Raw genomic sequence first — 144,179 nt, forward strand, 5'->3', positions numbered from 1 at the left:
ATTTGCACCAGGGCACATCAAGCTCCATCTGTGGCGAACATTGAGAGCATAGGGACATTGTCCAAAAAGTATGTGGGACTCTTGTTATGTAACAGTTATGTAACAGCTAATTTTTTTAGGGATTCTTGCCATAGAGCTCCTGTCTAGAAAGTCATACAATGGTGTTCAAATTTGTTTTTTCGGGGAGACAGCCACCTAGCATCAGCTAATGGGTGCAGGCGGCAGCCTCTCTGAGCCATCTTAGATGCGATCGCAGCAGCCAATAGCAGCCTCGTGATCCCGGGGGAATTCTGAATTCTATAGCAGCCTCCTTATCTGTGGAGTTGTCTCCACAGAAAAGCAACGAGGGTTCCAAACACCCTCTATCCTCCCCATCTTTCAATTCATCTTCTGAGGATGAACCAATAATAAAGAAAAAGTCTAGGGTGGTTGTGGTTGTGGAATGCAGCACCCAAGCGTTGCCACAGTCACTTAGTGATACTAAGGCTCCTATACATAGCACTAGCTGGCAGGACACCTCCTTCCAAATTATTCACTCAGAGGTGGTACCAGACACCTAAGAGGTGAAAGAATTTGCTCAACTCGCCTTCCGTTCATCTCTAGTGAAGGAAGACGACCTAGTCCTTAGAACTTTTGTGGGAATTCCTGATATTCAGGCATTAATAGCACCTGAAATAGACCCCGCTTTGCATCTTTTACTGGGTCAGCATTCCCTTCTGATAATATTGATAATTGTGACCAGACCCTTAGATATATCCAATTTAAAATATCAGATGCGGTGGGTCCTTTGCTCCTTATGTTATCAAAAGCGAAGCAAGAAGTGTAATTCTCCACAACTCTAAACGCTAAGGCTTTATTATCCTCCAAAATGGCTTTACTAAAAGCGATCTATAGTCTCTCAAAAGCCCTTTCGTGCAGAGAAAGAGATAATCCGGGACAGTCAAAGAGATCCTTTATCAGACCATTCTCCCAGGCAAAAGCAAATCCTTCTAGACCTGGTCCCTCCAAGAAATCCCTGTCAGGTAAGAACACAAACAATCTCTTTGCCTTCAGTTCATACCAATATATGGGAAGAAATCTCCATGGACTGTTGGGTCACAAATATAATGAAGCATGGCCTTACGTTGCCACTTTGTTCTTATCCCTTCCAAGTTCTCCACTAAGAGTTTCTTGGATATGGTGTTGGAACTAGCCCTTTCTCAGGGAAAGATATCTCTAGCCGCACCAGGTGAAAAGAGCTGGATAAGCCACATCTGTTACACCCACAGCTCTATTAAGCACCTTAGCTCAAACACTGTGCAGGTCAGTAAGAAATTCAATTAATGAACAAATTTCAAGTTTGTGGCAAAAATGTTCACTACAGTATTCTCAAGATTTTCCTTCCAGGTATTAAAGAAACCTGACACAAGTTTTTAGACTCCTAAACTGCCACCATGCTATTATACTAGATGGTCATAGTATTATAAAAATGCCTCTCGTTCTCCCTCCCTAACAAGGTTGACTTTCCTAGACTGAAGTTTACTTCATACTCTCAGGATCCTTACCTGTGTACTACTGGCTTCAACTCCACGTTCAGTTCTCAACCATTCCAGATGGGGCAGACATCTGTTAGACCTTATCTTAACTGCTGTATAACCTTCCTTTGTAGCATCAAATAATGTTACCTATCATGTTTCCATGCTTCATTTATCTCCCGCTTGGTTATCGGGGATTTGGACTAGCCATCTTGCCTCATTGGAAAAATTCTGAGGAGAGTTCCCACTCTCTCGCGAGAACTCCTCCGGGATGACTGCGGCTGCTATGGCTGCCGCGATCGCATCTAAGACGGCCCGGGGAGGCTGCCGCCTGCACCCGTTAGCTGTTGCTAGGTGGCTCTCCTTTCCCCTAGAACAAATACAGTTTGAAGGTCATAGATTCCTTCAAACTCTTCTTTCTCATTTCATTACACAGTCCTTTACATCCTTTACATAGTAGAAAGCACCATTACTTTCATCCCTGGACTCTACAAAATAGGTATATGGCAATATTTATTACACAGTTATCACTTTCATTCAAAACAACAGATAATTTTCAACATTTTGACAAAGTTAATATCTTTTTCCCAGCTTTCTTAGTCAGATCATAGCAAAATACATAGCAAATTAATATAGCCTTAGTAAAAGAAATGTTACAAACAGCACTTGTACCAGTAATCAGAACTTTAAGTCTCTTGGTATATCCCTTAACTTGTACAGGGAGCCATAGATAGATCATCTGACCTCTTATGATATGCTGTAGGTTGCTAAACTTGCCTCATATGGGGGTGGCTGTGATAATAAACCTCTACTTATCAATATTTTAGCATCTGAAGGTGTAGGGATGAGGGTTTGTCTAATTTGGAGATTTCCTAGAACTTAGAATGTTTTAGGGTTGGTGTAATCATTTATTTCCCCAATTGTAAAGTCAGCGATCAAGGCAAAAATTATTATGGCCTTGATGGATAACCATCTACAGTACAATGCTTAAAGGCAAATGGGGTACTGTATTCAGCATAAAGATTAGAAATGCATAGGCATGGAACGGAGCAGAAACCTGCGAGGACTGATCTGACTAAGACACCTATTCATCTTTGCAGCAAAACCCTTATTTTGTTGCAATAATTCCTGGTGAAGACTCATTAGACTTCTCCCTTCAGTTCAGCCAGTGTCAATCCTTAATGATACAGGTCATCCACCCTCTGACTATCTCTTACAGTAGGCAGTTCTTAGCATTTAACACCTAAGACTACTTAGAGGCAGCAGCAGAGAGAAGACATCTTACCATTATTGATTGTTCTGTTCAAGCAGCTTTATGTCTAATAAATGCCTAAGCCATTATCCAAATGTCACTGCAGCAGGTCCTTCTAAGTGAGTCATTTGAGTAAAGTCAGTATTCTGTAATAAAGCATAATCCAATGTATTGAAATTAAATAGACAGCACATATCAAGTGACCTTCTCTGTGAGACAGCAGTCATTTGCCGTGGGAAGGCATAGTAGTGTTCACAGTGAATCACAGCAAATGTTAAATGGCATCTCAAAGCCTTTGACATCCCAAAGCTAAGTTATTTTCAGATAATCTGAGTTTCTTTTGACTATAGTATTGGCGGTATTTCCTTACCTTTTGGTGCAGTCTATTCTTGGGTGAGAAAGAATGGTGTTTTCCTTTAGAAGATTAAGTTCTTATTAAAACAAACTACTTAAGAAGTGATTGTCTTTTATAAATGAATAAAGTTGTTATCCTGTTATACTCACGGCTCTATTAAGCACCTTAGCTCAAGCACTGTGCAGGTCATTAAGACATTCAGTTAATGAACAAATTTCAAGTTTGTGGCCAAAATGTTCACTACAGTTTCTCTAGCCCCTAGTTTTGGCCTTAAAGGGAACCTGTCACCAGCATTTCACCTATTGAACTTTACTTATCCCTCACTGGCCGCTGCTGTCAAAAGTTCATTTCTATTATCCCCTTTCCTAAACTTCTCCAGCTGTAAATAACGGTCTTGCCCAAATTCTTCAGTTCTGAGAAATATCCCACATGTGGCCCTAGTGTGCTTATGGACTGAAACACAGGCCTCCGAAGCAAAGGAGAACCTAGTAGATTTTGAGGCCTCCTTTTTATTAGGCACCATGCCCGGTTTGAAGAGGTCCTGTGGTGCCAAAACAGTGGAAACCCCCCAAAAGTGACCCTATTTGGCAAACTACACCCCTCAATGAACTTAGGGGTATAGTGGGCATTTAGATCCCACAGGTTTTTTGCTGCATTTTGTGGAATTAGCCTGTGCAATTGAAAATCACATTTTTCCGATAAAAGGTACGAATTTTTAATTTTGACAAGGAATAAAGGAGAAAAAGCACCTCCAACATTTGTAAAGCAATTTCTCCCGATTACGGCAATACCCCATATGTGGTCATAAACTGCTGGTTGGACAAACGGCAGGGCTCAGAAAGGTAGGAGCGCTATTTGGCATGTAGATTTTGCTGGATTGGTTTCTGGGCGCCATGTCGCATTTGCAGAGCTTCTGAGGTACCAGTACAGGGGAAACCCCTTAAAAAGGCGATACCATATGTTTATAGTTTTTTTTATGTCTTATGGCGTTTGCAAAATAAAATACTTTTTATAAAAAATAATTTACTTATTGTGTTGCCATATTCTAAGAGCCATAACTTTTTTATTTTTCCATCAATAAAGCGGTGTGAGGACTTGTTTTTTGCATAACGAACTGTAGTTTCGATCAGTACTATTTTTAGGTACATGCGAATTTTTTATCTATTTTTATTCCATTTTTTAGGAGGTGAAGTGACCCAAAAATTGTGATTCTGGAAAGGTTTATTATGATTTTTTTTATGGCGTTCACCGCACGAGATAGATAACTAAATAACTAAATACTTTTGTAGTTCATGCCGTTACGGACGCGGCGATACCAACTATGTATAGTTTATTTGTTTTTATTAATAATAAAGGACTGATAAGGGAAAAAGGGGGATTTTTACTTTTTATTACTTTTTATTACTTTTAAAACTTTATTTTTACACAACTTTTGTTTACTTTTTTACTTTGTCCCACTAGGGGACTTGAGGGCAGGAGGCCATGCGTAGTGCAGTGTATTAGAGCTGTCAGCTACTCATCTGGACCCACTAGGCTTCCGTAGATGGCATAGCCGGACACCATTATTAGGCCTTCCGTTGCCATAGCCACCATCGCCGCCATGTAGTGGCTTCTAAGGGGTTAATCAGCGGGGACACCATGATCGGTCCCCGCTGAAGGAGCTGCGGTAACTGCTGTACGAGACAGCAGTTGTCACAACTCTTGTATGTGCCGGGAGGACGGCCGAATTGCAGGATCCTCTCGTGACGTACTATTAGGTCATGGAGCGCGAACGATGCAGTTACCATGACCTAATGGTACGTCCAGGAGCGGGAAGGGGTTAAGATTTTCCTTCCAAATATTGAAAGAAACATGTCACAAGTTTTTAGACTCCTAAACTGAATGTTACAGTGGACGGTGATAGTATTATAAAAATGCCCCCGTATAATTTCCCCCGATGCTGCATAATGTATAAAATGAACTTATTACATATGTTCAAGAGTCATCTGGGAGGTGCCACTGTCCTGAATCATGCCACTATCCTGAAGAGTCATGCTGTCCCGCCCCTAAACATGCCCTTCCTTATTTGACTGACGTTCCACAGGCTGTGATATGTCATTACAAACCAGCTCCTGACTCTTGGCATTGCAGAAAGTGATCTTAGGCTATACTTATGTCACTTACAGAGGCAGTTTTGAACAGAAGATAGGCGATTTTTATGTGCCACGCCCTTCAGCACTCGGTGGCCCCGCTTTGTGAGTTTGTGTGTTCTACTGCTTTGTGGCTGAGCTGTTGTCACTCCTAGATGTTTCCATGTCACAATAATAGCTCTTACAGTTAATTGGGGCAAATCTAACAGATCAGAAATCTCACAAACTGGCTTGTGGCATCCTATGTTGCTGGTGCCAGTACTGTTAATATATCAGTTGATATACTGAATTGGATGAATGTAGATATGGTCCAAGCTAAATTAAATAAAATAAATGTGCACAAGGCCCCGGGACCAGATGGGTTACACCCTAGAGTTCTTAAAGAGCTTAGTTCCCCCTTTTCATAATATTCAGAGATTCTCTAGTGACTGCTATAGTGCCAAGGGATTGGCGCAGGGCAAATGTGGTGCCTATTTTCCAAAAGGGCTCTAGGTCTTCCCCGGGTAATTATAGACCAGTAAGCTTAACATCCATCGTGGGGAAAATGTTTGAGGGGCTATTGAGGGACTATATACAGGATTATGTGACAAAAAAAATAGTATTATAAGTGACAGCCAGCACGGTTTTACTAAGGACAGAAGTTTTCAAAGTAACCTGATATGTTTTTATGAAGAGGTGAGCAGAAGCCTAGACAGAGGGGCCGCTGTGGATATAGTGTTTTTGGACTTTGCAAAGGCATTTGACACTGTCCCTCATAGACGTCTAATGGGTAAATTAAGGACTATAGGTTTAGAAAATATAGTTTGTAATTGGATTGAGAATTGACTCAAGGACCGTATCCAGAGAGTTGTGGTCAATGATTCCTACTCTGAATGGTTCCCGGTTATAAGTGGTGTACCCCAGGGTTTAGTGCTGGGACCACTATTATTCAACTTATTTATTAATGATATAGAGGATGGGATTAATAGCACTATTTCTATTTTTGCAGATGACACCAAGCTATTTAATATAGTTCAGTCTATGGAAGATGTTCGTGAATTGCAAGCGGATTTAAACAAACTAAGTGTTTGGGCGTCCAGTTGGCAAATTAAGTTTAATGTAGATAAATGTAAAGTTATGCATCTCGGTACCAACAACCTGCATGCATCATATGTCCTAGGGGGAGCTACACTAGGGGAGTCACTTGTTGAGAAGGATCTGGGTGTATTTGTAAATGACAAGAAGAACCAGTCAGAGTTTGACAGAAAGCCATGACTAAGGACGCAGATCGCATCTGAAACGCGTAGGCACCCGCCTATCCCCTTCAACTAGCCATTTGACTCGGAACAAACACAGATCTATTTTTAATACCCCTTGTTGCTAAATAAAACTTGGAAGAAGTTTTCAATTTTAACAGATATTCCTGGTGTCAGCGCTGGATCCTTTCCTATTTTCTTCTGGTCTTATCCACTACGTGTGCCGACACGAGGACCCGAGCGCTACAGACAGTGTGACTACTATACTTAGGTGAGCTGGAGGATCCCTCCTTTTTTCTATTCTGTGTTTGTAAATCATAAACTAAATAACAGCATGCAGTGTCAATCAGCTGCTTCAAAGGCCAGCAGGATATTGTCGTGTATTAAAAGAGGCATGGACTCGCGGGACAGGGATGTAATATTGCCACTTTACAAAGCATTAGTGAGGCCTCATCTAGAATATGCAGTTCAGTTCTGGGCTCCAGTTCATAGAAAGGATGCCCTGGAGTTGGAAGAAATACAAAGAAGAGCAACGAAGCTAATAAGGGGCATGGAGAATCTAAGTTATGAGGAAAGATTAAAATAATTAAACCTATTTAGCCTTGAAAAAAGACGACTAAGGGGGGACATGATTAATTTATATAAATATATTAATGGCACATACAAAAAATCTGGTGAAATCCTGTTCCATGTAAAACCCCCTCAAAAAACAAGGGGGCACTCCCTCCGTCTGGAGAAAAAAAGTTTCAAACTGCAGAGGCGACAAGCCTTCTTTAGGGCGGATTCACATGAACGTGAATTGCGTCCGTGCAGGCCGCTTGTTTTTCACGCGGCACGCATGGACCAATAGAAGTCTATGGGGCAGTACAGACAGTCCGTGCTTTTTGCGCGACACGTTCAATATCTAGGCGAATTTCGCGCATCACGCTCCCATTGAAGTCAATTGTTGCGTGAAAACCAGGCAGGTCGCACGGAAGCACTTCCGTGCGAACTGCCTGTTTCGCGCAACAGCTGTCAAAAGGATGAATGTAAACAGAAAAGCACGCGTGTCATAATGATGGCGGCTGCGCGAAAAGCACGCAGCCGCGCATCATATGATGCTGTCTAGAACTGTGAATCTATGGAATAGTCTACCGCAGGAGATGGTCACAGCAGGGACAGTGGATGGCTTTAAAAAAGGGTTAGATAATTTTCTAGAACAAAAAAGTATTAGCTCGTATGTGTAGAAAATTTTCCCTTCCCTTTTCCCGTCCCCTGGTTGAACTTAATGGACATGTGTCTTTTTTCAGCCGTACTAACTATGTAACTATTACAGTGCCACCGTTAAAATCACTGAGCTGTTCAGTACAACCCATTCTACTAGCAATGTTTGTCTATGGAGATTGCATGGCTGTGTGCTTGATTTTATGTATCTGTTTGCAATGGTTGTAGCTTAAGCGCCTGAACTAAATAAATAGGAGGGGTGTCTATATAGTGTTTGCTAAAAAGTCTATATTCATTACAATTGTTACACACAAAATAATTGAACGCATGACTATTCTACTTTTGTTACTATGACACACCTAGATCATGACTCAAATAGCCACTTTGTGTTAGAAGTCACATCATTTGTGAAAAGGAGATCAGTTATGGGCGGCCCATCCTAAAGATCCAACTATTTATTACTGAGTTTACCTTGAACATTGTGGGAGCCAGGCGCAGTTGAGAATACTGTGTCATGGCTTTTATGCAGTCACAGTGGCTAGTACTCTTAAAGGGGCATTGTAGTTAGTACTGCTGGGGCATTATAGCTGGCCCTAATGGGGCACTGGGACTGCTATACATGGGGTTCATTGTGTCCAATATTTGTCTGAGGCAATATGGTTGGCATTCAAGGTGGCTATTGTGGCAAGTACTCATAGGGGGCATTATGGCTGACACTTATTGGTGCATTGTGGCTGAAACTCATGGGATGTATTGTGGCTGGTATTCAAGGTGGTGCTGTGGACGTAACTGTAAAGAGGCACTATGGCTGACAGAATAAAGGTACTGCTATGAAGGAGTGGGGGCACAGTTTGCCTTAGGCCCCAAAAGAGTTTGTCCTGCCCATTTCTCCAAACATAAAACTAAAGCTGCACAACATAACAATGTTAAAAATCTGGAGTGGCCAAAAAGAGTCCAAAAGCCAAAGAGTGCCCCAAAACAGATGAGGGCACAAAGTATAGTCAAAACATGCCTTACGGCAATCACTTTAGTATTAATGACATTCTCAAGTCAATTAATTGTCTCCTTCTTTATATACTTGGATGGCTTCAGACCATTGCCTTCAAAAATGCAGACAGAGATAACAGTTGTGTCACTTCATAAGAGGACTATCTATAGTTGTGAAGGATCAGTAGCAGAGGGGTATAGTGTAATGAAAGAATATATACAGTAATTTATATGGCAGCTGTGCTCCACCTTTGCCTTTGTGAATCATGCCGCTCCAGAAATACTTGTAAACGATGGATGTAGAGCACTTTAGTCTTCATTGACCCTAACAATGAGGAGATTAAGATTGATAGTAAATGGATGTAAGAGGAAGATAACCTCTCTGCCACTCAGATAACAATGTTTGAAGTCAGGTAATGTTGCATCAGAACTTGGATTACCTTCTGCATTATTTTTAGATTTACCCTAATGTTGCTTAGAAATAATTTGTTATGCGCTTCAATGAATTTGACCTATGGCTTGTAGCTTTGGTACAGCTGCATAGAGATCATTCAGGAATTATTTTGTGTCTTTTGTGTTTTCTTTGTTATTCTTGGGATTTGCTGTCATTCGTTCACTCCGCCTAAAGAATTTATATTGCTTTAACCCAATGGACATATCACCGTCATTACACTTTTTGTTGTACCTGTTAGTGACCCTTGATGGTATGGTGAATTACCATTCAGGGAAAAGATAACAGGTCATGCTACTCAGTGCTAAAGGGAATTAACCTTTACATTGCTAATAACAATGTATACATATCTATTTCATGTAACTGTTAAATACATTATTCTTGGTGAGTAGACACACATGCATGTATGATATTTTCTAATGTATCCCTTAATCACATTATATAGGATCATATCCAGATCACATTAACATTTACTAAATATCAGTAAGGCCTTATTCAGACGAACGTGGGGAAACTCTGAAGTGAAAAACTGACGTTTTTCACGTCCGCCTGGTCCCCGTGCAGGTCCCGTTTTCACAGATCCCCATACAGTTAAGTCTGTAAAGAAAATAGGACATGTTCTATTTTTCAACGGACCCTTCACACGGTCCGTTGAAACAATGGCCGTGTGAACAGCCCCATTGAAATACATGCATCCGTGTGGCGGCTGTTGTTTTAACGGCCATCACTTTTTTGGGCGTTTTCACAATGTTTTTATAGGTAAAAAACCCTGCTGTGAAATGTTACTTAAAAGTCTATAGTGAATTATTGAATAGGCTACATAAAAAGCGTTTTGGTTTGTGGCTTTTTTGTGGTTTTTGGTGTCAGTGTGTTTTTTCAAAATGTGCATGCGCTTAGTATGGAGTTTTTTTTAGAAATAGCAGAAAAAAACGCATGTTCAAAAGGTTACAAAGTAAAAAAACGCATATAAAAATGCCAGAAATAAACACGTTACATTAAAAAAAAATGCTACCTTTTTCATGTGTGCGTTTTTCATGCAGTATAAAATGCCAGATGCTAACATACAATGAGGGATATTTATAAAAACTAGTACAAGGGTAAGGCCCCATTCACACGTTCCAGTTTTCATACGGATTCCGTGATGAAATCTGCATGAAATCAGCCTCCCTTTGGCTTCAATGGGAAATTCATGTCTCTGTGTGATAATTTTCCACTGAAAAGTCTTGGTGGTCTAAATTGTTTGTGTTGGAATACACGGCCCGGCCGCCATCTTTATTAATGGTTTGCTGCGCCAGGACAACAGAGCCAGGACAAAACAGTGTGGCTATACCATGTCTTAATGCTGAGGGCCTCTTGTATAAAACATGAAAAAACAAAATGAAGGACCCAGGTAGCTGGTGGGCTGCAATACAAACAAGACACATCAATATTGCCAAAGGCAAAAAGATTAGCCCTTGTTTCCCAGGTACCTATTAAATGCTTACTAGTATTAAACGTATAACTTTATTTAGAAATAACTAATCAGCAAACAAGTAAAGATTAAAAGCGCAATGTGAGCTGAAAGTCCCAATATAGCAATATGACGTTAGTGTAGTAATATACCACACTGCCTGTTTGCGATAGCTGAAATAGCGACTGCAGGCTGCTTAGCAAAGGACTTAAGTTTAACAGAACACATTATATTTTAAAATAAGAAAAGCCCTCCGGGGGCTTCAGCTCACATTGCGCTTTTAATCTTTACTTCTTGTATAAAACGGCTGCTGTTCCCACCAATAGTGTTCAGTGTTTGTGTAGAATAAGAGGAACCTAGCTAGAGAGAGAGCTGTTGGGACAAGTGATAGGGAGCAAACTGAAAATGCTGCTGAATCTGCTTGTGTGCGACAACACAAGCTGGTAGACCGTAGTCTGTGGGTACTGGAGTTTATTTCGGTAGACGGGCAGGAGCATCCCTGTGTGTGAGGTGTTGTGTCAGCTGTGTCAGCTGTGGTCGGTGGGTGACGGGAAGTATCCTCCCCAGTGGAGAAGTGCAGTCAGTTGGGGCCTTGTGGGCCTGAATTTACCGAACATCCCTTGCATAAGAGAGGACCGCCAGCCCGAACCGCCATTTCTAGGATTCTGTGCATCAGATATATTTGCCTGCTACGACCAGGGGTGTTTACTCCAGCTTAGTAAAGTTTTTGTTGCCACGAGCTCCTGGTCTCCATTCTATCTCTTCCGCAACAAAGCTGCAAGACCCGTAGACCATCACGGGCGCTCACCCTTTTACGCAATCTCCCCCACTCCCATGAGGCACACCTTAACCAAATGGCCTGTCAATGCCTATTTAGGTACCATGTTTGGGCCCTTTTTGTTTTTGCAACACCACAGTGAGATTCCTGCCCATAAATACAAGGATATGATGCATGCCGTTGCATTGGATTGTACACCCAACTCCTGTCAGAAACCTCTTTTGATTGGCCTCTGATTTTTTGGCGAAATTGAAAGAGATTATGAGGATGGAGTACCTCACGTCTTGTTCTCAGAGGGGCTCACCTTCAACTTGCTAAAACTGGTTGGCTTTCCAGGATACAACTAATTGCACTGCCCTGACTTCCTTTTCTCCTTCCCTGACTCTACACCTTTTTTTCCTTTTCTTCCTTTTTGCCTTTTTTTTTAATCCGTCTTATTCTCTATTTCATCGGGGGTGATTATACTTTTTACACTTGATTAAACTTTTTTTGGCCATTTTCTTTGTGATTTTCAGAAAACTTCTCTCTGGCAATTGGAGGCAGGCATTCCATCTGCATATACATGTCGTACTTTGATGCTTACGATTTATTATTGTCTTAACTCCTTAATGACCAGGCCTGTTTGGGCCTTAATGACTAAACCATTTTTTTCATCCTCACATTCCAAGAGCTATAACTTTCTTTTTCTTTCTGTTAATGTAGCTGTATAAGGAATTTTTTTTTCACGGAACGAGTTGTGTTTTCCAATGGCACTAGTTTGGAGTACATATATTTTATTGTCTAGCTTTTATTCGTTTTTGTTTTGGAAGGGAGTATAAAAAAAACAGCAATTCTGCTACATTGCCTGTTTTTTTGCTGTTTACCATGTGATAAAAATAACATGATAACTTTTTCTACAGATTGTTACGAATGCAGTGATACCAAACGTGTATAGTTATTTTTACCTTCTAGCACTTTTGCACAATAAAAAACTTTTTCTTTCGTTCTAGTAGTATGATGGTTTCTTTTTTGCGGGATGAGTTGTAGCTTTAATAATTACCATTTTGAGGTACATATCATTTTTTTTGTATAAACTCTTTTTATGAATTCAAATAGGTAAGCAGTTGTATAGAGAGAGAAAACAAGCTTTACATTATTAAGACAGCAGTTAAGGACAACTATCAAATAATACATGACAAGCAGTAGTAACCATCTAGAGAGCATTAACTTCTATTCTCAATAAAGCATAAAGACAAATCATGTATACACACAGGAGCATAAAATGAAGAATACATTGTCAAACAACTGCTGAACATCTGAGTGGGTATGCATCTTCTGTACATCAATGCGAGAATGTTTGTCGTAAACAAAGTTAGAACAAAAACCAAGTAACCGTATTCAACTGCCGTGTTCATAATATGGGTGATGAGGAAGAAGCAAAAAAGGAAACTATCTGCGATGACTCTAATGTAATGTACCCACAAATATGCTTTAATGAAACTGAAATATTAACAAGAGTAAGACAAGGATAAAGCACATTATTAATGTTTTCAGGTAGTAGACAATGGAATTGTATCCCTACAATCTATCCAGGGTTGCCAGACCTGTAGGAAAGAACTCCAATTTTTGTTTTCCCAACACACCAATTCTTCTAACCTGCATAGTTGATGAAATTTGGAGACAAGTTGATCAATGAAGGATGCGGATTAATCTCTCTATTTAGATGGTATCAACAATTTCGCCGCTGTTATTATGTGGGTAGGGAGATTCTTAGAAGAGGGTGTTAGATCTTTTTGTGGCAACCAGAATAGTATAAGATCTTGAGATAAAGTGATGAAAGTAGAACATACCTCAGAAATCAAGGATTCTACCTGCTTCCGAAACAATTGTATTCGAGAGCAGGACCACCATACATGGGAAATGCTACCGGTCTCCCCATTGCGTCTCCAGCAGAGATTCGTGGGTGAAAGATGAATTTTATATAAAAATTCTGTCGTTTTGTACCAGCGCGAAAGTATTTCATACAAATTCTCCTGCATTCTCACGCACCTGGAAAAGCCATGCAAGTGCTTAAGAATATGGGAGGCATCCTTAAGCAAGAAAACTTGGTGCAACTCTATCTCCCGAGGTACATATAATTTTTTGACTAATTTTTATAACCTTTTGTGGGAGGGATGCAAGAAAGACAGCAAATTCGCCAGAATTTTTTTTTTTTAGCTATGTGCTGTATGGTATAAATATGCTTTAACCTACAGATCATTACGATTACCTAGATACCAAATATCTATTTCTTCTTAATAATTTTTTTTTCTGGGGGGTGGTGCTTTTTAGTTTTATTAAATTTTATGAAACTTAGTTTTTGATCTGTTCTTTGATTTCCCACTAAGGGACTTGAAGCAGCAATTCTTTGATCTCTTGTATAATACTTTGGAATGCTTAGTATTCCAAGGCATTATTGCACACTGACAGGCAACCTATTGGGCCATGCCTCTGGCATGTTAATTCATGGGCGACCCACAATTGCGTTGCGGTCACTATTGATCGTGGAATCTAAGAGTTTAAACTGCTAGGATTGGAATTATCTCCGATCCTGGCAGTTGATCTCATGGTTACAGTGGCACCCGCTCGTGACAGATATATTCATCGCTTATCGTTAAGGGGTTGATTGTACTCCTGTACACTGTTTATACAAGTCTGCCCTGTGTGGGGTCGCTTGATGTTACCTCTCTACAGAGTTTATATAATTAAATAATTTATTATATTGCAGGCTGGTATAGAGATATACTACGGTTTTAATAAATGTGTACATTTGTATAAAAACATTGCAGATTACAGGTATAAAAGTTTCCACAATTGAACTGGATTATAATCTACAAAAACAGCTGTCATTGAGGTTAGAGGTGCAGCCCTGATGAAAAAGCTATGCCTGATCCCACCAACTAACTTTGACTTTACATTGTTGGGACTGCAATATCTGCACTCCCTACAGATATATGACTGATTCTGGTCAAATAAACTTTTGTAACGTTGAAAAGCAAAATTCATCTTCTGCTGTTCTAATTATGATTGCGTTTAATTAGATCCAATATTGTATTTATACTACATTGACATTTTATAATTTTGTGTTACCTTTGTGGCAAACTTTTGTTCATTGAGTCATGCCTAGTAAATGTAACTCTAGAGAGATATTACTTCATATTTAGAACATCAGTGCTGTGCTGGATATTGCACATAAAACTTTTTGGTTAATATTAAAAAAACTGCTGATATCTGCTCTGGCACTCTAACGCCATCACCAGTTTGATATTTTAATGACGACACAAATTAAACCTTGGCAGTTAAAGTGATGTTGTAAGTGACCTCATTTAACGACTCAGACAATTCCTGGTCGTGACTCACATCTGAAGGTTTTTTACGAAGCTAGAGTGAAAAAAAAAATCAGGAAATGTCAGCAGACGAAAAGAGTAAAAAGAGGGGGGAATGACAAAAAGGGGGCAGCGGAGGAATAGCAAAGAATGTCTTCTCCAGCTCTGTAGGGCTTGGTAATTTTGGCAACCCATGTGGGCGGGGAAATGAATGGGGCTACAGGCATATTTAGCTTGTCAGTTCTCAGTTGCTCAGACTTGCAAAAGGGTTTTCCTTAACCTGCAAGCTGTCTGTTTCCTTTATACATGCTTCACTTATTTCTCTAGCTCATATAGAAAACCTATATTATAATAAAAGCACATAGACAAGCAACTTCCTTACAGCAGTACATACCAGCGGGGAAAAAAAATTCTTCTGGAATTTACAAGATTCAAGGTGGAATTTATTTTAAGTGCTCAAGTGGATTTAAAAAGCCTTGAAATATGATCACTTTAGTATTCCTATGGATATGCATGTTAATTGTGAACTCCTTGACTCGTAAGTAATATTCTTTGTATTTTTTGTTGGTAATGCATGCACAGGTTTAGGGACAATTTGAAAGCAGTGGTTCTATAAGAGAGCTGTATGTAGCTCTACTATATAATAACATCATTAATACTTGTAGTGATATAATCAAATATGTATAATTCATTTGTGAATTAAAATTTTTGTAGATCTATGTGATAAATTATAAAATATGTGCCATAGATGAATTCAATGTTTTATTTTAATTGCTTGATAAATAGATACCCTGTATAACAAGATATACATATATAGATTTATCTCTAATATATGTATTTATATAAATAATCTGTCTAATATATACAATATATTATATTTTATGATGTATATATACACATATTTATATGTGTATATGTATATATATATATATATATATATGTATATATATATATATATATATATATATATATATATATATATATATATATATATATATATAGAGATAGATATCAATATATCTATATATATATTGAGATATATATATATATATATATATATATATATATATTTATGACAGGGTTTTATATTTTTGAAAGATAGCTGTTTTGTCCAGTATTAATGCTGTAGAAATAAATAAGGTAAAGCACCTGGCATTCTCCTATCATAAAAAAAGATAGAGATGAAAGCACCGGATACAAGAATGTAAATTTAAACAGTAGTGGTACAGCTTTCAGCTGCAACGTAAAGCCTAGAACATATGAAGAGACTACAGTTGTGGAACAGACCTTGTTAAATTGAAAAGGTACGTTCACATAAATCGTTCTGCCTGAGGATTGGCAGTGTTTCCGCTGTGCCTTTAAGACGCTCGCTGGAATTATTGTTTTAAAGGATAGCTAAAATATACAAAGCTAAGAAACACAAGATCACGTGCGTAAACTCACCCTAGTGCAATGATGTGTGTACAAAAATGTTTCTCCAAATGACATCTATATGCACTGAGGATGCAATAGCTGAAGTACAGGCAGAAAGGCTAAAGTGCTATTCTGAGAATTCCTGATTTGACTTGCTTGAAGAAAAGCAGAAAATGTAATCTTTCTAGAGGGTCTCAAGTGGTCAAGCTTTGTATGTGTTACTTGCAGGACTATATTAATTGAGAATCATTGAGCAATGGTATTAGGTAGGAGCTGGACACAGATGATGGGATGCTAGCTGAGCTGCTCAGGAATCTGGTACCTATCTACTGCAATGCTAAATACCCCTAAAAGTGTATTAGTTTCTCAGGCCTCTAGGAAACGATTGACATCTATGTGTTTTCTAAAATCTTGTCTGTGGGGCTGAATTTAATATGGCACGGTCAATATTAAACATCTACATCTAGGTGTTATATTATAGGGGTAGGAGAAAACAATGCACCTTTGCTTTAATAGACATAGGTGCTTATATGTAGGAGTGAAGATTGTGCGGCACACGGGTTACATTATTGTTTTCTAGCCTGGTAATGTGATATGGTATTTAGAAGACGGTGCTACTTATTTGAATAAAACTCAAATCGAAATTCCTTCAGCCACCTTTACCAGCTAAAATATCTTATTGTACTTTGTGCCGGTAAAATAAACTGAATACGTATGTTATTATGTTCATGTGCGGCGAATTCTAATACTGGACTTTATTTTCCAGTCCACTCTGCAAACAGTCAGAGATAGTCAGAGTGGTCATAGGTGAGCATCCCGCAGCAGTTTGCCTTTAAGAAATGATAATGCCTGGTAGAGTTATCATATTGTTACCATTAACACGTCAGACCTAGAGGGTCTGGTTCTGTGCGGAAATATGTAAGATATTTACAAGAAAAGGCGATGCAGTAGGTTTTTAGCATTATGCCACAAATAGCATGGTCAGATTAATGCACTTTACATTACCTGTGAGCTTATTCCTAACTACAGATTAATTCCTAGCATGATTATTCTAAATGTTGTGTGTTGTCATGTGCTTTATTAAAATGTAGCTCAGTTATAATTGTTAACTGGTATGGATGTATTATATACGTGTATAAAATTTACTGGATGAGTGTTTACATACCTTTATATCTATTTTATATACAGTATCTATCTATCTATATATATATATATATATATATATATATATATATATATATATATAGTAAACATATACTATATTAGTCTTAGGCTTATTCCACAGAACATGCACTAAATATACTGCCCATTTTTTACTTGATAATCCGTCTTTTATTGTATGTGAAAGCATGTCAGCAATATAAGAAGTGCATTGCTTAATGAAAACCAACCCATAGATGTTGCTCAGTTCGCTATTTTATACTGGTGGCATTGTATATGCGTTGCAATTTACAAAGCCACATTCCGTGTCACGCTTGTAAAGAGACACAGCCATTACTATTCAGCCTCAAAATGGTGCTGGCCATTCCTTCATACCTGGGAAGCAGTACGGAAATGTGTATTGCTATTGACTTCATTAACTGGTAATGTAACAGCGACACACGGATTATTTTTTCCTATTTTTCTCCCTTGGCCGTGTAAATGAGTGAGGAAATCTAAATATGTTCTTAGCAACTGGAAAAGGGGTGTGAGGTAAAGATTACCAATCTACTATTCATTTGTATTAAGACGCAATAACCTGCTCCCTAGCTGTTAAGTTCACGGTCATATGTTCCTGCCGACCTGCAGGTCTATTTGTCCTGTCAGTTTTTTCTTTCTTTTTTTTCCTTCTCAAGTATAGGGGAAACAGCGAAGGGTGAAATGGGAATTTCTCAAGTTAACCCTAATTAAGTTATTTCCATCTTCATAAGCAATATGTTTACACGTTATTGGCCTGGAGAAAAGGCCGCCAGTGAGTCAGGAAGTCCTGAGTGCATTAACATGATAGAATAAAGGAAATGTAATAATGCAGGCACTACCCTTACGTTTTACATTTCAGTCACTGATTTTACCCGATCATGTACAGTTTCTTGGCCGACATCGCCGTGTTAACGAATGCTGAGTAAAGCTTTAATTTCATTTTCAGCTCAAGTTCTCTATTGTCTGTGAGGACTAACTGCTGGAACAAGGCTCTTTTCTGCTTTAACAAGTGGTCTGCTCCTTGCTATTCAGTGACCAAATTGTAAAAAAAAGAAAAAAAAACAGTTCAACAAAGCAGACCTGGGGTCACATGGAATTGTACGTGTTAAAAACATCTTGTGCTTGTTAAAACCATCGACTTGTTTCTAAATTACCCCGTTTCATCATTAGGAAACCAGCACCGGGGCTCTCAGTATCAAAAATCCTAAACAGAAGTAGAATGCTTTTTCCAAATTAAAGATATTTTTTTTTTTCTTGTGGTCCAAAGTGGCACCAGATGTGATTTGGAATCGTATGTTATTTATTATAGTCTATTGGCTGCTAGATGAGGCAAATACAAAAAACCTGCAGATATATGGTTTCCAATGATTACAGGTAAAATTGGGATCTACAGACCAGGGAGTTTTCGAAATGAATTCCCATGTAAACATTCCAAGATATCAAACTCTGAGCAAATTATGTAAATGTTTGGGACTACAAACTATATACAATTTACTATCACTTTAAGTCTTAAGTGTAACTATTTTGTGACTTTTTTGCAATTTGTTTTCCGAAACTTATAGTTTAACTGAACCTAAACGTCTGTGGAAAAAAATAAAATAATCCAGATTGATATACTTTTACCTATTATGTTAAATTTATCAGTCAAAGGACATTGGGTGGATGATTATTAACTCATTTATAAGACATCTGGGTGTATATTAATTAGTGGTTCTTCTTATTGTAGTCTTTTATGTATGTTTATGTGAAATTACACTAATCTAGATAGTGGGAAGCAGATCAAATTCCATGACAGACCCCGTTTTCATACTCTGGGTTTCTTTTCCTGTAGTGTTCTTTATTCTTTACAACTTGGAGAAAAAAAAACTTCAATGTATACTGTTTATACATATATGACATAATTTTATATAGATTAACAGAAATATAACTGTACTATTGTAATTTTTTGTGTGCTACAGTGTTATTTATCTATGAAAAATACGACATGTATCTTAGAAAACTTGTTGGTAAATCGTACCACAATGCTCACCTTGAAGCCTACCTGAAGATATAATCTATAGCATTGGTCTCCAACCTGTTGCTTTCCAGCTGTTGCAAAATTGCAACTACCTGCATGGGGCTGTCAGGGCATGCGGGGGAGCTACATGTCGGGGGCCACTGCCCTATGGTATACTGAACATTACTGGAACAGACATGCTGGCCAGTAAAATACACATTTCTGGTGATTTATCTACTATCCAGACCTATTGTTATAGAGTCCCACATTAAATGCCAGGCAGATGTCATAACTAGGTTAATTTAATACTTTAACTTTAATAATATATTTTAATTATACCGGTCATTAAAAATAATGCCTTATGTGGTAAATGCTTTTAAGACCATCAATGTAATAATAACGAGTTCCTATATTAATTGAAGGTAACTATAAACATTACTTATTGATATCTTGGAAAACTTTCTAAAATTATCCCAAACTCGATACACTTATGCAGTTTGTGGACATGCTTCCTTCTTACTTTTTTTTATGTAAAGCTTTATTGCAATATTACCGAAAAAAATCAGACATTTTTTCAAGAAAGACATCAGGATGGTGTATGCTAAACAGAATAATGGAATACTATATTAAATTTCAGGCATTGATGTGTGAATTGACCCATGTACTTGTAAAGTCTCAAAGTAGCTGGAGAAACTATGATGGGCACTGTGATATTAATGCTCCTACCAATATAGAGACCCTATTAGGGGTAGCAATGATACATGAGCATGTACTTTATCACCGGAAGCTCCAGACAGTGACACGTGACACGATTACTATGAACACATCTATATCCCACTAATAGCAACATGTCATAGAAAACAGTGACTTACTCTACAACTTACATTTCAACGTCTTGTTAATAGCAGGTGAAAAAAGTCTTTCTATTTCGATCAGCTGGATAAAATATGTTGCCATATTTGTCGAAAGTGTTAGAATCACTGCAAATACCATGGGTATTAACAAGGTGCCCACTAAGCATTTAGCTGTGGTAAAGTTTCTTTAGCAATAAGATCAACAAAATGAAATTTCATGGCGCTTTATAAATGTATGTTCATCTGGTATGTTTTACAGGTAATGCTGGCTTCTCACGGCTTCAATACGGCTGCATTTTAACATCTGTATTATGGCCGTAGGACCTGGTTCCCCCTGCGTGGTTCTATTGATTTGACTTTTATTCACTATAGAATCCAATGATGAGCTAAGTTCGGTTTAGTAGAACCTTGGTGTTGTGGTTATACTACAGATGTTAAAATGCAGCCATATTATAGCTAGCTATACTAACTAGTCATTGATATGAAAACTTTTTTCTGAATAATCCGTTCAAAAAGACTTGACTTTGATTGGGTTGCACTACAAAACCTGGATACTTTTGGGTTTTACGGTTAATAGATAAATGGCCTTTATTATACTTCGATCCTGTTTAGGTGCGAATATTTTAGAAAATTTAGAACTGTCATCAACACAGTGGTTCTTTGACCCCTAGAGGAGTTAAATGGGGATTAGGTTCTTCTAAGAGGCCTCATGACATTTAACTAGTAATCAGAAAGCCAAAATTCTAGAAAACATTAACGTTATTCTCAGAAATAACTCTGAAACTAATGAGAAAGTCAGAAGTTAAATAGTCGCCTGGGAGAGGGAATTTTAATTTTATATTTTACATAGGAATTTCTTTCATTTTTAAATGTCTTTCTTTACAAAATGATCTATCTATCTATCTATCTATCTCATATCTATCTATCTCATATCTATTTCATATCTATCTATCTATCTCATATCTATCTATCTATCTATCTATCTCATATATCTATCTATCTATCCATATATCTATCTATCTATCTATCTCATATCTATCTCATATCTATCTATCTCATATCTATCTCATATCTATCTATCTCATATCTATCTCATATCTATCTATCTATCTCATATCTATCTATCTCATATCTATCTATCTATCTCATATCTATCTATCTATCTATCTATCTATCTATCTATCTATCTATCATCTATCTATATCATATTCCTCTCTCTCTCTTTATCTATTTACACACAGACATATCATATAATCAATTTGTTTCTGCCACTGGCTCTGTGGTCTTTACAGTCCGACGGCCTAAGCATACATACATAGGCTGTAAAAATTAAGATGTGCAAATTTTATTTTAATATGTCTCAAATTTGTGCATGTTTGGCTATTAGTCTTTAACCCTTTGTTTCAAAGGGTTAAAGACTAATAGCCAAACATGCACAAATTTTACTGGACCCCAGGACATGAAAACATCATGACTTGTCTTCACAGTTAGACCTCATGAACATTGCCGTATTAAGGCTCAGTACAACCTCCAGAATGTACAGAGCCATAATATGGAGCCCATACTAGTTTATGGGCCCTTACTGTACCTCTGTATGCCTCCAGCTTCATTTAATGTGACCGGAAAGAATGGTTACTAAAACAATAGTTTCTAACACATGGAAATTTGTCCCATCACTCTTGGTAAATTGCTTTATATTTCTGTATGCATTACTGATTAAATATAATACTACTAAATTGTTATTATTGTTACTATTAGTAATAACGATAATAATCATAAATGGCGCTTTAGAAGCAGTTTATTTCCTTTTGGGACAGAGATATTTGCATTGATAGAGAGAAAAATACTATAAACTTATATTCATAACAAAATTAATGTTCATGGGTACGGCAGCATGAGTAATACTATACTGTTTGTAAGGGAAACCTTTGTGATATCTATCAAAATTGGTGAATTTAATATATAGGTAGATTTATTGTATCTGTAGATTACTATGATGAAATAAAGCTGTACCTGTCCCATAGTAATTCTGAAGGCTTTACTTTAGCTGGAGAGGGTCCACACCTGACCAAGTGATCCTTCACAATTTGGCTGTTTACATACTAGTTACACATCTAAAGTTAGTTTCACACAGCTGTAATATGACCGCATTTCAGTGTCCATGTCACAACATCTCCACTGTATTTCTACTGACCTTAACGTAGATTACCATAAAATACCAAATATATATTAAAGGGGTATTTTGGATACAACAAGTTACCCCCTACCCGGTGATTGGTGGGTGTCTGACAGCTAGGACCCCCACCGTTTATGATAACGGGGGTTCGGTACCCCCCGTTTCAACAGAGTTCCATTCATTCTCTATGGCAACGCCGGAAATAGCCGAACACTATATTTGGCTATCTCCTGCGCTACCAAACGGTGGGTGTCCCAGGCTGTCGGACACCGACCGATGAGCAAGTTACACCCTATCCTATGGATAGGGGGTAACTTGACGTAACTGGAATACCCCTTTAAGTTATAAACCACATTAGATACCATAATAAACAACTTTTTATGGAACATAATTCTCTATTTCTATTCTTTTTATGTATTTTTAACCAAATCAAACACAGTTCAATATTACCTGATTCAGTAAATGGTTTATAAAATTATAAAACTGCCATAGTCAAGTGTTTATCTGATTCAGAACAATACTTATTTATTTGGATATAAATCAGGACCAGCTATAGACACAATAGGGCAAGTCCTGAACTGTACATGTGAAAATGCAAGGAGGTTTATAATAGTAATTCAAATAGAGGATACAATAACTAATAACATAAGGTTAGATAAGCATAAGGAGCCTTAAATCCAAACTAAAATCTAAGACGCTATGCAACCGGTTTGAAATATCTAGAAAGTCCTAGTGGACATGATAGATTCAAGAAGCTCAATAATGATGTAGGCAGAACGATAACAGAACACTGCGAGCTGTGCCTATCTATCCAATGATTATAAGATAATTCGGTCATCTGTGAGTATCCAGGAACATTTTATGGGCCATGGAAATGCAGAAGTAAAGAATGCTCTGGTGAGTTGCCATCTTGGCAGATTTTTCATGCCAGTGTATAATATTTCACTGCCATTAGCAATGGTTCTACTATAAAAGCAGTGCTGAAAACAGCTCCCTCCACCAGTTATTTGTCTAGTGAAACTTTAGGGAATGTGCACTTTTTTGTTCCTCATTTCTCGTTTTGCACTTCGCACAAGAAAATACTGCACTGATTTAATCCAGTTCCATATTACTATTTCATAGAAGATTTACCCACTTCAGTTAAAAAAAATACCACCTATGCATAAAAAAAAACCTGATTAATTGGGTTACGTCTTGATAGGAGCTTGTGTAGGCAGACTCTGTATAAGGAATCAGACATTGAATACATTAGCTCATCAGAAACAACGTGCCGTATGCTTAAGTCTATAGGCAACCAATCAGATCACTGTATATATTTTCTAACCTCTTGTGGAAACACGAAATCTTGAATGGTCGTCACTGAAGCTATGCATGAGGCTCTGACTTTTAATGCTAGAAATGTAGTAGGGTTAAGAGAAGCAGAAATGTCTATAGCCAACAAACAAAAAGACAAGCAAGCTCACCGATAGGGACCACCAAGTGGAGAAACATGTAGCATATTAAGAGCTTCATGGATTGGATTGGGTTATAATCACTAAGAATTTATATACAAGCCTCAGATCACCATGCCAAATATCAGCTGGAGGGGTGTAAAGCACACTGACATTCGACTTAGCAGGGGTAGCATGGTTTCTGAAGATATAAATCACTCTTAACCATCTGATGGATGAATAAGGGTATTTGTGGATGCCAGTAGAACTTTGCTAGCTTAAATACTTAATGCCAACTATATTTGGTAATAAAATTACCATGGATTTGGCTTGGCCCCTTAGTTCCAGTCAAGGGAAATGATTCCCTAAAATATTGTATGCATCCAAATTTTTTGCAGTAGCTTGGGAAAGTGCCTTTCCCATTTCAGCATTGCTCTCATGCACAAAAAGTGTTGTTAAAAAAGGTTTGGTGTATAGAACTTGACTGGCCTGCACAGAGCCCTGACCTATCAAACACCTATGGGATACACTGGAATTCTAACTACATATATCACTTCACGGATATTTTTGGGGTTTAATGTGATTGAAGCTGCTGTCATAGCAGATAAGAAGGGTGGAAGGGCAACTTGATATTGATGTCAATTTAGAGCGAGATGCTCAACAAGTACATATGTATGTTATGTATGGGTGTCACTGTACTTTTGCTCATGTACTGTAGGTATGCATACATGCGTATGATCTTGTGGCAATGCTGAGGCGGGATTAAAAAAGTATTTCAGTCGATTTGTAAACACCCATCATGAGCTCTAAAGATGTTCTCATTGTAACTACGGAGAATAGTATAAATCCATGATTTTCTATGTTCCACGATACAATGTCATGAGAATAAGGAAATAGAATACTTTTTTTCAATTCACCTAATTTATTTATTTTTTAAAGATTTTTGTATTATACAACAAACAATCAAATCTCCCCCTACCTCCCCACACACAAGGAACCACAGATCTGCATTGGAGTAACATATACACCAGCAAAATAAGTATATTATCACATATGACAAGAACATTGATATGGGTAGATAAAGCAGAGATGCATACAACATAGGTCTCACAGAATTTGTTAAGAGAAGTACATTAAAAAAAAGTAGATTTATCAAGAACCGATATAGTCCGCCTATAAGTAATCTAGTATAGAGCAATATATAGTTAAAACGACATCCATAACAATTCACACCGATCAATATATTACATCATCTTACATTATGAGCTAAGTCCACTAAAAATCCCATCCCTGACCACGTTAGGGGAGCATGTCCTGATTTGTCCAGCCAACTGGCGCACATGGCTTCAAACCTCTTAAGGGTACGCTTTCTCATCTGGATTGTAAATTAAATACTTTAACCTATTATGCTACAATTTAATCCTTGATATCTTCTGACATTGCATGAAGTTAGAATGGGGGGTCTATTGAACACACGGATGTCCTGGGTCTAACAGAAGGAGAGCTGCTCTGTCTAGCTACGCTCTACTCCAGCTAATTGAGAGGGGATCCCCATTCATTTCTTCTACATTTCCCAATCCATCTTAAATCGGAGTGAGATAGGTGAGATGATGTAATTGAATCTAGCTGCATGCAAATAGTCCTGTGATTGAGCACTAAACGATATGTAAATATTTATGGTTGTCTTTCCAGGAAATTAAGACCGTCCTAGTGATTCTCTAATGTGATTCTCAGTGGAAATGTCCTTTTGACAAATTCTATTCAAATCTTGATCACCCACAGACTAGTCTCGGGCCATAAGTCTCAGCAGGGTTGCTTACTGTATTGACTAATTCCATAAACTATGCTTGAATAACTTGCACCCCTTCTGATATTCTTATATATAAATATGTATCTAGTATAAATTGAAAAACCTATCATATGAGCATTGAGAATATATAGTAAGGTTATGTGTGGTCATTTTAAGAACAGAAGGGAGGAAGAATAAAGCAAGATGTTAATAAAATATTAGTCCGATCCAATTCGAATGAATATTAAGGCTCAAAATCGGAGCCGGTAAATTTAATGTTTATCTAGTCTTGGACCCCAATTAATCCTAATCTTAAAACTCATGTGTTATACTGTAATATTACTGCTGTACTATTACTGTACTTTTATATTTGTTTGCCACAAAGAGTTTCACATACCACTTGCCAGTACTAATTTAGTAGTTGAGTAAAAAATGGGCACAATAATGTTATATCAATTAATATGTTGGTTAATTTGTACAAAATGCTTACTCGTATGCCTATTCATCCTCATTGATACTGGTCCATCCAGACTAGTGTGAGTCCAGAAGGAAATTATTCTCCAAGATGAGGAAAATTGGGTTCTGCCACATGGGGGTTTTGTTTTCCTCTGGATCAACATTGCAGGAAAATAGGTTGAACTAGATGGACGTATGTAATTTTTCAACCTTTTAAACGATGTAATTGTTACTAGTGTGGCTTACTTTCAGATTTGTTGTACTGCAGATTGCAATTCATATTATTTCAACCTCTTAAAAGGCTATTTTGAAAGGATTTTTTGTTTTAGGTGTTTTTAACCACTTTTCGAAATTGACTTTGATTACATTTTTTTAAATAATTTTTTACGATACAACTTCTATATATACGTAGAAGATGTATCGTTCTCTCTCAGCTGATTCTGTCAGTTCAACTGAACTGACGGCTCGGCTGAGAACGGGTCCTGTGTGTCTCTGACAAACAGCATCCACATAAATTAGATGTGATCGATATTAGGTGGCTCCTGTCTGTCAGAGACACACAGGATTCACTCTCAGCCAAGCCAACAGTTCAGCTGAAGTGAAGGAATCACCTAAGAGAGAACAATACAGCTTCTATGTAAACCGGATATATAGAAGCTGTATCGTAAGAAGACCTTTTTTTAAAAAAATCAAAGTCAATTAGAAAAGTGGTTAAAAACACAAAACATATTGATTTTAATGGGAAAAAAAATCCATTCAAAAAGTGTATATAGCCTTTAAACATACAGCACTTGTCAGGTGGCAGATTATTACTGGGGAAAACTGTCTGGTAGTTGTATGCCCTATTTGTCCCCGTACCATAGAACTTCTGACTGTGTACCCCGTGGTTTCACAGAATCTAAACAGAACAGGCATTTTTAGTTCACTCAGTGGTTCTAAGATCAGGTGATGATGATTATAGATAACCCGAAAAAGGTGGTTGGTCAACTTTGAACTTTAATTTTCCAATCCATACAAAAAAAAAAAATCTGTTTTATGCTCTATAAGAGTATTATATAAAACCTTTTTTTTTCTATAGTTCTGTTTCCGATAAACACATGTATAAAGTCCATCTGAGAAGCTTGTAAATGCATATCTCTGAATATCAATGTGTGCTAAATATGTTCTTTACATGTTCTGCGGCATCTGCCAGTATAAGATTATTCCAATGATCCTTCTGCCCTCTGAAATGCTTCCTTCCAGCTCCTTCTTTTCTCCTTGTAGGTGTGATGGCTATAATATATCATATTAATGACAGATGTGTAGGCTAGGAGATCCTGCCCCACTATAAAGTACAGAAGTCATTGCACCATCATACTTGAAACCCGTGTTTCCTTATTTCCTGGCACTTAAGAATAAATTAGTTGATCATTAGCTTTTCCATTCTATATACTGTAATCTCATAAACAGATCCACATGGTGAAGCAATCTGTTCTTGCTCATTAAATAAAATAACATTACTTTATCCTTCTGTCTTATTAGGAAATATGTTTGTTTTGCTTTAGCAATGTCCCATTCAAAGTAGTCTTGTTTAACACGTCCATGGCATTTAGACATGTGGCTGTTATTAACTCCGTCAATGCTGTCAGGAAGGGAGAAGAGAAGTGATATTTAATGGTGGGGCACATTAGTACAATTTGAATCTACATTACAATGACCCGTTATGTATTGCGTCAAATTTTCACTTGGGGAATGCTTTAGCTCTTCTATGTATAAATTTAGTATTTGAAGGTTTGAAGGCCCAGTCAAGGCGACATATAAAGGGAAGGAGCTGTGAATGCGTTCTTGCAACCTTACTATTTGTATCTTATTTTTGAAAGTACAAAGAAATCAACTAATGTAAGTGTCCCATTTGGCTAATCCAGTATTATGATCTATAAATCTGCAATACAGAATCACAGAGTTTTTGCATTTGATTTTGTAAGTTTCAATGCAAACAATACTAAAACATACATCTAAATGTTGGCACAAGCCATACGTATATATATTTATTTTATTGTAAATGATACAATGTTCTCCAATAAATCACTAATAATTCTGGAAATTAAGAAAAAATATTTATGGGAAAATTTTAAACTATTTGAACAAGCTTTTACCATAAACTCATATATTGATCGCCATTAATAAAAATTATACATGAATAGATATGATAATGGTTGTGAAAAACTAGACTGGTTTAATATATGGTGCAATACACTTTTTCTCTGTGTTTGCCAAACTATCTTCTACTCGCTTCTTAGAAACAAGACACAGTATATAATTAATCTACTGTACTCATGTGGCTTCATATAAATTAGTTTATGGTCAGGAACAAAAGTCTTGGTGTATTTCTTTTTATCTCGGATAAACATTCTATGGATGGGCCTCATAACCACTCATGGGTCACCCAATTTTTCTCAAGGCTGTAGTATAAATAAAAAATCTGTCCCTACAAGTGTGTCACCTTAGAGGACGTGAAAGAGGTCTGTAACAAAAAGTCCAGTACCCACATATGGTTATGTATATATTCACATCGTATGTAGCACATATGTGTTTGTCTTATTACCTTCTAAAAATATCATTAAACTTCTAACATATATAACTGAATTTAAATATTTAATAGTTTCCATTAGATTGCTAAAATTGTTAGAGAAAAAGTCTACTTTAATAAATGAAGGCCCATAGTACTGGGCTCTTAAAGTTAGTTTTTAATAATATAACTTATTCCTTTAGTAAGTCTTGCTATTTGGTAGAGATCAATTCATGCAGCTCATCACCAGAGCCACATTTATGTACATGGCAATATAAACTAACACTTCCACCTCCTCAGCCACTGTTACACTAAAACAAATGACTATTTCTGTTAAAAAAAAAGTTAAACTTTATGTTCTTGGTCTAATGGGCCCGAATATTTAAAACTGAAATTTGTCTTCAAGTGTGAAACTCAAAATGATGCACTTAATTTGGATCACCGAATGACTTTAAGCTCAAGGTCATTAACTTTCTACTTAATTTCCTAATTATCTGTAAATGTCCTCACACTAATTTAATTCCCAGTATATTGAAATGGGAGATATCCAAGTTGTTATAATAATTGTTAGAACGAGAGATGCTGGTAGAATACATTTTACAAATGTAAACTATTAATGTCAGCACATGCAGTAATATTTGCACACAAATATTGTATGCATGGAAATAATTGTCACGTATGTTATTAAGAATGCTGTGTTTCCAAAAACATTGAAAATTCATTTTTTTAATCTAATATATTATTTTTCGTTTTATAGTTATATTGTATTGCAAATTGAGTACACTGATATTTAACCTAAATATGTGGTGAGTAAAGTTCTTGTATGAATACAGTAAATATATATTAAAAGGGAGAGATGATTTAGTTAAATGAATCTAGGTAATGCATGACGCAAAAATAGAATGTATTTTAAATTCAAACTAAAATGACAGATTTTAAAGAAATATAACAAGAAAAATAGAAATTTTGATTTGAATAAATGGCATTTAATGAACTGGAATAAAACATGGTATTTTAGAATAATGCTAGTTTAAAATATATTTTAGACGTAAAAGTATAGTTTTGCACCAAAAAAAAACCCCAAATCGTAATCTGGCAGATTATTGAATTCTTTTACATTTTCATGTTATTATTACTGTTGATATATATATATATATATATATCTCAATATATTAATAACGCAATTTTGTTAACAGTATCTTTTTTACCTATAAAGATAGACTAAAGAGAAAAAAACAAGACATATAAGAAATGACAAACATTCCTTTAATTTAAATATATATATAACATTTCCAACATTTCCAATCCGTAAAAAAAATTTTTTTTTTATATTTAATTACTATTACATTTTTTTATGGCGGACAGTAAAATGTACTATGTGTGCACACTCTACCCTTTTGATGTTATATAAACAAATGTCCAAGGTGTTACCTCGACTCTAGTGTGATCCAGTATGTAATTTTAAGTGAAAAGTCAAAAATGATTAAAAGCTGCAAGCAGCATGTTAATAAAAAGAAAGAAACATATAAAAAATGTCAGCCCAAAAGCTACAGGAAAATAATAGGTAAATAAGAAGCTTGCCTGGGATCCAGTCTTTTATCTATGCTGAGCAATATTTTAGAATGTCGCAACATAATTCATGTAGTAAAAAAAAACAACAAGTAGATCTTGTGTTGATTTGTGACTATTTGTATCACTTACAGGCAGATTTCAACAGGGTTCCAGATGCACAACATACATTTGATCCTTTTAAAAGAGTGCTACCCTGCTCATGTTTGTTTTGTAATGATTTCACCCCATGCTGTAAAATATGGGCCTGGTGTGGTTCTAGAAATATTATTGTCCTTTTTAAGAGAAATTTAAAAAATAAAATAAAATAAAAAAAGTGCAGTCTTTTATTATAATGGAATAACTGTTCCGTAGAGAATAGGAACACATTCATACTTTGCTGTTCCCATGAATGCAGGTCTATTTTAATATAAATATATTTTTTTCCTAAATAGTATCAGCTACTACCCCTGTTGTTTTTTTTGCCACAGACAAAAGAGAGCGAGAGAGAGAAACTCTCTATAAGGGCATGACCACACGTGGCGGATTTCCTCCGCAACTGTCCGCATCAATGCCGCACCTAATCCGGGTTGCGGATTACGGCTGTGGATCTGCACAAAATGTGCAGAAAATTGATGCGGACTAGCTGCTGCGGACTGCGGGAAAAGTGCTTCCCTTCTCCCTATTCAGTGCAGGATAGAGAGAAGGGACAGCACTTTCCCTAGTGAAAGTAAACGAATTTCATACTTACCGGCCGTTGTCTTGGTGACGCGTCCCTCTTTCGGCATCCAGCCCGACCTCCCTGGATGACGCGCCAGTCCATGTGACCGCTGCAGCCTGTGCTTGGCCTGTGATTGGCTGCAGCCGTCACTTAGACTGAAACGTCATCCTGGGATGCCGGACTGGAGACAGAAGCAGGGAGTTCTCGGTAAGTATGAACTTATATATTTTTACAGGTTGCTGTATATTGGGATCGGTAGTCACTGTCCCGGGTGCAGAAACAGTTACTGCCGATCGCTTAACTCTTTCAGCACCCTGGACAGTGACTATTTACAGACGTCTCCTAGCAACGCTCCCGTCATTACGGGAGCCCCATTGACTTCCTCAGTCTGGCTGTAGACCTAGAAATACATAGGTCCAGCCAGAATTAAGAAATGTCATGGCAAAAAAGCAAGACGCATCCGCAGCACACATAACATGTGCATGACAGCTGCGGACTTCATTGCGGAACTTAGAATCTCCATTGAAGTCAATGGAGAAATTCCGCCATGAGTCCGCCACTGCTCCGCAACAGACAGAGCATGCTGCGGACACCAAATTCCGCTCCGCAGCCTATGCTCCGCAGCGGAATGTTACGCATCGTCTAAATGAACACTTCTAAATAGAAGTGGAAGTCAATGCAGAAACGGCTCCGCTGCGGATTAACGCTGCGGAGTGTCCGCAGCGGAATTTAAGTGAAATTCCGCCACGTGTGAACCCAGCCTTAGGGCACATTCAGACGTGGCGGAATTGCTGTTGAATTACGCTGCGGACAGTCCGAAGTGGAATTCTGCAGCAGCCGGTTTTCACATTTCTTTCTATACATTTTTAGGAAACTTTGTTCAGACGTTGTGGAAAATAACTGTGCGGAATTTAGTCTGCAGTGCAGAATTTCCCCTCCACAGCATGCTCATTATGTTGCGGAGAAGCAGCGGAATTTCACTGCAGATTTCAGCTTTTGCATTGCAAAGGCTGAAATCTGTGGCAAGTCCGCTGTGATATCTGCAACGTCTGAATTACCTGACAAAAATATGAAAATGTTGCTGCAAATTCACAAAGAATCTGCAGCAACATTTTCAGCAGAAAAATTCTGCCACGTCTGAACATGGCCTAAGGGCATATTCAGACGTGGTGGAATTGCAGCAGCCGTTTTTTTACATTTCTTTCTATACATTTTTAGGAAACTTAGTTCAGACGTTGCAGAAAATAAGGCTGGGTTCACACAAGCACATTAACGTCCGTAATGGACGGACGTATTTCGGCCGGAAGTCCCGGACCGAACTCAGTGCAGGGAGCCGGGCTCCTAGCATCATACTTATGTACGATGCTAGGAGTCCCTGCCTCTCTGCAGGACAACTGTCCCGTACTGTAATCATGTTTTCAGTACGGGACAGTAGTTCCACGGAGAGGCAGGGACTCCTAGCGTCGTACATAACTATGATGCTAGGAGCCCGGCTCCCTGCACTGAGTTCAGTCCGGGACTTCCGGCCGAAATACGTCCGTCCATTACGGACGTTAATGTGCTCGTGTGAACCAAGCCTAACTGTGCAGAAATTGGGCTGCAGTGCGGAATTTTCCCTCCGCAGCATGCTCATTACATTGCGGAGAAGAAGCGGAATTTCACTGCGGATTTCAGCCTTTGCAATGCAAAATCTGAAATCTGTGGCAAGTCCGCTGTGATATCCGTAACGTCTGAATTACCTGTCAAATATGCAAATGTTGGTGCAGATTCTTGCGTAATTCCGCCGAATCTGCACCAACATTTGCAGCTGACAAATTCCACCACGTCTGAACAAATAAATCCAACTCTATCAGACTCAAGCTGTCCTTGTACTACATGGATGGCCATTCATCTTAGTGGCTGCTATTCGTTACAACATTTCCCCATCAGTTCCTGGGGGAAACTTGAGCCGGACCCACGGCCTTTGAGACAACCCCTTTTATACAGCAACAGCCACATAATTTATATTTGTTTGTCATGTATATTAATCAGTTAAAAGTGAAGCTCAACCTGTAAAGCCACTTTAGGGAGCAAAGAAAAAAAAGGGAAAACAAAATAGAAAAAACATTTAATGGGCTGTCTGGTTTAGAAAACCCACGCTCAAGTGCACTCTAGGGGCACATTCAGACATGGCGGAATTGCTGTTGAATTCCGCTGCGGACAGTCCGCAGTGGAATTCTGCAGCAGACGTTTTCTAGGGCATGGCCACACGTAGCGGATTTCTTCCGCAATTGTCCGCATCAATGCCGCACAGAATCTGCGTTGCAGATTCTGTTGCGGATCTGCCCAAAATGGGAATTAAATTGATGCGGACTAGCCGCTGCGTATTGAGGTGAAAGTACTTCCCTAGTGAAAGTAAAAGAATTTCATACTTACCGGCTGTTGTCTTGGTGACGCGTCCCTCTTTCGGCATCCAGCCCGACCTCCCTGGATGACACAGCAGTCCATGTGACCGCTGCAGCCTGTGATTGGCTGCAGCCGTCACTTAGACTGAAACGTCATCCTGGGAAACCGGACTGGAGGAAAAAGCAGGGAGTTCTCGATAAGTATGAACTTCTATTTTTTTTACAGGTTGATGTATATTGTGATCGGTAGTCACTGTCCAGGGTGCAGAAACAGTTACTGCCGATCGCTTAACTCTTTCAGCACCCTGGACAGTGACTATTTACTCACGTCGCCTAGCAACGCTCCCGTAATTACGGATGCACACACATAGTCACCCGTAATTATGGGTGCACACACGTAGTCACCCGTAAATATGGGTGCACACACGTAGTCACCCGTAATAACGGGAGCCCCATTGACTTCCTCAGTCTGGCTGTAGACCTAAAAATACACATAGGTCTAGTCAGAATGAAGAAATGTCATGTTAAAAAACCAATACACTCCGCAGCACACATAACATCTACATTACATCTGCGGACTTCATTGCGGAATTTTGAATCTTCATTGAAGTCAATGGAGAAATTCCGCAATGAGTCCGCAACCAGAACGCCACACGTCCGCAACAACCATTGTATGCTGCAGACACCAAATTCCGCACCGCAGCCTATGCTCCGCAGCGGAATTGTCCGCAACGTGCAAACGAACCCAACCACAAAGCTGTGGAAGGCAATGGAGAAACGGGTCCGCTGCGGATTTCCGCTGCGGAGTGTCCGCAGCGGAATTCCAGAGCAAATCCGCTACGTGTGGCCATGCCCTTACATTGGCTTCTATACATTTTTAGGAAACTTAGTTAAGACGTCGCAGAAAATAACTGTGCGGAATTTAGGCTGCGGTGCAGAATTTTCCCTCCGCAGCATGCTCATTACATTGCCGAGAAGAAGCGGAATTTCACTGCGGATTTCAGCCTTTGCAATGCATAAACTGAAATCTGTGGCAAGTCCGCTGTGATATCTGCAACGTCTGAATTACCTGTCAAATATGCAAATGTTGGTGCAGATTCGTTGCGTAATTGCCCCAAATCTGCACCAACATTTGCAGCGGAAATATTTCGCCACGTCTGAACATGGCCTAATGTCACGGACATGCCACAGTGGAAATCCACAGCAGACATTTTTTCCTTTGGTTTCTACAGCTTTTTAGGTCAGTTAGTGCAGACGTTGCGGAAAACAACTGTGCAGAAAATAGCTTACGGTGCAGAATTTCCGCGCAGCATGCTCAGTCTGTTGAGGAGAAGCAACGGATTATCACTGCGGCTTTCAGCCTTTGCAATACAAAGTCTGAAATCTACAGCAAGTCTGCTGCAAAATCTGCCACCTCTGGATGAACCCTCAAATATAAAAGATCCGTTGCGTATTCTCTGTGAATTTGCGGCAAAACCTGCTGTGGAAAATTTCTACCACGTTTGAACGTCCCCTATGGGTGCAGTCACATGTGGCCTACTTGCTCTGTATTTCTGCACCATTAATAACTACAATGTATATCTATGTTTAGAAAATGTTCTGCAACTCTAGTTTTTGCATTGCAGAATATTTTTTCCTATAGCCATACATTGTAAAGTTTACGTTGTGGAAATACAAAGCATGTAAGCCACGTGTAACTGTACCCTTAGTGAATTCAGTCCTCTTTAGGACTGGAGTGGAGAATGGCTACGAATGTCTACAAAAGGCATCTCTTGCTCTGGAGGACACGGTATGTCATAGACCACTCATTGATTTCAATAAAATATGATTAATGCTTCACTTTTCCAGTGTTTGCGGTGCTGGGGAATAAAACACTTGCTGCCAGATGAGGACATCTGCTGATCAGTTTATTGTTAGGCAAACTTTGCAACAAAAAGCGATTGTAAGCAGAGAACCCCTTTAAAGAAAAATTCACAGAATTGTTTTCTACTAAAAATCAAATATAAAAACCTACAATTCACTAGTTACTGCAGTGTTAACTCAAGATCTGTGAAAATTCATACTTTCCGTCCCATGTGGCTACTGTAGTAATTAACAACAACAACCTCAAAAAGCAATAAAATAAAATGGCGCTGCAGAGGACATGAACACCCACTGAGTTTCTCCCTAGAGTACAGCTGGGGATCCCAGGAGCGGGACTCCATGTAATTATCTTATCGTTGGCGTACACTTGGAGAACCCCTTTAAATCTTTAACTGTTTGACACGTTCACACGTTTAACTGTTCACACACTGTGGATTTGTCGCGGATATTGTTGTGGATATGACACAGATCTCAGACATTGCATCGCACAAGGTAAAAATCTGCATTAAAAATATACAACAAATCAGCGGCGTGCCTTAGACTATGTTCATACATCGCAATTTGTTGCAGATTTTTGAGGCAAAGCCAGAAGTGGTTTCTAATGAAATGGGAAATATAAAGGAAGAACCTAAGGGCATGCCCACGCGTGGCGGATTTCCTCCGCAACTGTCCGCATCAATGCCGCACAGAATCTGCGTTGCAGATTCTGCGGCGGATCTGCCCAAAATGTGCAGTAAATTGATGCGGACTAGCTGCTGCGGACTGCGGTAAAAGAGCTTCCCTTCTCTCTATCAGTGCAGGTTAGAGAGAAGGGCCAGCACTTTCCCTAGTGAAAGTAAACGAATTTCATACTTACCGGCCGTTGTCTTGGTGACGCGTCCCTCTTTCGGCATCCAGCCCGACCTCCCTGGATGACGCGGCAGTCCATGTGACCGCTGCAGCCTGTGATTGGCTGCAGCCGTCACTTAGACTGAAACGTCATCCTGGGAAGCCGGACTGGAGACAGAAGCAGGGAGTTCTCGGTAAGTATGAACTCCTATTTTTTTACAGGTTGCTGTATATTGTGATCGGTAGTCACTGTCCAGGGTGCTGAAAGAGTTACTGCCGATCGCTTAACTCTTTCAGCACCCTGGACAGTGACTATTTACTGACGTCTCCTAGCAACGCTCCCGTAATTACGGGAGCCCCATTGACTTCCTCAGTCTGGCTGTAGACCTAGAAATACATAGGTCCAGCCAGAATGAAGAAATGTCATGTCAAAAAAGCAAGACGCATCCGCAGCACACATAACATGTGCATGACAGCTGCGGACTTCATTGCGGAAATTAGAATCTCCATTGAAGTCAATGGAGAAATTCCGCCATGAGTCCGCAACCAGTCCGCCACAACTCCGCAACATCCATTGCATGCTGCAGACACCAAATTCCGCACCGCAGCCTATGCTCCGCCGCGGAATTTTCAGCCTCGTCTAAATGAACCCTACTAAATAGAAGTGGAAGTCAATGGAGAAACGGCTCCGCTGCGGATTAACGCTGCGGAGTGTCCGCAGCGGAATTCAAGAGCAATTCCGCCACGTGTGGCTTTGCCCTAAACGTCTCTCTCCTCCTGGATCCAATTCTGGCATTGGCTTATAAGGGCACGTTCACACGTGGCAGAATTTTTCCGCTGCAAATGTTGATGCAGATTTGGGGCAATTACGCAACGAATCTGCACCAACATTTGCATATTTGACAGGTAATTCAGACGTTGCAGAAAACACAGCGGACTTGCCACAGATTTCAGTTTTAGCATTGCAAAGGCTGAAATCTGCAGTGAAATTCTGCTTCTTCTCCGCAATGGAAAGTGCATGCTGCGGAGGGAAAATTCTGCACTGCAGCCTAAATTCTGCACAGTTATTTTCCGCAACGTCTGAACTAAGTTTCCTAAAAATGTAAAGAACGGCTGCTGCAGAATTCTACTGCGGACTGACAGCAGCGGAATTCAACAGCAATTCCGCCACGTCTGAATGTGCCCTTTCAGTGCTACTTCCAGGCATGGGACAATTTGTCCCCGAACTGAATGTTAAAGAACTGAAAATAATTTTTCATGTAAAAATGAATTCCCATTTTAGCAAGATAGCTGCACCCAGAATGATAATAATTAACTATTGCCTTTTCGGATGGTATTGTTAACAGTTATTATGTATGAACACCTTATCTCTATTCTAATACATTTATAAAACCAAGTCCCTTTACCTGTGGGCTTCATCTGCATCACAAAGAACTACTGCTTGTGAATAGTGAGACTGTTTGAAGTATGCTGAAGGCTGCATGTAAATCAGAAATGGGAAATATCTGAGATTTAATCCTTTGAAGCTTGATGTCTCTATTATACTTCCACTCTTACATTGAACTTGTTCACATTTTACACTACCACAGAGAAGCAGAACTGTGCTGTACACATGGAAGTCTGTCTAGTGTTTATATTGCTCAAATCAACCTTGGAGTCCTTTGTACACAGAAGTTCTTGGTTAGTATCTGGCTTAAATTTGTTCCACTCTACTTGGTACAAATGTAACCCCTTCCCTGCTAAAGCAGTTCATGACGTGGCTCTTGTGTGCCAGAGTGAAGGGTGAACATAAATTCACACATCTGACCCCCTCATCTCTCCGACTGTTAGCAATATATTCCATGCAATTAAGTTGATAACTAGTCATATGTATAAATTTTTCATGTACCATGGGTGAATAAAAGCCCACACTATTTTTTGGCATTTTCTAGTGCCGCATCGTCCTTTGTTCTGCATATATATATATATATGGCTTTTTATACTTTCTATGATTGTCCTTTGGTATATCAGTGTGATAAGAAAACACAACATTGTTTCTTAATAATATTATTTTTTTTTGCAGAGAATGATTCTGATTATTGATAATTTTGAGAGTAGGGAACCTTTGCCCATAGAAACCAATTAGGTTACTGCTATCATACTCCAAGGGGCCACTGAAAAAATGAGAACTTGAATCTTGTTGTGGGCAACTGCTCCACTTTTCCCTTGCACTAGTTTTGGTACGTAAATCTCTCCCATTGTAAAATAGGGATAAGTCCCTATTAAAAAAAGACATGGTGAAACTGATACATGTGACTTCTGTATGTAGCTGTGGACATTCAATATTGATCATATGGAATCCACATAAAAGAAATCTCCTACTTGATTCCGAAGCATTTTTTTTTCAATGCTCACATCGATTGTTTAATATGAGATTTTACTTTATTTATGCATTTGTGAAACAACTAAAACAGTCAAAAAACTAGTCATACAATAATTGCTGTTAGAAATAAGCATAGATTTTAGTATACCACTCACCCAATTACAGTGAACAGAGAAATACCTAAATGTATGCTTTACCTAAATGGCTTTAACTGGCTGCCAAAGATATTGAGTAATTCAAATGGGTTATCTGGGACTTTTTAAAATGTTTCCTAGGGCAGGTAATGGTATAAAATAATAAACTATCCGACACTCACCCTTGAAATGTCCCCTGATCCAGCACAGCAGCTCTGGTCCCCGTTGCTCCAGTAGCGGGCACGTACCGTTCATCTATCATGTGCTGTTGCAGCCAATCACTTGCCTCAGAGGTAATTCTGGTGCTACATGGGTGACATAAAAGTATAGTAAAATTGTATTTGCGATACAACATCAAAAATTCCCTATAGAGACAATAGTTGCAAGTGACCTAGTGACTATTGCAAAAATTCCTGCAAGATTTCCCCACAATTTATCACCGATGTTGAAAATGTTTTATTTTTCTTTGTGCAGTGGTTCAGATGGTTGTACTCATTTCAGTCTCTGGGTGCCCTGTTTAATTATACTTAGCATGAGCACATTCAAGCCACTCTAATCAACTTCAAATTACTACAGTATGTTAGGCAAAAAGAAAAGAAAAGACATCCATACAGCGCTTTCATGTCAGAAAAACGAGATCGATTCAACCATTACAAAGATTCACTATGACGTAAAATGTGCTACATGAAATCTGTTTACAGTTAGCCCATACTATGTGTATATATATATATATATATATATATAGGAATGAATTACATTTTTTTTTTAGGATTTCACAATAATTCTAACGTCATGTACCATCTTTTTGACATTATTGACCGAATGACTATTATCCTACTTTGAAAATGTATGAACATATCTCAAGAAGTTCACATGTAAAATATATATATATATATACATACATAAAAAATAAACCTTTACTAACTTTACAGAAAAAATTTGGTGAGTGTTTATTAACTTGGTTCAGAAGTTTGGTTTGACTTTTTTCATTAGTACGTGTTTTAATGAAAGTCAAATAATTTACAAAATAACATGTGAACCTTAACCACAAGTGTCATAATCATAGTATCAAAAGTTTTAGTATCTAAAGTTTTTTTTATACTGCTGCAAAGACAGAATTTCCTGCAATGATGGTTGCATTTTCATACGTGTGCAGTTTTTCTGGACCATTGCAATGTAGTCACCAGTCGAATAATTTGCCGTGTAGCACTGTTGCTATGTAGCACTAATATACGTCTGTATTTCAGATCTGCGTTGTACAGATCTCTGATACTGCACCCAGATCCTGTGATGCGCCCAAACTATACCTCCATGTGCCTCCGATTTTATACAGAGGTATACAGATTTATGGGACAAAATAGAGTCTTGCCTCAATGTATGCTATATTACTGAGGTTTTATAGTCCCTCACGGATGTGCCATTTGTTGGCATAGGGAGTGCCTACTGGTCTGCTCTTGAGACCAGTAGGGTTTCTGTGTGTCGATGTACTGGTACTATCAATTCAAGCCTTTAATCATCTTATAGACATTACAATTTGAATTGAGGTCCTCTTCATATGGCATTATTCTAATTTGTATGGGCAGTTTCCACTCATGTATCATTTAGTCAAGAGGAAAACTAGTGGATCAGAACTTGTATCTGTGCCTTTCTTATTCCTATTGTGATAGTCAATTTTCACTAAAGTCAGTGGGGGATCTTAATAATATAATGGTCAATGTTAAGAATAGTCAACCTACAAGTGAATTTCATGAGCATTAGAACTAAAATGATGCTCTAACAACTCCAATAGACCAAGATAAGATAAGGATGGCATCCGGCAGCGAATCTATGCTTCTGTCGGGTATACTATCTATACCATATGTCATTCTTTACATTGTGTCATAACAGAAGCGATGCTGATGACTGCAGAATGAGTTTTCTGTGTCCTGCATTCTCTCTTCATATTTATATGCCGATGACTTTCTACCCCCACCTCTCCCTGTCAGCAGTAGTATATAAACTCGCTATCCTTTGTCATCACTCTTACACTTAGTCAGAAATTAGTAGATGGAAATGTTTAACACATGAAAACACACGTGAAACACATCAGTTCAAAAGCCACAATAAGTGCAGTTACAGCACGCGGAAATGCGAAAGCGTCTTTATGTAGGAGCAAAACGGAAATGACGCCACTGCAAACAATAAAATACATGTCAGAATTGAATTTTCATTTATTCTGCGGAGTGTTTGATTCCGGATAGACCATAAAATAACCGTAAAACCCTGACGCCTTCGACTATCTATGTAAAATAAAGGCAGATCTCTAAGTGATTTATGGCGGTTGTTCTTACAGCGGCCGAGCATGTTTGAGAATTCTGTGTTGTCTTATGAAACTCATATAAAATCATGTTGATTCAATGTATATAGTATGTAATAAAAATAAATTATTGATCAACTGTTGCATATACTAGTTACGCAAGTGGATATAATGCTTAAATAGTGGATATAATGCTTAAACAGTGCAAATGAATGTATGCATGGAAAATGTATTTTTATCTATCTATCTATCTATCTATCTATCTATCTATCTATCGGTCTATCTAGACCTATCCTACTGACTTAACATAGTAAAACAATGCCCATCACTTTTTTTTATTTCAACACGTTTGTATTGAATTTTGTTTTTAACGTATAAAAACATGTAAGTGAACAACAAGTTTTAATATTATATTATATAGAGAAACAGAGAGCCTGCAGATGCCTACGGTGGTCACAAATAAGTAAAAGCCAATCAAAACGTGGGTAGTAGCATATACATTGCAATACTGTTAATAGACATGAAGTTTGCTCTGGCATAAAAGGTATTCGTGCACAAAAACTGTATCTCTTCAGCTTTATATTCAAAGAGATGTGAGGAAAAAAACAAATGAAACCGAATTGTAAACATCACTTTTATTTCATCTTTGTTTGTTTTAGGCCTCATTCACACGACAGGGTTTCCCGGCCGGGTGCCGGCCGTTCATAAATTGGCCGGCACTCGGCTGCATTAGGAATAATAGACCCCTAATGGGGCTATTCACACGACCGATTTTTTGACGGCCGGGAAAACCGGCCGTCAAAAAATAGGACATGCTCTATTTTCAGCCGGGTACCCGGCCGCCCGGCTCCCATAGAAGTCTATGGGGCCGGGTAATACACGGCCATCACCGGAATGTGTCCCGAGTGATGGCCGGGTTTTCCGTCGCTTGCGCTCTATCTTCTCCTCCTCACAGCGCAGAGTGCATGTGAGGAGGAGTTGCTGCCATTCGGACGAATGGCTGGACGCTGCACACTGTGTGGCAGGGCCGGGGTGTACAGCAGGTGGAGGGAGCGCTGCGCTGGCTCCCTTCCCCTGCTTGTTTTAAAAGCGCCCTGGCCCGGCGACACCTTCCATGGCACCGCTAGCAGCTGCTGCGGCTGCTACTACTGTAGCGACGCCACTATAGCAGAGCAGGGAGGTATCTCCCCGATCTGCTATGTGCTAGCCCCACTTTAGCTCCTTGAAGGAGCGGAATCCCCGTGTTTTCGGGGATTCCGCTCCTGGACAGAGCACTTGATGTCTCTGTCCATATCTGGGCAGTGACATCAGGGGAAACTCCTGAAGCGGAATCCCCGAACACATGGGGATTTCCCTTCAGGAGTTGCCGCTGATGTCACTGTCCAGATCTGATCGGGCGGGACCCTGTCGTGTGAATCCCGCCTTAATCTAAATTTACAGGTTTCGTCATTACTTGGTGATAACAAATCCAAAATAGCCATACCATGTGAACACCCAAATCTCACATTCATGTGTATCTGTTTTACATTTCATTTAAAATATCCATAGACATTATTATGGCGTACCATAACTCCTCTACACCTCTGGGAAAGCCTTCAGATAGAGTATAGGCTGGATTTACACATCACATATTTGTTGCAGATTTTATTTCACATTTTGATGCAGATTTGTGAGCCAAAGCCAAAAGTGGTTTCAAAATGAATTGGAAATATAAGGGAAAAACTTAAAGGAAACCTAAAAGAAATACTTCTCTTTCCTCCTGGATCCACTTCTGGCTTTGGTTAAAAAAAATAGCATTAAAAACTGCACTAAAATCTGCAACAAATATCCGATGTGTGAAATCAGCGTGAGTGAGGTTGCCACTTATTCTGGGATGATAAGACCTGGCTCGTATTTGGCTTTTAAATTAATCCGGAAGGTGCTCTGTGTACTTTAGGTCAAGGCTCAGTGCAGGCCATCCAAATTCTTCACCAGACTCGGCAAAACATTTTTATGAACAAGGGCATTGTAAGGGCACATTCAGATGTGGCGGAATTGCTGTTGAATTCCGCTGTGGGCAGTCTGCAGTGGAAAGCTGCAGCAGCCGTTTTTTACATTGGTTTCTTTACATTGTTATGTAACTTAGTTCAGACGTTGCGGAAAATAACAGTGCGTGACTTAGTCTGCGGTGCAGAATTTTCACTCCGCAGCATGCACATTTTGTTGCGGAGAAGCAGCGGAATTTCACTGCGGATTTCAGCCTTTGCAATGCTAAAACTGAAATCTGTGGCAAGTCCGCTGTGATATCCGCAACGTCTGAATTACCTGTCAAATATGAAAATGTTTCTGCAAATTTGCAATGAATCTTCAGCAATATTTTCAGCGGAAAAATTCCACCACGTCTGAACATGCCCTAATTCTGAAACCGGTAAACACTTCTCAAACATTTGAAATCTCTTCACTAAAAAAAAAGGGTCCAAACCAAACCATGATAAACAACTTAAGGCCATGTTCAGACGTGGCAGAATTTTTCAGCTGCAAATGTTGGTGCAGTTTCGGGGCAATTACGCAATGAATCTGCACCAACATTTGCATATTAGACAGGTAATTCAGACGTTGCAGAAAACACAGTGGACTTGCCACAGTTTTCAGTTTTTGCATTACAAAGGCTGAAATCCGCAGTGACATTCCGCTTCTTCTCTGCAATGTAATGAGCATGCTGCGGACAGAAAATTCTGCACTGCAGCCTAATTTTCACACAGTTATTTTCTGCAACGTCTGAACTAAGTTTCCTAAAAATGTATAGAAACAAATGTAAGAAACGGCTGCTGCAGAATTCCACTGCGGACTGTCCGCAGCGGAATTCAACAGCAATTCCGCCACGTCTGAGCGTGCCCTAAGAACATTATTTCTCATCCATTAAACATTACAGTTTAGTCCTATGCTTTCAGACAGGACACGTTCTTCTGGCATCCACCAAATCTAGATGCAGAAAAAAGTTCTAATTTTATGCTTTAAATGCTTTAAATTGTAGTTAAAGATACAAGAAGAGTAACAAATATTGTCCCCCGGAGAAAATAAGAGTGTAAATGTCATTACAGTTAACAAATGACTTTTAAATGAGAGTTAGCATTTTGTACCATTAGTATGTACGTTTATTGTTTACTTTACATGAAAGAGTTAATGTAAATTTATACATGTAGGTTCCCAAGCAGAAATAAATCAGATTTCAAGATTAAATAAGGGCATATGTATAAAAACAGGGCCAAAAGTTGTTACTTTTCAGACAGTTTTATGTGTACACTGCATGGTATGTTTCTATTTAATTCTGAAAATGTGCTATTTATTACCGTTGAAGTATAATTCATTCTATCATTCTGCTTTGTGTAGCATGTATTAAATTAAATGGAAGTAAATGGTAATGTGATCAGTTCAATTATAAAAGTGACAGTCATTGGCTAAACTTTGACTGCCTTGCATTCATTAAATAGAAACACACAGACACGTGTAGATCATTGATCTCAATCTGGTCAAACTTGTCCATGGACGTTTAGGAAGATAAAAAACCTTTGCTCTATTATGATAAATATAGTCTTGTAGGGGCTGCTTCACCTTGAGAGTTCAGGAATACGTCATGTCGATAGAAAATTCTGCGAAAATCTGAACTGTAGCCAAGAAAATAAAAAAATATATAAAGCTTCATCAAAATATATATCAGGTTAAAGTGTCATTTTAACAGTAAATTAATTATAAGAGAGATTAAACTATGAAAAAAAATATTGCCATGAACGTGAATGGTTAGTAAAGAATGAATTCTTAGGCCTTATTCACACGAGCGTATTTCACGTCCGTGATACGCGCGTTAAAACAACGGACGTCACACGGACCTATGCAATTCAATGGGGCCATTCAGACATTCAGTGTTTATCACGCATACGGACGACATACGCGTGTAAAAAACGCAGACGTACACGGATGCCACACGGAACTGCAACGCAGTAAAAATGCTGCATTTTTTACACACGCAAAACGGACATGTTCGTGTGAATAAGGCCTTAGGTCTCCTTTGCACACACATTTCTTGCAATTTAAACGCCATCAAAAATCAAACGCTTCTAAAAACGATAACAGTTTTCAAATGTGTTTTTGTAAGGTGTTTTTAGTGGTATTTTCTGAGGCGTTTTTAGTGGCTATTTTTATGTGGTGTAATTTTGTACATGCCTTTTTTTCTGGCGTTTTTGGAGTCTTATGGAGAAGCCTATGGGAAAAATCCAATGCCCAGGGCATGCTGCTTTTATAAAAAAACGCTACTGCCCACAAAATTGCCTTAAAAATTCCACAAATCAAAACGCATATGATATTTTACTATAGACTTTAAAGGGGTTGTTCGGTTTCAGCATATGTATGTTTTTTATAATAATAAGTTATGCAATTTTGCAATATACTTTCTGTATTAAACCCTTTACGATAAAGGATGGATATATCCGTCCTATGCAGGTGCTAGTTCCCGCATAAGGACGGATATATCCGTCCTCTGATCGCATGGGACCTGCCAGTGTACCCACACGATCAGCGGCAGGAGCACGGCTGTTATAAACAGCCTGGCTCCTGCCCTAACTGCCGGAATCGAAGCGCGCTCCGATTCCGGCAGTTTAATCCATTAGATGCCGCTGTCAATAGCGACAGCGGCATCTAATGTGTTTGACAGAGGGAGGGAGCTCCCTCTGTCATCCCATCGGCAAAGAAATCCCGGGGCGCCGTCGGGTTTCCATGGCAGCGGGGGGCCTAACAGAGGCATGGCCTAATAGATTACCTTAAAATTTTACACCTACAGGCAATAATACTTTGATATACTAAGTATACCAAAGTAGTATATAAGCGATCAGCAGATCGCATGATGAAGTCCCCTAGTGGGCCAAAAAAAAAAAAATTTAAAGCAGTTAAATAAAGTTTCTGAAAAGAAAAAAATAAATAAAAAAAGATTACAGTCAAAATGAGATAAAACCACTTTTTTGACCAAAAAGTGGTTTTATTTAGTGTCAAAACAAATCACACATACACATATATGGTATCCCCGCAATCGTAACAACTCGAACAATAAAATTAACACATTAATTAAACCGCCGGATAAAAAAACCTTGCAAAAACAACGGTAAAATTCTTTTTCTCCCATTCCCCTCATAAAAAATAAAATAAAAGTTAATAAATAAGTCCCATGTACCCCAAAATAGTACTAATGAACTACACCTTGGCCCGCAAAAATCAAGCCCACATACGGCCACATTGAGGGAAAAGTAAAAAAGTTACGCCTCTTGGAATGCGGCGATGCAAAAACAAGTAATTTTTTTCTAAAAGGGTTTTTATTGTGCAAACGTAGGAAAACATATAAAACCTTTACATATTTGGTATCCCCGTAATCATGTCGACACATAGAATAAAGTTAACATGTTATTTACGCTGCATAGTAAACGGCGTAAATTTATAACATGAAAATCACTGCTGGAATAGCTGCTTATTTTCAATACTCTCCTAAAATAAAGTTAATAAAAGTTAATCAATATATTATAAGCATCTAAAAATGGTACAATTACAAAATACAACTCGTCCCGCAAAAAACAAGCCCTAATACAGCTATGTCGACAGAATAAAAAAAAAATTACGACTCTTGGAATGCGACCATTAGAAAACAAAAAATAATCCTTGGTCATTAACGCGCAAAATGGCCTGGTCATTAAGGGGTTAATTGCTCACCGTTTTCAAGATCTTTGCATGCTGTCATTCAGTAAGAACATTCATTGTTTGTTTCTAGTGGATAAAATTCTGTCCTTGGTCATGTGATGGACACACAGGTGCAGGACTCATTACAGTATGTGTATCAGAGGTGTGTCTTGTAACGATCCCAGCACCTGTGTGTCCATCACATGACCATGGACATAATTTTATTCACTGGAAGTTAACAATGAATGATCCCACTGAATAACAACAAGCAGTGAAAACCGTAAGGAAATAATACAGAAAGTATGTATTGTATAAATTGTCTAACTTTTAATTATGCAAAAAAAAACAAAACATTTTTGCTGAAACCCGACAACCCCTTTAATTTAACATCTGGGCACAATTAAATTTGCATAGAAAAACACGTTAAAAAAATGCCATTAAAAAACGCCACAAAAAAGAAGCAAAATGCAGCAAAACACTTTATGTGAGTCCAGGCTAAATGTTCAGTTCATGATCCATAACCATTTGTGGTGGTCAAAGTCTAACAACAGCAAAGCGCTGCAAAATCTGTAACAAGGCACCTTACCTACCACATGCCATCCTGGTGTCTTTTTATGTGGCATTGAGCCCTTAGGCACCAGGGCCCAGCAGTGACTGCAACCTCTGCATGCCATATAGCTACGCTGCTCTATCTGATGCCGCCTTTGCCACAATTCCGTTAGTGACATTTCTGATATGCCCTGGTCAACTGTAAGTGCTATAAGGGTATGTCCACACGTTGCATAAACACTGCGGATTTTCTGCAACGGATTTAATTGCGGAGAATCCGCAGCGTAATACAGTAGCAGCAGAGTGGATGAGATTACAATAATTCTTATCTACACGCTGCGTAAAAAGTATGCTGAAAAACTGTTCATGAATTGACCTGCAGTGCAGTTTTTTAATCCACAGAATGTCAATTTATGCCTCGACATCACTGCATTTCTGTTGCGGGTTTTCCCCATTGTATTCAATGGGGAGGTAAAGCCCACAACAAATAGCAGGATTTGCGATTTTTGCAGCGGACAAGCTGCGATTCCGCTGCAAAAATCTCAACAAAAAAAAAAGCCTATACTTACCTAGACTTCTATGCTTCTCTGCCCAGGCCAGCCTCCTGGAATGCCATTTCATCCCTTGTGACTGCTGCAGCCAATCACAGGCTGCAACGGTCACATGGGATGAAATGTAATTCCATGAGGCCAGGCTGCAGGACATAAGAGGAACATGTCGCCCTGAGGCATCATTTACACGAGCGTGCGACGTACACCTATATTAGTCTATGGGGCAGTGCAGACAGTGCGTGAATTTTGTGCAGCGCACGTGCGTTGCGTAAAACTCACGACATGTCCTTTCTTTGTGCGCTGTTCGCGCATCACGCACCCATTGAAGTCAATGGGTGCGTGAAAACCACTCATGCCGCACGGAAGCACTTCCGTGCGAACTGCGTGATTCGCGCAACAGCTATCAAACTCTGAATGTAAACAGAAAAGCACCACGTGCTTTTCTGTTTACAAACATCCAAACGGAGTGTCATAATGATGGTGGCTGCGCGAAAATCACGCAGCCGCGCATCATACACTGATGACACACGCAGCTGTTAAGTGCCTTTTCCGCACGCAAAACGCCGGGTTTTTTTGCGTGCGCAAAACGCACACGCTCGTGTAGATCAGGCCTAACTACGTGTAAGTATAGACTTTTTATTTTATTATTAGCACCATTTCAGATCTCACATAAGAGCCTTTCTGAGAACTGAAATGTTGCTGTTTATACATGGGAAAATAAAAACGTCAATATTCATTATTTCACCTTACCTGGAGGGCTGTGATTTTCTATCTATTTACTGTTTCTTTTGTGCATACATTATAAAAAATAATGTATGAATGAATGTAACTGGTAATTTGTGAATTGAAGATAGTAAAGGCGTGTGACACAAATATCGCTTCAGTAACAGCGACTTACGTTGTTCATCTAAGCAAGCGTTGCAGGAAGTAACGGTGTGAAGGAAGGCAATGAGCGTGCTTACATCTGATGGTGCGCAATTAACTTCTTGGCCTCATGCCCACTTCAGTTTTTTTCTTCAGGGTGCTATCCATTATTTTAACTGATAGCACCCTGACACATTCATTTCAATTGGGTCATGCACACTTCCGTTGTTTTAACGGAACCGTGCGGCCGTTCCGTTAAAAATAGGACAGGTCCTACTCCTGTCCGTTATTGACGGAACAGTCGCGGCCTTTTCATTGATTTGGTCAGTGAAACAACAGACTGCACGCGGAAGCCATCCGTGTGTGGTCCGTGTTTCACGGATCCGTCATTAGCGGCCGTACAACGGGCTACGGATGTGCAGCCTAAGGCCTCATTTACACGAACGTGATATACGTCCGTGCGACTCGCGTGCTTTTCACGCGGTTCGCACGGACCTATACAAGTCTATGGGGGCATGCAGAAAGTCCGTGAGTTTTGCTCAGCGTGAGTGCGCTGAAAAAAACTCACGACGTGTTCTAAAATTCTGCGTTTTTCGCGCATCACGCACCCATTGAAGTCAATGGGTGCGTGAAAACCATGAAGGTCGCACAGAAGCACTTCCGTGCGAACTGCATGATTCGCGCAAGAGCTGTCAAACTGAATGTAAACAGAAAAGCACCACGTGCTTTTCTGTTTACAAACATCCGAACGGAGTGTCTTAGAGATGAGCGAACCGAACTTCACCGGGTTTGGCCGAACTCGTTTTGACCGAACCCGGCAGGAGACAGTCACTGTCCAGGGTGCTGAAAGAGTTAAACTGGTTCAGCACCCTGGACATTGACTTCCGATCCCAATATACGTGAACGTGTAAAAAAAAAAAAAGTTCTGACTTACCGATAACTCCCGGCTTCTTCCTCCAGTCTGACCTCCCGGGATGACAATTCAGTCCAAGTGACCGCTGCAGCCAATCACAAGCCAAGCACAGGCTGCAGCGGTTACATGGACTGCCGCGTCATCCAGGGAGGTGGGGCCAGATGTCAAGAGAGGCGCGTCACCAAGGACTCGTCACCAAGGACGCGTCACCAAGGCAACGGCCGGGAAGTTCTCTGTAAGTACGAACCTCTTTTTTTTTAAACAGGTTACTCGATATGGTGATCGGAATTCACTGTCGAGGGTGCTGAAAGAGTTACTGCCGATCAGTTAACTCTTTCAGCACCCTGGACAGTGACTGACGTCGACTAGCCTCATCTCTATGATGGCGGCTGCGCGAAAATCACGCAGCCGCGCATCATACACTGATGACACACGGAGCTGTCAAGTGCCTTTTGCGCACGCAAAACGCTGCGTTTTTTTGCGTGCGCAAAACGCACACGCTCGTGTAAATCAGGCCTAACACTGTAGGGCAGGAATTTTTTTTTAATGTATTTCCTTCCATCTAAACTTGTGTGTCTGATCATCCCATGCATCTTATAGTCTGAAATACACAGAACATACACCTCCAGGTGAAGTACTACTGTTGGATAATTGTTAGCACTTAGTTCAATATCTGAAAAATATTTATTAGGTCCAAAATGATGCACTGGATATTTACAAAATGTTTTCTATATAAGTGCACAGTTTTTTTGATAAGGAGCTTACAATTCCCTACTTCTCTTCTACAAGCCATCGATGACAAAATCCGGTCTGCCTACAGCCACCACTAGGGGGAGCTTGCTACATACAGATTTGTTATTGATTTTAATGGGAGCTGTATAAATCTGCATGCATTAATCTCCCTCTACTGGTGGCTGCAGACAGCCAAAATTTGCTCATTTAACTGTATGGAGCTCTGTAAAAGAAAAAACAAAACAAATGGTATTCAAATGTGGATATGCACTTCAAGTCCATGCATTTAGGTGATGATTAAATATAATAAATTAGACTTGGATAATCATGAATTTATATTACTGTATACTCTGTACTGTCCTAAAAAAATATCTCAGCACCATAGTAAAAGCAAATTATACTAAGATACTAAGTTGGTCATTCTTTACCACATAAACTAGATATGTATGAATGTTACATGACTTTCGACAAATGTCCAGGCACCTGGGGATCACAATAAATAACTTTCACACAGTATAGCAAAGAAAAGAAGTAAGAGAGTTTTTTGCCTGAATTATGTTTCGCCATTTTGTCTGATTCGCTGACCATTGCAATGCTCACCTCTTGCTAAAAACATTTGATCTGAAAATTTTAAGGGTAACCAAAATTCTAAAGAAAAAAACTGACAGGTATAAGTAGAGTTTAGAACAGGAAAAAGGTAACTGACATAATTTCTGTATTTGAGGTAGAGTTTCTGAAAATGGTAAAATAAAAATATAATGCGAACATTTAACAATATTAACTCATGAGAGAATTGACAGATAAGATCTGTCACTTTCAGAGACTAAGGTCCCTTTTACAAAGCTCAATTATTGGCCAAACGAGCGTTCACAGAACGCTCATTCCCGATAATTACCCTATGTAAACAGGGCAACCATCAGCCGATGAACGAGCAAACGCTGCTTAATCGGCTGATTGTATCATTTTAAATGCCGAAAATATTATCATTTTCGGCAGCACATCTCCCTGTGTAAAGAGGGAGATGTGTAGCCGACATGATAGAAATGTATGGCGACAAGCGATCATAGTAACGAACGCTCGTCCCTATACTAGTTCCTTGTGAAAGAAGCAAACGAGCGCCGATCTGTCTCGTTGATCGGGGCTCATGTACACGGCCCACGTCGGGCCATGTAAAGCCACCTTAAAGTGTAGACGGTAGAACAGATTATGAGAGGAAACATTGGAATAATGTACTAGAGATGTTCAAGGGATGACTTGTGACAACCCAGGTTTTAGATGCTAAAATACCAAATAATTCCAATAATCAGGAACCTTGGTGGTCCCAGGCATGCTGGAGTATCAGACTTTTACTGTGTATTGGCCAGATAGGCAATACTGGAATCCTTTCACCCAATGCTATTGATGTACAACAGATGCTAAGAATTTATATTAATGCAAGTTAAACTCTTTCATTGTACTGCTAAGAACATGAAAAGACAAAAAATGAAGCTCAACACTGTCGACTAGCTCAGTTACAGACTTTGATGCATCGGTCGATACGGAATGCTTGGTTTTCTCAGCTGCCCATCTGACATACTGTCAGGGTTAATAATACATTGGTAACAAAACTAATTGCAGGCAAATTGAGACAATTATCCCGCAGGCAGGGTAGTTGAAAATGTCTTACTGTTCAAGTGGACTGTCTGTGTGATATGCTAAAAGGTAACAGAAGCAGACGGGCTAGAGGGAATGTTGTCTAGCCTTGGCTGAAATCCTTAATACTGGAGGATCCTGCCCCTAATGCTGGTATTAGGATTCTAATGATAAACCCTTATAACCCTTTATAACTACCAGTAAAAATTCTAACTAATCCCTTCACTGACCATATCTTATGTTTACGCTACGCTTGGTGTGGATGTATCCTGGCGCATATGCAGAACTGGGATATAGACCCTATGTGCATTAAAGATGCCAAAATATGTCCCTTTTTGCCTCTGCTGGGCTGGTATACGTGGGTATAAATTTTTCTCACTTTATAGAATAGTGCAACCTGCTGTTCTTTCCTATATAGACGGCCACCGCACTGTATATGTTTTTTATAGTTGTATATGTTGGGGCTTTACCTTCGCCACATATGTCAGGGGATGTCAGCTTAAGTTGCTTAAGTTACTGCACTTTTTGTAAAAGCAAACTTCTTTTTTGGTAGGCACATTCAATGAACTGTAACAATTTTATCTGCCACATGAAAGGTGCGTCTCACATGACTTTGAATTTTTCGCTTTGGTGATATCCAAAATCCACTTTATATACCATGATATTACTGTATGTGTCAAGTCTACTACAGGAGCCCACTTAGGCTTGGAGTCCCGAAGTGACCCAGCCATGCCTGCTGGTAGATGTTAGAAATTATGAAGGTGCCCATTGCAATTGGTAACAAATGGATATTCTAGACTTTGCTTCTAAAAGTTTAGGTTTTTAAGGAGAATTCAGGATCTTGTCCTCACATGGATATGCAACACACACGAGGACACACAAATCCATACTTATTTTTACCAGTTTTTTCTTAATTAGCCTTTTTCTACACCTTCGGGTATTAAATGTTTGTTCTTGCTAAAGCAGAACGCTAGTTATGGTATCTACACACGTAGCAGATTTGTTGCAGATTCTTTCGCAGCAAATCTGCAGCAAAATCTTCACGTCTTAGGGCACACATTGTAGATTTTGCATGTATTTTTTAAAGACAAAACCAGGAAGAAATATATAAAGGATGGCCTTTGGGCTCGTTCACACGTTGCGGAATTAATGCATTTTTTCCGACTGGAATTGCGGACGGAAATACAGTAGCAGCAAAGTGGATGAGATTTAACAAGTCTCATCCACACGCTGCGTAAAAATTCCGACCAGAAATTCACCTGCGGTGCTTAGGTTTCGTATCGAAGCATGTCAATTCCTGCTGCGGAAAGAGTACTGAATTGCTGCGTTTTTCAGAGGACATGTCACAATTTTGACGATAGATTCTCTTTAAATCCATGATAAGACAGGCCTGAGTTATGCCACCTAGTGGCGGTAAATAGCCTTAAAGATATGCACATAATCTTTGGTTGTTGCCTAGACTGCGACCATGAAATTTTAAGACAAGGTTTTGACAAGAGTTCTGACATATTGTTTACCTATAACTCATGGGGTAAATGCATAGTGTCAAATGTATGAATATAGCTGAAGGTTTTCAAAAACTGCCGTGCCTCTATGAAATGTGTACTTTAGATGTATCCACTTTTATGTAGCTGATCTGGCAGTCTTACTTTCTTATAAAAAGCTAGATTCTCCAGATTCTTCATCTCTTTTATTATGTTATAGTGTATTGAGCTGTAACACCATTTAATAGTAACACAAAATAGATGTGATTATTGTGTTTTCCATCCCTCCTATAAAATCACTGTGCTTTTAAACTTCACACAGTAATTTTGAACTTTCTGGCAGAGAAGGGGTATTTTAAAATCAGCAGAAGAAAATAAACATGCAGAAGGAGGAATATACAGATACCTTATTTTGAAGGACACTTCTTTCCAAATGAAATTACACGCCATATAGGGCAATTTCTTGACATGACTATTTTATTCCTAACTGTGACCTTGTCTTGTAAAATGAAGCTGTCTGAAGCTTTTAACTGCTTTTGACTTTACAAATCGAGAGGAAAGATTCCTATCTGGCGTCTTCTTGTATGGCATCTGGAATAAAGTGACCTATTGATATAAGTGTTCATTAGCTGCTCAGTATACTGCCATGTAAGGCTACTTTCACAAGTGATTTCTACTAGAATGTAGAGAAAATACAAAACGTAATTGATTTTATTGCAGTCCCACAGCTTCATAAAATATTACTACAGTGATCTATGCAGAGAAAAGGATGCCTTCATACCAAAAAATAAAATGGGTCCACTTACTGTTGATGGTTCATGGGATCAAACACTACTAGGACTGGAGGGCCTTGCACTTGTTGCCCTCACCCAACCATATTCCACTTCTTTAATGAGGGAAGGGCAGTATAATCCTTTAGCCCCCCCCCCCTCACTTCTTTGCATGTTGCTGTGTGCAAGTTCACAAAAGGAAAATGGGCAAGCTTAAGATGCCCCTCATATTATGAGCCATAATAATTGCATTTAAAGTGAGGAATGGTGACATCAAGTTGTCAATTTATACTTATATTCCCAGGAGGAATATCAGAGGGATTGCCCAATGCAGGTGCTCTAGGATTATTATTTTATGGGTACTGCAAGTATTTTCTAAAACAGCCATGTCAGGAGAATAATCCACTGCTAATCCACTGTTGTAGTCTACAGTGGAGATCCTTTTTGCCATTTATTTCTATATCTTGGAAGTGGAGATATAAAACCTGTTAGGCACCATAAAGGCCTGACTATATTCATACTAACATATAAAAAGCTAATAGGTGACAAAAAGCAGTCTTTACTATGGAAATCCAGTATTGATCGCCCGTAAATGTGTTTTGTATAGTAAAAGAAGTGTGCATCACTTTTAACCTTTCTAAGATCAAGGTAATTGATTCAGAAGAAGGTTGACTGCTGGTTATGGGAAGGGCAAATCTTTTCTGGCCCTACATGTGCAGTAGAATAAATTCTCTGGATCAGAATAACTCGATACAAATAGACATAAGTGTCTAAAATAGTTTTGGTTGTTTTTTAATTTGTTGTAGGACATTCAACCATTTTTACTGGAATAAACCCTTTCTTTCTTCATAATTCCCTAACAAATTTCCCGCACACAACTGATGTCTCCTGGATCTTTGTAAAGTTTTTGAAACTATGTAATATATAATATATCATATATATATATATATATATATATATATATATATATATATATATATATATATAAAGAAGATTTGCAGCACTCCAATGTGAAAAAAGTGGTGGTTTATTCAATCCAAGAACAACAGCAACGTTTCAATCCTACAATAGGATCTTTATTATTATGAGGCTTGATAAAGATCCTATTGTAGGATTGAAACGTTGCTGTTGTTCTTGGATTGAATAAACCACCACTTTTTTCACATTGGAGTGCTGCAAATCTTCTTTCTTTATATACCAATACACGTCCGAGGATCGGGACGTTTTGCTGGGCACCTGATCGATCGTTTCTGTGTGAGTGCTGCTGCTTTCTTGTTTGCTATATATCTATATATATATATATATATAAAATATTATATATATATTACTATGTATTATTTACACAATAATAAGGTCATCTTTAAAACTTCCAGACTGAATAAACCTAATTTTTTTTTCTGCAGTTCGGTGTGAACACCTTTTAACCCCCTTCAGGTCTTATAGATCCTTCCTGCAGTATATTGCCCAAAACAAATGATTTATATGGAGGAAATAATATACTCAAATCATGAGTTTTATCTAACAGTTGTTTGAGAAAATTCCCTACATGTCTCAGTGTTGGGGCTGGTCCACAGATTTATGTGATACTCTTCTGAATAGCAAATATATTGAGATACTTGGCTGAAGTATCTTACTGTGTGGCCGAAGTCTAAATTTTCATTTGCATTAAATAACGAGTAGAGCCAACCAATATGCCAGTCTAAAGATCGCGTTGTCACATGGTATTTCTTTTTGAAAAATACTAAATTACATACAAATGTATGAAAGGAGTGGGAGTTCATTGTTTTCACTGCACAGGAGCTATTACTCTCTGAATACATTGCCTACTGTAACAATATAATGAAAGCAGCCAGTGATAGGAAGAGGATAGACCTCCCTACTTGTTACAGAAAAGAGATTGACAGGTTATCAGTAAATCGGCACTGGGACGAGAGATACCCGAGTGCCACCAGTTTTACACATACTTTTCATTAGGTTGCCGGCTCCTCGCTTTATACGTTTAAAATTGATATTCACAGTAGAGCTCTGTGTAAATATAGCGAAATATTTTCTTATAAATTACATTCTAGAACATGCAAATATATCCTAACACCAACAGGTGGCAGGCTAAACTGCAAAATAATATGGAATATTTAATCAAATATGGAGTTTTAATAGAAGAAAATAGATGCAAGGTAAAGAGCTTGGATTCTGAAAGCCCGTCTTGTGAGGTAAACAGTATAAAAACAGCTACGGGAAAGAAAAACTGTTTATAATTAATGCCATATTTGTATAAGTAGAACTAAAACGTAAGACTTTGAGAAAATAAATATGTAGGCTATCCATACATTTATTCTATGAGCCACATGCAGTGAATGTACTCGGAGGTTTGCAGACCAGCCTACGGCATCAACTGTCCCTCTATAGACACGGCCTTATTACACTGTTTATAGATATGTCACTTGATTATATGGAAATATCTTCTGGAAGACCTGTGTTTATGGGCTACAGTATGTACTTGTAATGTCTGTTTTGTATATCTTCCTGCATTTTCTATGTTCTCATTACCTTAGAAAAGTTATTTAAAAGAAAACTCTACTTTTGAAAAACTTTTTGAAACATTTCCAAGATTAAATCTATATTATTGTTCTGATTTTGAGTTAGGTCACGTGTCTGTCTACAGAGTGTAGGTAAACACTAGTCTGTTTCCAAGGGTAACCTGCAAAAATCTGAAAGCAACTATGTATATGGCTGGAGAAACAGACATTGGGTTATGTCAGTGTTGCCCATAGTAATCGATTAACAATTGATTTAAGGACAGTTTGAAAGTGAAATTATTGGTTGCTGACAGTTGTATGCATGAGGCCCAGTGTGGTGCTAAAAGTGAAATTACAAGTGAGTTTTTTTATACTACCATGCCCCAGATTTATAGTCTCTCGTATACTGACTTAGTAAGGTTTTGATGTCTTTATATAATACAGAATTTTTATATACATATACGGTATATGCCATTGAGCCTTCAACTAGAAAAAGGGGGTAACAGTGACACTAAATACGAAACCAATGAGGATTCAGTGTACCCACTACTGTATTGAAACCAGTATGTGAACAGCCTGGTTACATAACATCAAGATCTACTGGTCCCTGTCCGCCATAGCTCAGGACTATGTGTGGAAGAAGGTATAGTGTTACATTAATCTCCCATTCTGTAAGACAAGAGTGTCCGGGCAATGCTCTATAGGTGACAATTGTTTCCAACTGCCATAATTATTTATATTTACAATAATATAGGGTAGGACTGAGGACATTTTCAACATTTTGTTGGCCACATGAAAGAAATTAACCCTACAGTACATTTGTAACAGTTGCTCTTAAATAAATTCTATCTAAATTTACTGCAAACATTACCTGACACTGATTTTTATAAAGCGATGTATCTAGACTCATCTATGTTCATTTTATCTAGATGTTTTGTGTTGACACAGATGGTATGGGGTCACTGAGCCCAAAAATGCCCCAAAAATGTTTTCTATATTTCACTATAGGTTTTAAAGTTACATCTGGCCGCAGCGTTTTTTGACCTGAAAAAAATCCAGGGAAAACTACCACAGAAAATGCCATATTTATATAATTAATCAAATAAACAAAGAAAAACAACAAAATCAAATAGGAGAGATAGTTATTTCCAGTCATAATGGAACAGGATCCAGGTTTATCATCAGTCAGTTTTAATATATAATGTAATAAAATAAGTTTATTGGGAGTTCAAGATGAGGCACATTTATGATACTGCTGCTATTCAATGGTCATGCTGCTCTTAAAGAGGCTCTGTCACCACATTATAAGTGCCCTATCTCCTACATAAGGAGATCGGCGCTGTAATGTAGGTGACAGTAATGCTTTTTATTTAATAAAATGATCTATTTTTACCACTTTATTTTATTTTAGATTTATGCTAATGAGTTTTCTTAATGCCCAAGTGGGCGTATTTTTACTTTAGACCAAGTGGGCGTTGTACAGAGGAGTGTATGACGCTGACCAATCAGTGTCATGCACTCCTCTCCATTCAATTAGTCAGCGCATAGGGATCCTGCTAGATCCTTATGTGCTGTCTTATACTAACATATTAACAATACTGAAGTGTTTAGACAGTGAATAGACATTCCACGGGATGTCTATTCACAATCTCTGCACTTCGTTACACTGTCTGTGGTAGTTACAGCAGAGGAAGCGTGATCTCGCTGTAAATGACAGGTTACAACGAGATTACGCTTCCTCTGCTGCAACTACCACAGAAACAGTAACGAAGTGCAGAGATTGTGAATAGACTTCCCGTGGAATGTCTATTCACTGTCTAAACACTTCAGTATTGTTAATGTGTTAGTATAAGATAGCACATAGCGATCTAAAAGGATCCCTATGCGCTGCCTAAATGAATGGAGAGGAGTGCATGATGCTGATTGGTCAGTGTCATACACTCCTCTGTACAACGCCCACTTGGTCTAAAGTAAAAATACGCCCATTTGGGCATTAATAAACTAATTAGCATAAATCTAAAAACGCTAATAAAGTGGTGAAAACAGATCGTTTTATTAGATAAAAAGCATTACTGTCACCTACATTATAGCGCCAATCTCCTTATGTAGGAGATACGGCACTTATAATGTGGTGACAGAGCCTCTTTAAGGATCGTAAATACAGTAGATTCCACTGTTGGAATACAGTACAATGTATGGCTAAAAAAATGGGCAGGATCGCAGGAGTTGTAGTACATCTGCATACTGGGACATATCTAGGCAGTCTGTAGAATACTTTTTTTTTATTTATTGTACATGTCTTCCATAAATGATCCCTCCTAACCTATAAAATTGTTTTCAAAGTTCATATCGTGCAAGGTTTGCATAAGCTTTAAGACCACCATGCACTTCTGCTCTAAGTGTACAATGAATTGATAATAGTGAGGTAGAAACGTAAGTTCATGATGTAAATCAATGACTTGCTATGCTTTTACAATTTTGGCCAGTATATTATGTTCAATTTCCATGAGAAACCACAATATGACCACATTGGAACCACATCCCCACATTCCTTTGCTCAGAACTGTGTTTCTTTTGTGAAACACTGAATTATTCTTGTAAGAATCTGGATACAGTTTATGAACGTTTCATTTTCAATAAGATATGGCTATACAATGTGGCTTACATCTCTCATATAATGGAGATGTTGTCATAACTATGTGCTCGATTACTGCCATTGCTGGAAGACAGTACGTATTATGTATTATATTATTATTATAATAATTATTATTATTATTTTCTGAAGCATCTGCAGTATACTAAACAAAATAAATCAATATTTCTTATAGTAACTCTCAACACTGGGGTACTACACAATAAAAAAATGAACACAATATAGAGTGTTTAATTTCGAATTGGCTGCAATGCTTAGTTCTCTCTCTCTCTCTCTCTCTCTCTCTATATATATAGATGTGTGTATATATATATATATATATATATATATATATATATGACAGGGGTAGGAAAACAAGTTTGGAAGGATTCCTATGTATATAGCCGTTAGGCCAGGATCACCAAGTTTTGATGCATTTTTTTAGGAAGCTTATGGCTCACTCCTTAGAACCAGAGCCAGAAGTGGAACCAAAAGGAAGAATAGGGTGTAAGGAAAAGACTTATGAATCTCTTTTCTTTTGTCCACTCCCTTGTTTGGCTAAAAAAAACCTGAGAGAAAAACAACATAAAAAAATGTGTGTGTGATCCTGGCCTAAGAGATTCCTTTTAGCTATATCCTCTTTTAGGTGCCATATGTGGCTCCCCAAAGTGTCAGTTTGAAAAATAGCATAACATGGCTTATTTGAAGTTTGCTAATGGTAGGCAGCTATTTAGGAAGAAGTGCATTCTCCAAAGGTAGACAACCCCTTTAGGTAGCGTCGGACTGGGGTTCCTTGGGCCCACCCGAGGAGATAATTCTGGGAGCCCACCCTCCATCTATATAGAACATTATATTTTCACTTTTAATTTGATTGTAGACCTTGTTGTTATCATTGTACACACAGGATATATCACCAATAAGATCTAATAGGTTATTTGTGAATCACCCCAATAGCAATAGGCCCTAGCGGCAAGTGATTGGCTCCAAAGTCACCTCCAAATGGGGCTGTCTTCTGCTGGACCTTTGGGGCCCATTATTGTGTCAGAGCCTGTGCCCACCGGAGCATCCTCTGGTTCTCTGGTGGGCCAGTCCTACCCTGCCATTAGGCCAGGGTCACACACACACACACACACACACACACACACACACCACACACACTTTTGAAGCCATTATTATGGCAGTTTTTGGCTCAGGTTCTTTTTTTAAGCCAAAGCCAGAAGTGGATCCAAACGGAAAGAAAGGTAAAAAAGAAAAGACTGGTAAATCTGCTGTCTATTGTTTTCACTTCTGTGTTTGGCTCAAAAGAGCTGAGCCAAAAACTGCATCAAAACTGTGTGTGTAATCCTGGCCTTGAGGACAACTTTCAATAATTTTAATGCTTATCTATTTGTGTGGAATGATATCAATAGGTGGAAAAATCCCAAATGCCTCAATTCCTCCTTCTTTGTAATAACTTTTCTGGAAAATTCCAAGGGTGTCACCATTGAGGCACTAGAGCTGTTATGAGGCCTCTAAAGCGAGAGGGTCAATTCCAGAATGTACCATTGTTGCTGGTGGTTAGGAGTAGAGATGAGCGAACCGGGACAACCGAACCCAGTTTCGGTCCGAACATCGTGAAAAGTTCGGTTCGCAGCGAATCCGAACTTCACCGGTTTCGGCCGAACACGTTTTGACCGAACCTGGCTTATGAGTCACTGATTTTCCGGTACACGACATCAGGAGATAGTTACTGTCCACGGTGCTGAAAGAGTTAAGCGATCGGCAGTAACTGTTTCAGCACCCTGGACAGTGACTTCCGATCACAAGATACATCAACGTGTAAAAAAAAATAGAAGCTACTACTTACCAATAACTCCGTGCTTCTTCCTCCAGTACGACCTCCCGGGATGACGATTCAGTCCAAGTGACCGCTGCAGCTAATGACAGGCCGATAACAGGCTGCAGCCAATCACAGGCCAATCCCAGGCTGCAGCGGTCACATGGACTGCCGCGTCATCCAGGGAGGTTGGGCTGGATGCCGAAAGAGGGACGCGTCACCAAGGCAATGGTGACGCGTCCCTCTCTTGACATCCAGCCCGACATCCTTGGATGACGCGACAGTCCATGTGACCGCTGCAGCATGTGATTGGCCTGTGATTGGCTGCAGCGGTCACATTGGCTGAAACGTCATCCAGGGATGTCGAGAGGGACGCGTCACCAAGGCAACGGCCGGGAGACAGTACTGGAGGAAGAAGCAGGAAGTTCTCGGTAAGTACGAACGTCTTTTTTTTTTTTTTTTTTTTTTACAGTTTGCTCTATATTGTGATTGGAATTCACTGTCCAGGGTGCTGAAAGAGTTACTGCAGATCAGTTAACTCTTTCAGCACCCTGGACAGTGACTATTTACTGACGTCGCCTAGCAATGCTGCTGTAATGCCGGGTGCACACATGTAGCCACCCGTCATTACGAGAGCTCCATACATGATTTTTATGGGCTTTCTTGAATTACAGGTTCGGTCCGAACTAGTTCGGTCCGAATCGAACTTTTTCAAGAAATTCGGCGAACCAGCCGAACCGAACTTATTAGGGCATGACCACACATGGCGGAATTCCTCCGCAACTGTCCGCATCAATGCCGCACCTAATCCGGGTTGCGGATTACGGCTGCGGATCTGCACAAAATGTGCAGTAAATTGATGCGGACTAGCTGCTGCGGACTGCGGGAAAAGTGCTTCCCTTCTCTGTATCAGTGCAGGATAGAGAGAAGGGACAGCACTTTCCCTAGTGAAAGTAAAAGAAATTCATACTTACCGCCCGTTGTCTTTATGACGCGTCCCTCCTTCGGCATCCAGCCCGACCTCCCTGGATGACGCGCCAGTCCATGTGACCGCTGCAGCCTGTGCTTGGCCTGTGATTGGCTGCAGCCGTCACTTACACTGAAACGTCATCCTGGGAGGCCGGACTGGAGACAGAAACAGGGAGTTCTCGGTAAGTACGAACTTCATTTTTTTTTACAGATACATGTATATTGGGATCGGTAGTCACTGTCCCGGGTGCAGAAACAGTTACTGCCGATCGCTTAACTCTTTCAGCACCCTGGACAGTGACTATTTACTGACGTCTCCTAGCAACGCTCCCGTCATTACGGGAGCCCCATTGACTTCCTCAGTCTGGCTGTAGACCTAGAAATACATAGGTCCAGCCAGAATGAAGAAATGTCAAGTAAAAAAAGCAAGACGCATCCGCAGCACACATGACATGTGCATGACAGCTGCGGACTTCATTGCGGAACTTTGAATCTCCATTGAAGTCAATGGAGAAATTCCGCCATGAGTCCGCCACTGCTCCGCAACAGACAGAGCATGCTGCGGACACCAAATTCCGCTCCGCAGCCTATGCTCCGCAGCGGAATTGTACGCATCGTGTAAACGAACACTGCTAAATTAAAGTGAAAGTCAATGTAGAAACGGCTCCGCTGCGGATTAACGCTGCGGAGTGTCCGCAGCGGAATTTAAGTGCAATTCCGCCATGTGTGAACCCGCCCTTATAAGTTCGCTCATCTCTAGTTAAGAGTGTTGTAGTAACACTGTTGGCGCTGAGAAGCCCCTGAAAGCAAAATAATAGTTCATCTTTGCTATGGAGTCCTCCCATACTTTGTATGCCCCTAGTGAATAAAATATTTATATTGACAAACGCCAATATGTTGACATACAAGAACTTCTTACTTTTGAACATATAATTGTAGTTACTATATTTTACATTTCAATATCTGTATCTTTATAGCTAACATGTATAAAATCCACCGACCTGGGTGTTCTAATAACTGCTAGTAAAACAGAACTGATAACAACAAATAATTAAGTACATGATTCTTTTCCTGTCTCAATTGTCATGGGTGTCATTTAAAAGCTGCAGAACAGATGGTTGCACAGTGCATTTTAATACCATTTTCCGTGTTTTCCTAATGAAGGGTACTTTCTTTACTCCTGAATTATAATTGTGAGTGGACACTTTGCTTAAAAGTTTATAATTTTTTTATTTATGTCTGAAAAGGTTTACGTAGAGTGCATTGCTCAATGTAAATTTTAGGTGACACACACAGACATATATATCTATATATATATATATATATATATATATATATATATATATATATATATGAACTCAGCTACCAGTTCCCCCCAGTGATAGCAGCTTATTAGAGGGGGTCCCACTAATTTTTATTTACTGGTCAGTATTATCTTAGAGAGATAACTGTTTCTTTATCTGTAAACCGTAGCATAAATGCCACAATCTGAGATATAGTCTTAATAGATATATCAAAGAAAACGGTTGTCTTATCCTTTATAAAGACATTCAGCAAATCAGCTTCCCATGCATGCTGTTCCTAGTCCTCTAAAATTCCCCTAACATCCATTCCTAATCCTGTTTTGTAACATGTTTATTCACCTTTTTTCTACAGATCCTGCTGTAATAACCCCACAAGACCCAACCTTAATAATAGGATCATCACTAACCGCATCTTGCTTAGTGGACTCTGACTTAAACCTGAAGGCAGAGGACCTGTTCTGGACCCTTAATGGGAGAAGGCTCCCACTAGAGCTGTATAAAATGCTGAACAGCACAGCCTTGAGCGTGGCCTTGAATAATCTGAATGGATCCAAGCAGCAGTCAGGAGATAACCTGGTGTGTCACAGCAAAGACGGGAGAATCCTGGCGGGCTCATGTCTATATGTTGGATGTATGTCTTTGATTCTCAGGCATAGATAATTTAGGAATGCTAAACTAGATGAATGGCCATGTTAAGCCTTGATGTACAGGTCCCAGAAGAGTCATATAGCCCTATATTGAAAAAAAAACCACCAAAAAAACAATGTTTATAATAGTTATTATCTGTGCCTTAAGTTAAAGTAACATAACCTGCAACAGATCTGCTCCTGTGTCCCTATGACTATATTTCATGTTTTGTGCTCTGGTGGCTCATATTACCATCCAGATCATTATTCACACATACATACACATATCTGCAGCTATTCAAACCATCTAGGATGTGTACACTGATGTGTATGGGGATTTGGATCCACAAATTGTCCCTATAGCAATACTAAATCAAGAGAACGCAGAACATGAAGCACTGATATAGAGTTATAAAATAAGAGGAGCTGCATGGGGCTCGTAAATTCAAGTAATAAGTTAAAATGTAGCAGTGAGAGTGAAACATTTTTGAAATTGTAGAATGTTAAAAAGAAAAAAGTAGATATATATTGCAGTTTGGCTCTGTAGGCTTCCCTGCACCTCAGCAGACAATTGAATAGATGTCATTGTTGATCTATTTTCAAAGGACGTATATCCATTAAGCCCAATTACTTCAGCCGCTCATTTCATTTATTTATTTGCTGTAGTAGAAAGTTCTCTATAATCTTATCCATTAGCAGCCGTATGTAAAATAAACAAATTGATACAGGGAAGAAAATATTGATATAATTTATCAAATAAATAAAAAAACACATAAAAACCAAATGCGAGAGAGAGTTTTTTACAGCGACATTGGAACAGCCATAATTTTCATATATAATCTAATAAAACAAGGTTATTGTGAGTTTAGGATGATGCACATTCATGATACTGCTGATCAGTAATAAATTGAAGGGGTATTCCGCATCTATCAGACATTTATGGCATATCCTGCGAATATGCCATAAATGTCTGATACATGCGGGTACCAGCTCTGGGACCCGCACCTATATCCCGTACGGGGATCCCCGACCCCAACCCGCCTGGTGAGGTGCTCACTGGCTGCCGCATCCAGACAGAGAATCAGTGCTGGGGAGTAGTAGAATTCTGGAAAAAGCCAAGCCTGCTGAGGTACGCTTTTACCATAACTCTTATAGAATTGAATAGGAGTTATGGAAACAGTGTAGCACAGCGAGCTACGGTGTTTCTGTAACTTAGGAGTGATTATTATTGTAATCCCTATGGCTATCGTTCCATAGATCAGGGCCTTTGAAAACTCCTTCTTGCACACGAGTGTTGCATATGCTAAATCATTACCTGCTTTAATTCTTCTCAACCTTTCGCTGAACTGAAGACTCCCCACTAATGACATACTTTACTCCAAGGATGTCACATATATCCAGTGTGACTATCTAATTCTGCGCATAGATACCTGCTCCCTCCCACTCCTAATATATAAGTACCAGGGGCGTAACTAGGAAAGACTGGGCCCCATAGCAAACTTTTGACTGGGGCCGGCCCCCCCTCCCCTGGGTGTCACACAACCCCCCCCTTGTAGATAGTGCCTTTTTTACAAACCCCCCCTTTTGATAACGCCACACAGACCCCCTGTAGATAACGCCATACAGCCCCCTTTGTAGATATCTACAGAGGGGGCTGTATGGCGTTATCTACAGGGGGGACTTTATGGCGCTATCTACAGGGGGCTGTATGGCGCTATCTACAGGGGAGACTGTATGGCGCTATCTACAGGGGGGACTGTATGGTGCTATCTACAGAGGGGGCTGTATGGCGTTATCTAGAGGGGGGACTGTATGGCGCTATCTACAGGGGGGACGCTGTATGGCGTTATCTAGAGGGCGGACGCTGTATGGCGTTGTCTACGGGGGGGGGCGCTGTATGGCCCCCCCCTGTAGGGAACGCCATACAGCGTCCCCCCCTGTAGGGAATGCCAAACAGCGTCGTCCCCCCTGTAGGGAACGCCATACAGCGTCGTCCCCCCTGTAGGGAACGCCATACAGCGTCGTCGTCCCTATAGGGAACGCCATACAGCGTCCCCCCGTAGGGAACGCCATACAACCCCCCCTGTAGGGAACGCCATACAGAGTCGTCCCCCTGTAGGGAACGCCATACAGCGTCGTCCCCCTGTAGGGAACGCCATACAGCGTCCCCCCCTGTAGGGAACGCCATACAGCGTCGTCCCCCTGTAGGGAACGCCATACAGCGTCGTCGTCCCCCTGTAGGGAACGCCATACAGCGTCCCCCCTCCCAAAAAAATGCGAACTACAGTGTGATCCAAAAAAAGACATGTATCCCCTCTCCTCAGGATAGGGGATACATGTGTGATCGCTGGCAGCGATAGGGAGAACAGGGGACTGAAAGTCCCCCTGAAGTTCTCCATGACTAACCTCTGACTTCCGGCATCTGCGCAGCTCACTAAAAATGAAAGGAGGGCTGGTCACGCATGCGCACAAGCGGGACCGGCGCTCCATTCATTTCTCCGGAGCTGCCGACACAGACCCCGGAAGTCCGAGGTTTGTGATGGAGAACTTCAGGGGACTTTCAGTCCCCCGTTCTCCCTATCGCTGCCGGCGATCACACATGTATCCCCTATCCTGTGGATAGGGGATACATGTCTTTTGTATAATGGCAGAGCGGGGAGATACCTCCCTGCTCTGCCGAAGTGTTCAGTGGCGTCCCGCTGTAGTAACCATAGCGGCTGCTAGCGGAGCCTCCGGCCATGGTGGGGGCCCGTGCCGGCGGGCGACACGGGCCCCCTCATGCCGCGGGCCCCGTAGCAGCCGCTACTGCTTCTACGGTGGTAGTTACGCCACTGATAAGTACTCCAGTATGACCTTATAATGTAATAATTTGCCTGGCACCTCAGCTAGAATCCAGAACTTGGACACCTAGTATTAGTATTGCCACCTGTGCCAGCTCTACAGTAACACAGCGTATACATTTATGCGCTGGTATATGTATTATTAGATCCCTTCAGGCCTCATGCCAATGTGCAGGAGACTGTGCAGTGGCACATGGTTTCACTGTGATCACTGATCAAGTGGGCACAACAGCTGTGGCTGTGCGATCAGGAACTGGAGTGTGGCTGTGATTGACAGCTATACTGCTGCAATAACTGCCGGGATTTTCTTGTTTAAATGGTCACTAACATTTTAACAAACTTTGCATAAGTCAATAGTACAAGCAAATATAAGAAACTCTGTAATATATCTTATTAGTGAAAATTCCTCTTTCTCTAGTTGTCAGCCCCCCCCCCCCTTCTAACTGTTCACTCACTCAGAATTTACTGCTGAATTTGTCTTCTAAAGACAAGGTGGACTCTCAGCTTACTGAGGGATCAGGTTACAGCTGCCCATAGAAGACTATGGAGAGTGGAGGGGGAGAGCAGGAGCAGAGTGAGAGAGAGGCAGAGAGAGACACATGTGCTGCTGCAGCTTCCTAGTATGTGATCTATCTCAGTGCTGGATTCACAGCTACACAGCTCATTATTGCTGTATGATGTCCTCCATGCTGCTGCTGTTTCTATATATGCGATAGATAGAGATAGGAGAGTAGGATTAATGCATGTTTGCTTTGTATGGCAGACATGATAGCAGTTAGGCTCCACCCACTAGCTCATAAAAAAATTGAGAATTATTGCTAGAGCCTGCAGAGGGAAAAGCTTCTAAAAATTGCATGATACAAGTAATATAATAGCCAGAAATAGTGTTATTACTCATCTACACACACCATGATGCATGACCACTTATTTTGTAGGTTTTCATGTTTAGCCACCTGAAAAATTAGGCATGCTAATCCCTAAAGCACCGTGATCAGCTCCCTTTGTCCTGTCCGTGTCAGACCCGGCAAGACAATCGACACGGTTAACAGGGAAATCATAGGGCTGTCTATTAATAAATAAATATATATATATATATATATATATATATGTATTCATACTATAGTGTCTGTTTGGGTATGACTTAGGTATGCCCTTACAGGTGCCATTGGATTAAACATGCACAGTTAGTAATGTGCTGTCAAATATAAATATAACTATTAGGTTTAAAGTGTAACTAAATGTTCAACAAACTTCTGATATGTCATAATGACATGTCAGGAGTTTTGATTGGTGGGGGAACGAGCACTGAGACCCCCACCAATCTCTAAAACGAAGCGGCAGAAGCGCTCGTGCGAGCGCTCAGCCGCTTAGTTTCAGTTTGGCTTTTTCAATGTATCGGAGTATGGGCTCAATAGCAAGTCTATGAGCCTGTACACTGCTACATCAGCTTTCCGAAAAAAAAACAAAACACTTTGCAAAGCAAAAACTTAAAAAACAAACAAATGAAAAATAAATAAATCAATTTTATTTAATCAAAGTCACAAAAAAATATAGACATATAGTAAATATATATTCCCACACTGGTCTTAACTTATACAATAAAGATATGCTTTCTATTAATGTTGGCGGTGAACGCCGTAAAAAAAATATATGGAAAAAAAAATGGCAGAATTGCCGATGGTTGTCATGCAGGCCTGGGGGCCTAATGAAGGCCCCCAGGACTGCCATCTTTGTACTCCTATTAAGCCCTGCAGGAGGCAGGGCTTAATAGGTGCCTGTCAGAATCACTATATACTGCAATACATTAGTATAGCAGTATATTGCATAAGCAATCAATGATCACTGGTACAAGTCCCCTATCAGGACTAGTAAAAAAAACATAAAAACGTAAACATAAAGTTTTTTTTCATATAAACCACTTTTGCCATTTTCCCTCATAAGCAATGTAAAAAAAACTGATATCGCTGCGTCCATAAAAGTCACAATATAACATTATTTAACCTGCACGGTGAACGCCATAAAAAAAAATATTAAACCGCCAGAATCGCTGTTTTTTGGTCACCTCATCTCCCACAAACGATCAAAATGTGTTTAAAAAGGTCTCATGTACCCCAAAATGGTACCAATAGCAACTACAGCTCGCCCCGCAAAAAATAAGACCTCATACCACTCAATCAATAGAAAAATAAAAAAGTTAGAGCTCTCAGTATATGGCGACACAAAACAAATTTTATTTTTAACAATTCGTGTTTTCCCTGGAAAAATAGTAAAACATAAAATAAAAACTATATAAATTTGGCATCGCTATAATCGTATTGACCTGGAGAATAAAGTTAACATGTCTTTTTTTACTGCACGATAAACACCATAAAAACAAAACCCAAAAATCAATGGAGGAATCACAGTTAATTTCCCATTCAAACCAACAAAGAAATTTTTCCAGTTTCCCAATTATATGCTACAATAAATGGTGCCATGAAAAACTACAACTCTTCCTGAAAAAAACAAGCTTTCATATGGCTATATCAACAGAAACATAGAAATATAAAAATCTTTTGGAATGTGGAGTAGAAAAAGCAAAGATGAAAATCCCAAAAATGGCTGCAGAGGAAAGAGTTAAGGCCAAAATGGGCTCTGTCCTTTAGGGGTTAGTTTTGGGCCCCATTTACCAAAACTGTCAAAGGGAAAAGCTGTCTTAGCCTAAGTAACCCTAAGTAACCAATCACAGTATAGCTTTTATGTTATTTTATTTCTTAAATTGCTGTGGTAAAATGAAAGCATAGCTCTAATTGGATGCTACGGGCACCAAGTCCAGTGTTTCTGTCAAACAGCTTTGATAAATGATAAAAAAAATCATATAAAATATTAACCCCATCTTGAATTTGTGCAGATTGATTCATTGTATGGTGATTCATATAATCAGGGGCGTAGCTAGGGGGGGGGCAGGTGCCCCGGGCGCAACTAAGTGGTAGGGAAGGGGGGTGCCGTGGCAGAGGAGGGTGATCGCCGCTGAGCCAGGAGTTCATGCGGCGGCGTTCTGACTGGGGTCTGCGACGGCCCTGGAGTGGACCTGTCCTGTCACCTGACCTGTCACCTGACCTCACTGGTCCACTCCCGGGCTGTCACCGACCCTAGTCAGAAGGAACTCCGCCGCTGCCTGCGCTGCATGACCTCCTCGGCTCCTTCAGTGAGTCACGTCAGGCAGAGTGGTAGAGGTAGGCTATCGCTCTCCACTCTGTTTACAGTGTGGCGCTATTTACAAGGGGGGTGGCGGACTGTGTGTGGCACTATCTACAATGGGGGAGTGTGGTGCTATTTACAAGGGGGGGAGTTTGCCGCTATCTACAAGGGGGGCAGCAGGCTGTGTGGGGCACTATCTACAAGGAGGGCTGTGTGGCGCTGTTTACAAGGGGGGCTGTGTGTGGTGCTAACTACAAGGGTGGCTGTGTGTGTCACTATCTACAAGGGGGCTGTGTGGTGCCTTTTACAAGAGGGGCTGTGTGGCGCTGTTTACAAAGGGGCAGCGTGGCGCTATTTACAAGGGGGTCAGTGTGGCACTATTTACAAGGTGGGGCTGTGTGGCGCTATATACAGTACAAGCGGGGCTGTGTGGCATTATCTACAAGAGGGTGGCTGTGTGGCACTATCTACAAGTGGGGGCTGTGTGTGGCACTATCTACAAGGGGGGCTGTGTGTGGCACTATCTACTAGTGGGCTGTGTGTGGCCCTATTTACAAGGGGGGCTGTGTGGCATTATCTACAACAGGGGGGCTGTGTGGCACTATCTACAACAGGGGGCTGTGTGGCGTTAACTACAAGGGGGGCTGTGCGTGGAGCTATCTACAGGGGCTGTGTGGAGTTATATACAAGAGGGGGCTGTATGTGGTGCTATCTACAGGGGGCTGTGTGTGGCGCTATCTACAAGGGGTGTGTGTGGCACTATCTACAGGCAGCTGTGCGTGGCGCTATCTACAGGGGACCGTGTGGCGTTATATACAAGAGGGGGCTGTATGTGGTGCTATCTACAGGGGGCTGTGTGTGGCGCTATCTACAAGGGGTCTGTGTATGGCACTATCTACAGGCAGTTGTGTGTGGCATTATCTACAAGGGACTGTGTGTGGCACTATCTACAAGGGGCTGTGCGTGGCCTCTTTAATTTATTTTCTTCTAATTCATTGTTATGGCAACTCCCTTGTAGAACTATATCGCTTGTATTATGTACAAATAGTTTTATGCTCGAGTTACATTAAAAAAATGGTGAAAAAATAATTACACCTCATTGATTGGTAGAGCAAGCAAACACGGCTAGGGGGAAGGAGATGTCGGGAAAGAAGTTCGTGGGGGGGGGGGGGGGCAATCTCAATCTTTGCCCCAGGTGCAGGACCTGCAGAACCTAGCTACGCCTCTGCACATAATAGAGATGAGTTTGATATCAGGATACCCTCCCCAAGTAATGAACTATTCTATGAGGACATGAATAGTGTGAAGACAGTGAAAGCTCTTTTTGCTATATACGACTAACTTTATCCACGGGGAACAAACTGGATAACATGTTAGAATATAATTTTGTCAGAATTCTATGACAGGGGATTAAAACTCATTCTACAATCACTAGGAGAAGCAGATGGCACAAGGAAAAGCTTTTATCACACATCCATACGCATTGTGATAGATCTTCTGAGGAATGTGCCTGTATGTCAGATGAGTTACGTTTTATTTTTGCAAAACCAGCTTGCTTAAAATAACAGTGTTTCCCAGGTCAATGGACTCAACAAGTCTTAGCTTTTCGTTGCTTGTCACTGCATTTCCTTTGACTTTTACCTGGGGCTACCTTAGTGGATTCTATAGAAGGAATAGCTGTCACTATTTAATCCACCTCTGAACACAGCTACCCTGGTTACTTGGCAAATGGCTGACATGCAGATTATCGCTATATCTAGTCTTCTATCCTTGTTTTACAGTTCACAATCTGCTTGCCCATTTTTCTGAAGCAAAGAACTTGTCCCATCAGGATGACACTGTGCACCATACATTTTTTGTGGCGTTTTTTCATGCAGTTTTATATGCGGCCAGATCTTAAAGTCTATAGTAAAATATCAAATGCACTATACACAACTGCGATTGGTTTGTGGTTCGTTTTTTAGTACATTTTTTCGTCAGCGGCGTGTTTTTTCCCAAACGCAGCATGCTCTGGGTATAGCGTTTTTCCCATAGGCTTCTCCATAGGACCTCAAAAATGCCATTTAAAAAAAGCACGTACAAAATTAAAAACGCCACAAAAAAATACGGGAAAAAACATGTTACAATTAAAAACTGCTAGCGTGTTTAGAAGCGTTTTTTAAAATGACAAAAAAAAATCTGTGTGTGAAGGCCTTATGCCTTAGGCCATGTTCAGACGTGGCAGAATTTTTCGGCTGCAAATGTTGGTGCAGATTCGGGGCAATTACGCAACTAATCTCCACCAACATTTGCATATTTGACGGGTAATTCAGACATTGCGGATATCACAGCGAACTTGCCACAGATTTCAGTTTTTGCATTACAAAGGCTGGAATACACAGTGAAATTCTGCTTCTCCGCAATGTAATGAGCATGCTGTGGAGTGAAAATTCTGCAACGCAGCCTAAGGGCACGTTCAGACGTGGCGGAATTGCTGTTGAATTCCGCTGCGAACAGTCCGCAGTGGAATTCTGCAGCAGCCGTTTTTTACATTTGTTTCTATACACTTTTAGGAAAGTTAGTTCAGACGTTGCAGAAAATAACTGCGGTGCACAATTTTCCCTCTGCAGAATGCTCATGACGTTGCGGAGAAGAAGCGGAATTTCACTGTGGATTTCAGCCTTTGCAATGCAAAAACTGAAATCTGTGGCAAGTCCGCTGTGATTTCTGCAACGTCTGAATTACCTGTCAAATATGCAAATGTTGGTGCAGATTCGTTGCGTAATTGCAACAAATCTGCACCAACATTTGCAGCGGAAAAATTCTGCCAAGTCTGAACGTACCCTAATTTCTGCACAGTTATTTTCTGCAACGTCTGAACTAAGTTTCCTAAAAACGTATAGAAAGAAATGTAAAAAACGGCTGCTGCAGAATTCCACTGCGGACTGACCGCAGCGGAATGCAACAGCAATTCTGCCACATCTGAATGTGCCCTTAGGGCCCTTTTACACCTGGCAACGGTTATGGCGACGGTTTGGTGCAGGCTGTGCATGTTTTTTTTTTTATTATTTGTACTTTTTTCTTCCTTTTTTTTATTTCTATTTTTACTGGCTGAGGGTGGGGCTTAGCAAAGGGGTTGTAGTTTAACACCATTTACTCCAATTGCAGACAGGGCAGTGGGTGAATGCTCCTGCTGCTTGTCTAACATATAGTCACAGGATTGTGAGAAGAAGGAGGGAGAAATAGCTGATCTCCTGGGACACAGATAGAATTATTTATTACCCACAGTTTTCATTGCATTATGAGACAGAAAATTAACAAAGGAGGTAGGGGATTTATGAAGGAATTGTTGGAAGTTACTCCATTTTTTGTGTTCCCTAAAGGGCATGACCACACGTAGCGGAATTGCTCTGGAATTCCGCTGCAGAGAGTCCGCAGCAGAAATCCGCAGCGTACACGTTTCTCCATTGCCTTCCACAGCTTTTTAGTTGTGTTCGTTTACACGTTGCGGACAATTCCGCTGCGTAGCATAGGCTGCGGCGCGGAATTTGGTGTCCGCAGCATACAATGGTTGTTGCGGACGTGTAGCGAACTTGTTGCGGACTCATTGCGGAATTTCTCCATTGACTTCAATGGAGATTCAAAATTCCGCAATGAATTCCGCAGATTTTATGTAGATGTTATGTGTGCTGCGGAGTGTATTGGTTTTACTAACATGACATTTCTTCATTCTGGCTGGACCTATGTATTTCTACGTCTACAGCCAGACTGAGAAAGTCAATGGGGCTCCCGTAATTACGGGTGACTACGTGTGTGCACCCATAATTACAAGTGACTACGTGTGTGCACCCATAATTACGGGAGCGTTGCTAGGCGACGTCAGTAAATAGTCACTGTCCAGGGTGCTGAAAGAGTTAAGCGATTCGCAGTAACTGTTTCAGCACCCTGGACAGTGACTTCCGATCACAAGATACATCAACCTGTAAAAAAAATAGAAGTTCCTACTTACGAGAACTCCCTGCTTCTTCCTCCAGTCCGGCCTCCCAGGATGAGGTTTCAGTCCAAGTGACGGCTGCAGCCAATCACAGGCTGCAGCGGTCACATGGACTGTCGCGTCATCCAGGGAGGTCGGGCTGGATGGCGAAAGAGGGACGCGTCACCAAGACAACGGCCGGGTAAGTATGAATTTCTGTTACTTTTACTAGGGAAAGGGCTGTCCCTTCTCTCTATCCTGCACTGATAGAGAGAAGGGAAGCCCTCTTCCCCTCAATACGCAACGGCTAGTCCGCATCAATTTAATGCCCATTTTAGGCAAAGCCGCAACAGAATCTGCAACGCAGATTCTGTGCGGCATTGATGCAGACAGTGGCGGAAGAAATCCGCCACGTTTGGGCATGCCCTAAGGGTATATTCACACGTCTTAACAAATTACGTCTGACATTACGGAGCTGGTTTCAGGCAAAAATATTTGCTGAATTTCAGAAGTTTTTGCAAGTACTCATGTTTTTCGCAGCGTCCATTACGGATGTAATTGGAGAAGTTTTTCAATGGAGTCAATGAAAAACGGCTCCAAAAACGTCCAAAGAAGTGACATGCACTTCTTTTGACGTGGGCGTCTTTTTATGCGCCGTCTTTTGACAGCGACATGTAAAATTACACCTCGTCTGAACAGAACATGTCAATACACCACGACGCGAAGAACCGGAGTGCCAGTGCTGGAACGCCGGGAATATGTGAGGTGAGCTAATTTTTTATGCATCCCTCCTACCCCTGCTACTTTTATGGGTACCATCGGGTTTCCGTCATTTTGCCGGACAAAATAGTGTTGCATGCTACGCTATTTTGATCATCAAAAATTATGGAATCTGCAAAGGAGGCTACTGACGCAGTTGTGAGAATAGCGTATTTTGATACAAAGTAGGTTAGCTTTTTTTTTTAATCCACTTTACTGAACGGTGTTGTACATTCTAACATAAATCATTGTAGGCATTATGAATATGTGTTTTCGGTAGCTTGTTAATGGAAAGTTTAACTAAATGAGCAGAGCCAGGGAGTGTAATAAGTGCTTTCGTCATTTAGTGTAGAATAAGTTAAAACAAGTCTTCAGTTGGCTGGGTATACTGGCAAAATAAGAACTGAAGACTCAATTAATGACAGATTTCTTGCCACGAAATGAAATAACTAAAAACCTGTCATTTGCCCTAAACAATCCTTTACCAGACCAGGTCAATTGTTTGAACAATTATTTTAAGAACGATAGAATTTTGATGCAGTTCTGATCATCTAAAATACATATTCTTTAATATTCTTTAATATTTCTGTGTTGCAAATATAACGTGTTTGATTTATTGATAATTCTCCTTAAAATTCTAAATTGTATTATATTTTTTTAAATAAAAATGTGTATCATCTTCTCATATATCATCCTTTAAGAACATAAAAGCCTATGTAAAACTTTGAAAGCAATTTTTTTATATAAAAATGGCAATCAGTGTGTTTTGTGCTTTATAAATAGTTTTTATTAAAAATTATTTTTGCTTTTTGAGATACACCTGCTTTGTATCGTGCATACAGAGCAGTTGTTTTGTGTGCTAAGACTTTTATCCGTTAGGTCGGCGGGACTGACGAGTTCAGTGTCAATGGGTTCTGCCGCGTGTCTCTAACACGCAGGATCCACCTGTTATCCATCACATCTAAGTTATGAACCCGCTTTCACTGAACCCGTCAGTGCCACTGACCTGATGGGTATAGGATTCAGCCTAAGGTACAGTTGCTCTGTATACAGGATACAAAGGAGCTGTATCTCAAAAAGTTCGTTCCATAAGGTCTCCTTTTTTTGCGGAATCAATAGTGAAGTCGACTATGCTATTGGCTCCGCAAAAGAAACAAAATGAAAACCTTACGGAACGGAGACAAACGGAAACCATTTGCAACAGGAGCATTACCATTGAAATCAATGGTAATGCAAACGGAAGTTATGGTTTTCGTTTGGTTTCCGTTCATGGGTTCCCCTGATGAAAAGGTCTGACGGAACCCATAAACGGAAGCCCGACGCAAATGTGAACGAAAAACGGAAGCCCAACGCATATGTGAACAAAGTCTAAATTATAAACGCCAGACTGACTGCAGAGGAAGAGAGAGCTGAGGATTTCATTAGTAAAGCAGTATGTAGTAGGCTCCCTCTAGTGGTGACTGCAGGCAGCCAAAATTGTATGATTTACATTAACTATATGTCTATTCAAGGGATTTGGAGCTTCCTATCAGAAAAACAGAGCTCCTACTGGTATTAATTTATAATAACATATTAATCAGCACATAATTCTGGACCTATTTAGGTTAAAAAAAACAAATTGTGCTCAAGTATGGACATATGTAGTATAACGTAGCAAATTAAAATGTATTTGATTTCTAACATGAAATGTATGTGTTTATTACTTTGGTTTAGTGCCACCAGAGAAACCAACCAATATCACATGCTGGTCAAAGAACATGAAAGATTTAACCTGTAAGTGGGTTCCTGGAAGTGAAGGGGAAACCTACCTGCACACTAACTACACTTTGAAATACAAGCTCAGGTATTGTACAAGACTATGGCTATCATAAAGCTACACAACGCAAGTTTATGCTTGAAAATATAAATATATTTACAGTTTTTGTATCACTTAAAGAGGCTCTGTCACCACATTATAAGTGCCCTATCTCCTACATAATGTGATCAGCGCTGTAATGTAGATTTTTATCTAGAAAAACAATCAATTTTGACCAAGTTATGAGCTATTTTAGATTTATGCTAATTACTTTCTTAATAGACAACTGGGCGTGTTTTTACCTTTTGACCAAGTGGGCGTTGTACAGGGAAGTGTATGACGCTGACCAATCAGCGTCATACACTTCTCTCCATTCATGTACTCTATAATGTGGTGACAGAGCCTCTTTAAGGCTGGTTTACACAGGCAGGTATTTGCCCATAACCAGCGCCAACTGACGATATTACAAGTTGTTCAGTGCTCTATAACAGGCCCTTCTGTTTACATCTATACATGGGTACGTTTTTCTAGGAGTGGGGGGATGAGTGGTTTACTTAGGTCTCAGACTGATAGTTTGTTTTCTGTACTTGACTTTATGCCTGTATATTAGGTCTTTGACATAGTACTAGGTTTTCATTAGCACTTGATTCCTTGCCAGTATACTTATATGTACCGTCTGTACACACACCATGGTATGGTTTCTGGTGCTTTCCACTATGTTTACCACTCATGCTGCCTATCCATCTCCTTGATCTATCCTATATTATCTTTTATATACCATAGGGAGTCTCCCAGCTGTGTTACACTGGAACGATATAGAGTCCTCATGGCCTGCTTTGTACCTTTTTAATATCTTTTGTGTATGTATTTAAATGTTTAATAAAGCTCTTTATTTTTACTTCTGGCTGTTATGCTCTATTATTCCTCAATGTATAAAAGTATATCTAGGAGTTGCCCTCTTTTGTTACCTGGGTAGTATGCTACACTTTCAAAGCATCTAGCCCCACACTTGCTGTGAGAGTCTTTTTGTGTATTTATAGGCCCTTTTATACAGTCTGATATTTCACTCTATGGGGATGAACGAGTGTTAATACATATAGCAGAGGAGCATCTCATAGCAACCAATCAATCACTGTTTTATTTGATAATCTGACATCTGATTGGTTGCTGTGAGCAGTATTTCCACCTTTTTGTTTCTAACATTTAGATAATATAAATATATTTGTAATTACATATAGTGATATATACCGGTGCGCTGTATATCCTCTGATTGGTGTCTTTATATTAATGTTACTAACTTATAATAAGAATGTAAGTTGTTTCAAATGTCATTTATTATAGATCAAAAATATTTTTTTTTGTATACATTCCAGGTGGTATGGCAGAGATAATACGTGTCAAGAATATCACACCGTGGGGCAGTATTCTTGCCATATCCCTAAGGATCTTGCCCTTTTTACACCCTATGAGATTTGGGTGGAAGCTTCGAACAGACTGGGATCCACTACATCCGACATAATAACCCTGGACATTCTTGATGTGGGTAAGATACATAAAAGCACATGTCTCTGAGGTCGGAAATGATTAGTGTGCTTTGAACCATAAAGGTTGTCAATAAATGTGTGTAGAAAGTACAACTGAGGCTCAGGGAATGCTGCATTTAAGATGTCACCTATAGCTCTATCAATAACCAGAGAAAATGTGACCACTCAGTGATCGTATAATACCAGTGTGGTTCTGAGAAAGTTTGGTTTTTTAATGAAAATTACTATATTTGTGTAAATAAATATACCAGAGAACCAAATAAAAAAATTTCAGTATACAGTGAGACCACCCCTTTGAGACCAACCTTATATCTAGACCAGATTTCAGAGTCAGACTTTCAGTTCCATCATAACCTATGTATATTGGCCTATTTCTTTGACAGGACCAACCCTCCAGAAGACCATTTTTCAATGCAATTGTGGTTGGTCCTCCCAAAGAGGTTTTACTGTGCAACATTTCTAGAATCAGCAGTATTGATTTATTTTGTAATATTGTCCTGTCCATTGTATGACTGTAATAACTTGGCCCCTCAAATTGAATTATTATTTTGAGGACCTGCACTACATCTATAGGCTGCATGTCCAGTATAATTTGATAGTAAACTCTATTGTTATTATTGTACACGAAAACCATATTTAACCCCTTAACGACCGCCGTATAGCCTTTTTACGGCGGCCGTTCGGGGTAGTTCTTCTGAAGCGCCGCCTTTTCACGGCGGCACTTCAGAAGAACTTTTCCCGCATCGGGCGGGTAGCTCCTGAAACCCGGGCTGTTGCGAACAGCCTTGGGCTTCAGGCCAACGATCGGAGACCACTAGCGGTGGTCTCCAATCATATGTAATCCCTTAGAAGCAGGGCTCAATAACAAAGCGCCGCATCTGAGTGGTTTTAGAGGGAGGGGCGTTCCTGTCTCACCCCACTAGCATCCCGCGATGCAATTGCGGGGTGTCAATGGTTTCTATGGCAGCCAGGGGTCTAACAAAGGCATAACCTAACAAGTGCCTGTCAGTTTTACACTGACAGGGCATAATACAAAGCAATACAGGAGTATTGCAGTGTATTATAAAAGCGATCAAAAGATCGCACAGTAAAGTCCTCTAATGGGACTAAAAAAAAAGTTTAAAAAGTTTAATAAAGTTTGAAAAAATAAATAAATGTTCCAAGTAAAAAAAAATTAAGAACCCACTTTTTCCCCTTACAAAATACTTTACTATGAAAAAAGTAAAAAGTTACACATATTTGGTATCGCCACTTCTGTAACGACCCCCACCATAAAACAATTACATTATTTAACCCGCACGGTGAACGCAGTAAAAAAATAAAATAAAAAACAATGCCAGAATTGCTGTTTTCTGTTCATCCTACCTTCAAAAAAATGTGACAAAAAGTGATCAAAAAGTCGCATGTACTCGAAGATGGTACCAATAAAAACTACAAGTCGTCCCGCAAAAAAAAAAAAAGCCCTCATACAGCTGCATCGGCGGAAAAATAAAAAATTTATGACCCCTAAAATATGGCGACACAAAAAACAAATAATTTTGAAAAAAAGTGTTTTTACTGTGTAAAAGTACTAAAACATAAAAAACCTATATAAATATGGTATCGCTGCAATCGTAATGACCCGCTGAATAAAGTTATTATGTTATTTATACAACATGGTAAACGGCGTAAATTTAAGATGCAAAAAAGTATGGCGAAATTTCAGGGTTTTTTTTACACTACCCTACCAAAAAAAGTCTCTAAAAAGTTAATCAATAAATTATATGCACACCAAAATGGTGCTATTAAAAAATACAACTATGTCGATGGAAAAATAAAAAAGTTATAGCTCTTTGAATGCGACGATGGAAAAACTTGTTTGGTCATTAAGGTTTAAAATACCTTCAGTATTAAGGGGTTAAAAAAAACATACAAAAAATGAATAGGCTAAAAGACCCATGATATAATCAGATTGGTAACAAAATAACGTGAGTTTGTTAATGTAACAGATTTGAGTAAGCTTTGGCAATGTCATTTGATGCTCTAACAGTGTCTGGATGATTTTTGTAGTCACCACAGACCCCCCATCAGATGTCCATGTGAGTCGTGTAGGGGATTTGGAAGATCAGCTGAGTGTCCGCTGGAGTTCTCCACCTGCTTTGAAAGACTTCCTGTTTCAGGCCAAATACCAGATTCGCTATAGAGTAGAAGATAGCATGGAATGGAAGGTATTAATATCATGCATACAACTTTACTGTCTACTGTATGGTAATAGCTCTGTAATATTTCAAAAAAAAAATCTTTCAATGAATATTTATATAAAGCTTAGTGCAATTATGTCATCTTTCTTTCTTTCTTTCTTTCTTTCTTTCTTTCTTTCTTTCTTTCTTTCTTTCTTTCTTTCTTTCTTTCTTTCTTTCCTTTTCACTTAGCAGAATGTCTCTATTCTTCACAGGTGGTCGATGATGTGGGTAACCAGACATCCTGTCGTCTAGCAGGGCTGAAACCAGGAACTGTTTATTTTGTTCAGGTTCGGTGTAACCCTTTCGGAATCTATGGATCTAAAAAAGCAGGAATCTGGAGTGATTGGAGCAATCCAACTGCCGCATCTACACCAAGAAGTGGTTAGTTATATAGTCACATGTAAACCAATCATTTTGTAAACATTCTTCATCTTCAATGTTACATTCTTGTATGAATGGTCTTTTCCTATAGTTGGGTTGGTAGTTATATTTAACCATCTTTAAAATGGGTTGTTAACCCTATAAGGCCAGGTTCACACACACTGTTTTGATGCAGTTTTGATACTGCTTTTTGGTCAGTTTCTTAGCTAAACACAGGAGTGGGCACAAAAGAAAGGAAATGCAGCAGTCTGAACATTTAATACCTAGAGAGAGGAGATTTCCATTACAATATATATATATATATATATATATATATATATATATATATATATATTTATTTTTTTTTATTTTGTTTATTTTTATTTTTTACTGCTTTTTCTGGTTCTATGAACAGAGGAATGACACAAAAAAGCCTGCAAATGTCAGATAAAGTCTATACAATTTTATACAAAAGCGTTCTTTATAGTAACGTATAATGTTGCTGGCACTACTGCAGTAAATAATTAACATTGATAAATATTTTCTATCTATTTATCTTTTTATAATTTCTATCATGTATTATTCACTGCTCCTGTTTATTTCTCCCATGTGAAAGAAACCATATACTGGATTTTAAATACCTTTTCGGAGAAATCCGTTAAATGTGTTACAGCAAATAGTGGTCACACTCTGTTATTCCAGGACATTTACTGCTGGTGCACACTTCCCATAAGGGGATAGTCAGTCATAGCTATAACTACATGTCTGCATGCAGACATTGCCATACAATATTAGGTGATAATACTACAAGCAACTGAATACATTTACAATATCTAAATATATTTAGGTTCACATTTGTTGAACCTACAGTAATTTGAAATTTAACTTTTATATTAGGGAATTGCATGCAAAACGATTGCCTGAAATACTTCTATGAGGAAGAAAAAAATCATATTAAAAAAAGACATAACTTAATAATAGAAGAATATTACCAATTGCTAGGAATTTTTTTACAGTTCATTTTATTTTTTACTTAAATTACACACTTAGGATCGGTATAACTTATTTGTAGTCTAATTTTCAAATTTTTCAGCAGTTAGGTTAAAGCCTGCCTGCATTCACAGTGACAACAACATTGACTTATGGCATAACGTTATCATCTGTACTGTCAAAAGCTGATGATATTTGGAGCAGATAGGGCTTTGCAGAGTTGGCTGAACACTTAATAGTCTACAGACTGCTCTTTATCCTAGTCAAGAATGTCTTAACTATGCTCCGACACCTGGTGTTCTTGTGAAAAAGCCAGTTTTCAAAATTATTTCCCAGTGGGGAAATACCTCTTGTTTTTTATACCTTATCTGGTGCCAGCAAATTTCAACAGGCCTCTGTTTCTTATTTATTAACTGATCTCCATGTTATTATTTTCCGGTTTTTATAATCCTAGATATAAACAGGATTTGAAGAAAACAGCTCTACTAACTCCCATGACAAGTTACTTAGAAATACACATGTATCTTTATTGAGTAGGCTTCAAATTAAGCTGATGAAATTATTTCTAAAAATATTATTTCTGAACACTAATGTAAAAATAGATGAGCATTAAAATTTCATTATTCATCCCGGGACTGTGCTGTTTATCCAGTATACAGATGTAATAGGTTTCATGCAGATCATTTCAGAGATGAGGTTAATATCACCTGTGAGCTGCAGGATTTACAAGATGAAAATAAAAATGTCTGTTATAGGTCTTGCTGTAGTAATATCAGTGGTTTCAAGTATCTGAGGAAAGCTATTGTTGTGTTTATGAGTTGTATATCACCTCCTTTTGACTTCCCTATTATTGCTTGTTATGAAGCTTTTTTCAGATACTTGACCTCAGCATAAAATGTTATTAAATGGATTTTTCACCTTTAGATTACTAACATATTTGCCTATATATATATATATATATATATATATATATATATCTATATCTAGATAGATATATATATATATATATATATATATATCTATAAATATATATCTATGTATATATATAGATACATATATATATATATATATATATATATATAGATATATCTATCTATATGGATAGATATATATCTATATATATATATATATATATATATATATATATATATATATATATATAAATATATATAGATATATACAGTACTGTGCAAAAGTTTTAGGCAGTTGTGGAAAAATGCTGCAAAGTAAGAATGCTTTCAAAAATAGAAGTGCTAATAGTTATTTTTCTATTTTTTTTATAAATGAGCAAAGTACTAAATCTAAATCAAATCAATATTTGGTGTGACCACCCTTTGCCTTCAAAACAGCATCAATTCTTCTAGGTACACAGTTTTTGAAGGAACTTGGCAGGGAGGTTATTAAAAACATCTTGGAGAACTACTTCTGTGGATGTAGGCTCCCTCAAATCCTTCTGTCTTTTCATGTAATACCTAACAGACTCGATGATGTTAAAATCAGGGCTCTGTGGGGGCTATATCATCACTTCCAGGACTCCTTGTTCTTCTTTACGCTGAAGATAATTCTTAATGACATTGGCTGTATGTTTGGGGTTGTTGTCCAGCTGCAGAATAAGTTTGGAGCCAATCAATCGCCTCCTTGATGGTATTGCATGATGGGTAAGTATCTGCCTGTATTTCTCGGCATTGGGGACACCATTAATCTGACCAAATACCCAAGGAACCTCCACTATGCTTCACTGTTGCCTGCAGACACTCATTATTGTACCGCTCTCCAGCCCTTCAGCGAACAAACTGCCTTCTGTTACAGCAAATATTTTACATTTTGACTCATTAGTCCAAAGCACCTGCTGCCATTTTTCTTCACCCCAGTTCCTCTGTTTTCGTGCATAGTTGAGTCCCTTGGCCTTGTTTTCAGGTCGAAGGCATGGCTTTTTGGCAGCAATTCTTCCATGAAGTCCACTTCTGGCCAGACTTCTCCAAACAGTAGATGGGCCTACCTGGGTCCCACTGGTTTCTGCCAGTTCCGAGCTGAGGGCACTGCTGGACATCTTCCAATTTCGAGTGGAAGTAGGCATGATGTGTCTGTGATCTGCTGCAGTGTTTCCTTGGCCAACCACTGCATCTACGGTCCTCAATGTTGCCTGTTTCTGTGTGCTTCTTCAAAAGAGCTGGGACGGCACATCTTGAAACCCCAGTCTGCTTTGAAATCTTTGCCTGGGAGAGACTTTGCTGATGCAGTATACCTGCCTTGTGTCTTGTTGCTGTGCTTAGTCTTGCCATGGTGGACCTGTGACATGAAACTGTCTTCCACAACCTCACCTTTGTAGCAAAATTTGGCTTTTGCTTACCCAATTTTAAGCCTCCTACACAGCTGTTTCTGAAACAGATGATGACTGTGTTTCAACCTACACATGAAAATGGTGATCATTATCATCTGTTTGCTATAATTGGTTAATCATACACCTGACTATGATCCTACAAAATCCATGACTTTGTGCAAGTGTACCTAGAAGAATTGATGCTAGTTTGAAGGCAAAGCTTTCTTCTTTTCATTCACTTTGTATTTTGTTAACTGATAAAAAAACATTACACTTAATACAGCATTTTTACACAACTGCCTAAAACTTTTGCACAGTACTGCATATATAAAAAAATAAATAAATATATATATATATATATATATATATATATATATATATATATATATATATATAGAGAGAGAGAGAGAGATGTATATACCGATCAGCCATAACATTAAAACCACTGACAGGTGAAGTGAATCCTGGACATATTAGGCAGTGAACAGTCAGTTCTTGCAGTTGATGCGTTGGAAGCAGGAAAAATGGCCAAACGTAAGAAACTAAACAACTCTATCAGGGTCCAAATTGTAATGGATAGACAACTGGGTTATAGCATCTCCAAAACGGCAGGTCTTGTTTTGCGTATTCCCAGTATGCAGTGGTTTTCACCTACCAAAAGTGGTCCAAAGAAGGCCTAAAACTCATGAATGCGCATAGGGAATAATGGCTAGTCCGTCTGGTCTGAACCACAGGAGAGCTACTGTAGTGAAAATTGCAGAAAAAGTTAATGCTGGGTATTATAGAAAGGTGCCAGAATACATAGTGCATCACAGCTTGCTGCATTTGGAATTGTGTAGACGCAGACTGGTCAGAGTGCCCATCCTGACCTCAGAACTGGAGCATGGAGCAATGGAAGAGGGTGGCTTGTTATGATTAATTATGTTTTCTTTTACATCATCTGGACGGTCGGGTGCATGTGCGTTGCTTACCTGGGGAAGCAATGGCACCAGGATGCACTATGGAAACAACACAAGCCAGCGGAGAAAGTATGATGCTTTGGGCAATTTTCTGCTGGGTTACCTTGGGTCCTGGCATTCATGTGGATGATAGTTTGATAGTTTGACATGTACCACCTACCTAAACATTGTTGCAGACCAACAAAAAAGTATACCCCATTAATGGCAACAGTATTACCTAATGGCAGCGGACTCGTTCAGCAGGATAATGCGCCAAGCCACACTACAAGAATTGTTCAGTAATGAGCAGCATGACAAAGAGTTTAAAGGTGTTGACTTTGCCACCAAATTTCCCAGATCTCATTTTGAATGTGGGATGTGCTGGAAAAATAAATCTGATCCATGAAGGCAACTTACAAGACTTATAGTATCTGCTGCTCATGTCTTGGTGCCAGAGACCAAAGGACACCTTTACTCAATGCCTCGGCGGTTCAGAGCTGTTTTATTGCATGAGGGGGGCCTACACAAAATTAGGCAGGTGGTTTTAATGTTATGGCTGAACTGTGTATATATATATATATATATATATATATATATATATATATATATATATATATATATATATATATATATATATACAGTGGAGGAAATAAGTATTTGATCCCTTGCTGATTTTGTAAGTTTGCCCACTGTCCAAGACATGAACAGTCTAGAATTTTTAGGCTAGGTTAATTTTACCAGTGAGAGATAGATTATATAAAAAAAAAAAAAAGAAAATCACATTGTCAAAATTATATATATTTATTTGCATTTTGCACAGAGAAATAAGTATTTGATCCCTTTGGCAAACAAGACTTAATACTTGGTGGCAAAACCCTTGTTGGCAAGCAGAGCAGTCAGACATTTTTTGTAGTTGATGATGAGGTTTGAACACATCTTAGATGGAATTTTGGCCCACTCCTCTTTGCAGATCATCTGTAAATCATTAAGATTTCGAGGCTGTCGCTTGGCAACTCGGATCTTCAGCTCCCTCCATAAGTTTTCAATGGGATTAAGGTCTGGAGACTGGCTAGGCCACTCCATGACCTTAATGTGCTTCTTTTTGAGCCACTCCTTTGTTGCCTTGGCTGTATGTTACGGGTCATTGTCGTGCTGGAAGACCCAGCCACGAGCCATTTTTAATGTCCTGGTGGAGGGAATGAGGTTGTCACTCAGGATTTGACGGTACATGGCTCCATCCATTCTCCCATTGATGCGGTGAAGTAGTCCTGTGCCCTTAGCAGAGAAACACCCCCAAAACATAATGTTTCCACCTCCATGCTTGACAGTGGGGACAGTGTTCTTTGGGTCATAGGCAGCATTTCTCTTCCTCCAAACACGGCGAGTTGAGTTAATGCCAAAGAGCTCAATTTTAGTCTCATCTGACCACAGCACCTTCTCCCAATCACTCTCAGAATCATCCAGATGTTCATTTGCAAACTTCAGACGGGCCTGTACATGTGCCTTCTTGAGCAGGGGGACCTTGCGGGCACTGCAGGATTTTAATCCATTACGGCGTAATGTGTTACCAATGGTTTTCTTGGTGACTGTGGTCCCAGCTGCCTTGAGATCATTAACAAGTTCCCCCCATGTAGTTTTCGGCTGAGCTCTCACCTTCCTCAGGATCAAGGATACCCCACGAGGTGAGATTTTGCATGGAGCCCCAGATCGATGTCGATTGACAGTCATTTTGTATGTCTTCCATTTTCTTACTATTGCACCAACAGTTGTCTCCTTCTCACCCAGCGTCTTACTTATGGTTTAGTAGCCCATTCCAGCCTTGTGCAGGTCTATGATCTTGTCCCTGACATCCTTAGAAAGCTCTTTGGTCTTGCCCATGTTGTAGAGGTTAGAGTCAGACTGATTAATTGAGTCTGTGGACAGGAGTCTTTTATACAGGTGACCATTTAAGACAGTTGTCTTTAATGCAGGCACCAAGTTGATTTGGAGCGTGTAACTGGTCTGGAGGAGGCTGAACTCTTAATTGTTGGTAGGGGATCAAATACTTATTTCTCTCTGCAAAATGCAAATAAATATATATAATTTTGACTATGTGATTTTCTGTTTTTTTTTAAATATAATCTATCTCTCACTGGTAAAATTAACCTAGCCTAAAAATTCTAGACTGTTCGTGACTTTGACAGTGGGCAAACTTACAAAGTCAGCAAGGGATCAAATACTTATTTCCTTCACTGTATATATAAAAATATATTATTATTTATATATGTATATATATATATATATATATATATATATATATATATATATATATATATAAAAGCAAGTAAAGTAAAAGCAGCACCGTTCTTCCAGTGTGGGGTGCAAGTCCCTGTTCAGACACACGACCAGTGTCACAAATCCACAGACAAATCCAATACACAGGTCAGCAGTGCTGACCTGTGTATTGGATTTGTCTATATATATATATATGTATATATATATATATATATATATATATATATATATATATATATATATGTGTGTATATATATAAAACATAACATGTGGTTCTTGTTACATAGGCATTTGTTGTAGAATTACGGTATAAATGTTTACAAATCTGTATTTTGCTTTGTTTAGAGAGGATTACAGGGGTATGCGATCCAAAGAGTGGGGAGCAGAATTCCACCTTACGTCGAGAGTTGAAACAGTTCTTCGGGTGGGTCAAGAAACATGCATATGGCTGCTCAAACCTTAGCATCAAGTTGTATGACCAATGGAGAGTGTGGCTACAGAAATCACACAAAACACGGAACCAGGTAGGTAAGGCACATTTTATTATTCTTTACTTTTTATAAAAGACATGAAAAATGATCTGTTCAAGAATATATTTTTCTGGTTATGGATACCCACATAATTTGTTCATTTTGATAAAGGTATTAGTAGACCAACCAAATAAACAATTCAGTATGTAATTCATATTGGATTAATAATTATATACGCATTGATATTAAAGATCTGTATGACATAATTTACCAATATTTCTTAGCCAGGCTTTAGTGGGACCCTGCAGTTCCGGGGATCATAATCAGGGGCTCATTGGTAGAAGGCTTCACTTTAAATGCAGGTAATGGGGATTTGATCTTGGCATAGGATGGAGAAAACAGTGCAGATGCCTGAGTCATTGATTGTCTTGCTTAAATAAGTGGAATTCACGTTATTTATAAATTTGGCCCAATGTTATGGTATACAGCAGTATAAGAAAGAGTATGAAAGCAGTGCATATTGGCAGTGTAATATGAGTGATTCATCCATGTACGAAGAAATCCCCTCATGATAAAAAGTTTTGGAATCATTGAAATAGACCAAAGTATACTTATATATACAGATGTAGCCAAGTTTATCTGGAACATGATAACTTGCTGCAGTGTGATATAACACAACAAAAGCCATTAAAAAGTTATTAAAAAGTCAAGTTAAAATTTCTTACCACTGTGTATTTAATGCATTAAGAATCAAGATAAAGATGGCTACATCCATAAGACATCTTAATAGACTGCAAGGAGACCTGCTGGTGGAAGTAAGAATGTATAAAACGTCAGGGTCTAAAAAGTTGAATACACCTTTGAAACTTTATTTGGGCTGTTACCAAGCTATTAGCTTCTAGTAAAATTACATTGCACATAGGGGGAAATGAAACTTTTACATTAGACCCATACTAGATGTCAACAAAGTACAGTTTGGGAAAATTAATGGAGAGGCCAGCAAAGTACCATGCAAAGTATCATGCCTGTCTTTCTGTTCAACACCACTGCACATAAGCTCAACAGGAGGCTCTTGGTCAGAGGGTCCTGGTGCATTTATTATGTAAGTGAATCATGTTAACCTCTTAGTGACCACCAATATGCCTTTTCACGGCGGTCACTAAAGGGCCTTAGGCTAGGCCGCCGCCTTTTCGCGGCAGCCTAGTCTAAGTCCTGAACGGGTCTCCCATGCAGGCTGGAGCGGGAGCTCAGATGTCTAATGACAGCCAGGCTCCTGCTCCAATGGTAGTGATCGTTTACTTTGCGGCCGTTTAACCCGTTAAATGCTGCGGTCAATAGCGACCGCGGCATTTAACTTGTTTACAGAGGGAGGGAGATCCCTCTGTCACCCATCGGCGGCCCTCAGATGCAATCACTGGCCTCCGATGGGGTGTCATGGAAACCAGGTGCCTAACAAATGCCACCAGGCATGCCCTGGCTATATGCCCATTAGGCCGTGCCAGGGGCATGGCCTAATAGATTGCCTGTTAATTTTACACTGACAGGCAGTAATTCTCTGGTATACTATGTATACCAAAGCATTATAACAGGGATCAAAAGATTGCATAGTGAAGTCCCCTAGTGGGACTAATAAAATAAGTAAACAGTGTTAAATAAAAATTATTAATAAAGATTAAAGTTTAAAAAAAAGAAAAACGTTTTTTCCATTAAAAAGTGGTTTTATTTAGTAAAAGTGTAAAAAATAAAAGTACACATATATTGTAACGCCGCAACAGTAATGACTCAAACAATGAACTTAACATGTAATTTAAACCACAAGGTGATTGCCGTAGAATAAAAACGCAAACAACTATGGTGGAATTGCTATTTATTTCCATTGCCCCCCAAAAAAATAATAATAAAAGTTAATCAATAAGTCCCATGAACCTCGAAGAAGTACCAATGAAAACAAAGTCTCGTCCCGCAAAAAACAAGCCCTCGTATCACTACATTGACAGAAAAATAAAAAAGTTACGAATCTTGGAAAGCGGCAATTCAAAAACAAATAATTTTAGTTCAAAAGTGTTTTTATTGTGCAAAAGTAGAAAAACATAAAAAACCTCTACATATGTGGTATCGCCGTAATTGTACCGACCCATAGAATAAAGGAAACATGTTATTTACGCCGCATGATGAACGGTGTAAATTTAAAACGCATAGAACAATGGCAAAATTTATATTTATTTTTTCTATTCCCCCGAAAAAAAGTTAATAAAAGCTAATCAAAAAATTATATGTACCCGAAAATGGTGCCATTAAAAAATACAACCAAGCCCACAAAAAAGTCCTCATACAACTATATCGATGGAAAAATAGAAAAGTTATAGCTCTTTAAATGCGACGATGGAAAAAAAACAAAAACTACTTGGTCATTAAGGCCTAAAATAGGCTGGTCCCGGGCTTAAGAAGGATCTCCAGTGGGGGGACAGAAAATCTGATTGTTTTTTTTCAAGTAAAAAGATGGTTTTATATACATTTCATGTAAGTCTAAAAAGTTAAGTACAAGGGTATGTTCACATGCAAACGCAAAATACGTCTGAAAATATGGAGCTGTTTTCAGGCGAAAACAGCTCCTGAATTTCAGACGTTTTTGCAAGTGCGTTTTTCGTGGCGTTCATTACGGACGTTATTGGAGCTGTTTTTCAATGGAGTCAATGAAAAACGGCACTAAAAACGTCCCAAGAAGTGTCCTGCACTTCTTTGACGCGGGCGTCTTTTTACGCGCCGTCTTTTGACAGCGACGCGTAAAATTATACCTCGTGGGAACAGAACATCGGAAAACCCATTGCAAGCAATGGGCAGATGTTTGCAGGCGTAATGGAGCCGTCTTTTCAGGCGTAATTCGAGGCGTAAAATGGCCGAATTACGTCTGAAATTAGGCCTTGTGAACATACCCTGATAAATACCTCATGATAGCATCATCTAGATTTTACTGACTTACATGGTACAAAATATTTTTTTTTTGCTGAACATCAGTTCTTTATTGTATATTTAAAAGTATCTACCTTACCTATAACTAGTTTCAGGTACCATGGGCATTTAGCCATCAAAACAAATTACTTTTAATAAGTCAATTTTTTTTTTAGTTCAATCAATGTCTTTCAATTCTTAAGCTACAGTATGCAAATGTATTCCCTTTTGGGAGCTGAATCTGACCATACAAATTAGACGCAAGCATGCAGCCAAAAGTTATCTCTCCTGATTCCCCATAAACATGCAAGCTCAGATCAGCAGAGTGTGCATGTTTATACAATAGGGTAGAAGAAGACAAGACAATCTCCAGGAAGAATAACAAAGATTGAACATGTTGAAAATAGCATTATCATCTACCATTTTCACATATACCAAACAACATTTTATGTGAATTAAAATTGTTTTTTTTGAAGCACAAAACCTATTAAAACTTTATATGGTTAGGCTGATAAATGAAGTATTACATGGCAGCCATTCAGAGAGCTCTTCATTTTGGCTCATAGAGGAGGCCCTCAGAGTCATACCAGAATATTAGTTCAGTTATTCTGCCGGCACTGTGGGGATCTCTCTGGTTTGGTTTCAAGTCACCATATTCCCTCATTGTGTGAGGTGGCACCAAACTGCAAAAAGCTAAACAGGATACAGTATATTCATTCCATTTCTTTTACATTTTGTGCAGTTTACTTGTGCTGTTAGAAAGATTGTATTGATACTTTTTTAGAATTTTATTTTTTATGATTAGTATCTGAAGTTGAAGAATGTGATCCTTGGAATAGCTGAAGGGCCCAGTGGAATTAAATTGAGGATTAAACACGGGTTACAAAGTAACTACATAGCCTTGCAAGCTACAGTTACCACCTTGCTTATTTGTGTTGAGGTGACAAGTTAATCTCCATGGTATGGGGCTTTGGATGGCTCCGGGGAGCATTCTCTGATATCTCATGGAATCAATGGAATCAAACTCCTACATTATTATCCACATTATTATTAAGGAATGGTAGTAAATTGCATGTAGTAGAATTTTATCTCAGTTGGATATAAGCATAAATATCCTCTATGATATGTTTGCTGGCCATGTCAAAAATAGAACAGGATCTAGCCAGTAATTGGGGAAAATAGCAGAATGTACTGAACATGAAGACATTGTGGTTCTTTAAAATTATACTATGTTCAATAAATTGGGCAGAACAATAAGAACACAAATTCAAACCATTATAGTCAGTTAGAACTGAAGAAACAGCCAGATAAAAAAGTCCTTACAAAATAACTTCCACATTTATTCGTTTATGTATAAATGTGATACGCTGTCATCATCAAACATCAAAAGAACAAAAAGTTTTTGTTTCAATATTTTTTAAAAGAAGATTCACAATCTATAATGAACATAGTAACTGCAGAGAATGACAAGGAAATAAACATATTGTGGTACAAACCTAACAGGGAGTACGGTATGGAACAATTTATTAGTGGAAGATTGAGCATATAAATTTAAATGGACAGTAAATTTTCAAACAATTTATGCTAATCTGATAGTAAATTTGATATAGATCAACTTTGTAATTTACTTACTGTTAAAATGCAGTTGTTTTATCCATACAAATTCAGTGTGAAGTTACTGCCACCAGGTGTCTCCCTTCCTGTAAGATGATGTCCACCCCCTGTTGTCAAGCAAAATCCATCTCTAGTTACAGAGAAAGACGAACTGCAGAAAGTGGGGGTGTCTCTTTACAGCCTGCCAGGTGAAGTCTATGGAGAGTGGAGGTGGGAGCAGAAGAAGGGAGCAGAATGAGAAAGACACAAACCGCGCAGCCAATAGAAGTCTATGGAGAGGGAGACAGAAGAGGGAGCAGAAGGCAGGAGCATGGAGAGAGGGGAAACACAGGTGCTGCTGACCATAGAAGTCTATGGAGAGTGGGGGGGGCAGAAGGAGGGAGCAGAGTGAGTAAGACACAGACACCACAGCCAATAGAAGTCTATAGAGAGGGGAGGAGAAGGAGAGAAGAGCTTAGAGAGAGAGAGAGAGAGACAAAGACACCCTGCCTATGGAAATCTATGTAGAGGGAATTGGGGAGTAGGAGAAGAGAGAGTAGACACAGGCGGCTGGTAAGAGATATATGTCAAACCAGTGCTGGATTCTCAGCTACACTGTTCATTATGGCTGTATAATAGCCTCCATGCTCTTGCAGATTTTATACATGTATATATGTGATTGAGAAAACTGAGAATTAGATAAAGAGCCCGCAGAAAGGAAAACTGCTAAAAAATGCAGAATACAAGTCATATAATGTCCAGAAATGGTGTTATTCCTCATGTGCACACATATGACATTTTATTCTGAAAAGTTAGATATGTTTCCAACTAAATATTTCCCTGTAACTGCAGCTGTCATAGAAGCCCTAGTTACAGGGGGAAACAGTCCTTATCATGTGATATCTGCTACATTCAGGGCTCTACTGGGTATGACACATTACATTTGTATATAGAGATCCCCATGTGGTGCTCTCATCTCAAGGGGACAAAAAATGGGCACTTAAAGATGAGAAGAGCCAAAAGGGAAAATGTCAGATGACGGAAAAACATTAAAGGGGTAATTTAGAAGCCAATTTGCAATGAAAATTGCAACTTTTGGCCGTTTTGCGCCACCCTCGCCGTTTTTGCCCTTCTGCTCCACAGGAGGTTTCCATTCTTCCTGAGCTCCCCTTACTTTTGTGCACTAGCTATGTACCTAATTTTTTAATGTACATTGAATAAGATTTCACACTCCCAACAAGTTAAGCAAAAGTCCTTTGCCTATCCACCTCTGGCCTTTTCCAATACTACACAATTAATAAGACAAATGCATAAACACCTAGATATACGGTATATTGTACAGCACTAGATCTTAGCTGCCTTTTTTTTCTTGCTACAAGCCGTACTACTCTGTGTATTAGTGACTACAAGCACAACAAAGACATATAACACAGCTGCAACAAAGTGCAAAATGACTGTATTGTAATGATAGACTGCAACTAAGCAAACAAAACTGCACTATAAACCCCCAAAAAATAGGGGAGAATGTAACAATGTTTTTCTGGTGTAAAAATATCACAAATGGCCCAAATGTTGCAAAAATTGTGACCTTACCATATCTCCCGCTCTTTCCACCTTTAAAAAAAGTGGGCAGAGATTGGCGAATGGGGGCGTTGCCACCACAGCCCGATGCATTTACTATAATTTACACCAGAATATGGCATAAATTATAGCGGAGAACTGGGTTTCTGGCTGGCGTAGATTTTATTCAGTGGCACATGGATGCAACAAATTTATCAAGAGGCTTGTGCCTCTTAATAGATTTGTCACATTTAATTCCAGTTTGATTTTTATTAAGACTGGCACAATCTTAATACATCTCCCCTATAGTGTATAAAACATAAAATAAATGATTACATTGGTGCTATAAATATAAAAACAGGCCACTCTCCCCTACTTCTGATTGATGAAATAGCACCACCCGTCTCTGGAGAGCAGGTTCTGGCACTCGTTTTCCCCCACCCACTTCCATAATTTGAGTGAAAGGTGCTTTGATCTTTTCTTATTTTCCAACATTGCATGCCAGCGATGAGAGGCCCAACATAGGCTCACACCTAGTCAAATGGGGTAACCTGGGCAAGTGCCCCCTTCTTCATGTACCACATGCCAGCAACACAGTCTCCCTCTATAGTATGAATCTGAAGCCAAGACTGTGGTGAGGTTTCATCTTTTTTGTACGATTTATTATTTTTTTAGCATTAAAATATATTTTCATTTTATAGCAAGAATATATTATACCTCAAAAGCATTCGCACTAAGCAAAGTCTTAAAGTGTTTAACTCTGAACTCATTTTACAAATCTTTGCAATCTATTGTAGCTTTACTGTACATAGAGATCAGAGTGATTTTAACTTATTTTAAAATCAGTTTAGTTGGAATGGGATAGTATTTTGAAATGCAATGCTTTAGCAACTGCTTTGGGACATGCTCACTCTGAATAAAACCTAAAAGTCTATACACTTTTATGACGTGAAATAAAATGTCATATTTAGAAACCAATGCATGTACCTATGTTTGTTGCTGTGGGAACCTGATGTTATGCCAAATTCACTTGGTTATTGCTGGCGAGAAGTGCCGTTTATGGTTGTGGGAGAGCTATTTCACCTTTTAAAAATGTCTTGTATATTTTGCTTTCGAATTTCTGATACATACCATGCCCTAATTGCTGCCTATAAACCTACGAGGCCTTCCCAGAGATGAATACCCCATAATATACATGCTTTTATAAGACCATAAAGAGTTGAGTTACTGGGATGTTAAGCAGTTACACAATCACTCTTATTTATATAATGTCCTTCTCAGTAGTTAAAGGTGCCATCCCACAAAGTCAGTAAGAAAACACAGTTTGCAAAGGAATGTAAAGTAACAACATCCCATTGTTCCATTACTGGAATTGTAATATGCAAATAGATTTAAAATCAGATTAATACCTAAAAATGTAATAGTAGCGGACATAATATGATTGATCTATGAAACAAATGGCAATAATTTATCATAAAAAAATCCAAAAATGTTATGTGTCAAAACATCATGGAAAATCTGATCCTATCTCCAAACTGAAATAGTAGACAGGTACAGGGCATCTAGAATAAAGACATGGAAGCAAGTTTCACTCTGATTCCACCTACTAAATTCAAGATCCCATACCTAAGTAAAGTTTAAGGTGTGATTTTAGAGAACTGTAGTTCTCTAATTCGCAACAGAATTGGTGTACCTGCGGGTAAACATAATTCTTTAAAGGCTATGTAGACATTTTTTATTATTGGCATGCATATATATATTGCGATTATCTAGCCCTAATACTGATTTGATCAGTATTAGGATTAAATTGTGTGTCAGAAACACATAGGAGGTGCTGTCAGCCAAGCCGTCCGTCCAGCTGACTGAAAGATTCGGCTTACAGTGGCGTTATGCAGCTTCCATGTAAAGTGGATACATAGAAGCTGTGGAGCTAAAATAGTGCAACATTTTTAATAAATGCTCTACCTGGGCCCCATATTCATAAACATATTGAAAGCTATTACACTTTAGAGTACTGTAGTTTTCTTTTCAGTATTTTGATACGCCAGCATTTGATGAAAAAAGATGTATGCAAGAACTGAACTCCCATACTGTGAAGGCATACTCTATGTTTGCAATAGAGATATATATAGGTAGCTAATATTAATCCAACTAATAACATTAAAAACCTATATAGTATTGCAAAGGGAATAAACTTACTAATATTTGGTACCACATATGACACCACATTTATAATTAAAGGGAGGAATTTATTAAGACCGGTGTTTCATACACCAGTCTAGATATAAAAAACAGTTGTAGTAAGATGCGACACATTTACCAAGAGGCGAGCTCCTCTTAATAAAATGTGTGACATCTTTCGGCCGACCGTGCACCACATTTGTGGTGCAACGACCGTGGCCATGCGCCATCCAATCCCCCCTTCCCTTAGGTAATAAAAAATATATACTCACCTCCTCGCTCCTATTCTCTTCTCTCCTCCGGCTTCATCAGCACGATGTGGCTTGTACAAGGTCCTTATATATTTAACGCAGCACTCAGCGTCATCAATACTGCATCTCATACAACTTCTTGACGCTGCCCGGCATCAATACATTGTATGAGCTGCGGCCAGCTGAGGGAGCCAGAGGGGACCCGGAGGGGAAAAGAGGTGAGCATACTTATTATTTTTTTTATTTGATAGTCTGATGGGGGGGTTAAAGTACAGTGCGTGGCACGGACCTCTACCTTGCTAAACCCCACAGACTGAATTTCACTATCATTTATGTTGATTCTCTGGCGTAAATTATAAGAAATTTGCCCATTTTAGGAAGCCACATCCCCTTTCCACAAAATTGACGAGGCCGGCATAAAAAAATGTAAATTGCGACCTTTGGGATCTTTTGAGACTTTTCTATGCCAGAAAACTGGGGTAGAAAGGTTGATAAATTCGCCATAGAAGTGTTTTGGTACTTAATGTAAGTATTCTATAAAACTGGATAGTATTTTGAAGGTAATTTATTCATTTGCCTATCACTGATCTTCCTGAGACAGATCTACCAGTTAACTCTATAAACCTATCTTTATTTGTGCACCAGTAAAATCCTCCTTGCTTATATTTGGTGCTGTGCACACAGTTCTAAACAAGAACATTTGGCAGTATGGAGAGTGAATAAAAATAAATCACATTGACATTTATTTTATATGGTTCCCTGAAGTTTAAAATATTTCAGAAATTAGAACGTGGCAATTGAAGACACACATAGAGAATGGGGGGGGGGGCATTTACCTCTGCGTTCTACTTACGCAGAGATTACAGTATTAACCTCCCACAATGCATACTTTCTCCCATTAGATTACCACTTCCCCCTCTGTAAAATGTGCTTTTTTATGTACTTGGTTGAAACTAAAAATGTATACACCATTTTACAAGCCTTTCCCTGCTCAATCTCTAATGTGTTTATATGTCTCTAGTGATGCCATATTAAATATTGTTACAGAGTTCAGTGAACCTGTACTTTTAAAACAAGCTTTTCTCAAAAAGCGTAGCTACGGATGACAGTTGCAACAGAATAAAAGTGGTCCCAGAACCTACTGGTCATTAAGAAGAACACTCATATGTTTTCTAGCGTGAAACTCTGAACATTAGAAAATTATTTTGGAATACTTGATACTTTTCAGAGCACTCCAAGGACAATTATTTCCTGTGATTAATGGCATGCCTTATTTCACATGGCTAAGTTACTTACCATGTCACACTTGTTTAACGCTACCCGGAAATTCACTGCTAAATGAATTGACGGCTAGGAAAGAGAAGAACATAGGGAAAAGACGACAGCAGTTTGAAGAACTCTAAGACACAGATGGTATAGACAGGATGAGTCTGGGAAAGAAATAAAAGGAAACAGTAAAAGGAAAAAATATCATCTGGCCTATTGTGTGCTGGATAGTGTCTCAGCACAGTAGTGAGTTCAAACACTGGAATGTAAATTGAAGACGATACCGCCTTCATAAGAATTATTGGGGGAAAACCTGTATCATAATGAAATACCTAGATTTGCAGATAAGGTACTGAATGCCATTTTTGACAGAAGGTAATAATGTTAAAAGTTGGTAACAGTAACCAAGGCCATATGTCTGCTACGTCAGGTGTTAGCATGGTATAATGAAGTGATTAGTGTTATTGACATTAAGTATATTAAGCACATTGAATGTATATAAAAGTGATATTTTTGGTGGCAGGTTGCTGACTTGTGCACGCTCTGCCTCCCAGATTGGCACAATTGTGAGAAGATAGCAAAATAATCAGGTTCCATCCACAGAACTACAATGGAAACCTATGATGTCAGTATCAAATGGGATGATGCAAGGAAGGCATCAACTTTGTCTTCCTTGCATGTTCCTATACATAAACCACTGGTAACAGAGGTCTAATGGCCAGATCTGTACCCTTGTTATGCCAAAGCCTTTATTACTATCCTAAAATGTATGTACATGGGGGCTTTGTTTGCTGGTTTAGATGTAGCATAGAAAGCAAGAGAAGAGAAAGACAACTAAACTGGGCACTTTTGTTCTGGTCAGATAGTTGCATACTTTTTTTTTTGGAGAATTAGATCATTAGATTCTGGTATAAATTTCATTGGGTGAACCAACTACCTTAGAAAAAATATGAAAATGGAATTTTTTTATTTCTACCCATTTTTCTTCGATATAGAGTGCCTTGCAAAGGTATTTACATTACAACCTTGAATTAAAATGGATTTTAAATTTGATTTTACATAATGGACTTGACAAAATAGTTAAAATTGTTACAGAGGAATAGAAAAAACCTTGTTTAAAAAGCAAACAAACAAACAAACTAAAAATGGAAACTCTGTGAGTGCATATGTAGGGGTGACCCTTTAATAACCAATTAATTTCAGACGTCACATAATTAAATAAGGTCCCCATGTGTGCAACCAAAGTGTCACATGATGTCAGTACAAATATACATGTTCAGAAAGGCCCCACTAAACAAACAACATGAAGACCAAGGAGCTCTCCAAACAGGAGAGAGACAAAGTTGTGGAGAAGTATAGATTAGGGTTCGGTTCTAAAAAAAAAAATCCCAAACTTTGAGCACTGTTAAATCCATACTAACAAAATGGAAAAAATATGGCACAACTACAATAATGACAAGAGAAGGCCGCCCACCAAAACTCACAGACCGGGCAAGGAGGGCATTAATCAGAGATTCAACAAAGACACCAACGATAACACTGAAGAAGCTCCAAAGATCTACAGATCTTCTATTAGATAGAAGTATCTGCCCATAGGACTATTATAAGCTGTACACTCCTCAGTATAGGGCTTTATGGAAGAGTAGCCAGAAAAAAGCCATTGCTTAACATTTTCACGCTCTACACCGCAACTGTACGTCCTGGAGAGGGCTTGCTTCCCACACCAGGACGTACAGTTGTGGAGTGGTTCCGGGCGCGCACTGTCCTAACGGACAGTATCTGGGAACAGGGAGGTCAGCTGTCCCCGACATCTGACCCTCCAGTGTTGCTGGTCAGCGGACCCACGCAGCTGATTTCGGCAATTAACTCCTTAAATGCGGTGACCGATTGCAAACGCTGCATTTAAGCAGTTTGAAGCACATCGGCAGCCCCCACGAAGTGATTGTGGGGGCTACCGATGCTTGTCGTGGCAATCGGAGGCCAGACAATGGCCTCCGGGTTGCCATGTACAGAAGCGTAGGAGGAGCAGCTGGAGGCTGGTCCTCCTAGGCTTCCTGTCAGTGGGACTGTCACGTCACACTGACACTTAGAATACATTACACTACGTAGGTTGTGTAATTTACTCTAGCAGCGATCAAAGCTTCAAGACTAAATGTCCCCTAGTGGGACAAGTAAAAAAAGTAAAAAAAAAGGTAATAAAAATGTTTTAAAAAAGTGTAAAAATAAAAGTTATAAGTTACATAAACAAAAAATGCTTTTTTTTTTCCCTATAATAAGACTTTCATTATAGGAAAAAAATTATTATACCCTGATGTACTCCGCACAGATAAAATTTCTGAAATACCAGTAAAACCCCAAACAACTACTACCAAGCAAAATCGGCGCTCCCTCCCTTATGAGCTTTACCTGCAGCATGCCCAAACAGCAGTTTGCGCCCACATATATGGCATCGCCATACCCGGGAGAACCGTTTTATGAGGTATTTGTCTTCAGTGGCACAAACTGGGCACAACATATTATGCACTGAAATGGCATATAATTGCAATATTCACTTTGAACCATCCGCTGTGCATCAACCCCTTTGCGCACTATGACTTAATTGCACGTCATGGTGCAGGAGTTGATGTATGGAGCCGGCTCACGCCCTGAGCCCGCTCCATACGCTGCGGGTGTCAGCTGTGTATTACAGCTGACACCGGAGACTAACGGACAGGAACAGCGATCGTGCTGTTACAGAAGCCTGTAAAAATAACAATATACTGCAATACATTAGTATTGCAGTATATTGTACCAGCGATCCAATGATCGCTGGTTCAAGTCCCCTAAGGGGACTATTAAAATGTGTAAAAGAATTAGTTATTAGTAGTAAGAAAAAAGCATTTTTAAAAGTTAAAAAAAAAAACCTTTTCCCATTTTTCTTCTAAAGTAATGTAAAAAAATACGCAAAACTGGTATCCATAAGAGTCCGAACTATTACAATATACCGTTATTTAACTCGCACGGTGAACACAGTAAAAAACGTAAATAATTGAAACCGTCAAAATTGCAGTTTTTTAGTCACCTTAGCTCTCAAGAAGAAATGTAATACAACTTTTTGATCACTTTTTTATGTACCAAAAAATGGTACCAATAAAAACTACAGCTCGTCCCGCAAAAAAATAAGACCTCCCACCGCTCAATCAACCGAAAAATAAAAAAGTTACGGCTCTCAAAATGCGGTGAAACAAAACAATTATTTTTTAATTTTATTTTAACAAATAGATTTTTCTTTGTAAAAGTAAGAAAATAAAAAAAAACCTATATAAATTTGTATCACCGTAATTGTATTGAGCCGCAGAATAAACAAAATTTTCGTATTTACCGCACAACGAAAGCTGCAAAAACAAAAACCCCAAAAAATGGAATAAGATTTTTTCTCGAATTTCAGCCTGCAAAGAATTTTTTTTCAGTTTCCCAGTACATTTTATGGTACTTTAAATTTTGTCAATAGAACTACAACTCCTCCCGCCGTAAATAAGCCCTCACACCATTCTATAGACGGAAAAAGATAAAAGTTATGGCTCTTGGAAGGCGGGGAGTGAAAAACGAAAATAAGAAAGCAAAAAATGGATCAGTCCTGATAGGTTTAATTAATTTCTAATGAAAAAAACGTATCACCACATGTGGGGTATTTCCGTACTCGGGAGAAATTGCTTTACAAAAATAGTTTTTCTTTCTCTCCTTTATCCCTTGTGATATTCATTTTCACGGCCTAATTCCACTAAATTCTGAAAAAAACCTTTGTTGTCAAAATGCTAACTAAACCCCTAGATGAATTCCTTGAGAGGTATAGTTTCCAAAATGGGGTCACTTTTGGGGTGTTTCCACTGTTTTGGTTCCTCCAGGGCGTTGCAAATGTGACATGGCACCGAAAACGATTCCAGCAAAATCTGTGCTCCAAAATCCAAATGGCGCTCTTGCTGTAGTTCCAATCAGCAGTTTATTACCACATATGGGGTATTGCCGTAATCGGGAGACATTGCTTTACAAATGTTGGGGTGCATTTTCTTCGTTCTTCATTGTAAATATTAAAAATGTCTGTTTTTTTCAGAGAAAAAGTAGATTTTAATTTTTACCAACTAATTCCAATATATTTAGCAAAAAACCTGTGTGATCAAAATGCTCACTATACCCCTAGATAAATTCCTTGAGAGGTGTAGGTTCCAAAATGGGGTAAGACCTCTTCAAACCTGACAAGGTGTCTAAAATATATTCTAAAAAAAAGGAGGCCCAAAATCCTCTAGGTGCTCCTTTGCTTCTGAATCCTGTGTTTCAGTCTATTAGCACACTAGGGCCACATGTGGGATATTTCTAAAAACTCAAAATATTGAGTTGCATTTCTCGGGTAAAACCTTCTGTGGTACAAATTTTTTTTTTTATTACACATGTATTTCGGTAAAAAAAATTTGTAAATTTCCCCTCTACTTTGCTTTAATTACTGTGAAACGCCTAAAGGGTTAAAACACTTTGTGAATGCTGATTCGAATATCTTGAGGGGTCCAGTTTTCAAAATGGGGTGTTTTATGGGGGCCTTCAAAGCCACTTCAGAACTGAACTGGTCCCTGAAAAAAATCGCCTTTTGAAACTTTCTTTAAAATATGAGAAATTGCTGCTAAAGTTCTAAACCTTCTAATGTCCTAGAAAAATAAAAGGACGTTGTAATGTCAGGGTAGGGAGACAGACAGCTGAGCCCTAATCTACCCACCACTCAGTCCCTGCCTACTTGCACGGCCCATCCTAGGTGACGGCGTACAACTGGGTGACGGTCCCTACGCTCAATAAGTGCACGACAGACTAACAGACAAGCATACACAGAAGCTAAGGGAAATGGGGCAGTTGCCCACGGCAACACCATGAGCAACAACAGCAGTGAACGATCCGAGTCAAACCAGGAGTGTACGAGGTACCAAACGCAGAGCAGGAGTATAGCCAGTAAAGCCAGGGTCAATTTAAAGCAGAGGTCAGTAGTACTAGTAGGAACAGCAGAGCCAGGAAACCAGACAGAATCACAGGCAAAGGAAGAGCAGGAAATGAAGGTATAAGTAGGCCGAGGGCGGGAGATAGCTCCGTCTGACCAGGCTGTGATAGGTTCTCCCACTCCTCAGCCTACCAGCCTGAGTGGTACTGAGTGGTACTGAGTGGTAGCAGATCGAGTCACTCTATCAGACCTAGGAGCAGATGCAGACTGATTAACCACGGGCGTCGACACAGAAGCTGTGTCTGGCAGATCCTTTACAGACGTTCAAAAAACGATGCAAACATAAAGTAGACATATGGTAAATGTTAACTAGTAACTATTTTGTGTGGTAAAACTGTTTTACAAGCAGATATGTTTACATTTAGAAAAATGCAAATTTTTGCAAATTTTCTCAAAATGTGGGTGTTTTTCAGAAATAAACACCAAATTTATCAACCAAATTTTTTCACTAACATAAAGTACAATATGTCAAAAGAAAACAATCTCAGAATCGCTTGGATAGGTAAAAGCATTCCGGAATTATTACCACATAAAGTGACACATGTCAGATTTGAAAAAGGGGTTAAAGAAAAACATAAAATAACATGTTTTGAGTTTGCCAAACAGCATGTGGCAGATTCCCCAGATGGAAGAAGGTTCTGAACAGATGGGACTAAAATTTTACTTTTTGTCCATCGTGGGAAATGCTATGTGTGGCACAAACTAAACACTTCCCATCACCCAAGAAAACCATTCCCACAGTGAAGTGTGGTGGTGGCAGTATCATGCTGTGGAGAGGCTTTTCATCAGCAGGGACTGGTCAGGATTGAAGGAAAGATGGATGGCAGTAAATACAGGGCAATTCTTGAGGAAAACCTGTTTCAGTCTGCCAGACATTTGAGACTGGTACAGAGGTTCACCTTCCAGCAGGACAATGACCCTATACGTACAGCTAAAGCTAAACTGGAGTGGTTTAAGGGGAAACCTGTAAATGTCTTAAAATGGCCGAGTCAAAGTCTGGTCCTCGATACTATTTAGAATCTGTGGCATGACTTGAAGACCGCTGTACACAACGCAGCCATCTAATTTGAAGGAGTTGGAGCAGTTTTTCCTGGTAGTGTGATACAAAATCCCAATATCCAGATGTGCTAAGCTAATAGACATATATCCCTAGAGACTTGCAACTTCAATTGCAGTAAAAGGGGGCTCCACAAAGTATTGACTTACTATTGAATACTTATGCAAATTAAAGTTCTGTAATTTTGTCTTAACTATTGTTAGTGGCATAGTAAAAAAATATCTTGCACCTTAAAAGTGGTAGGCATGCTGTGTAAATCCAATGGGACAACCCCCCCCCCCCCAAAAAAAAACCAACAATTTTAATGTAACGCGACAAAACAGGAAAAACACCAAGAATGAATACTTTGTAAGAGACTGTAAAGATTTAGTTTGGTAGCAAGGGAGCATATTATGAGTAGATTAAAATATATTCACTCTAAGGGTATGTTCACACGCCCTATTTACGGACGTAATTCAGGCGTTTTACGCCTCGAATTACAGCCGAAAAAACGGCTCCAAACCGTCTGCAAACATCTGCCCATTGAATTCACTTAAGGTGCTCTGTGCAGACAGGCTTTTTTTTTACGTGCCGCTGTCAAAAGACGGCGCGTAAAAAGACACCCGCCTCAAAGAAGTGCATGTCACTTCTTGGGACGTAATTGGAGCCGTTTTTCATTGACTCCAATGAAAACCAGCTCCAATTACGTCCGTAAAAAACGCAGTAAAAAACGTGTGCACTTGGCAAAACGTCTGAAATTACGGAGCTGTTTTCGCCTGAAAACCGCTCCATAATTTCAGACGTAAATGGCGTTGCTGTGTGAACATACCCTTACAAATATCACTTAAAAAGGTGAAATCTTTGCTTTGGAAATAAAGGGCCAACAGACCTGCAGAAATAAAGTCAGTAATTTATTTTCTTTTAAGCAAAAGAAACAAATCAGTTTAAATGTACTCTTTTGATCTGGAGGCTCATTGAAGACCATATTACTCATTTCTAATTTTTTTTGTAGTTATATTTCATTTTGAGTATTGCTTACTAAGCCTGAAGACCAGCTACACCGTCAGTATAATACTCATCTCAACAATAAGCCATCATTTTATGTTTTTAATACCCTTATCTTCAAATTCACTACTATTATAGCTGTGATTTAGTCATTATTAGGCTGTGATATACGGTCCGTATGTCGGCCGCATTTCCCGGACCGAACACACTGCAGGGAGCAGGGCTCCTAGCATCATAGTTATGTACGACGCTAGGAGTCCCTGCCTCTCCGCGGAACTACTGTCCCGTACTGAAAACATGATTACAGTACGGGACAGTTTTCCCGTGACGAGGCAGTGACACCGAGCATCATAGATAACTATGATGTTAGGAGTCCGGCACCCTGCAGTGTGTTCAGTCCGGGAAATGCGGCCCACATACGGTCCGTATATCACGAACCGAACACGCTCGTGTGAATCCGACCTTAAACTCACAAAAGTATGGAGATATCATAAATGGAATTATAATGTAACTATAAGATGTTTAGAATTTTATGTTCTGGTCAGACCGTTTTCCCTAGCACATGAAGTTTACCATGTAGAATGCAGAGAAGATGATAAGCTCTGTGACTACAGCTTATATTTTACATAGTATGTTAAATTCCTTTTATTAAAAGGAAAATTTTTTAAATCAGCCAGCACGTCGTGTTGATATGTGTTTCTTACATTTACATTGTAAAGACTTTGAGCTTCATGTTATTTGCTGTTTCTACATATTTTCCACATTGCAGCATTAAGTGGGTGCTATCTCTTTATGGGTATGTGCACGCGAGAAGTGCCTTTTACGTCTGAAAAGACAGACTGTTTTCAAGAGAAAACAGCTGCCTCGTTTCAGACGTAAAAGCTCCTCCTCGCATTATGCGAGGAGTCTTTGACGCTCGTAAATCTTGAGCTGCTCTTCATTGACTTCAATGAAGAACGGCTCAAATTACGTTGCAAAGAAGTGTCCTGCACTTCTTTGCCGAGGCAGTCAATTTACGCGTCGTCGTTTGACAGCTGTCAAACGACGAAGCGTAAATGACAGGTCGTCTGCACAGTACGTCGGCAAACCCATTCAAATGAATGGGCAGATGTTTGCCGACGTATTGTAGCCCTATTTTCAGACGTAAAACGAGGCCTAATACGCCTCGTTTACGTCTGAAAATAGGTCGTGTGAACCCAGCCTAACTCTAAATTTTCAGGCCAGTAATGGAGTCAGCCGCATGTTAATTACCTCACCTTCCATAGGTGTCAGTGGGCGAGGGGCACACTAACTAAGCTCCTCCCAGGCTGGGAAGATGTAAAACTGGCAGTTAGAAACGACGCATAACAGAAAAATGTGGGAGCAGCAAAAAAAGTATGGCGTAGCGGAGAATATTTTGCTATTCCATCCCACAGAGTCCAATAAAAAAATGGTATACTGTATATTGAACGTATATGTTTTTTTTAATATGGTAGCTTATAGGTGGTGGATTCAGGTGAATGGAACATTAGGGGCTTGCAGAGCTCTATGCTTCTGACCAAAATCTAAATTTTTAGCTTTTAACTGGAGTGACTGTGAATTTCCTTCATAATTTAGTCTTGTCTTCATAAATCATGTGTGCCTACTAAGGCATACCTAAAGATAAACTGCAACACGTAACTTTATGAGAGCCAATTTTATAATGTAAAACCAATAAAGCGCATACAGAATTGTGGGTACAAAAGCAGGTACATCAAAAAGGCATCTTGAGCTATAGAATACAGATTGGACATGTCGAATCTACAATAATATTCCCAGGTCACATCTTTATTTCTTAAAGTCACCATAATATTAGAATAACATTGAAAAGAAAATGATGCATATGATCTGAATGTAAAGTTTTTCCAGCCAATCAATGTATGTTTTAGGTGTAATTCCCCTTTAAAAACAGCAGGATGTATCTTATATATTCCCTTATTTCAAATGATTAGTCTCCGGAAGAAAGATGTGGTCACACAATGGAACATTCCTTCCATTTCAAAGGACTCATAGGACGACTGACGCCTTTTGGCTTATCCAACAATTAAAATAAATGTTGCTCCATTTGCAGTGCTAATTGAGATAACATGAAACTTTTAGAATGGGAATCTGCTAGCTTGAAAAGTCACAGTTGAATTTATCGGGCAATAGGGAGAAAGCACTGGAGGAGTGTGAAGAAGTGATGCCAGGAATGGATGTCGCAGCTGGCCCAGATTGGCTCATTTAAGCCTTTTTTATAAAAAAGAAAAACATACAGGCATCAAGCCTAAGCAGGAACTCATTCTCAGAAATAATATAATAACAAGCTTCTTTTAAGTTGTAAAGTTTTTGTAATAATTACACTTTTGAAAAAATTAGATAAAAAAAAAAAAGTATGCCTGCACTGGAGAGGTGGCCACGGCTACATTACAGAGGGTCATAAAGGGCAAAAGATGTCATTATTGAGTAGTATCTCATATCATATTACACTTTGCAGAAAGAGAAATTCTGTTTAGGTACCATAGATACAAAATTTATCCCAAACAGATTAGTGTTGCTGAAAAAAATGGATGCAAATTTTACATCAGTTGTCATTAGTTTTTTTTTTAAATTAAATTTGATGGATCAATTGTGAAAATATGTACATCGCCATCGTTTTCTCTGTTGTCCTCTGTTTTTTTTTGTAAATATTTTTTGTTTGTTTGAAGTCAATGGCAGTACATTCTAATAAATGAGGTGAAGTATGACATTAATTGCCATCTGTTACATCTGTTTTTGTCATCTATCAACCCACTGACTTCATTGTAAGATAATGTCCTAAATAAAGCCGACTATTCTGCAAAAAAACATATTTTTTAGGCATAGGGCCGTACCGTACCTCCATTTGCCTCTGATTACATACAGAAACATAGAGAAATCGTGGCATGTTCCATTCGACAATGTATTACAGAGATATTATTTCCTAGAGGCATTGCCTCTAGACGAGAATATGATGCCTTATGGAGCACCATATGGCAGCACATGGAACCATAGAGTCTGTGTGCCGCCATACAGATTCATGGCTTCACCATGTGCATAACCTATTATTGGAATTAACTAAACTGAATGATGTAATTATGTGGAAACATTTGCCCTAAATGTACTGTTAGCTCATGTACACACTAGACATAAGGGGAATTTGTTTTTACTTTTCTGGCATAGAGAAAGCTGCCAATGCATAAAAAGTCAGAATTTGTGCAAAAATTTGTGACTGGATGCATTTACACCACCGACGCCACTTTTCCAAAAAGTGGACAGGCTTAGTGAAAGGGGTATGGCCTATCATGGCCCATAAAATTTACTACAATTTATGCCAGAAACTGGCGTAAATTATAGCCGAAATCTATGCGAGCTTGTAGCTGGCATCGATTTTAGTTTCAGGCGTACGGACAGCCAGAGATGCGCCTAATTTAATAAGAGGCATGCACCTCTTAGTAATTAGGCGCATCTTACTCCAACTAACTTTATTTTAAGATCGGCATGTGTAACGCCAGTCTTAAAAAAATCTCCCCCATAGTATTTGGGATGATATCCATTATACAGATTTATATGGCAGATATATTAAGACATTTTGTGATGTACAGGGAAACTTTGCATGCTGCATTTTTCTGTACAGCATACAAATGTTCCCTTTTGAGACACAAAATGGACAAAGAAAATCCCACATGGGATCTGTCATAACGTCCATTTGCTGGTCAAATTTTTTTTTTAACTAAAATGTGTTTATAAGGTGTCTTAATGCATTTTTCTAGAACTAGGAAAATACAATATTTAATACAAGTAATCAAAATATATTGTGACCTCACACTGTATCAAATATAACATAGTTCAAGAAATGTATAAAAAAGTTTTAAAGTTTAACTATTTCATAGTTACATAGTTGATAAGGTTGAAAAACGACAGAGGTCGATCAAGTCCAATTTATAATCCTACCGTGTTATTAATTCAGAGGAAGGCAAAAAAAAAAACATGAGGTTGATGCCAATTTCCTCATTAGGTGAAAAATTACTCCCCAACTACAAATATGGCAATCGAGTTCATGAATATAGTGCGATAAGTGGAATCCATAACCAGAGTTATAATTTCTATACAGATTATTATTCATTGATATTTTTAAATTGTACCGATTCACTGACTGCAAGACTACATCTTTATATATATATATATATATATATATATATATATATATATACACAGTGAAGGAAATAAGTATTTGATCCCTTGCTGATTTTGTAAGTTTGCCCACTGTCAAAGACATGAACAGTCTAGAATTTTTAGGCTAGGTTAATTTTACCAGTGAGAGATAGATTATATTTTAAAAAAAAAGGAAAATCACACGGTCAAAATTATATATATTTATTTGCATTGTGCACAGAGAAATAAGTATTTGATCCCTTTGGGAAACAAGACTTAATACTTGGTGGCAAAACCCTTGTTGGCAAGCACAGCAGTCAGACATTTTTTGTAGTTGATGATGAGGTTTGCACACGTGTTAGATGGAATTTTGCCCCACTCCTCTTTGCAGATCATCTGTAAATCATTACGATTTCGAGGCTGTCACTTGGCAACTCGGATCTTCAGCTCCCTTCATAAGTTTTTGATGGGATTAAGGTCTGGAAACTGGCTAGGCCATTCCATGACCTTAATGTGCTTATTTTTGAGCCACTCCTTTGTTGCCTTGGCTGTATGTTTCGGGTCATTGTCGTGCTGGAAGACCCAGCCACGAGCCATTTTTAATGTCCTGGTGAAGGGAAGGAGGTTGTCACTCAGGATTTGACGGTACATGGCTCCATCCATTCTCCCATTGATGCGGTGAAGTAGTCCTGTGCCCTTAGCAAAGAAACACCCCCAAAACATAATGTTTCCACCTCCATGCTTGACAGTGGGGACGGTGTTCTTCGGATCAAAGGCAGCATTTCTCTTCCTCCAAACACGGCGAGTTGAGTTAATGCCAAAGAGCATAATTTTAGTCTCATCTGACCACAGCACCTTCTCCCAATCACTCTCAGAATCATCCAGATGTTCATTTGCAAACTTCAGACGGGCCTGTACATGCGCCTTCTTGAGCAGGGGGACATTGCGGGCACTGCAGGATTTTAATCCATTACGGCGTAATGTGTTACCAATGGTTTTCTTGGTGACTGTGGTCCCAGCTGCCTTGAGATCATTAACAAGTTCCCCCCGTGTAGTTTTCGGCTGAGCTCTCACCTTCCTCAGGATCAAGGATACCCCACGAGGTGAGATTTTGCATGGAGCCCCAGATCGATGTCGATTGACAGTCATTTTGTATGTCTTCCATTTTCTTACTATTGCACCAACAGTTGTCTCCTTCTCACCCAGCGTCTTACTTATGGTTTTGTAGCCCATTCCAGCCTTGTGCAGGTCTATGATCTTGTCCCTGACATCCTTAGAAAGCTCTTTGGTCTTGCCCATGTTGTAGAGGTTAGAGAAAGACTGATTAATTGAGTCTGTGGACTGGAGTCTTTTATACAGGTGACCATTTAAGACAGCTGTCTTTAATGCAGGCACCAAGTTGATTTGGAGCGTGTAACTGGTCTGGAGGAGGCTGAACCCTTAATGGTTGGTAGGGGATCAAATACTTATTTCTCTGTGCACAATGCAAATAAATATATATAATTTTGACAATGTGATTTTCTGTTTTTTTTAAATATAATCTATCTCTCACTGGTAAAATTAACCTAGCCTAAAAATTCTAGACTGTTCATGTCTTTGACAGTGGGCAAACTTACAAAATCAGCAAGGGATCAAATACTTATTTCCTTCACTGTATATATATCTATCTCCTTCCCTTGCGTAGGGCAGCTTATTAATCTGACAGATTCACTTTAATTGCATGTCTAAGCAACAAACCATTGTCCTCTGTACTTTATTTAAATATAATCTATCTCTCACTGGTAAAATTAACCTAGCCTAAAAATTCTAGACTGTTCATGTCTTTGACAGTGGGCAAACTTACAAAATCAGCAAGGGATCAAATACTTATTTCCTTCACTGTATATATATCTATCTCCTTCCCTTGCGTAGGGCAGCTTATTAATCTGACAGATTCACTTTAATTGCATGTCTAAGCAACAAACCATTGTCCTCTGTACTTTATTGTCACTTGCATTTAACTATAGATAATATATGTCCAACAGAGAAATGTACCTGTTAAAAATAAATAGCATTTCAGTTATATCATTTATACCACTCTTCCTTTACTGAACATTTATCAAGTTAAAATTCTAATTAGATGTGAAATATCTAAGAGGTTCCCCTATATTATCTTCCCTGGGTCGGAGGATATAGTTAAAGCCGTAACCAGCCATGTTCACTGTTGGTCAGCATTGAATGAGACGCCACATGACAAAGCCACCGTCAGCGGACGGCATGTAGAGGAACTGAATAAATTATGTATTCTAATTGGCCTGAGCAGTGGAGCCATAATAAATATTTATCAGGAGCTGCTATAAAAAATACTCATGAAATTACGCATAGAATGAGAGGGGCTCAATAAAACCGATGAACTTGTGCCCTTACGTTAGTCACCCATGAAAAGCCCCGCATCTATTTTATAATAACAGACATTAACTTATATATCCCTGGATTTACAGACACCCAAGAACTGAGTTAGTAAGACCACCCCCACACCCCCCCCCCCCAAGACCAATATGAGGTTCTGTATTTAAAGTGAAAAAGTACCTTGAAGATATTTTCTATGCTTTCAGGTTCTACCAGGTGATAAGTTATAGCATCTTATTTTAGCCGGGCAGGAGGACGCAAAGGAAACGGATCTGAGGACCTTACACAAAGCTGCAGCGAAACTTGAGCATCGCCCTGAGGAAGACTTTTAAGTTCAACTTTTGAGATCCTGATGGCAGGCTTTATTGTTCCAAAGAAAGAGACTCCAGCAGTGATGAAGTTGCGTGTTTTCATTTCAATATACGTCATATTCCACACCAGACACCATTGTTTGAAGGTGACCAAAAAGTCTTGTAAGAGACTATCTTTTACAGAACTGTGTGTGTGTTCAATGCTTTTACCTGGAATCCTATTTTTTATCTCTTATTTAAATTTTGTACATTTTGACTATGTTTGTAATGCTCACAGAAATGTAGTGTTTATATGTTCTATGTCCATGTTATTAATTAGATTATGTTTTTGAAAAATTAAAATGTTATTTTCTCTAAAAAGTTATGTTTTTGCAGCTAAAGCAACTTGTTTGAGATGTATAAAAATAAATGCTGACCACTTCTGCAGATCAGCATTTTAAGGATTAATTAAGGACACAGATTACTACTTACAGTCTTAAAGATCAGCGTTTTACCTTTGTCAAAGGTCTAAAGTTATATTATGTTGGTGTTCGCTAGAAGCATTCTTTCTAGGGGAGAATATGGTGCTTTATGTATGCATCATAAGGTGGCATATGGAGTGCCAATAGCTTCTTAATACAAAACCAGAGGGACACTATGAGCCACCAAACAGGCTTCGTTCACACGTTCTGCCACGTGCATGAGGACTTACATCCTTCATTAGATTATCTTTATTTATGACATACGTCAGACCCCCTTCAATTCATAGCAGTGGTTCTCTGTATGGCTCATTGAGCTAATACTCCTACTAAGCGACTAGAGAAGGTTTTGAGACACTAGGACTCTTTGTTGTCCATAGAAACCAGAGTTACATAGTTCGTACCGTTGAAAAAAGACACATGTCCATCAAGTTCAATCAAGGGATGGGAAAAAGAGAAGGGATAAAACAAAAATTCTACACATTGACATAGGAGCTGATATTTTTTCGTTCTAGAAAAATATCTAACCCTTTTTTAAAGCCATCTACTGTCCCTGCTGTGACCAGTTCCTGCGGTAGGCTATTCCATAGAGTCACAGTTCTCACAGTAAAGAAGGCTTGTCATCTCTGGAGATTTAACCTTCTTTTCTCCAGACGGAGGGAGTGCCCCCTTGTTTTTTGAGGGGGTTTTACATGGAACAGGATTTCACCATATTTTTTGTAGGTGCCATTAATATATTTATAGAAGTTAATAATGTCCCCCTTAGTCGTCTCTTTTCAAGGCTAATTATTTTAATCTTTCCTCATAACTTAGATTCTCAATGCCCCTTATTAGTTTCATTTAGGCTAGAGTCTAGCCTTTATTTTTCCAGTGCAGGTTACAAAATGAAAACTTAACTGTGATTGGTTGCTATGGACAAAAAGGTGAATTGTACTCAAGTTTCTAAGTTCTGGAATGTATATTTGCTCAGAAAACTTAAACTCTATCAGTTTAACCCCTTTTAGTTTTCATGTTTTGTAATAAATATGTAAGAAAAGTGGATCATACAGAGAAAGCAAAAGGTTAAGATAATCTGCATTTCTAAAGCCCATCATTGATATTTCTTATATTAGTTAAAGGGGTTGTACCATAATCGCCTCTTAATAAATGTGTCGGATCTTCCTCCAACGGACTGTTTATTAGGACTGTAATATGAAACACAAGTCTGAATAAATCTCCCGCTATGTGTGCACTATGTGACGGAAGAAGAGTTGTGCAGCGTGTAAAGCACGCCACAGCAAATCACCCAACCTACTGCCTTTCCAGCCATGGCTTGTGTCTGCAGAGCTTAGCATACAGGTGTCTTTGGCACCTCACTTTTTGCACATCCTTACACTTTATAAGAAGACAAACTCTTTATGGTGACATACACAATGCCCCTGAATATAACAATGCTATACACTGAGTCCCCTGATAATAATAGTGCCAAACACTGTGCGCACTATAAATAACAATACCACATACTATGCCCATGAATATAATTAAACACACTCAGTCTCCTGAAAATAGTGGCACAAATTTGCCACTGAACAAAATACTGTCACACACTTTGCCCCATGAAAATAACAGTGCCACACACTATGCCACCTAAATGTAATCGTTTCACACACATTGTGCAACCTGACTATTGGATGGTCACACACTGTGCACTCTTAAAATAATAGTGCCACACAGTATACCTCCAAAAAAATCACAGTGCCATACACTTTACTGTCTTTTTAAAATAAGTGCCACACATTGTGCCCGTGAAAAAAATAAGTGTCTCACCATCATCCAGGGCTCTCCTGTACCCACCCGCACTGGCTTAATGTATACTCAGTTGTATTCGCATCCTATCGATGCAGATACAATTGAATCCAGGTGAGCATCTGCTTCTCCCCGTTATGTAACTTGAACAATGGTATATTATGGAATACTGCTTAGAAGTAAAATACTGAAAATGGGATTTTTAAAATTTTTTATGTTACACTTGACAATCTTTTCACATTTTTTTCTTGTAGGTTTGCTATATAATAATTTAAAAAGGGTTGCTCCCTCTGTAGGAGCGGTGCTGCGGTGGCGGTAGCCGCCATGCGGTGCTGCAACCGCTAGAGTAGGGACCCACTTTAAAGAGGTCGCCGTGAAGTGGCAAGTGGGCTTATACAGTTTGATCAAAATGTTTACAAAGAACCTCATGTTCATGTTTCTAAATTATGCCTAGCGGCTCAGATCAACGTATATACTGTGGATTGTGCGGTCCATGTCTAGTTTCTCACAATGCTGATATTGTATAGTCTATCCTCATTTCCTTTGTTTTACTTGGTACCAGCACTCCACGCATTTGAAAAAATACCCAGCTGATTTTAATTCAGGAATGACCTCATAAGTGTTCCTGCTCTTGCTTGTGCTCTCAGTTGGCCACTGGGGGCGCATGGCAAGGTGAGCTCATTCCATCTGTTCACATGTTGTGGTGCTCTATGGTGGTGTCTGTTGCTGTAGTGCTGCACTTGTGGGGGGACGTGGCCCAGAGCCAAGGAGGCTTGGCACGGTCTGAAGGCATGGGTGCTTTTGGGCCTCTGGGTTGCTCCCTCTGTAGGAGCGGTGCTGCGGTGGCGGTAGCCGCCATGCGGTGCTGCAACTGCTAGAGTAGGGACCCACTTTAAAGAGGTCGCCGTGAAGTGGCAAGTGGGCTTATACAGTTTGATCAAAATGTTTACAAAGAACCTCATGTTCATGTTTCTAAATTATGCCTAGCGGCTCAGATCAACGTATATACTGTGGATTGTGCGGTCCATGTCTAGTTTCTCACAATGCTAATAATTTTAAAAATGCTTTCATTATTGACCTTATTTTCTCAAACATTCACAATTTTTTTTAGACTATATAAGTCATGTGCCAAGCTAACAGTGTTTTCATGTTCCAGATTTAAGGCCCTTTTACACCGGCCGACTCTCGCACGGAGCTATGGATGGGGACGAGCTGTTGTTATTTCGATCACTCGTCCCCACACATTATTATCATGTTGGCAGCGCGTCTCCCTGTTTACACAGGGAGATGTGCTGCCGACAACAATAATCTTTTACTTTTTTTAAACTTTTTTACACAGGGCAATTATCGGCAACGAGAGTTATATGAACGCTCGTCAGTCCGATAATCGTCCTGTGTAAAACCCCCTTTACTGGTGTCATACTAAACATTTTATTGTATTTTTATCAGCAGCATTATTAGAGAATATCAGTCATTAACCCTTTCATGCCGACAATCTGTAGATACACGTCCTTTTCGCACATACCCAGTGCTGTCAGGATGTGTATATACAGATCTCTGTTCCAGCCGGCATAGCGCTGTGAAAAGCGCTCGGACGCCGGCTGTGTCAGCGTCCGCGGCTCCCCAGCAACCTGTTCTCTGACAGCCGAACCGATTGGTTCGGCTACAGAGACTATGATCACCGTTATTAACTGCTTCTTGACCTCCCACAGTAAATACATGTCAGCGCTTGCTGGGCTCTGTGCAGCGCCGACGTGAATTCACAGTGGGTGTTAAAAGCGCAATCAGGGTGTGTCAGAGTAGTGCTGACACCCGGATCACGCTGTTAACCCCTGCCTCTGGTTCCAGAGACATGATCGGGACCTGATTGGTTCAGGTCCCGATCATGTGATCATGTGATCGCAGGGAAAGTTTGTTGTAGCAATAAACTGGAAAGTTTGTTGCTACAACAAACTTTCCCGAGGACCGATTGCGGGTGCTGCCGTCAGTTGCATGGCAAAGCCGGAGGCCATACAACGGCCTCCGTGTCTGCCATTCACGGAAGCCTATGAGGACCAGCTGGTCCTCATAGGCTTCCTGTCAGTGTGACTGTCAAGGTCACACTAACCGTTTATGATACATTACACTGCCTAGGTAGTGTAATGTGTTATAGCAGCCATCAGTGCTGCAGGTCTTCAAGTAAAACAAGTAAAAAAAAAAAAAATTATAAAAGTGTTTTATAAAAGTGTAAAAACAAAAAATGTTTTTTTTCCTATAATAAGTCTTTTATTATAGGAAAAAAGAAAACGTTAAAAAAGTACACATATTTGGTATCACCGCGTTCGTAACGACCCCAACTATAAAACTATAATATTATTTTTCCCGCACGGTGAACACCGCAAAAAAATAATTAAAAAACAATACTAGCATCACTATTTTTTTGGTCATCACCCCTCCCAAAATATAGAATAAAAAGTGATCAAAAATTTGCATGTACCCCAAAATAATACCAATAAAAACTACAACTCGTCCTGCAAAAAACAAGCCCTTACACAGCTTTTTTGACCGAAAAATAAAAAAAATTATGGCTCTCAGAATATGGTGACACAAAAAAGAAATAATTTTATAGAAACGTGATTCTATTGCGCAAACGCCACAAAACATAAAAACAACTATATACATATGGTATCACCGTAATCGTACCGACCTGCAGAATAAAGTAAAATGTCATTTATAACGCACAGTAATTACTGTAAAAAAAAGGACAAAAAACATTGTCAAAATGTATGTTTTTTTTGTCACTTTGCTTGCCAAAAAAATCAAATAAAAAGCGTTCAAAAAATCACATGTACCCTAAAATGGTACCAATGAAAACTACAGATTGTAACGTAACAAATAGGCCCTCGCACAGCTCCGTTGGAGAAAAATAAAAAATGTTCTGGCGCTCACAATATAGCGACAGAAATTGTGCAGAGTGTCCAAAAGCGGATAAGATTGGGCACCATTTATCAGTGCGACACCGGCCACACATCTATGAATTATTTATTTACCCCCTTATTATACCCTCTTATTATGCCCTGATGTACTTTGCCCAGCTTACATTTGCCACCACATTATAAACTGAAATACCATCAAAACCCCAAACAGAACTATTACCAAGCAAAATCTGCGTCCAAAAGCCAAATGGCGCTCCCTCCCTTCTGAGCTCTGCCGTGGGTCCAAACAGCAGTTTATTACCACATATGGGGCATTGCCGTAATCGTGAGAAATAGCTTTACAAGTTTTGGGACCCTTTTTATTCTTTATTCCTTGTAAAAATTAAATTTTTTTACGTTTTAAAAAAAAAAAAGTAGATTTTCATTTTCACAGACATATTGCAATAAATATAGCAAAAGAACTGTCGGGTCAAGATGCTAACTATACCCCTAGATAAATTCCTTGAGGTGTGTAGTTTCCAAAACCACTTTTGGGGGATTCCACTGTTTTGGCACCACAAGACCTCTTCAAACCTGACATGGTGCCTAAAATATATTCTAAAAAAAGGAGACCCCAAAATCCTCTAGGTGCTTTTTTGATTCTGAGACCGATGCTTCAGTCCATTATCACACTAGAGCCACATGTGGGATATTTCTAAAAACTGCAGAATATTGGCAATAAATATTGAGTTGCATTTCTCTGGTTAAACCTTCTGTGTTACAGAAATTTTTTTATTACAAATGAATTTCGGCAAAAAAAATTTAATTTGTAAATTTCACCTCTACTTTGCTTTAATTCCTGTGAAACGCCTAAAGGGTTAATAAACTTTCTGAATGCTGTTTTGAATACTTTGAGGGGTGCAGTTTTAAAAATGGGGTGATTTATGTGGTCTATCTACTACATAAGGCCCTCAAAGCCACTTCAGAACTGAACTGGTCCTTGACAAAATAGACTTTTGAAATTTTCTTGAAAATGTGAGAAATTGCTGCTAAAGTTCTAAGCCTTGTAACGTCCTAGAAAAATAAAATAATGTTAAAAAAACAATGCAAATATAAAGTAGACATATAGGGGATGTTAATTAGTAACAATTTTGTGTGGTATTACTATCTGTTTTACAAGTAGATTACATTTAAAATTAGAAAAATTATAATTTTTGCAAATTTTCTTTAAATTTTGGTGTTTTTCACAAATAAGCTATGAATTTATTGACCATATTTTTCCACTAACATAAAGTACAATATGTCATGAGAAAACAATCTCTGAATCGCTTCGATAGGCAAAACCATTCCAGAGTTATTATCACATAAAATGACACGTCAGATTTGAAAAAATGGGGCTGGTCATTGAGGCATCGATGACCCTTGGTCCTGAAAGGGTTAAGTTACAGAAATCTCCTTTTTACCTGAAAACTAAGCATGTACTTGTTCAAACTGTATCTATCCATGGATAGTAAAGTCCTTATCTAAAGAATTGTATTTTTAATCAAGCTTAGTTGGTTACCAAAGGGAGGAGAATAACAAAACTTAGCCTTTTTATATTTAGAAACTAAAGTAATAAGTTAGGTATAGAATAGAGCTTAAAAGTAGTTTACATAAAATTTGAATACATTAAAATTTTAGTATTCATTAAACTGAAGCAAAACTGAATAGTCATTATCAGTATGTGGGGTATGACATAAATGGATATGTAGATGTTCCTGCCAACTTTAAATGTAAGTAATAAATTCACTCAAAACCTGAAAATTGTGGTTCTATTGAGGTCCTCACCCTGAGGAGCTGCGTTGTTGCCCATGTGTCTGCAGAACTGGTAAAGGAACAAAGTGGTCACCAATTAATTTCATTCCTGTAGCAAAATAATAAATTTCTCTTTTAATTGAGCTACTTATAAAACATTAGATGTAGTCTATTCTAGAAACATTTACTGAATTTGTATTTGGAGAACTTGGGTATCAGATGTGAGCATCATAAATGCATTACACAGATGAATGGAGTAACTCCCTGTCAGTTAGAGCAGGACTCAATTCACACAAAATATTCTTCATCGATACAGTAACATCTCTTTCCCCAACCTGCGGAAGTATTAATGAGACATCGTAACAAGATACTAATGCTGAAATACTTAGGCCCCCTGCACAAGGCCGTAGCCATGTGCACGGTCCGTGATGATGGGCATGGATGGCCACAGACTGTCACCCGCATTTGGGTTGTGCTCCCATTATAAAGTATAGGGGCACGGTCCATAAATTAATAAAATAGGATATGTCCTATTTTTTGCAGGTCATTTATACGGCCTGGACACCTTCCCGTAAATATACGGGAAGGTGTCCGTGGGCCATAGAAATGAATGAATCAGTATTTTGATCCGCAATTACGGATCCAGAATTGCGGATAAAAATTACGGTCATGTGCATGGGGCCTTAGGTAGAAACCAGGGAAGAATAAAACGATAAGTACTGAATTTATAACATAATAGTCAGTCAGTAAGATATTTACATAATGTCACAAAACCAGTTTTCTTTTCAATTGGATAATTTTCCTCATAACTACGATTGAAATGCAATCTACAATGTTATAATTGTAATATAACATTTGGAAAGAGATGAGAGGTTAGCCATTATTCATACAAATGGGTGTCAAATCAGCCATAAAAAAACTGCTGTTTTTTACGGGCAATTTGCATCCGTGCAGGACCCAATTTCACAGATCCCTCATAGACTTGAGTCTATTGAGGGATCCGTGAAAGTGGGCAAAAATAGGAAATATCCTATTTTTTTCACGGTCCATCCAAAAAAATAAAAGATCTGTGAATAGCCCCATAGAAGTAATTTGATTTTAATGCAGCCGTGTCACAGCCGTTAAAAAAATGTGTCACACGGCGATTATGCCGTTTGTGTGAATAATTTCTAATAAACTCCTCTGGTACAAAACATATTTATTTAGATAGGCAATAGATAGCTAGCTAGCTGCCTAGATAGAGCTTATACCTAATTCATTATTTTTAATGATAAAGTCTTTTCACAATTCTCAATCAATTTGACAAGATTGCATTTGAATATCAGCATACAAAATGTGAGTAGCAGAATTGTAGAATTCCTGTGTGAAATTATGCTTTGTGGGTTGATGTATTCATAAAGAGGTCACAGACAGTGATTTCCTATTAAGAAGGTATTTGTATTTCAAAGTATTATAAAAACTTGAGAGTTGATGTTCTTATAGACATACACTAGACAGAACCTGTCACTAGATTTTAGGGCACTAAACCACCAGCATGTCGTTATACTGCTGGGGAATAGCACCCTGAACATGCCCTTCTCTAAACTGTCCGTTTTAGCCTTTGGTATAAAATGAAGTTATAATTCAGCGTACGCTGTATGGAAATTACCAGAGAGGAGTCCAGAGATTAATCCAACGGCATAATGCACATGCTTAGTGCTCAGATGAAGCCGAGACCGCTACACCTGGACTCATCTCAGGACTCTGGTAATTCTTTCTCTGGTCATTTTCATACAGCGGACACTGTATTATAACTTCTTTTTAGACAAAATGATAAAACGGACAGTTTTGGGAGGGGCATGTTTAGGGCACTATTTCCCACCAGTATAACAACATGCCGGTGATTTAGTGTCCGAATATCTAGCAGCAAGTTCTCTTTAAAGCAGCTACTATTTTCTGCGACTGTGTTTTTTTTTTTTACAAAGAGATGCTAGATCTGAAATACGATGGAAAGACCGCTGGTTGTATGAACTTACCAACTGAAGACAATTTGGTTTACGCTCGGTTTTTGATTCTGTCTTATATCTTTCTGTGGCCAAACAAATAATCAACACTCTTGGAATTAACTATTGGAATAAATGACAAGTTCCTTATGAGCAACGAAAAATAATAACAGCATCCTGAAGTTCCTGTTAGGCTGAGTTCACACGGGCGGATATGCTGCTTTAAAGCACACAGTGTATCCGCCCTGCGCGACTCAGGGAATTCCAGATTGAGGTGCAGTTTTTTCGCCCATTGTTCAGAAAACTGCAACGCTGTGATTGGTTGCAGCGGCGGTCACATGGGATGGAACATCATCTCAGAAGGCTGGCCCTCTGACGTCATCCAGGTCGGCCTCCTGGGATGACGTATCATCCCATGTGACCACCACTACAGCCTGTGATTGGCTGCAGTGGTCACATGGGATGAAACATCATCCTGGGAGGACGGCCAGGAGAAAGAAACACAGACTTCTGAGAAAGTTTACATTTTGTTTTGTTATGAGTTGCGTTTTTTGCTGCGGAATCGTTGCGAATCTGCCGCAAAAAAACACAACTGCTATTGAATTCAATGGGGAAAACAAGAAGCAGCGTTTACGCAAATACAATTGACATGCTGCGAAATAAAACTCTGCACCGCATGTCAATTTCTGAGCGTTTTTTCCGCTCAGTATTTATGCAGCGTGTGGATGAGATTTGTTCTATCTCATCCATTTAGCTGCTACTGTGTTATACTGCGGATCTGCAGTATTTACGCAACGTGTGAACCTTACCATTCCTACATCTACAATTCTTGGTAGACAAGCTTTGCCCCCCCCCCCATTTCCCTCTCCTATCTCGTGCTTTCCCTTGTCCTCCTCTGCTCCCACTTTCCCCTCCATATTCTCCTTTTTATCATGGCATTAACCCATTGTACCCCTATTGAGATTCACCATATCTGGTGACCCTGTCTGGCTTAGGTTGCCTGAGTGATTGTAAACTTTTCCTTCTAATCTCAATAAATACGTATTACAATAAAAGTTTTTAATGTCATATTCAGATGTAGCATGCGAGTGAAGCTTTAAAGGATAGAATTAATTTCTACTAATTACTAATCATAACAATAATTGCCAACGTCTTCCACACCTTCACAGTGGAAATGCTATGTTTTTGGCATGAAGGTATCCTGTTAGGTAACATTTAATTTGTGTTGTGCAAAACTCTACGCTGTTATGTTGCTAAAAAACAAATCAGCTTGATTCATACTCCCTACGCTGATACTATCCGCACTACAAAGGGACAAGTTGGCTGAAATGCAGAGAAATACTTGCTTAACAATGACTCACATATGCAGGAAATCCATAAGAATAACTCCTTAATTCTAATTTCCAAAACAAACAGTGCTGCCAATTCATTGCCATGAGCTTGTTGAGATCAATCTAGCTACGTAAGATACTTCTGTTTTATCATTTGCATAATGTTATTTCCTGGAAAACTAGCATATGTATATGCAGTTTGTTGCCTTTACACATTTTAGTACTGTATCTTTTCCAATTTATTGCTGTTATACATGATAATTTATCAAGAACCTCTAGGCATGCTTTTTGTAAATCGGAAGCTACATGTTCCAAAAGCTCTGCCCTTGACGTGCCTCTGAGGTGGGTTCCCCCTTCTGGCAGAGCCAACAGGAGGATTATTACATAGAATGGCAGCTACTTCAAGGTGAGTAATGAGGTCTACACAACCTGTCATCACGAAACACACCTTTCTAGCACGAGCTGTGTTAATTGCCGTATTTAAGAGCACCCCTCCTTCAGGCAAGTTCTACCCATTTTATTAATAATCATAATTTATGTCTTCATTGTGTGCTTACTTTCTATAGCAACAAGCTCTGGTTAACTTCAGGTGTGTAATACTGAGAAACAGCAGTGCTCCTGAAGGAGAACACGCACAGGCTCCAATGTTCTGATTCAAGAATGGTTTAACCCCTTCCCGCTTTGGCCACTCTTGACCTTCCTGACAGAGCCGCATTTTTCAAATCTGACATGTTTCACTTTATGTGGTAATAACTCTGGAATGCTTTTACCTATCCAAGCGATTCTGAGATTCTTATTGACACATTGGACTATATGTTACGTGCAAAATGTGCTCGATACATTCAGTATTTAATTGTAAAAAACACCAAAATTCTGCGAAAAATTGCAAAAATTTGCATTTTTCTCAATTTAAATGTATCTGTTTGTAAGACAGGCAGTTATACCACACAAAATTGTTGCTAATTAACATCTCCCATATGTCTACTTTAGATTGATTACTTTAGAGGATTTTGGGCCTCCTTTTTATTAGAATATATTTTAGGCACCATGTCAGGTTTGAACGGCTCTTGCAGTGCCAAAACAGTGGAAACCCCCCACAAGTGACCCCATTTTGGAAACTACACCCCTCAAGGAAATTATCTAGAGGTATAGTGAGCATTTTGACCCCACAGGTTTTTTGCAGAAATTATTGGAAGTAGACCATGAAAATAGAAATCTACATTCTTTCAAAGAAAGTGTAGGATTATCTAACTTTTTTCTCATTTTCACAAGGACTAAATGAAAAAAAAAGCAACACAACATTTGTAAAGCAATTTCTCCAGAGTAAAAAAATACCCCACATGTGGTCATAAACGGCTGTTTGGACACACGGCAGGGCTTAGAAGGGAAAGAGCGCCATTTGGCTTTTGGAGCTCAAATTTAGCAGGAATGGTTTGCGGAGGCCATGTCGCATTTCCAAAGCCCCTGAAGCCCCAAAACAATGAAAACGCCCAAAAAGTGAGTCCATTTAGGAAACTACACCCCTTGAGGAATTCATCTAGGGGTATAGTGAGCATTTTGACCCCACAGGTGTTTCATAGATTTTATTAGAATTGGGCAGTGAAAATAAAAACAATCCCTTTTTTACAATAAGACATAGCTTTAGTTCAAAATTTTTCATTTTCTCAACAAATAAAGGAAATACGGCAATACCCCATATGTGGTCATAATCTTCTGTTTGGGCACACGGCAGGGCTCAAAAGTAAAGGAGCGCCATTTGGCTTTTGGAGTAAAGATTTTGCTGGATTGGTTTCTGGTCGCTATGTCGCATTTGCAAAGCGCCTGTGGGACTAAAACAGTGGAAACCCCCCAAAAGTGACCCCATTTTGGAACCTACAACCCTCAAGGTATTCACCTAGGGGTGTAGTGAGCATGTTAAGGCTGGGTTCACACGACCATGTTACGTCCGTAATGTACGGAACGTATTTCGGCCGGAAGACCCGGACCGAACGCAGTGCAGGGAGCCGGGCTCCTAGCATCATAGTGATGTACGATGCTAGGAGTCCCTGCCTCGCTGCAGGACAACTGTCCCGTACTGTAATCATGATTACAGTCGGGACAGTAGTTCCACGCAGAGGCAGGGACTCCTAGCATCATACATCACTATGATGCTAGGAGCCCGGCTCTCTGCACTGTGTTCGGTCCGGGTCTTCCGGCCGAAATACGTTCCGTACATTACGGACGTAACATGGTCGTGTGAACCCAGCCTAACACCGCGGGTGTTTTTCAGAAATTAGTGTGCACTCGATGTTGCAGAGTGAAAATGGGATTTTTTTCCATATTTATGCCAATATGTGGTGCCCAGCTTGTGCCACCATAACCAGACAGCTCTCTAATTATTATGCTGTGTTTCCCGGTTTTAGAATCACCCTATATGGGGCACTAATCTTTTGCCTGGACATTCAGCAGGGCTCATGAGTGAAAGAGTACCATGCAAAGTTGAGGCCAAATTTGGCGATTTACAATGTGTTGTTCACAATTGCAGAGGGTCTGATGTGAAATAATAAAAGAAACCCCTGAGAAGTGACCCTATTATGGAAACGACACCTCTCAAGGCATTTATTAAGGGGTGTAGTGAGCATTTTAACCCCACAGGTCTTTTCCATAAATGTTTGCGCTGCGGATGGTGCAAAGTAAAAACGTTAATTTTTCCCTAGATATGCCATTTCAGTGTAAAATATGTCGTTCACAGCTTCTGCCACTGGAGACACACACCCCAAAAGTTGTTAAAAAGCTTCTTCCGGGTATGGCGATGCCATATATGTGGAAGTAAACTGCTGTTTGGGCACACTGTAGGGTTTGGAGGGAGCGCCATTTGGCTGTTGGAGCGTGGATTTTGCTTGGTAGTAGTTTTGTTTGGAGCTTTACTGGTATTTCAGTTTTTAATGTGGGGGCATATGTAAGCTGGGCAGAGTACATCTCAGGGGCATAGTCAGGTGGTATAATAATGGGGTGAAAAAAAGAATAAAATAGTCCATAGATGTGTGGTACGCTATGAAGCAATCCTTTATGCACAGGCCAGTGTCGCACTGATAAATGGTGTCCTTTGTTATCCCCTTATGGTCCACACTCCGCACCTTTGCAGTTTGGGGAATTTTGCTGGGAAAGTTGGGATATGTTGAGTCCTCCCCTTCCTGGTTCCCTAATTTAAGGGCCTTGATAAATCGGCTCTTGAAACAGAAGAAATGTTCCCATCGGGCCTGCACAACTGCATATTTTTGTATTTCCTGACTTATTGGAGCCTTAACTAATTTTATTTTTCATAGACGGTATGGTAGTGGTATGAGGGCTGTTTTTTTGCGGGACGAGCTGTAGTTATTATTGGTGCCATTTTGGGGTACAAGCAACTTTTTAATAAATTTTTATCCTATTTTTTGAGAGGCAAGGTGATCAAAAAACAGCAATTCTGGCATAGTTTTTTTTACATTTTATACAGCGTTCACCACACGTCATAAATTACATGTTAACTTTATTCTGCGGGTCAGTACAATTCTGGCGATACCTAATTTATAGCACTTTTTTATGTTTTACAACTTTTTGCACAATAAAATTACTTTTGTAAAAAGAATATATTTTTTCTGTCGCCATGTTGTGAGAACTATAACTTTTAAATTTTTTCGTTGACAGAGCTGTATGAGGGCTTGTTTTTTGCGAGACGAGCTATAGTTTTTATAGGTGTAATTTTTTGATACATGCGGATTTTTGATCACTTTTTATTTACATTTTTGTAGGGCAAAGTGACCAAAAAAACGGAAATTCCGGCATTGCTTTTTAAGTTTTTTTTTGAGCCATTAACGTGGAATAAATAACATAATATTTTTATAGTTTAGGCCGTTACAGTCACGGCAATACCAAATATGTATGGTTTATGTATTTTTTTCAATAATAAATGACTTAATAAGGGAAAAAGAGTGATAGTGTTTTATTTTATTACTTGAAACCTTTATTATATTTTTGACAACTTTTTTTTCACTTTTTTTATACTTTGTTTTATATTTTTCTTTAGTCCCACTAGGGGACCTGAAGGTCCAACTGTCAGATTTTTTTTCTAATACATTGCACTACCTATGTAGTGCAATGTATTAGATCTGTCAGTCATTCACTGACAGCAAGCCAATTAGGCTTCGCTTCCGGACGGGGCCTAATTGGCTTCCATAATGGCAGAGCAGGAGGCCATTGTTAGGTCTCCTGTTGCCATAGCAGCAGTCGGCAGCCGTGCGATTGCAGGGCAGAGCTGACGATCTGCTGACAACCACAAAGATGCAGCGATCGGTTACGGCAGGGTTAATGGCAGGGAATGGAGCTAGCTCCAGTTCCTGCCGTTACAGGTGGATGTCAGCTGTAACATACAGCTGACATCCACCACTGATGACGCCGGCTCATCTCCTGAGCCGGCGCCATCTTGCCGATGGCTACTGAAGCATTTAGGCCCCGCCTACGGGTGGGGCCTGGAAATTTTCCATACTAGGAAGACCGGGAAGCCACTATTAGGCCTCCAGTTGATGTTGCAGCTACCGGCACCCTGAGAATTTCATTGCTGGGGTGCCAATGAACTGCAAACACCTTAAATGCAGCGATCGCTTTTGACCACTGCATTTAAGGGGTTAATGGCAGGGATCAAAGCTAACTTTGGTCCCCACACTTACAGCAGGGTGTCAGCTGTAAGATACAGCTGACATCCGGGAATGATGGCACCGCTTCTGAGCCGCTGCCATCCATTTGTCGTAAGTATACGACAATTTGCGGGAAGCACTGGCTTTCCATAACGTATACTTATGTCGGGAAAAGGTTAAAGCAATGCCAGTCATATGAGGTTAGCCCTCTGTATAAATGTAGTAGACTACAAAAGGGACACTTTCCTAGTAGGGAATGAAGATAACCAGAATGATATAGAAGTGAAAATTAAAATTTTATTCAGTTTAGTTTCACACTTCTAAAAGTCGGATATGAGCTTTAAAGAATTGAAACTTTTTTTTATTAAGCTCTTAAGAACAAGGTTTGGCAATGATAAATTCTTCCCATGTGTATCTAATGCTGATATGTAACCATGCTCCTTACTTATGTTTTTATATTGTGTTATTAAACTTGACAAGCTTGACTGACGGTGCTGTATGATCAGAAGTAATAGCTAGAAGTTTAAGTATCAGAGTCAGATAAGTTTTAGTAATGATAATTAGTTCAAGAGATAAATAGGTCCTATAGGGGAGGACCACGACAATGCAAGCTTTAAACTCCGAACAACAAAACACTAGGTCAGGCAGAGTAAAAAGTACTTTTAGATAAAAAAGTTACTATTAAAAATACAACCGGAAAGAAGTAGAGTTTGAGGAGCTGCACACTATACCCTCTGTATGGTAAGCAAATAGATTTTTACCTAAAATGGCAGAAAATATTCCTGTATTGGAGATAGAAAGGACTGCTAGAGGGGAAATGGAGGAGGCCAGTGCTTTTTAAATACTTCCACATTATATGTGAGCCTGTTATTTTCTAAATGGCACTACAGTTGCTTGGGGAACTTGTGGTGGACTTGTGCTTATTGAAAACAAGGAAAGGAGCATGTAGAGCTCAACCTGCCACCAGTGACTCCTGGTGCACATACAAGGCTGTAATGGTTCCATCAGCATGAAATATAATGACAAGCATGAAAATTATTTAACAGCACTTTTGTGCTTAAAGTAATCTTTTTACTTACACAAAGCTCATGGTGGGTTGGCAAAAATGCCAATATGGTTAAGCAGAGTTACAATGTAAATAACTGGGTGATTCAAGAAAGCAAGAAGACAACAGTATACAATCTTCATTTTCAAGGAGAAACTTCCTATATTTTGCACCCAATGTTTAAAGGCTATGTTTACCTTTGAACACTTTTTTTTTTTCTTTAAATAAAACAATGTATCATGGTATTGGCATCTCCTGTCAAGAGCGTTCTCTGGTACTGCTGAATTACAACTAGCACCTATTAAAGTGTACCATAAAGTTAAAAAACATTGACTAGTGAGAGGGTATGTAAGCCCAAGGAAGGGACTGACAGAGTCATTTCTTACCAGCCCCCGGAAACTGTTGTTTCCCCTGTCTAAGTTGCAATAACTGCAATTACATGCTAAAAGGGGACTCCTTCTGTCACCCCAGAATGGAAAGCCATATACAATACAGAATTATTATACTTGACAACAGGGCCGGCCTTAGGATAGATGGCGCCCCGTGCAAAATTATCTTTCGGCGCCCCACCCCATCATTACAAAAAATGCCCCATAAAAAAAACGTATAATGCCCCTTTAGTGCCCACATACAGTATAATAATAATATTTAATAATATAATATATTACAACTCCTTCAAGGACACAGTATTTTGACCTCTAATTGTGCCCACAATATTATGCCCCCTGTAGTACCCCTACACAGTATAATATCCGCTTAGTGGCCCCCACACAGAATAGTGCCCCCTGTAGATTTTGCCATAAAGCTTCCCTGTAGAAAGTGCCATAATCCCCCACCTCCTCCTTGTAGATCGTGCCATACAACCCCCCCACCTCCCCCTTGTAGACAGTGCCCCAAACAAAAACAAAAATTGTACTCGCCTAGACCCCGTTCCCACGACGAACTGAGCTGCTCCACAATGGGCTCCTTGTGTAGACCGCCGTGATCTTTTAGCCTAGTACAGATTTTCCAAACCTTATCGGACTCGAGGCAGCACTGGAAAAATAAAATTTCCTCAGGGCACCCCTACCAAAATTTTGTGTAGAGAAAGACAGAAAATTGCTAAAAACAAGCACTACACTCGTAGGGTATGTTCACACAGCGTTTTTTGTAAGGCAAAACAAATCTGCCTTAAAATTCCTTCAGGAATTTATAGCGTTGTTTGACCTTTTTTTTTTTTTTGCGTTTTTTTCCTAAGCCATTGAATCGAATGCAAAAGGCGCAGGCAAAAAATCTCCAAACGAGCGCAGCAGGTATTTTCTGGCTTCGATTCATTTCAATTGGCGGTCAGAGGTGGAAACCACTTGAAGACCTTCAGCCCCCCACTCACAGTAAAATGACCATCAGCCCCCACTCACAGTAAAATGACCATCAGCCCCCACTCACAGTAAAATAACAATCAGCCCCCCACTCTCAGTAATATGACCGTCAGCCCGCCACTGACAGTAAAATGACCATCAACCCCCACTCACAGTAAAATGACCATCAGCCCCCCACTCTCAGTAATATGACCATCAGCCCCCCACTCACAGTAAAATGACAATCAGCCCACCACTCACAATAAAATGACAATCAGCCCCCCACTCACAGTAAAATAACCATCAGCCCGCAACTCACAGTGAAATGACCATCAGCCCACCACTCACACATTCCCCCTGTAGGTAGTGTCACACAGCCCCTTGTAGGTAGTGCCAGACAGCCCCTTGTAGGTAGTGCCACACAGCCACCTTGTAGGTAGTGCCACACAGCCACCTTGTAGGTAGTGCCACACAGTCCCCTTGTATATAGTGCCACAAAGCCCCCTTGTAGATAGCGCCACACAGCCCTATAGTAGATAGCGCCACACAGCCCCTTGTAGATAGCGCCACACAGCCCACTTGTAGATAGCGCCACACAGCCCCCTTGTAGATAGCGCCACACAGCCCCCTTGTAGACAGCGCCACACAGCCCCCTTGTAGATAGTGCCACACAGCCCCCTTGTAGATAGTGCCACACAGCCCCCTTGTAGATAGTACCACACAGCCCCCTGTAGAGAGTGCCACACAGCCCCCTGTAGAGTGCCACACAGCCCCCTGTAGAGAGTGCCACACCTGTAGAGAGTGCCAAACAGCCCCCAGTAGGTAGTGACACACAGCACCCTGGTAGATAGTGCCACACTGCCCTTTGGTAGGGAGTGCCACACAGCATCCTGGTAGGTAGTGCCACACAGCCCCCTTGTTGGTAGTGCCATGCAGCCCCCTTGCTGGTAGTGCCTCACAGCCCAAAGGACCCTTGTTGGTAGTGCCACACAGCCCACAACCCCTTGTAGGTAGTGCCACACAGCCCACAGCCCCCTTGTAGCTAGCACCCTTCCTGTAAATAGCGCCACTGTAGCTCACTAAAGGAGCGGAATCCCCGGGGACTCCACTCCTGGAGCGCTCCGCTTGATGTCACTGTCCATATATGGACAGTGACATTAGGGGCAACTTCTGAAGCAGAATCCCCGTCCACAGCATTGCCGACGCTGTGACCGGGGATTCTACTCCAGGAGAAGCTCCTGTCGTCTGTGTCCATTTATGGACTGTGACATCATTGGCTTCTCCTGGAGTGGAATCCCCGGTCCCAGAGTTGGCAGCGCTGTGGACGGGGAATCCATTTCAGATGTTTCCCCCAATGTCACTATCCATATTTGGACAGAGACATCAAGTGGAGCACTCCAGGAGTGGATTCCCTGGCCACACAGGGATTCCACTCCTTCAGGGAGCTACAGTGGCGCTAGTAGATAGCAGAGCAGGGAGATACCTTCCTGCTCTGCTATAGTGCCGTCGCTATCGCTGTACCAGCCACATCGGCTGCTAGCGGCGCCGCCGTCCATGGGGGGACGGCGGCGCTGGCGCCCTTATGGCCGGTGTTGCTGCCTGCAACCGCTATGGCTGCTACAGCGGTAGCGACGCTACTGAGTGAAGAAGCGCCCGAGCGGAAAGGTGACTGCTGAGTTGCCGGGCCTGGGCTCTTCTGAAACAAGCAGGGGAAGGAAGCCAGCGCAGCGCCTCCTTCCACTTGCTGGAGTGATGCGCCCTTTGCAAAGGCACAGGTCGCACACCCCTAAGGCCGGCCCTGCTTGACAATCATCGATTGTTGTCTATTTGATGTAATGTTTATGTCGTTTGTTCTACCTTGGGAGACAATACAGGAATGTCTATGAAAAAACATAAATCCAAAATTAGGAAACAACTAATGGATCTTCCTGTGTCCAGACATTTTGATGAAATGGAACATGAAGACGTGGAGAGGATAGAGAGTTCACATTAAAGAGTAAAAGGTTAGAGTGGATACACAGTCTACATATGTTGTTCCCCAAAATGCCTTAATTTTGAGTATGCAGTAGGTCCACACCTTTAGGAGGGCAACATGCCACACTAACTGGGCTTCCTCAATGGACCTCTGGAGTAAAACAGTGCTCATAAAATTCAGTGTGTTTTAAATGTGATGGTTGGCATGCACTGTTACACTGTAGAGTAAAGAATAACATGGCTATATATTTGTTAGGAAATGCCTGTTCCCTTAAGATTACCATGACTACAGTTCTGGCTCCTGGGCGTGTCTGTTTTACCTTGAGCGTATCTCTTTTGTCTGTTCTTCTGCCTGTCAGGTGTGGATTAGTATTTAATCCCACCTTCCATATCTCCCTTGCTTGTGATCCTCCTATCTTCTGGTGTTCTGATCAAGCTCCTGACATCTCCTGCACTTCTGACTTCTGGACCTCGTGAATACTAACCTCGGCTTGTCTCTCGTTTACCCTCTGCTTACCAATTCTGATTATCTGCTCCCGGCTGCTTATGACCTTTGTTTGCTTGATTACCCCTTGCTCTAGTTTTGGAGTTTCAGTTAACCTTCTGGCTGTCTGGTTTCCAGCTCAGGTTTGCCTGCATTGCACCTCTAATCCAACACAGTACTCTGCTAAGACAACCTGGGTTCTAAGCAGCAAAAACCATCCCACCTTGCGGTCGAATCTGGCGAACACCTTAGAGTAGCCTTAGACTCTGTCGATCAGAGTGGTTACGGATTTGAGGTTGTGGTTTTACGTGCACGCTCTCTACTGGCAGACTCCAGCAGCCTTTGGAAAATTGTTCAAACGTGCATTTCCATAACATAATCACAAGCCATCTATATTATTTTTTCCACGACTGAACCTATGAAAGCTCTCGTGGATCAGATGCAAGATCTGACTCATCTGGTACAAGGTCTGGCTGTAAGGATTCAGCCTGAGCAGTTGCTTCAGCCGCATCTCCTGTGGAACCCAGAGTGAACTTACCGGATCGTTTCTCTGGTGATCGTATGTCTTTTGACAATTTTCGAGACAGTTGTAAATTATATTTTCAACTAAGACCTATCTCCTCTGGAACTGAGAAACAGCAAGAAGGTATCGTTATTTCACTATTGCAGGGTGTTCCTCAAACCTAGGCCTTTTCATTGGGACCTTTTGCCCATGAACGTTTTTTTCTGTGGAACGCTTCTTTGCGTCCCTGGGTTTAATTTATGGAGAACCAGAAGTTACTGCAGTAGCAGAGACCAAGATGCTATCACTCCAGCAAGGACTGCGTCCTGTCAAGGATTATTGTTCAGTGTTCAGACAATGGTCTACTTCTTCTCAATGGAATGATGCTGCACTTCATTGTCAATTCCACCAAGGTCTTTCAGAAAAATTGATCTCTTAATAAACTATCCTCCACCCCTAACTCTAGAGGATACCATGACCCTTGTTGTACGTCTGGACCGACGACTAGGGGAGTGCAAAAATGAAAAATCAATTATGGCCGCTCCCCTTCCCTGCGCTGAGAGCCCTTCTTCTGATGCACAAGAGCCCATGCAGTTGGGATCCACTATGTCTTCTCAGGAACGGAGATTTAAGCGGCTGTGTTTCTATTATGAGGACGCCGGTCATACAATCAAGAACTGTTCCAAAGCCCAGAACGTCCAGCTCTGGAAAACTTCAGAGCCTAGATGGTCCCCAGGAATGCCATCTGGGCAGTCAGGTTTTTCCCACATTTTCTAAAAAAGTTCTTTTACCTGTTGATTTGGGTTTTTAATATTTTTGTTTCTGGACAAGCTTTTGTAGTTTGTGGTTTTGCGGTGAATTTCTTCGATTTTCATGTTTCTAATAAACTGGCTATCCCTCTAGTTCAGTTCCCCAGTCAAAGTTTCTGCTATCGATAATACTCCTCTTGCTCAGGGGTCAGTCAAGTTCTCTACTCCGCCTGTTACATTGAAAGTGGGTACTTTGCATACTGAACAAATCTCTTTTTTTATTTTAGAAAACTTGCCCTCTGAAATACTATTGGGTATCCCATGGTTACAGACACATAATCCAGTTATTGATTTGGTGAAAGCAGATTTAGTTAAGTGGAATTCAAAATTTTATGATTCTTGCAGGTCTTTGTCTACTGCTAATGTCTCATGCAACGCACCATTACTGCCTGAGTTTGTTCAAGATTTTGAGGATGTCTTTTCTGAAGTCCGTTGTGAATCTCTTCCTCCTCATAGGCCGTACGACTGTCCTATCATACTTCTCCCTAACGCTAAACTGCCCAAGGGGCGATTGTATAATCTTTCTGCTCCGGAAAGACAGGACATGATGGATTATATTAAAGAAAGTCTCAATAAGGGTCATATTCATCCATCTATATCTCTGGTGGGAGCAGGTTTTTACTTTGTTGAAGAGAAAGATGGCGGTTTAAGACCCTGACACGACTATCGTGAATTAAATAAGATTACTGTTAAGAATCAATTTCCTCTCCCACTCATCCTGGACCTGTTTAATCAGATCTCAGGAGCCAAGTGGTTCTCTAAACTAGATTTACGTGGGGCCTACAATTTGGTTCATATCCGCAAAGGGGATGAGTGGAAGACATAATTTAATCCTCGAGATGGTCATTATGAGTATTTGGTCATGCCTTTTGGTTTAAGTAATGCTCCTGCATTTTTTCAAAACATAGTTAATGATATTTTTTTAAATTTTATTGGACGCTTTGTGGTAGTGTATCTGGATGATATTCTTCCAAATGTTTCCTCTCAAGTCCAACATTTAAGGTCCGTACTTCAAGTACTGAGGGGAAATTGTCTTTACGCAGAGTTTGAAAAATGTATTTTCGGAGTTCAGGAAATAAATTTTTCGGGGTATGTGCTGTCTCCTACTGATTTTCGTATGAACTCCACTAAGGTTCAAGCAGTTCTTGATTGGGTGCAACCCACTTCATTAAAGGTTCTGCAGAGGTTCTTGGGTTTTGCAAATTATTCCCAAAAATGTATTTATAATTTTTCCTCCATTGCCAAACCTTTGACAGATCTTAGTAAAGTGGGTTCTGATCTTGTAAATGGGAAACCTACTGCGGTCTGCACCTTTGAAGCCTTAAAACAATGTTTTATGAAAGCACCTATACCTGTTCAACATGACCTTTCTAGTCCCTTTATTGTTGAGGTTAATGCCTCAGAAATAGGTGTGGGGGCAGTGTTGTCCCAACGGTCCCCTGTATTAACTAACTTGCTGTAATGTCCGTGGCTGCGGGCCGTCAGCTCCAACCTCCTCTATAAGAGGGGTCCAGCCCCCTGCTTCTATGCATGAGCGTTGTTGATGGTTCCTAGTTTGTCTATGTGATGGCCTCCTAGTGTGTTCCTGTTTCCTGTACCTGTACCTGTTCCAGTTCCTGTACCTGTTCCAGTTCCTGTTCCTGTTCCTTGCATTCCATACCATCCTGGTCAAGCACTGTGCTGTGCCAAAGTCGTGTCGTGCAAGAATCCCACGTCTGACGTACTTCACCTCGCCTGACGTCTACCTGCTGCCTAGTCCCAGCCGAGCCTGCCTTACTGCTGTCCGAGCTGCCACAGGTACCTATACGAACTATAGACATTGTCCTGCGCCCTGTTGGCCAGCTGCCATACCGCCAAGGCGGTATGGCCCAGTGAGTCCACAGACCCTTCGTGACAGTACGCTCAGGCCATGGACCCCGCTGGTCGATTCAAGACTATGACGACGTCTCAAGAGATGCGAGCGGATATGCTAGACCTCCGGTCTCGACAGGACCAACTCCTCCAGGCGTTGAACATTCTTGCACGTCGGCAGGAGGCACAAGTTGCCGTTCCTCCTACTACACCTCCTGGCAGTATTGATCTTCAGACTAGACTTCTTGGCAGTGTTGACCCGCGTGTTTCTTTGCCACTTCCTGACCGCTATGATGGAGAAGCAAGTACCTGTCGTGGATTTCTGAATCAGTGCCAGATCCACTTCAGCCTGTATAATAGGACATTTTCGTCTGATGGCGCAAGGGTCGCTTTCATCATCTCTCTCCTCCCTGGCAAGGCTCTTGCATGGGCGAACCCTATCAGGAAGAGACAAGGACCACAGACACGTGACTTCCAAGCCTTCCTCCGGACTTTTCGTATGGGGTTTGAGGAGCCTGGTCGGTTCTTTTCTGCAGTGGCTTCTTTGATTAACCTACGCCAAGGAAACACTTCCACTTCCGCACCCTGGTGGGAGAGCTATTATGGAACAATGAGGCCCTGGTGGCTGCATTCTGGCATGGACTGGCACCTAAAATTAAGGACGAACCTGCCGCTCGGGATCTGCCGTCTACCCTGGATGACCTCATCCTTCTGTCCGCCCGGATTGATATACGGATCCGAGAACATCTGCTGTCCTCAGATGTCAATCCTCCTAAGGAGTCTGTGATAATGGACCAGTGTAAGTTATCCACCCAGGAGAGACAACGCAGACGCATTTCTGGACTCTGACTTTATTGCGGCCTCGGTGGCCATCTTGTGCGCCTGTGTCTCCAAAGATCCCAAAGCCTAGGCTTGCTAGGAGTGACAACCTTGGGTAGGAATGGACTTCCGTCTAAATTGTCCATACCTGTGACCATAGTGTCCGGTGTGAGAACGCATCAAGTCTCTGCGTATCTGGACTCTGGTTCCGCTGCTAATTTCATCTGCAGAGACCTGGTGGACCTTCTGCAATTACCCACCACCCCTCTGGAGAGCCCATTGACAGTTGCCTCAGTGAATGGACTACCTCTGCCAGACCCAGTTATAGTTGTGACCAAGCTGCTGAGGCTCCATGTAGGGACCCTTGACTCCTAACTTCAATAGTTTTATGTCCTACCCAAAGCCATTAACCTTGTGTTGCTGGGCCTGCCTTGGCTCCGACTGCCTGCCCAGTCCTGGACTGTAATTCTGGAGGGGTTCTCCAGTGGGGCCCTGATTGTCATAGCCGTTGCCTAGTGCAGATTTGTTCGGTTCAGCCTTCCCTGCCTCGGTCATTGGCCGAGTCATTATGCTGCATTTTCAGACATCTTCAGCAAGAGGGAGGTGGAGACATTGCCTCCCCATCTGGCGTATGACTGCCCTATCAAACTGATTCCTGGTGCATCCCTTCCCCGCGGTAGGGTATATCCTCTCTCCTTGCCAGAGACCCTGTCCATGTCTGCCTATGTGAAAGAGAACTTGGAGAGGGGCTTCATACGAAAGTCTTCCTCCCCGGCAGGAGCCGGGTTCTACTTTGTCGAAAAGAAAGATGGCTCTCTTCGTCCTTGCATCGACTACCGAGGTCTCAACCAGATCACGGTGAAGAATAAATATCTGTTGCCACTGATCTCTGAACTGTCTGATCATATACGTGGAGCCAAAAAAAATTCTAAACTAGACCTGCGTGGGGCTTACAACCCAGCCCGGATTCGCCAGGGTGATGAATGGAAGACTGCATTTAACACCCTTCGGCCTGTGTAATGCTCCCGCGGTCTTCCAGGAGTTTGTTAATGACATTTTCCGTGACCTCCTCTGTGTTTGTGTTGTAGTCTACAATGATGACATCTTGATTTTTTCTCCAGATCCTATGACGCACCAGAGACATTTCCATCAAGTTCTGCTATGGTTAAGGGAGAATCATCTATACGCCAAGTTGGAGAAGTGCATGTTTGACAGAGATGCTCTACCCTTCCTGGGCTACATCGTCTCGAGTCGAGGTGTCGAGATGGATCCTGAGAAGGTAAAGTCTGTCCTGGAATGGCCACGCCCTCAAGGCTTGAAGGCCGTACAGCGCTTTTTGGGATTCGCCAATTTTTAAGGGCAATTTATTCCAAACTTCTTTTCACTGACTTCTCCCATCTCTAACCTTACTAAGAAGGGTATGAACGCCAAGGTGTGGACTCCCGAGGCAGTTTCAATTGCATGAAGAGTGCCTTCACGTTAGCCTCTATCCTCCATCATCCGGATGTCTCCCTGCAGTTCTCGTTCGAGGTGGACACATCCTCTGTCGGTGCTGGTGCATTCCTGTTCCAGAGAGGTGTCAAGGGGATGTGGATATTTTTCTAAGCTCTTCTCTTCCGCAGAACGCAACTACTCGATTGGGGATCGGGAGTTACTGGCCATCAAATTGGCTCTGGAAGTGTGGAGAAATCTACTAGAGGGCGCAGCCCATCCAATCCTAATTTTTACTGACCACAAGAATCTGACCTACCTCCAGACGGCCCAACGGCTGAACCCTCGTCAGGCCAGGTGGTCACTGTTCTTTACCAGGTTCCAGTTTGAGCTCCATTATCGCCCGGCCGACAAGAATGTGAGGGCCGATGCCTTGTCCAGGTCTTTCGAGACGGAAGACACCATAGAGTGTCCACAGAACATTATTGATCTGTCTTGCATTGCCTCTGTTAATCCCCTGAAAGTTGGGGACATTCCTTCAGGGAGGACTTTTGTGCGCCAGGCTGATCGTGGAAGAATCCTCCGCTGGGGATACTCCCCTAGACTGGCAGGTCACGCGTGGGTATGTAAGACCCGGGATCTGATTGCTCATCATTTCTGGTGGCCCACGCTATCCAATGACATTATGGACTTTGTTTCTTCCTGTTCTGTATGTGCAGCCAACAAGGCCAGACCTTCTGGTCTTCTCCAGCCATTGCCTGTGCCCAATGCTCCCTGACAGCATATAGCTATGGAGTTTATCACGGACCTGCCTCTCTCTGCTGGATGCAGTACAGTCTGAGTGGTGGTAGACCGATTTTCGAAGATGGCCCACTTCGTTCCTCTGACCGGTCTTCCTTCTGCTCCTCAGTTGGCCAAGCTATTCATCCAACACATCTTCCGCCTGCATGGCTTGCCGCAGCATATTGTGTCTAATCGGGGGGTTCAGTTCACCTCGAAGTTCTGGAGAGCCCTCTGCAGACTCCTCGGTGTGAAGTTGGACTTTTCCTCAGCCTACCATCCTCAGTCCAATGGTCAGGTGGAGAGGATCAATCAGATCTTGGAGATCTACCTACACCCCTTCATCTCCAAGCAGCATGATGACTGGGTGCAGTTGCTCCCATGGGCTGAGTTCTCCTACAATAATCACACCAGCCCGATACTTCCGAGGTACCAGCGGCTGACTCCACTTTTAGAGATTTCCTGCAGATCTGGCAGCAGACTCGATCCTCCATCCTAATTGCAGTCGCCCGCATGAAACGGAAGGCTGACACAAGGAGAAGAGAACCTCCTCAGTTTCTTCCTGGCACAAGGGTCTGGCTGCCTTCTAGGAATATCCGACTGAGGGTGCCGTCATGCAAATTTGCTCCCAGGTTCCTCGGACCATTCGAGATCCTGCAGCAGATCAACCCTGTCGCCTACAAGCTTCGGCTGCCTCCTACCCTCAGGATCCCCAACTCCTTCCATGTCTCCCTCCTGAAATAAGTGATTCTGAACCGCTATTCCAAGACTCCCAGCCCTGCGGTTGCCTCCAGCGGCCCTTCGGACACCTTTGAGGTCAAGGAGATCTTGGACACCAAGAAAGTGAGAGGAAAAACTTTTTATTTGGTGGATTGGAGGGGTTTGGTCCTGAAGAGAGGTCCTGCAAGCCAGAGGAGAATCCCAATGCCCCTACTCTTCTGAAAAAGTTTCTCTCTCGCTCTGGTCCCAAGAAGAGGGGGCGTAAGAGGGCGGATACTGTACTGTCTGTGGCTGTGGGCCGTCAGCTCCAACCTCCTCCTGACAGCCTCAGTCACGATTCAGCAAGAGCTGGCCCCAGCCTCCTCCTCAGGAGCACTCACGTCCACTCACTTCAGCTGGATCCCATAGGGTGCGCGCGCACGCTCGTGCCCGCTCTTTAAGGGGCAGTGCGCGCACCGGACTTCTGATGACTTGAACCCGTGAGTACCCTGGACTATAAGAGAGGTCCAGCCCCCTGCTTCTATGACTGAACGTTGTTGATGTTTCCTAGTTTGTCTATGTGATGGCCTCCTAGTGTGTTCCTGTACCTGTTCCTGTACCTGTTCCAGTTCCTGTTCCTGTTCCTTGCATTCCATACCATTCTGGTCGAGCACTGTGCTGTGCTAAAGTCGTGTTGTGCTGTATTCCACGTCTGACCTGCTTCACCTCGCCTGACGTCTACCTGCTGCCTAATCCCTGCCGAGCCTGCCTTACTGCTGTCCGAGCTGCCACAGGTACATATACGAACTATAGACATTGTCATGCGACCTGTTGGCCAGCTGCCATACTGGCAAGGCGGTACGGTCCAGTGGGTCGTGACTCTTGCATCCTTGTGTGTTTTTTTCTGGCAAATTTTCTTCCACTGAAAGAAATTAAGATATAGGTAATCGCTAGCTTCTTGCTATTAAGTGGGCATTTGAAGAATGGCGCCACTTTCTAGAGGGAGCCAAACATCAAATTACTGTACTGACTGACCATAAAAACCTAACCTTTTTGGAATCAGTCAAAAGACTCAATTCCAGACAGGTTAGGTGGGCATTGTTCTTTACCAAATTTGACTTAATTGTAACCTACAGACCCAGGTCTAAAAATATCAGGGCTGATACATTTTCTCAAAGCTTCTGTTCCTCACAGGTTCCCGATATTTGTCCTGAACCTATTTTACCAAAGGGAATTGTGATTTCTGCAATATTATTGGATTTTTCAGCTGAGATTAAAGAATGTCAGCAACTCGCGCCGCAAACCATTCCTGCCGGGAATTTGTTTGTACCACCCCCAGTTCAGGTTTCTTTTGATCAATGAGTAACATGATTCAGTTTTATGTGGCCATCCAGGGATAGCTGGGACTAAAAGATTAGTCTCGCGGCTCTATTGGTGGCCATCCTTGTCTCGTGATGTAAATTCCTATATCTCTACTTGCGATGTCTGCGCTCATGCTAAGACTCCTGGAAATCCTCCTATGGGTGAACTGATGCCATTGCCTGCTCCGCAGAGACCTTGGAATCATCTGTCCATGGATTTTGTTACTGATTTGCCTTCCTTGCGGTACAGTTATCATTCTCCCTTGCATTATTCTCACCCTGACACTAATCAAACCAAAACAAGGTGTTATATTGCTGATAAGCAGGCTGAATGGGTCTCATTTCTTCCTTTAGCGGAATTTGGTATAAATAATCACCACCAAGTTTCTCTTGATAGCTCGCCGTTTTTCTGTAATTATGATTTTCATCCTCGTTTAGGTTCATTTTCCGCCTCTTTTAGTGATAACTCTGAAACTCTGAGGTGGCAATTGAATCAAATAAACTGTGAAGAGTTTGAGCTCAGTTTCAATTAAACCTGAAGAACTCCCAAGTTATTCAAAAGAAAAATGCTAACAAATGACGTACTGTAGGTCACTTATTTAGTGTGGGTCAAAACGTGTGGCTTGCTACGAAAAATCTGTGACTGAAAGTGCATTCTCAAAAGTTTGCTCCCAGGTTTATTGGTCCATATGAAATTGTTGAAATTATTAACCCTGCATCTTTTCGTCTGTGTCACGAATCTGTGGGTATGTGGACCCACTAGGCCTCACTGCCATAGCAGGGAGGCAGCTGGCCAAACTACAGGGAACCCCAGCAATACAAAGTCCCGCACAAGGGTACCTGGATAGTCCAGACAGCGGCCGCAGCTCTGGAACGGATGGAGATGGGTGCAGCAGGTAACGCCAGACATGACGGATGACAGCAGGTGCTGCAGGTTGCGCCAGACGTGGCGAATCCCTCTGGATGTGGCAGATGACACAGGACGTGGCGGATGACACATGTGCAGTAGACACGACTCCAACTAGTAGGCACAGGAACAAGAACACAGGAACAGGTAACAGGGCACGGGTAACTACTGGAACGGGAAACACTAAGGGACCATTTGCAAGACAGACTTGGGAATTACTAACAACGCTCAGACAAAGTTCAGAAGGGCTGGGGCCTTGTTATAGTCCAGGAAATCATGTGTGTTGATGATGATGATTCTCTTCATATGCGCGCGCTGGCCCTTTAAGAGCGGGACACAGCGGACCAAAGCAGAAGTGAGCGCTGGCGTCTCCTGGGAAGGAGATGGGGACCAGCGCTCACAGATCCATGGCTGCGGGCGTCAGGAGGTGAGTAGACCCGACGGCCAGCGGCCATGGATGCTACAGTCTGTCTCTTTCTCCGTCTTTTAAAATTCATGATGTTTTTCACAAATCTCTCTAAAAAATGTTTTACACCATCTACACCATCTAAACCTCCTCCTCCAGTTCAAGAATTGTAGATTCTAGAAGGGTCAGGGGTATTCTACAGTACTTGGTTCACTGGAAGGAAGGGGCATGGGCCAGAAGAACAAACTTGGGTTCCTGCCCATTCAGTACATGCCAGTCGTTTGGTTAAAATTTTAAATTTAAAGTTACCGTTGAAACCTAGGCCAAGGTTTATGTGTCCTGTGGCCCCTTGTAGATGAGTGGTACTGTTAGGAAACGCCTGTTCCCTTAATATTACCATGACTACAGTTCTGGCTTCTTGGCATGTCTGTTTTGCTGTCACGATCTGTGGGTATGTGGACCCACCGTGCCGTACCGCCGTAGCGGGATAACAGCTGGCCAAACAGTGTACCAAGTCAATGTCTATATAGTCCAAGCACAAGGGTACCTATAGCAGTTCAGACCGTAGTAACGGCTAGGCTCAGATGGAACCTTGGCAGCAGACACCAGGCGTGGTGTAACACAGCAGGCGTGACCGATGGCACAACACGACTCCAAGTTTCAAAGGCACAGGAACAACGGTAGCACGGGATACCGGATACAGGCAGCAGGTACGGGAACACAGGGAACAGGATAACACTAAGGGACCATTTGCAAGACTAACACGGGTAAATACAACAACGCTCAGGCAATGAGTGAAAGGGTAGAGCCCTTTTTATAGTCCAAGGTGATCATGGGTCAATTGATGATTATTTTCATGTGCGTGCGCTGGCCCTTTAACCCCTTCCCGCCGCAGCCCTTTTTCAAATTTTCATTTTAGTTTTATCCTCCCCACCTTCCAAAAGCCATAACGTCTTTATTTTTCCATCGATATAGTACTATGAGGGCTTGATTTTTTTCGGGACGAGTTGTAGTTTTTCGTAGCACCATTTATTTTGCCATATAATGTACTAGGAAACGGGAAAAAAATTATTTGTGGGGTAGAAAATGAAAAAAAACAGTGATTCCTACATGGTTTCTTGCGCGCCATTTTTACGGAATTCACTATGCAATTAAAACAACATGTTAACTTTACTATGTGCGTCAATACGATTACGGCAATACCAAATATATATAGTTTTTTCTATATTTTACTACTTTTACAAGTAAAAACCTAAGTGTAAAAAAGAAAACTTCTTTTGTGTCGCCAAATTCCGAGAGCCATAGCTTTTTTATTTTTCCTTCGATTAAGTGGTATGGAGGGCTTATTTTTTGCAGGATAAGCTGTAGTTTTTAATAATACAATTTTGGTGTAAATGCGACGGTTTGATCACTTTTTATTTCATTTTTTGGGGGAGATTAGGTGACCAAAAATAGAGATTCTGTGTTTACAATTTTTTTTTACGGCGTTCACCGTGCGGGTTAAATAATGATATATTGTAATAGTTCAGAATTTTACGGACGCGGCGATACCAATTATGTTAATTTTATTTTTGTTACTATGCTCTAGGGGGAAAATGGGAAAAGGGGGGTTTTTTGAACTTTTAATATTTTACTTTTTTTTTTACACAAAAAAAAAACTTTATTTAACTAATTTTTACTTTTTTTATTAGTCCCCCTAGGGGACTTCAACCAGCGATCGTTAGATCGCTTGCACGATATACTGCAATACTAATGTATTGCAGTATATCGTGATTCTGACAGGCATCTATTAAGCTTTGCCTCACGCAGGGCTTACTAGGTGCACAAAGATGGGGGACCTGGGGGGCGCAATGAGCTGTTAGAGGGGGTCGCCCCCCTCTTTCTAACGATTTAAATGCTGCGGTCGCTATTGACCGCGGCATTTAACGAGTTAAACGAGCGGGATCGCGCTCAAGCGTGATGCCGCTCGTTACTCTGAAGTGTCGGCTGTAACAAACAGCCGACACCGGCATCGTATGTAGGGGGTCCACTCCGTGAGCTCGCACTATACTTCCCCTACCCGACTTTGTCGTATGGATACGTCAAATGTCGGGAAGGGGTTAAGGCCACAGCAGAACGAAGCGGAAGTGAGCGCTGGCATCTCCGGAAGAGGAGATGCGGGCCAGCACTCACAGATCCATGGCTGCGGCCGTCGGGGGTTGAGTAATCCCGATGGTTCGCGGCTGTGGATGCTATATTTACCTTAAGCCTATCTCTTTTGTCTGTCCTTCTTCCTGTCAGGTGTGGCTTAATTTTAATTCCACCTTCTTCTTCCACCTCTCCCTTGCTTGTGATTCTCCTATTTTCTGGTGTTCTGACATCCCCTGCACTTCTGACTTCTGGACCTCGTGAATACTGACCTTGGCATGTCTCTCGTTTACCCTCTGCTTACCGATTCTGATTATCTGCTCCCGGCTGGTTTTGACCTTTGCTTTGCCTGATTACCCCTTGCTCTAATTTTGGACTTTCAGTTAACCCTTTGGCTGGCTGGTTTCCAGCTCAGGTTTGCCTGCGTTGCACCTCTAATCCAAACAGTACTCTGTTAAGACAACCTGGGTTCTAAGCAGCAAAGACCATCCCACCTTACGGTCGGCTCTTGTGGACATCTTAGAGTGGCTTTAGACTCTGTTGATCAGAGTGGTTACGGATTTGAGGTTGCGGTTTTACGTGCACGCTCTCTCCTAGCAGACTCCAGCAGCCTTTGGAAAATCGCTCAAACTTGCATTCCCATAACAATATTAGTTTCACTTATATTTTATATATTTTGATTTTTAGGAATAGGCACCATGGACCACTTATATTGGATGTTTATGAATGAAAATGCTATGTTTATATACCACAGATGAATGGTTTTATGACTTTCTCAATGCGCTAGATGCGACTGAATAAAATTATTCTGTAAATAGCTACACCAATGCTTCTTTGATTTGGCATCTTTTTATCATTTTTCCTATTGTAAATATATGGGATCCTCCTCCGAGGTCACCTTATTATTGTTGATGGTATACAATTTTGCAGGTATGCCCCCTTTTAATATTGCAGGCTTATAAACAGGACGTCACTTTTTGTTTCCAAGTGACATTACCTGACATACGCATTGAGGCATTTTGTGAATCCCGGAAATCCATATTGGCTTCCTATTGGGAGTTGCGCAGTAGATAGCGGAGGATGCCGGTCTGTGTTTAGAGATCTGAGTAGGCTTTTTAATTTTAATTATATTTCTCATAACTGTGGCCTCTGAACACTTGTTGATAATCTATCACTGTTGAAGTGTGATAAATTTACACTATTTATGATATGTTTCTCCACATGAATTGATGTTTTTGACATGACAAAATACACGTAAGTCACTTTACTGTATAGATGTGAATTGATGAAATATGATATTCAACTTTTTGAAACTATATGTATATCTTTTTATATTATTGAATAATTGTTTGCTGTGACATTGGATGTATAATTTATATGTGGCACATGACACTTTGTATCTGTTCGAGAAAGGGTCTGTATTGACGTGTGTTGACGTGTGGTGAAATGAACCTGCAAGTCACTTCTTTAAAATGAAGTTTTCATGCTGTTGCCTTTGTGCCTTATTATCTACAGGGAAGTGATCCAGCTATTTGGTAACCTGCATTACAGTCGTTATTGTTGTGGAGAGTGCTACATCCTTGTTTCTTTTTTGGCTGGGTGATTTAATAGACACTCAGGAATTATTTTTTGGAGATTCAGCTGTGTTTG

At 40.1% G+C, this 144,179-nt stretch overlaps 1 protein-coding gene across 1 annotated transcript; it reads left to right on the forward strand.

Moving 5' to 3' along the window:
* The first annotated feature begins 1,113 nt into the window (after positions 1 to 1,113).
* On the forward strand, positions 1,114 to 111,310 carry CRLF1 (cytokine receptor like factor 1). Its single transcript, XM_075854691.1, has 11 exons — positions 1,114 to 1,302; positions 34,835 to 34,981; positions 55,937 to 56,077; positions 63,048 to 63,072; positions 63,457 to 63,735; positions 76,175 to 76,304; positions 77,630 to 77,799; positions 79,850 to 80,007; positions 80,235 to 80,403; positions 87,250 to 87,432; positions 111,034 to 111,310. The coding sequence occupies exons 1-11, from the start codon at positions 1,114 to 1,116 to the stop codon at positions 111,120 to 111,122; spliced, it is 1,680 nt and encodes a 559-aa protein (XP_075710806.1). The 3' UTR covers positions 111,123 to 111,310.
* The last annotated feature ends 32,869 nt before the right edge of the window (positions 111,311 to 144,179 follow it).

Source organism: Rhinoderma darwinii, chromosome 1 (assembly GCF_050947455.1).
Source record: "Rhinoderma darwinii isolate aRhiDar2 chromosome 1, aRhiDar2.hap1, whole genome shotgun sequence".
Classification (NCBI taxonomy): Eukaryota; Metazoa; Chordata; class Amphibia; order Anura; family Rhinodermatidae; genus Rhinoderma; species Rhinoderma darwinii.

What these genes read in the sequence shown, in the direction of transcription:
- CRLF1 (XM_075854691.1), top strand. Translation starts at nt 1,114, where the DNA reads ATGGCCTTACGTTGCCACTTTGTTCTTATCCCTTCCAAGTTCTCCACT. An exon ending in TTAGCTCAAACACTGTGCAG is followed by an intron (nt 1,303 to 34,834) that starts GTCAGTAAGAAA and finishes TTTTTCCTATAG; the next exon opens with CCATACATTGTAAAGTTTAC. An exon ending in CCTGGACATTCTTGATGTGG is followed by an intron (nt 77,800 to 79,849) that starts GTAAGATACATA and finishes TGATTTTTGTAG; the next exon opens with TCACCACAGACCCCCCATCA.